The following is a 144,179-nucleotide window of genomic DNA, read 5'->3' as shown; positions in this document are numbered from 1 at the left end:
TTCCACTGCTCAAATTCTATAATTACAAAATGAAAGAAGACCTCTGTAGATTGTTTGTGTTTGATTTTTCAGAGTTGTACTCTCCTGTCTCTAGGTTTGTAAATGTATCATTTTCTTTCTGACTTGCAATAACCATAAGATAGAAAAAGGCCTTTAGAATTTGCACATTAATTCAAATGTTGTTATAAAGCATTACCACGTCTCCTTGCTATGGCAGTTCAGTCATATTTTTCCTATGATTATTAATTCCTTGGCATACATTCAGAAGTATTTATACTGTATATAAATTAACAACTTATTCAGCTGGCAGTTAGCTGAACTCATTCTTTATGATTTCTGTCGTTTAATCATGTGGCTGTCATATTAAACCAAAGGATTTGTGCAAAAATATCAATTCTTTAAGGCAAAAAAATTGTTAAACTATCAGCTACAAAACTTTAACAACACCAATCAATATTGCTAGCCCGAAGATACTTTTGGCCTTACCTGTTTTCTCAAGTAATTTTATCTCAAAGACTCTTTCTGCAATGTTTTATTGTCAGAGAAAATGAGAAGCAAAAGAGAAAAAAAAGAATGCACTTAAAGAGCTGTGTGTTTGGTATATATTAAATAATATATGTATAATGTTGGATTTGCATTATCATTTCTGCATTACAAAAAAAGAATTGTAAACTATCCAAATGGTACGAACACTCTTAGCCGATAATGAGTTATGTCCTTGCAAGCTTCATTTTGATGGTTATTCATCAGATTTTCCATAGATATGAGTCTACTGAGCAAAGACAAGATTTGAATGTGCAGCCTGAATACTCATCTTGATGCTTAACTATTTTGAATACTATTCATGTTAAATTTGGGAATGGGAAATAAATGCAGCTTTTCACTATAATGTCTATTGTACTTTATTTGGAGATCTGAGTGGCATAAATACATTTTCTGTAACTAGGACAATTATTTTGTAACAAACAGAAATGTTAATCAGTACTATGATCAGTCTACCATACACTTAACTAAATTATATTCAGATTTGGGGGTTACTACTTATCCCTGTTTCCTGAGGCTTAAAATTTATTTTCTGTGCAAAGATGATGCAAGACTTTAACCAAGACATATGGTTTAAACTGTAAAAATGAGAGCAGACAATTATTAATTAAAAAACAACAAATCCTAGTTTGATAAGAGAATGGTTTAAGTACTGAGTTTGATTTTATGAGGCTTGCTAGTAAAAAGGAACATTTCTTTTAAATTTGAAGTAATTGCACTCTCTGGACACCCTACCAGTTCTACAAAATGTCTTTTCCTGAATAAAACAGAGAAATTTCATTTTAAAAAATAACATTTTTAAAATATGTTTGAATGTCTTCATGAAACATGCACAGAAAACAAGATTTCAGGTGAGTTCTCTTACAGATAGTATTACTGACATAATTAGATATGTTATTATATACCCTCTGTTAAAGAGTTCTCTCCTACTGCAGTTCATATGATACTGATTTTTATACCATATGTAAAAATATTTTCACAAAGCCTGGAAAGCATAAATCTCCACATGATGATTACTGATAGATTAAGCATGGTAGAAAATGTACTACTTTTCCTTGATATTTTGTTCTTCTGATAGTTCTGATTTTTTAAAATATGCTTTTTTCCAATTACAGCTACCTGAAACTATGAAAAGGGTAACTGATTAGTTATTCTGATTATACAAGGATAGAGAATTTTGTTAGAGAAACCAACACAGTGTATTATTTGAAACCACTCCATATGAGAGCCAGAGCAAACCACTATTTGCCTCATAAGTTTAATGACCAACACCTTCTGTGTGGCACTCTGTAAATATAGCCCAGAGATCCCCTGATCAGAGGACAGAAACACAGGGGTGAGCTGACTTTTGAGTGCTCAGACAATAAACGGCCATTGCAGCTCTCATACATCCAAATTTAGATGGTGTCCATGACACTATGTCAGCACAGCAGGTTTAATGAAAGTATGCAGTGAACTCAGAAGATGTATCCTATAAATCTCATTGGAAGGAGCTGACCTGAGGCTAACGTAGCCCTACCAAAATAGTCTTTAATCTGACTCAACAAGCTTTCAGGATTTTCTCAGTCATGCGTTTTAGCAGGACAACAGCAGGCATTTTAACGTAGCTTGACCTGTATTATATGAAAGACAAAAAGAATAAGCAAACAGAAAAAGCAAAGAGATCACAAAGAAGCCAAACTACAAACAAAATTTCATTCAAACTATTTTAAAAGCCTGTCATTAAAACCTGCTGAGTATTTTGTTGATAAGCAGACTTAAGAGACAGGAAGAATAGAGGTAGAACCCACTATTTCTAAACCATCTAAAACCAGAACAAAATCTCAAAACTACTTCTTTGTTGAACAAAATTATGAAATAAACAGTGCCAATACCTGTAATTTTAGCAAGAGCCTCAAATGTTCATGATTTATCTTTAGAAAAGTACAGGGCAGCCATATGAGTAAAAAAATTATTTTGAAATTCTCAAATGAACTTGGGATATCTACAGCCTCTGAGATTGTCTGGACACTGATACTGGATATCTTCTCTTTAACTATTTTGTCTGCAGGTCAAATAAAGCAACCGTTACTCAGATCTCCATACTTCTCCCCAGGTCTCCTAGACAGAACATGTTGGGATGGAACCTGGTTAGGATTTATTTTTCTTCTTCAACTTTAATTTTCTTGGAGCTTGGAGAGACTTCTCTACAACCTTTACATTGAGCATACTTTTCTAACACCTTCTATTTCTTCTACCTCAGTACTACTATTATTAATAGTATGCATTGGTCATAGAGAACACAAGAACTCATATCACATATAGTACCATTATTAAGAAAAACATCCGGCCTTTGAAATAATTCAGTCTCTGTTTATTGGTGCTCACAGATGTGTTACAGAATCACAGCACTTCTTTTATATGTCTGTATATATAAATATATATATATGAAAATATACAGAGAATTTTACATATATACAACATTTATATATATATACAAGCAAACATTTTTAATATATATAAAAGCATTTATATAAATAAAAACATTTTTGCATTTTTCTACTAGAATTATATATATATAAATTCTATATATATATTACATGCATATTATACATATAAATTCTATATATATAAAATAGTCAAGAGGACTTAAAACATTTAGTTATACTCCAATCCAGTTCTCCTTTTTCTACTTGCCAGCTTAAGTATCTTCTTGTTTCTTATATTACCTTTATGCAGTACTTACATTTATAAAATAATATAAAATAAAAAGTAACACCTGAGAAGCAATAAGATGCCAAAATTGTGAAGCTGATTAAATACAATTAAGATTAAGGCAAAAAGACTTTCTTTCTTCACTTTCTCTACAAGCCTTTTTTTTCTTTTTACTTCAAATCAGTTGGCTTTCTAATGTTGTTATAATCTAATTTCTTTGCCTAATTTTAGTACTGCAAAAGCCTATACTAGTTAATTGCACAAGATTATCCACAGCAGGAATGAAAGTCCAGTAAGGTGATTGTTCTAAGGAAGAACAACTGGCTAATTCTGCCCAGAACAAATTCCAGTACTTTGTACATAATTCTCCCTAATGCTGAAGTTTTACAGAAGGAGATGCTAAACCACACAGTACTAATAAATATGACCATTGCCACAGGCTACACTAAAGTCAAACTGAGAAAAGGTATACTGGCACACATTAGGCTTAAATCCACTTAATGAAAGATAAAAAAAGATCTCATAGTTTTAAGTTGCTCCCAAATTGAAGCTTGTCCAAAGCTTGAAATTTGCCACTTAAACCTAATCTAATGATGTATGGTCTTTTATAGCTCCTGACACTAAGATTTAGTGCATTATATACTTGCTAACAGGAGCAAAAAAGTGTGCATGTCTGGTATAAGAACTTCAGATAGGTACTGTAAAGTCTATTCTCATTAGAAAATATTTTTCATTCATTTATTATGTGCAGTTAGAAGTGTGACTTGTATGTTTTGAAAGCACTCTGAAACAAACAAAAAACAAAAGAACTTGAAAAATATTGCATAAAACCCAACTGTACTTGAAAAAAGAGAAACAATTTTTTTTCAAAAAAAGATTAAGAAAAAATCTTGAATTTCAGCTCAAAGATACATGAAGGAGATATAAGTAAAATGCTTGTAAGGAGTGAAATAAATTACTGCTTAATTTTATGTATTTTCACAGTTATAATAAATTTCTGACACTTTTTTTTCTCTCAGATGAGAGGATTTAAGACCTGAGAAAAAGAAAGGAATTATGGCCTTGATCCTGCAAGTTACAAAACATTTTATCCTCAAAAGAGAAAAGCACCTGTGTATGCTTTTAAATTTTAGTATCTGAGCAATCTCAATAAAATCCATTGGAGGAGAAAATCTTCAGGTTAACTGTATATGATTTCAGAAATGCTGGATTTCGTTACTGGTTTCATTCACAAACGGCTCTCAGCCACTCTACCTTCAAAAGCATCTGCCATCACCGTCCTACCGGCGTCCCCACTTGCAGGGGGATAACTGAACAAATGGGAGTTGCCAGTGTTCAAGAACACCTTGACCAAGCTTCCTATGCCAAAGAATGTATAAAGCCACTTCAAGCCACAACTTACGCTTGGCCCAAAAATTTCCCACTCAGTCACCTTCACTGAACTGATTTAAAAATTCAAATATATAGCTGTTATACTCCAGAACAGATTCATGGCATAATATTAATATTCCAAAAAAGTATATTTAATATTTAGAGCATAATCATTATAATTTTATAATTCAACATTTTATTCATTGTGCAGAGGGAAAAAGAACAGACTACGGCAGTTATGATCCTTTGCATTTGAAATTCTGCAGGTTTGTGCAATATTTTAATATCCTTAAAGTGACTTATAAATAGCAATAAATTGTATCATGTGGACATGACAAATTACTATAAAATGAAAGCATTTCATATAAGCTAACATAAAATATTGGCCTACGGTTTGCTTCAACATAGATTTCATACTTCACAAAGTCAACTCCCCTCCTCTTCATCCAAACTAAAAATGAATCTGCCCCTTGCAAAAAATTAACTCGTTCTAAAAATATTTTTCAACAGAACTATCAATACAAAACATCTATGTCTTTCAAACAGAGATTTCAGAAATATCACCGAAGCAATTATCAAAGTACACAAAAATGCCGTCCATACTGAGACACAGTTCTTAAGTTTCATTTCTCAGTAGGATCCCTGACAGCATATCTACAAATGCACATGTGCTGATCATCTCTTACTGAAACTTTGCTACTTGTGTTGGATGTGCTACTAGTGTCACCGTCAGATAGTTCAGAGATCAAACTTCATAACTGTGAAAGATTTAAGGAACGCATTACAGCTATGTCCCAATTCTTTCCTAGCGTGCGGCAGCCTTACTTACGGTTTAATCATTTATACATTGCTGAACTCTGAAAGCAACTCAGTTAAGAATGAGAGGGGCTTATCAATAAATTGAAGAGCGTGAACACTCTTCAAGAGCTGTACAGGCAGGAATTCAGCCACAACTCTGCATTCCTCCTGAGATTAAGAGAGCGTTGATGAGAATTACAAGCAAATCTGATAAGTTTTCCTTAAGGATAAGAAGGTTATTGTTTGCTTTGTTTTTATCCTTTTAAATCATTCTTCCTAAAAATGAGGGAAAATGATTGGTTGACACCTTTTGAAATAAATTTTCCTTTTAGAACATTCTTATATTTAAGTTTTAGAAGATAACTGTTCAAAATATAAAATGAAAATTTTAATTTAGCGTTAAATGATATGTCTCATTCATTCTAATAATGTCTATTTGTTTTATTGTTACTACTGTTAGGGAAAAACTAAAGGTTTTGGCTCAAACTACAAATCAAAAAACCCCTCTGACCCCTTTCAATTGTTTCCCCAGAATGGGTATAAAGTACTGAATGGGAAAGAGGCTCTTCATTTTAGACCACATTTTATAAAAAAAGAAAAAAAAAACCTACGAAAAAAAAGAAACTGGAAGATGTTAGTATGGTTACAATGAATTAAGAATGACCAAAATACAAGTTTCAGGATGTGGAATTAGTAATTTAAAGCCTCTTTTTCTGTTAAAATTCTGTTAAATTTTTTCTGTTAAAATGTTTTCTGTTTTTCTGTTAAAATACAGACTATTTCTGTAATAGTCTCTGCTTTAGTGTTTTCAGTTTACAGATAGGTTAAAAGATGGATTTGACATAGATATGACCATGTACAGATTAGTGGAAACCGATTAAAATAGCATCATTAAATTTTTCATATATCTGCATGGAATAGGCTTCTGAAATCATGTATTTTATATATATAAGTATATAAAAATATATTTATAAGTAAATAGGTATGCATATATTTTAAGACCAGTCTTCTAAACATGTGGAGTCCCTCTATCACTGAAATCAGAGGAAAGTGTATCGATTTATTAATTGCTTATAATAGACATAACATTTTGTTATTTTCATAAGTAACACCACAGTTAGTGGTATCTGAGAAATATCTCTAACTTCATTTACTGTACTGAAAAATGTGCAAATAAGTCTCCTTAACTTGTGCAAGTGCCAGAGGGAAATATGGGACTAAAATAGAAAAACAGGCAATTTATTTGGTACCTTACTGACCATAGGGAGAGAGATTAAACTTACTTATTCTACAAGTGAATGCCTGTTGGGTAAACTGGTGGGATACTTCCAAGTGATGGGGCACCACTGTTGGAACTACCTTCCAAAAAATTACTTCTGCCCAAAAGAGGCTTAAAAAATGTGTCCTTTAACTGAATAAAGACACTTTGAACTATAAGGAAAACATAGCCAGTACTATTTTTAAACAAAAAGAAACTGTTCACTGTGGAGATCCACTACTACTGAATATAATTCATAGAGATATGAATTAAGTTTGTATCTAACTTTAAGCACGAGTAAATCTCCTTAGAGTAATGCAGTTAATCTTTTTCATTCAGTTATGCCTAAGTGGCTTGTTGTAGAAGTGCGTGTGTGTGAACCCTTCCAGAAAAGAGATTTTGGGGCAGATGGTTAAAACTAACCTTAACATTGACTTGTACAGGCCTCTCACAGTTAAAGATTTAGGAGGTTGGGGAGGGTAAGAGCATAAATCAAAGTTCAACTGTGGATATCACCACTAAGTCAAATTAGAATAATTTTCAGGCATTGTTAAATAAAAACAAAGCGCATTTGGAAATGCTCTCCAGCAACAGAGGATACTGGCATTCTTGACTGTCTGTACAGACTGGTTATGTTACTCACATAGGTTCAATTTAATTCTGGACATATAAAAATATTTTAACTTTTCAGAATGTTGTCTTTCATTTCTTGGCAGATGAAATAATTTGAAAAGAACAGGTTGAATCAATATTTTTGTTGAATGCAAACTTTCATTTTTAGCATTTTGGGGGAATAGCATATTTTATAATTTATTAGTATAAATAAATAGGTATACATATATTTTATGTATACATATAATGTATATTGTATAGTAGTAAAAAATCATACACCATATTTTAATAGCATATTTTTAGTAATCTAGCCTTATTTCTCAATCTGATCCAGAAGCCAATTTGCTATACTTACAGGAGTTCTTTTCTGCGCACATGAATTATTTTTCACATAGGTCAAACAATTTTCCAGCTTCCAACAGCAAACTAAGTTTTTATTTCTGGATTTTTCCTCTTAAATTTTGATTATAAGGACAAAAAAAATCAAATTGTTCAGCCTCAAATTAATTTTGTGGCAGTAGTTCTTCAAAACTTTTCCAAAGATGCTTAACATTTACCATGTGAGGTAAGATCATTCAAGAGGATTTAAAGAAAAGTGCTAAATTCTGTTAAATCTATATACAGGAAAGCAAATTTTCTATGAAAACTTATCATGGAAATTCTCAATGGAAGAAAGATGGAAAGGTTAATACTGTAATTCTTAACCTTTCTGAGACTCTTCAGAAGTAAAATATTTAATATATTTGCAGATAATCATCTTTCCTTCTGCTTATAGAACCTAAAAAAAATAAGCTGAAAGCTGTCATGAGTCCAGACAGTCTCTATCTAGGAAATAATGTCATTCATTACTATTTTGTAAATTTTGTTTCAGCTTTGTATATAGTAGGAAAACAAAGGAATAATCTGATTCTCTTCTTGTCTTCCGTTGTTGTTCGTCTCTGTCCTTTATAACAGCAAGCACTAAAAATGAATCAAATACATCTGCTTCAAGCAAAAAAGTCTCCTAATTCTGCCTTTAATTCCACTACGGCTGCATTACTCCTTTGCTCTGTTCCTTTTTTACTCTGTCTGTTATGCAGATAGCCTATAACGAAGCGAGGGATAAACCAAAACTGTGGTAGTCAGTAACATGCAGGCTGAGCCAAGAGACACCAAAAGCACCAGCGCTTCTAATGCAAACTAGCCTATAGCTAGGGGACTGATATTTCAAGGTGAAAGACATCCCTAAAGTTTAAGCAAACTCCTGATTTTCTGACTGGTTCCTGGGCCCCTTCAGCCACGCAGATGTGGGGGCGAAGCCCGTGATGGCTGTTCGGGAGGCAGATCAGGCTTTCCGCACCCACAGCTATTACACAGAGATGACTGTCTGGGGTTGCATCATCAGCATTACTGCTGTAGCATGAAGGAGAAAAACAAAAGAAATATTAATGGAAGAGATGGAAGGACAGCAATGAACAAGTAAAGAGCTGTTAAATCATTGTCACAGATTTTCCATTGCTTTCCATTGCCTTCCCATTTAAGGGAACTATGCAAATGGACCAAAGTATTGACGTGCAGGTGTTTCATTTTGTATGTGCTATCAAATTACCTATAAGATTTTCAGGGCTTGTCATACATGAGCAACTCAGACAGGTAATTAAACTGTTTGTTGCAATTAAATAGCATCAGTACCACAGAATCTATTCCTTCCCTCATCACTTTATTTTAACTTTAAAATAAGATTAGCTTTAAAATCACTTTGCCCAACCAGTTGCAGAAATTTTCGCATGAAAAAGCTCAGGTACAAGTCTCAACATACTACAGTAAGAAATATCTGATATACAGAGAGTAAAACTCTCTTCTTCTGCTAGGTTATATACAGATTTCTTAAAAAAAAATGCATTTCATGGATTTACAGCTTTAATACCTGTACTGGACATGGAAGAGTTTCAGGGTGTACCAGCTTCCCCTTTTTATTTCAGATTGGAATTAATGAGTATGTCACAAAACCCACCAAAGAAAATGCACAGATCCTATGGAAATAGTATCCATAGAAGTGGTTTCAGTGAACTCTTACGATTTTCCTTTTTTAAATTTTCATTTAGTTTGACATTTTTGACACTATACCATATTATAGGCTATTAGTCTAAAGCAATGATGGGGGAGATCAGATTTTTACTGAAATATGGAGTGAAAAGTGTGTGAAAAATTGGAATTACAAGCCTATATTAGCAGGTTCTTTTCGGAGGCTAGCTCCGTCTTTGTTGTACAATGGGGTATAGTAATTTAGACTCCTGCAGCTTACACTGCTGTAAACTGAAAGCCTTATCTAACGTGCCTTGATATCCTGGACATCCTCTAGGAAAGAAAACAGCTCTATTTAAGCAAATGACCACATGAATTTTCTATCATTTGTTTTTCCTAAGACTTTCAGTATTTCTTTCATTCTTATCTCCTTTTGTCCTTCCCTCCCTCCTTGTCCTGAGCCTTCAGCACCTCTGCTCCTGATAGCAAACTGACATGTTTGGAAAATTAGCTATTGGGCTGGCAGACCACCACATGCAAAGCTCCTGACAACATCTATATTTCAAAAGGAAAAAAAAAATACCAAAAGGAACAAATGGTATTGCCAAGACAGAACAGGGCACAGATGATCTTCCTCGCTCTTCCCTCCTCCCTGCCAAATAGCACTGAGTCTACCCAGGCTTTTACTTATTCTTAGTTGCAATAACTTCAATAGATAATGGTTGCATGCTTAAAGAGCTAAGACCGAGATATTCAGGGTTTTCTAGCCATTTACACTAACACCTCTTTTACCCTGCTTGTCAGAACAGTACATGGCGAAAGGTTTAAAGCAAAACCATATAAAGAGACGTCAGGTGAAACGAGATTCAGTGCCACTGCCTCTCAGTTAACTTCTCTCTGCTGGACGGTTTTCAAAGGCAGACATGCGAGTTAGACAACCTGTGTGTGCTGGGTGGTGCCCAGCGGCCTAGAAGGGCTGCTCCAGGGAATTGCTCCCTGCTCCTGGCTGGGGACCCGGGGAGGCAGAGTGGAGCTGGCTCTGCTGCCTGCTGCAGGCAGGACATGGGGGAGCCAGGAGCCCATCGTCCCCCATGCCCACAGAGGCAGTCAGGCACCCTCCTTCCCTTCCTCTCTGCGAAAATCCCTCCTTTTACAATCCGGCTGCACCCCATTTTCTTTTTAGGTTAGTATGTTGCCTTGTTCATCAGAAGCTTTTTTCCAGCAGCTCATTCTCTGCAGCTAGAGCCCAACAAATGATAATAATTAAATTTTGTTGTGGTTTATATCTGTAATACTAAGCTAAGGAAAATACCCTGAAAAAATTCAGGTATGTTATATATAATATATAATAAACAAATATCTGAGGAGGATAACGCAAAGAGAAAACATTTTCCAACTGTGAAAAAGAGCAGATGCAGTAGAAATGTTGTTTAAAACATATAATTGTTTACATACATATCACTAGTGTCTTTTTTTGCATTGTGTGTGATTTTAATATGGGAAAATGAGTCTGTTGTTGATGGATGGATACCACTTTCAGAAAGTTTATAATAAGACGGGAATGATATAACCACTGAACCATGCCTCTGCCACTTTATAATCCTTTTCATTATAAGAGTAGACTTGCCTTAACTGAATGAGGGGCAAAATCATTACTGTTTCTAGTAGTGTAAAAAGGAACTCTTAATTTTTAAGCTCAAACTTCTAATTAGCATGCTTTAATTCAACACATTTCTTCTTTAAAATTTGCAATGCTAGAGAGTCAACAAATGAACAATCTTTACTTTTAACTGGAAATAAAGGAGCATACTAATTCAAACAATGAGAAAATTAGAGCTATCATATTTTATCAGTTTTAGCCAAGAGACCAAATTTTAGACCAATCTGATTTTTAATGAGGACAACCGCTATTCATAAAACCATTTTCCATATTGTTATGCTAGTACATCCCAAAGTGGACTTACTTTGAGCAGTGACACCGCCTCTCCACTGCAAAGCAACAACAGCATCTCCTTTATTTCGTGAAGGTGACTACAGAAGGACCACGCTACCCTTTCCTTGGACTGACAAAGGAGAATCAATAGAGCCAGGTATCTGCCAGTGTTACAGGCAGCACCTTCAGAGGGAGCATTCTGTGATGTTGGGTAGGACATGGCAGTGTTGTCAAGTAAAGAATAACATCTATATTTGCAAGCAGGGTACTTTTTAATTCATCTGCTATTTATGAACCTCTCCATGTATAGTCATTGAAAAAATGTATTTGATGAAATTAAAAATATTTACATACATTAGTAAAAACAGAAGGAATCTCCACTAAATTATTATACCTCAAACAGAATTAAGAGTGTTTTAGTTGCCATTTCAGATGGATGAACCTTTCCACTGAAAATGTTTTTCATTTAAAAAAATGTTTACCTGTGTACATTAGATATGTGTGTGTGGCATGCATACATATGTGCATGCATGATATAGTTGAATACAGAAGTGTTTGCTTCATGGAGAAACATTCAACTTTGTCAAAAAATGAACAATGCAAAAAGCTGAAAATGTAAGCATTCAGCCAAAATCTAAATTTTTACAATCACACCTAAAATTTAGCTATTTTGCTTAAGATTAGTTCAAAAACACATTCTACTGAGCTGCTACACTCTATTTTAGGAGTTGTAATTTGAACATGTACTCCCAGGTGTATACATTTGCTGGCTAATATGTGGTGAGTCAAAAAAACGTCTCCCTTGATGCACTGTAACTATGACACGACATAGTGAAGACTCTCTACAGGATACAGAAAAAGGCCCATGAGGAAGAAATGAACACCTAAATCAAAATATCCAAATAGCACTGGGATAAAAATTAAACAACAAATCTGAAAGAAACTTGAGTAAGGAGTCTGAATGAAAATTACATTGCACTGAAGGTGAGCAGACACCCAGCACTATAATGAGTCATTTATCAAGAAAACTCCCCTTCTACAGTGAAAGGTAACAGCTGCTATTTGCTTTTAATTAAAAAGCATACTTTTCTTGACACAATTTTTAGCTCTAACCTTTGCTTTAGTTATAGAGTATTCATAAAATCTGCATCATCACTCTAAGCGACATCAAAAAGGAGTGGGAAAGAGCGCAAAATTGGCAGGTTAGTACATTATTTTTAACATTAAATATGTTAAATATATTTTATTAAAATAATTTTACATGTAGTTAGTCAAATGTAAACATATTGCTTCACAGAGTGCTTCCCTTGGAAAAGAAAAATATCCTCCAAGACATGGAAGAAACACTATGCCAGATTAGATCGCTGGTCCACCAAATTACCCGTGACAGTAACTAAAGCCTCAGACAATGTAATCTTTTCTGTTTATAATCCATAAAAATGACCTTTATATCTCTACCATCACCTTGAGACCTTCCTTTGTTATAAATTCATCTTCTTCTCCCTTTCTTCCTGTATTTGCAAAATTGTTATTCTCCCACTCTGCTATTTCATTTGTAACTGCCCTGACAACTCATCCTTGCTTTCCTCTATCGCTTGACTGAAGCACTTACGTTTTCAGCATCTTTCCCTGGGATCAGATTATAGTATGTAGAGAACATTGCTACTCCTTTCCTTACAACAACAGATTGAGTCCTGAACTATTCTCACTCAGATTCTCTTCACTAGTCTCATACTCGTTACTTGTTTCTCCTTCCATATATTTCCACCGTTGTCAATACACAAATGTCTCCCTCTGGATATATGCCATCTGGAACAGCATTTTTGCATTGCTTTGCCTCATCAGCTCCAGCTTCTATTAAAATCTCCTTAAAACTAGAATTTTAAAATATAAATATATTTAAAATGAACATCACACTGTAATTAAAGCAATAAACTGACTTTGCTCTCTGTCTGAAAATTATGCTCTAGTAATTTCAGAACCATGGCCAGCTTCAAAGCGCCACACCTAACATTTCTGAGTTAGTAAAAGCCACCAACAATAAAAACCAGAGAGATGTAATATCAAGTAATATCAAGTCTTAGACGTGTGTGCACATACATACATGCATGTGTGTGTATGTGTGTGTGTGTGTGTATATATATATATATATATATATATATATGACAAAGGGTCTGTTAATGTTTCTTAGAAGAAAAGGAAAAATCAGCAAACAGCTTCCTTCCTCCTAAATGTTTCATTTATTTTAAACTTGTGAACAACAAAGCACTAATAAATGCTGATAGCCTGTTTTCGCAGAAGACAATCTCTTGGTTCTAAGTGAGCAATTGAAACTGTTTTATCTCTGAATGGGAGAAAAAAGATGTCATTTAGAACACTAAAGTCAATGACTACTTTAAGAACATCTCGACAAAGATTTGCAGAATGGAATCTAGTCGAAGGAGCACTGAAAAACATGGAATAGCCCAAGTAGTTGTATCAAAAGGACAGGATATTAAATATTTTACATATTACTAATGGACTGCAGCCTGCAAGAAAGTTCAATTTTAATTGGATTTAAAGACTGATAGTTAACCAACATTTATACCTCCCTCTAATAAGTGCACACATATGTATTGCAAAGGGAAATATTAAGATAACATTGTTTGCTAGGGTCTTTTTTTCCCCTCGTATGCATACTTCTCAAACAGAATATTTCTACTAAATTGCAGTCTGCATTTCATCTGTTGTTCCTAAATACTAAATGCATTCCTGTTTAGCCATGTGCAAAGCACTCTGCTCTCATACACATCTAAATAAGTGCATTCAAAGTAGCGTACAGATATTTGCCTGCTTTGCTGAAGCAGAAACCGAGGTGCTATTTTTTTCACAAATGTTTTAGTCGTTGTGTAGATCCTTGATAATATCTGATAGGTTTTGTATCTTTACACAGTATTCTGTGATTTTAGATGCTGTAGCATTTAAAAGAAGAGGAGATTCAAAGAGTAATGACTGTCAGAAAAATCATTAATAATTTTAGTTTTGTTATACATTAACTAAAATTACATTTTAATACATACAGTATTTTCCTTATAAATTAATGACATGGAAGATGCCTAATGAGATTTAACTGACTAAGTTTTTAATTAAAAAATATTCACCGAGGATGTACTCAAGTTATACCCAAATTCATTTTACAATATAGTACAGTTTGAAGAAGAATGCCTGACAGATAGCAACATTCAAACGATGCAGCTACAGTCAGCAGAGACCAGCTACAGCCATGACACCTTGAGAACTCTGTTCGCTTACCTTTTAAAATACTCAGCAAAACAAGGAGAGGAAAAGGGGCTAGGGTGGATCAATAGTGTAATGTTGTGTCAGACTTCCAAATATACTTAAAATCAATGTGAAAGATTTCTCTGCAACAAGGCTCTGGGGAATGCTTCTCTCTAACTGACCCATACTCCCAAACCATAGGAAAATACCTTGAAAAGTTGTGAACAAAACTTAATGCAGCATCCTCACAGATCTCACTGATGGGTATGCAGAACTTCATTTCTCCATTATTCTATGTGCTATATACTTTAGTTTCTGATATTTCTATAGCTCAACCAGGTTACATCAGATGTTTACTTTCTATAGGCAACATTGGAAGAGAAGTCTGACAAAAACTGCAAAAAGAAACCAAATGCCACACATTGTTTCAGTGTGGCATGTTACTGGATTCACTATTTAATTTATGCAACTCAGCTTCCTACATACAGTTTAGATGGAAAAGACATGGATACATCTAAATTGGTCTAAACATAAAGCACATCCCATCTTTACTAGAAATCAGATATATTGATACCATACCACATTCTTAGACACAAAAATACCTACAGAGGTAGATCATTTAAAAAGTTTTCTTTTTTAAAATCACCCTTTTAAATCAAAGGTGGTAGGCTGATATGGGTTATAGGATTTCTGTCTTGCTGAAAAAAGGTACTTTTTATCCCATGCAAATAATCCAGTATTATACAGTCCACAGAGTTCAGAATAATGTTCCTGAAAGAGGCCTAATATGAAAATTACATTTGTTTAACAGAATAAGTGGAATTTTGTATTTTTTTTTGTTCATGAGTCCCTAGCCAGGCATTCTCAGTAAAATCCATGCCTGACAAGACAGTTTAACCTAACTGATCACCACAATGCAGGTACAAACTTATCTGTAAGAAGTTAGCATTAAGAGAACTAGTAGTCGGTAACAATTCTGTCATCACAGCTCACATGTTAAAGATTAACAAACCTCAATAGTTATGGTGAATATACCCTGAGTCATGCCCATATTTACTATTCATAGGGCTCTTGTCAATGCAAGCAGAGAAGGGAAGACAGGGAAATTTGAGCTCTGTTTCTTGGTGTAGATCAGGGAGATGACCATGTCTTCACTCAAACGAAATCCAACATCTGTATGTAATATGGACTGTTGAAGCCAAAAGATTTATTTGAAGTCCCTGACTGTGTTTCTCCCCATGAAATCATCCTCAAAGCTCTAAACACCTCTAAAGAAAAAAATCCTCCAGTCTGGCCTTCGAGTTCTGCATGGCCTGACTATACAGTTACACAATTTGTTTACCTGTGAGCTGTGTTCAAACATGGTATGAAATAATATATCCAAACTGTCACAGAATAGAGTGTCTCATGCTGTCTATTATTCAGCTGAGTAATATATATAAGCAATTACAAAAAAAAAAGACTTTTAACTCATTAAGCTCCAGATGTCTGTGTTTTGTTTTGCTTGACATTTTACCCTTGTTTTTTAAAAACTATAATATTCAGTCCCTATTTGTTCCACAATGTATATGCACACTGGTTCATTTTTCCCTTCCATTTTTATCTCTTTGCTAAGGGGTTGATCTTCTTTATTCACATTTTTATTCCAAAGGGACCCACCTGCTAGATGGCAAGCAAACTTTACATAGATAACAAAAGTTATTTGTGTCACAGGACAGGAAGAGTAATTTTACAGTTTTGCACATTTAGTGATTTTTCATTAAAACAAGGCAAACACCAGAAGGAAAGGGAGGGACTAAAAATTTGAGGAGATATTATTTGCATGTATATCAAAATGTTAAGAAATATAGCAGACAAGGCAGTTTGTATTTCCTGAGTTTTAAACTTTTCTAGAAATAGCAATCAATATATTTCACTATTATCTATGAATATGTATTTAAAGAAAATGTTGAAGATTAAAATTACAAACTGAAAAAACAGTGAACGTTTCTACAGCATGTGAATGCTAACTTATCAGGTGGTCAAAGCCAAATCTCTTCTGCAGAAGTTGCATGCAAGTCACTGCCTGCTTTGTACCCTATCCATGGCCCCTGCCTTGGTGGAATTACCTTCATCAGACTGTTTGCCTTGATCTAATTGGTAAGTAATTAACTGGCGAGAGTTAACTGCTGCTTCTGATTCTTCTCCAGTCATTGCTGGACTATGGTAGAAACAGCAAAGGTGGCCAGGACCCAACTTGCCATCGGCGATTCCCAGCTGCGCGGGAGCAGCCCAGCCGATCCCCAGCCATTCCCACCGCTGTGTGTGGCTCAGGTTACTGCGCACACAGTTTCTGAACTTGGCTGTGTGGGAAAATATCCCATATCTCTGTGGTTTGAGTTACTCTAACATGCTCTAGCAGTCGATTGTGTTAATCCCCAGAACTGGTTTACCTTTGAGAGGTTTGGTGAAAAGGAAACTGGAAGGCTATGGCTACCTGAGTGGCTGGGATACATTCTCACTGCCAAGGCGGTAGCAGCTAGCCAAGATTAAATAACAACTTCGATTCTATATTCCTTTCTCAGCAAAACTACTATCTACTTTTATGAAATTAAAGCTTTTTTTTTAATAAACAAAACAAAGTAAAAAAGTGCAGGTAGCCTTAATGGAGAGAGGTACAAATGATGCAACTCAATTTACCAAACAAATCCACGTCGCTTGAAAACTGATGAACAATGTGTGCATAGTTCAACAGGGAACATCTCTTGTAACTACTTTCTCATGCCCATCCCACCAGCCAGCACCTATTTGCCTTAATTTATGATGTGTACTTCTCAAATAGCTAAACCTTCAGGTTTTGATAAAATAATTCCATTGGCCATTCTTTTGTTAAAGTCTTGCAGTAAATCAAAAAATTACACATTAGTTGGATATGAAGAGAAACAGCCCTATACTCCAAAATAAAAATCCTAACCGTCCAAGGCACACAAAACAAGTTATATATTTTTTATATTTTTTATTTTATGTATATTTTACATATATTTTATTTAGAAGCTATGGATTTTGTTAACATTAATTACCTCTTTCTTCAGCTTTAATTCAGGGACAGTTTCCATTAAATTAGATTACTTTCCCTTGGGGTCTTTATTGTAAATATGCAGCTACAAAAATGAGGGCAGATTCTAAATGGAGGTGATAGAGGCAATGAATACTTGTAATGAGGTTTATATCGCAAAGAAAAAAGCTCAGTCTTTTATCCAAAATGCAAACAGAAAAAAAACCACACAACTCACAAGTCCACCTGAACAGTACCAGTGTTTGGTCACCCAAAAGAGCAGAGGAATGGTCAAGAACCCCACAACGAGAAGTTTCAGTCTCGAGTGAATACAACAATTTTCAAAAGGATCTCATTTAGAGAACGCTTGTTTTGTGCCACCTTACTGCGCCTGGAGCATCCCTCTAATCCCACTGCCCTTTCAGGAATAAGCGCTTTCAGGCTACTGTAAGAAAAACTGTTCAGAAATTTAAGTTTAGAAAAAGTCACAAACCCTGGTTATGGATAAAATTTCCTAAAACAGTGAGATTAAAGACCAGTTAATTCCAAGATCTTCACATGTTTAAATGCAAATATATTTAAATCTTAAAGAAGTTACCCACAGGTTAATGATTGAATTTTACACTATATCCCCTCTGAATCTCAGAGAATAAAATTAGTATTAGTAAATTTACTGAAAACATTTAAAGCATGTGAGCTGGAAAGCATGTTTATGTACCTATATGTTTTTGTTTGAACTGCTTTTCTATAACTAATACCGAATAACATTTGGTATATTTTAATTAGTCTTTTTTTGTGTGTGGGGAGATTTATAAAGTGCTATCTTTATTGTAAAATTTTAAATATATCTATGAAAAGTCTATAAAAAATGTGCAATACCTCTGACCATTACCTAGGGATCAAAGAAAACTGTGTGTTTATGGTTTCTTAAAATCTGTGAATTATATTTAATGTTTAAAATCAGAAAATGGGCAGCTTTCTTGACCTTAATTGTTATACATTTTTAGCTATTAAATCTTCCTGATAGTTTCATTACCAACTGTCTCATACGATCCCACTTAGCTAGCACTGCAATACAACATTGCCCATAGTATTTGTGCCTTGGGGAAAGATTTTTCATTTCATATTGTTTGTTTAGACTTTAATGAGATTCTTAAAAGAGCAATCCCTTGGATTGTAATAGAATCCCACTATAGATTAGCAACTGGTAAAAAGTGTTTTTGACATGACTAGTTTTGTAGACAGAGAAATTTATTTCCACAGAAGTAGACCAGATCATAAAAGGTGGAAGAAAGACAAGAAAGAATGAAACAGGAATAGGCAGTCACACCTTATACTAAAATGTAGACCATGAGAAGATATAAAAAGTATCTCTGAAAAAAATATGTCATACTTAAAAAAAATTGCTTTTTCCTTCTTTCTTTTCAAAAGGTTCTTTCAAAAGACATGGATAATAATCGCTAGAAGTCCCAGGATCCACAGGAAAGGGACAGACAAGCGGCTTGAAAATCTGCTAATGAGATTCATACTGGAATCTAGGATACACAAATATAATTTTTAAAAAAGATACCAAATCCTGTGTTTCTTTTTTGCCATCTTCTCTGAAATACATGATTTCTCCAGTAAAAATCTTCTGGCTATGTCTGGAGACACCAAATACTTTGCACAGGAGCAAATCTACAAGGTGGTAGATAGCACAAGATCGGTAAATTAAAATAATGTTTTGGTTCCCCTTGAGGCACTTTTTTGGCACTATTTCTTAGGCATACTTTTGAAAATTAAAAAATCTTTTGGAGAACAAGGAAATATAGAGAGGGTAATGGAGTAGTTGGGAGAATCTGTTTATGTTAATGAATGCCATTTAATTCCATTTCATTTTATGAATTCTTTTCAGTATAAATCTTTCCATTTTATGAAAAAAAAAAATTCTCCAAACCTGAAAGAGAGGGCCACCAGTGGCTTTAGCAAGACTTGGCCGGGCAATGGAAACTACCAATAGAAATGTTAACTGCTGTGAACAGCTGTGTTCAATTTCTCATAGAACCCTGAAGAGCATAGAAAGCACAGACAAAGATGAGAAAAATCATTTTAAAGCTACTGTTCTACAGAGCAAGTGGAAAAACTGTTATCTGGAAGAGTATACTGAGTAGGAAGAGGGGGAGTACAAACAGCCATTAACTAATAAGTTCCAGTCGATTTTCAGGGTGCCAAAAAAGAAAAAAAAAATTTTTTTAAACCTGTAAGTAACTTTATTCTTCTCCAGGATACCTTCTTTTTAGTAGGTGTTATTCTTTTTCCTATCTTGTGACAGGAAAAGTTAAAATAATGAAAGGAAGAGGCTCATGAATCTTGACTAAATTCAGTACCAACTAAACATCCTGAGTTGTTGTAGGGGCTTTTTAAACCACCTTTAATTATTCTTTTCATTCTCTCAGGTTGTCTGATCACATGTTATGAGTTAGGAAAAATAAAGATGTCCAACTTATGTATCTATACACTTCACTATTAAAGAAAGTAATGTAACATTCTCTATTACTCTCTTTATTGACACTCTCTTTTACTCTGATTTTAAAACTTAAGTTGACAATCTAATGACCAATTTACCAAAATGATAAACTGAGTTATTAATATACCTAGTTTAAACTAAATTTCTAAAAATATATAATTACTAAAGTAACTAAATTACTAAATTATAGTCAGAAAGAGATGTGACTACTCTAGCTCTTACCTGGCACAGATTTAGGAAATTCCATATAAATACACTTTTACTTTATTGATTTTCAAATAGTCTGGAGCAGATACAGCCAGCTCACAGCTCATGACAATATCTAGCTCAGAGAGGAATTTTACATCCGCCCCAAAATGCCTTAAATAGTACTAATACAGACAAGCCCGGAGAAATTATGAACAAATGGATTAACTAGCCTGCTACTCAGTGCATGCTCTTAACCTTCACTGCCCATTCAGTTAGTCAGGCAAGCTGCAATACGGAGGAAGGAAAAGGGGTGAAAAAGTCAAGGATATTTTAGTTGCAGAGCTCTTCTTTAAAAATACATTCAGCTCTGAATTATCCATGTATAGTTCATCTGCATTGTAGATCAATTGTGCCACAGATGCAGAGATATTAGACCTGGCAGTTTGCAGAGGTATCTTTGGTCCAGTAGGATATTTAAGCAGAACCATATACAGATTTTAGAGCCAGGTCAGCAGAACAGCTGCTTATGGCAATGCTTCAGCTGACTCCTGAGCACCCTGGGTTCTTATTAGCCTCCGATTAATCCCAGGCAAAACCTGGCTCTGCGAGGCAACGCACCTGAGCTAATAAGCCCCTTCTGGAGCAAAAACATGGAGGAAGATGGGGCAGAACCAGCAGGAGCCCTGTACTGGTGGAGCTCAGCCAAAGCTAATAAGCTGAGTCTGTATGACAGTGTTCATGCTGGGCTGTACTGCACATCCCGCTGGTATCAGCATATTCAAGGTTTTTCCATTATCCACTGTTTTCTAGCTGACTGTCTGGCATGCCACCATACTAGTCTGGCCCTAAAATGGCAGTATGGGGAGGGAGAAATTAAAAGGTCTCCTGCACATACAATTTGGATGTTCCTGGCATTAAGAAGTAAGGTTTTAGCCATAAAAATGAATCTATGTGATTGTGTCTTTTAGAATTTTAAAAGATTTTTCTGCCTGCAGCATTTGTGTTTAATACCATTTAAAAAATAAAATGTATAATACTCAACTGTTTGAAGACTATGAATGACATTTTCATTATACATTACGCTTAAAGTAATCCCTATGATAAATGAATTTATAGGAAATATGATTTGGTGAATTAAAACTGTTGCTGCAGGTACAGATTTGTGAGGCAAGATAAATTTTGTAGAAAATGTAGCACAATCCTCTTATTTCTTGATTATAAAACGCTGTTCAAAACTTGCCATGATTTCAAAGTTTTTTTTTCTTCAAGGAAAAAAAAAGTGTTCCTCCTTCCCTGGAGTATAAATCCTGTGACAATTACATAAGATATATGTCAGCTCAACTTCCAAATCTTATAAACTCTTATCCGAGCTACAAACTCTTTTGCTTTCCAGTGAAGCATATTTCAACTAATATCTGTAAATTCAATTATTTTTAAAATATATTGTAGAAGCAATATGTTACTTCATAAGTCTATGCCATGGAGTCCAATTTTACACTTTTCCCCAATGTGGAATTAACGTACTGTGTGCTTCATTGCTCATCATTTAAATTTTCATCACAGGGCGGTGCTTTGAGAATGAACATTAGTTATATTTGATAGGAGAGTGACGCAATCCAAAGACCAGCTAATCCCCTATTGGGAAGTGGAGCATACAGACTTGAACAGAGTATTACAGCGTATGCAGCATCCATACTTACAGAAGAGTTTTTGAAAGGGACCAACATGAATCATCTAGAGATGCTAGAGATCATCTAAAGATACAACAAAGCTAAAGTTTTAAGGGGTAACCTCCCCCCACAGTTGCATCTCCTTTGTCTTGAATGCTGCATTAAAATTAATATCAAATGCACAGACAATAAATAATAATAGCAACATATACATTGCTGAAGAAAATACAATCAGGTATGTGAAAAAGATGAAATATTTCACTATTAAGGTTAAACAACTTATAGTTCTAGAGAAGACAAGACAAGTAGATGAGGAATGACATAATAAACATTGCAGCCTTCAGCCCTCTGTTAGCCTTCCATTTCCTCTGGAATTATTATTCTGGAGATTTCACATATTGTCATAAATAAATATACCATATATATGGTCTCTTTCCACTCCATATCACAACTGTGTTTCATATTTCATCTTCTTTCTGACAATTAACTTTAAAATATATTTACACTGTTACAACCTTGCTATTCTCAATAATTCAATTTACTAATTGTCAAAGAAACAAACAGTAGGCAATACACTTGTAGCACTCTAATTGTTCTGGCAAAGAAAAAGAGTTTGAATTTTCACTTCAGTCAACATTACTTATTTTCTATACAATTTATACTGCATATTTGGAATGCTGTCTGACACACTGTCTGAAAAGCAGAAATCATAATGATGATTCTTTCTTCAAAACTGTCTTACAATTATAACACCTCCCATTCAGTCGTCAACAGGCAACTTCCAACCAGAGGACAAAGCTCACTCCAAGAATCACAAAACACTCCTATATGTTTATACACAAGCTCCTTCCCTTATGCCATGAGGCCTTTTTGAATAAAGTAAAACATTCAGAAAGTCTTAGAGACAGAGGAGGCAATCTACAATCGACATGGACAGCATCCTGGAATATATAGCACAAGTTGTGTAAAAGTAATGTTACGACTCCTCTCCTTGATCAGCTATGCATATTGAGTTTCATTAGCCTGTAGGTAAGGTTAATTTCCAGTCCTGAAATATCTTGTAACTCATCTGAAACCTTTCAAATTAAAAAAAAAAAAATTAAGAGCAGATGCCAAAATTAGATAAATGATGACAGTGATTGGTTTACCAAAGTTATCTACAAAATTAGTATTACCTTCTTAATTTCCATATACTATCCTTCTTCCTGTACATCAGGTAATTACCTTAAATCCTGCCCCCCGCCCCCAAGACACATTTAGTCCTAGCATCACACTGGGTTCCCCAGCAGAAAGCTATCAATCTGCCTCACAGGATGGAACTTGTGATCGAACTTTAAATGACAAGTAGTCCAGAAAGGGAGGGCAATAATACTCAAACATCTGAAAAGTTTCTTCCCTTGGCAATTATGTATGCCTTTCATTGACCAGCCACAGGAACACAGGAGAAATGGCCCCTTGCTTTCAGCAGTCATTATATCAAGCATCAAGTCCAAACCTTTAAAGCTCTGCTTGGGTCTTTGGCACCTTTTCTCTTTCCCCATTTTTTTCAGGTGCTCTAATATTAGACCTGTACTAGAAGGGCACTCATCGTTTCTACATCTCTCTCCTAATGCAACTGCTGTGGAATGGATTTATTCCGCTAAAGCCAAATTGCAAAGCCTTATATGACACTTCAGGGTTTGCCTAGAGCTGTGGAGTATCTGCCCACCTCATGCCCCTTCAGGAAACTTTTTGTGCATGCGAAAGTCTAAGGATTCAAATACTGAGTGGACTCCAAAATCTACTTTGAGTTTTGGTTTGAATGGTGAGAATATTGTAAGATTCATACTGGACCCATTTGCATGCTTAATATGGTAACTTAAAGTTACAACCAGTACAGAAATTAATTCCCGTATTGGATTCCTTTAAGCTGTGTATCCTGATCAGTTGCAGCTTCTTAGGACATAGCCACCTAGTTTTTGCATGTGTGCTGCTTTCTTTGCCAAACAACTTCTGCTATGTTTTAAGCAATAAGAAAAATCTCTTATGGAAATCACTGATCACAAACCTGTGCCACACAACCTATCAGTGATAAGATTTTCAGGATCTGTCAGTAAGAGTTGCAAGAGAAACACTGGATAACGTTGCCTGGAACAATCCAAGACAATCCACCTGCCACAATCTTTTTTTTTTTTTTTTTTTTTGATAGCCTTAATTGCCATATAGGTATACTGAATTTTTTGGAAACGGTATCATCTGTGAATATATTTATTCATACTGGTTAATTAAGTAATATACTTATTAGATCAGTTGCATTTAAATATACAGTTCTGCCACAAAGAAATGCATGATAGAAGATCATGGCTCCTATTTCACTAAAAATTTATCAAAGTGATAATAGTCCTAATTCTTTTCCTCTCAGTCAGCCTTTGTTTTTGGTGTTATACCTGTCTCTATGTTAGAATCCCAAAAACTGATAGGAAACAACCTACTGGTATGAAAGCTGGTGATTGAGAAGTATTTAGCCTTGAAGAAAAGTTGAAAAAAAATTTATTTTCTGGTTTTCTAAAAGTAGATCTATACATAAAGCATTAACAGACTTCCTGTTCAGGAATCATGACATATAAAACAATGATGTTGTATAATTAGGAGAAAAAAATTGACTGCGGCTGCCTTTCAATTACAGCATATTGTATGTAGGAGACTACTGACAGTGTAAATCCCTGCAGGGAGGGATTTGTGAACTTTGTAAGAAATTCAAATTACAGCCCATTGTGTACTGCTGTTCATGCAGAGAGGGATTTCATAGAGTTGACATAAAACTACACTTACCTTTGGCTGCCACTGGGGTAAGTGCTAATTCAACATAACTGATAGTTTGTTTGTTTGTTTAGTTTGTCAAAAAGGTATAGGCATATTACTTACACTGTGAAATACAGGAATTATGCTTCACCACTATACACAACTGAAGGTCATAGCTATATTAAGTAAAGACAAACAGAAAAAGCAAGCATGCAGCAAAGAATGTACAATTGACACTGATATGTTTTGTTAACTGTATTTTCTCATTTGCAATCCTTATTATAACCACTGATTATAATTTGTTCAAACAACCTCAGGGCTGAAGAGTAGCTGGCAAACAGTGCCATTAGCTCAGTGCAGTACTGTGCCACTTACACTAAACCAAACTTTCTTCTTGTGTCAGATGAAGGAAGCCTGGATAAAATGGAACTTAACCATCACCCACTGAATTCAAAACATGATTGTTTGAATGATACAGTTTGCTACATATAAACCATATCTTATAAAGCATTTAAGTACATACCATATTAAAAGTAGGGCTTGCTGATGTTTGCAGAGAGGCATTGCAACATCCTGTCTCTGTTAGCAATTCAAAGCTACAACTGACTGTATTGCATAGAAGCCAGAATCCTTAATGCAGTTAGAAATATTTCTTCCAACATTTTTCCCTGCAGATTTTAATTAATTTCATTCATTCATTTCATTCATGTTATTCATAGTCTTGCACTGAAGGGCAACATACTAATGTCAGAAGGAATGACAGTCTGAAGACTGAAACTAAAAAGTGGGATTGGCTGCTGCAGCTCCTGATGCTTTGAGAGGGTTGAACTTTTTGATTTCTTTTTCCTGGCCTTTTGACTTTTTAGAGCATAAATTTGTATAACTTAGAAAAAATTGTAAGTTTTGATGACTTTTGCTAATTGCTTCAACAGAGAAAGTTAATCTATTATCTCACCATCTAATCAAGCAAATGATACACTAATGAAACAATGAAAGATCATTTCTGTAAGAAACCTTCCACCCTGCTGAATTTAATACAATGCAAAACAAATACGAAACTTAGAATGTAACGCTTTCTCTTTCATTTTGCACATTAACCGGATTGTTTAGCTTATGTAATAGTACCAAATGCTGTGCTGAGTGCTTTCCTCAAGCTTTTGAAGGACGTTAGGTAAAACTAGTCTGGCAAACTTCAGTGAAAACATTGTAAAGCTGTCGTCTTCTTCAAATAATTCTTCCGTTATAAAGTTGGCATGCAGAAGACTGATATTTTCTTGAACCCAACAAACGAAAGCAACCTCTTCTTGAAAGTGCAAATCAATGAATTATAATGAATTAAAGATTACAAATCTATCCTGCACCAGAACTTTTGCCCCTAATGATGTGGACATGATTTTTATTATTCACTTAACATGAAAGGTGCCCAGATACAATGATAGATGGGCAACATAATAACACCCTTAAGTATAACCTCAAGTTACCATATTCTACTGTGTTTCATAAACTTAAGATAAATAAGTGAAAATACCCAGTATCAATGCTAATAAAGTTTAGTTTCATACATAAATATATTTATCTCTAATTGTTATTTACTGACTCCAGAAATCTAAAATCCAGATACTGAGATCACTTTCGACACTGTGGGTAGAACATACTAGTTCATCCTTTTCTAGTGCCTTTGAGACCATCCCTAAAGTCAAAGCTTCTGATTGGCTAATATGCCTGTCTCTTGAAGTGCCCTCTGGGTCATCCTGATCACCACAACCGGTAAATCATGAGAAGGTTACAAAGCAGCTAGCTTTCACGGTGCCATTCAGAGCCCTAGGAAAACCACAGTACCTTGCCTGTGTGTGGCACAGTTGCCTGCTTTATTTTATGTTGGTGCTTTATTTTATGTTGGATAGTCAGCATTGCCATGGTCCTTGTTTCTTCCAAATCTACCTAGGTCAAGAACCGAGACTGAAACACAGTGAGTGGAAAATGCCTAGGAAGGATGGCAGAGTTAGTAGTTGGGAGCTGTAAGACAACATGCTGGTCCCAGCATGAGTCTTTATGAAGGGAGTCCCCTGAAGACTACAGCCAAGTGTCAAGCATAAGCACACAGACCGTGTGTTGAAGAGCATGGTTTCTGAACTGCAAAGCGGGGGGGAAGGTGAGGAAGTGGAAGAAATGACAGCCAGCACCCTGAGTGGAGCAGAAAAATTTATTTTCATTGTAGTTATCTAGATAAAGTGCAGTAGAATGTGTGGGTTTTTTTTCACTTAAGAAGGGGTTTCTAAAGAAAAAGGGCTGAGAAGTCTGGGACGACCTTGCCAATGCAAACAACCTTCTGCTCACTAATAAGACAACAGAAGGAGGATTCTGATATCTGCAGGGAGGAAATGGGGTGGAGAAGAAAAATAATGAGACATGCTTGGAAGGAATGGAGAGCGGTTTTCAAAGGTGCAATGGGGATTTTGAAGTCTCAAGGTGAAGAAGTCACACAAATGTTAACAATCATGTTACCTAAGGAACTACACTCTTCTACCCTGTAGGGAGTCATGCATATTAATGTGGTGCCCAAAGGTGTCACTGGATGTGGGTTCTTCAAAGTACCCATCCTCTCTCTACTGAAAAGGTTCCCTATGACCATTAACATGTTGTGAAGCACACAGCAACGCACTACAGATTTGACAGTATTCTCCATATTGGCATCAAGCTCCTCTCATAGACAATACTAAGATGTTCAGTTCTCACAGATACACTTGATAGACTATCATTAGCATAGCCCCACTTGGGGACATAACATGAAAATCTCAGCATAGCATAGCCCTCTCCCAGCTGGGCATGCTGTTCCTTTGGAATTTGGCAATGAAGTCTAAGCCGTCAGGGACAACAGCAAGTCAGCAGTGGAACAAATGGTGCATGGCCTCCTAACAGGAGCTGCCTGCAGAAGCCCTAAGAGCTTGCAGTAAAGACATAAATAACAGTTTTAGTACACACAATGAGGGGGAAGCTTCAGAACCAGCTCAGAGAACGGTGCAGACAAGGCCACTCATTTCTAATCTGAGAGATGTTATTAATATGGTAATTCAATTACACAAAAGAATTCTTGATATGTCAAACAAGGATGAGAGCATAACTCTGAAATCAAAAGTTAAATTCACCATCACCTGGTCATACATTTTCCTTTGCTAGTCAAAGAACAAATAAACAGACCCTTTCACATTTTGAATATGACCCAAACACAAAAAGCCAACAAAATATTTTAATATTTTGAGTTTGCATTAGTCCAATGCCTGGAAAACAGGCTACTTTTGACAGTTTGACTGTTGACATTCAGGTGACAGAGGTGAGAGTAATATAAGGATCTCTACAGGATATAACGACACAGCTGGCACATAGTATTGGGTCAGCAACATAGAGAAATTAATGCATCAAGGGAACACAGACTTTTCTGGAAGTCAACCTGAGGGTCAGTTAGCTGAGAAAGCTCAGAGTAAGTATATACTCTGGCCGTGCAGGAAATTAGTATCCTGATCCCTTCATTTTGGGATCCTCAATGAAAAGCAGAGTGTCACAGAGGTCAATGATTACACACGTATGCAGCAGCTAAATTGTCACACCTAGCTAGTATTTGTTTCCTGACATAGGCAAAATAAACTATATAGTAATATAAAAGAGCTGTAGAACTGTAGAAGAGTTTAAAATTACCAAAATAGCTGTTGTTTTTAAACAAAGCCTCAAACTATCAAAGGATTATTGTCTTGCGTGTACAATAATAAACTGATGATGTAAGTTATTCTATATATAAATAAATTTAAAATTAATGATTAACATAGATGCAAGCAATCTTACTCTCTGCTTTCTACATTCACCATAGTAACTGAACAATGAAAAGTAATAAATATAATCTCATTTTATTTTGCTGATCAACAGCAAACAGCCATTATATGAAATACAATCAATATAACAGGAAATTTATATGGAGATGTTTATTGCTACTTACTGGGTACTTCTATTGATATTTTAAATATATAATTAGAATAAGCATTCATTTACCTTCCATCATAAAACCAGAGAACATTAGTTCTTGGGTTTAGACTTCCAAATGTAAAAGCTCTAACTTCATTCTGATAAAATTTCTAAAAAGAACAGTTTTCCCATCCACTTTTAAAGGGAGCCCAAATCATTTGAAAACACTTCCCTTTAAAAAGCATTAAAATTAAGAAGCATAAAGGGAGATTTCAAAGGAGTAAAGCAAAGTAATACAATGGCTGGCACTAAAGCAAACTATACTGTGGTACTGTCCATGCTGGCAGGATTCAAATACATATTTCTGCATTAGTCTTCATACCATGGACCTTATTTAGCAAGATATTTATGCTTGTTTCTAATCTCATTAAAGTCGTACTCACTGATGAGCTCATTGTATTTCAGGATGTGCTTTCATTTTCTTGTCACGGCTTCTTTGGAGTTGTACTTAATAGACAAAATACAAAAATTATGACATAAGTTGTCTAAAAGGACATTCCATCTGTGACATTGACAGTAAAAGGTGTTCCAGAAGAAATAAGAAAGCCGCTAGGGGAAATTTCTTCCTAACTCTAGGCAGTTAGCAGATGTCTCTTTCTCTTCAAAACAAATCAAAGCCAAATTATCTATTTTTTGAAATCTATCTAATGTATTTTTGGTTGTTTCATTTTCCCTTCAAAACCACCTTTTCTGAATATTTCTATAAACAGGATACTAATGAAGTTTAAATTCCATTAGTTAGAACGGCTGGATTTAAAATGAAAAGAAAACAAAAGAATCCACAAGATCAGGGTTTAAGGACAGTAAGAAGAGAAAAGAAAGAATCTATATTTGAGTGTTCCTTCTGGGAGGGAGAGGTCTCAGCCTCTGCACAGAGCACAAATGGTCATCATGAATAAAATAGGAAAAACACAGTAGAAATTGTGTAATTTACTGGATTGGCAATGAGCAAGTAGCAATTAGCAGATAACAGCCACCTTAGGACCACTGCAAATAAAAATCAAATACACTGAAATCTGTATACGTGGGTTTAGTTTATACAGAAAAAGAGAAAATATTGTAATAGAACAGAGCAAAGGTTAAAAATGTACTCCAATTCTTTCATTGCACTTTTCAGACAACATAAACATCTTTAAAATCTTGAATGTTAACAGAAAAGTGGCAACCTCTGCACTCTTTCATTCCTTCTAAGATATACGTGAGCAAACTTCAAACTTTTTGTACAATGGACCGCTGGTAAACTTCAAAATATTTTGAGGACTATAACAAATTCTTTATCAAGCTTTTTATTAAAAATGCCATATTTTACTATTGCAAATCATTCATTAGACATGCTGAGGAGCCTTCAACAAAAATGTCCATGGGCCACAAATTTTAGAAGCATATTCATTGTCTTATTTACTACTATATGCTTTTATGCAATCTTTTATGCTGTCTCTGAATTCTGCTTTCCTTATGTGTTCCTGTCTCACTAGATTTTGGAGGCATTTATGAACACTTACATATTGAAATATCAGTACTATACGAAAAGGAGGGGACAGTTAAGGGATCTCAGGAAGACTATCAACCACATAAAAACTAGATGAGCCCAGTGATAGGAAATACCCAGTGTAGAAAAGCCAATATGAAGAGAGCAAGGGCACATAGAACATCTGCCCATGGAAAGCCCGATCTCTCTCAAGCCTAGCCAGAGAGATCGCTCAAAATTTTTGAATGAAAAGAAGCAAAAAAAGGTATTCATTCTCATTTGACCTACTTCATCCTCCAATTAGCTGGAAAAAGTCCAATTTAATGACCAGTAGAGGCTCTTCAAGTACCCTCACTGCTTTGAGTTAACACCCTGGGAATATGGTATTCTGTACTAAGTGATTTAGGAATACAAATATCACTGTAATTTAATAGAATCTAAGTACCTGACAGCTAGAGATTTTTCATAATCCCAAATTTTATATCACATTGCAGAGGATGATATGAAAAAGCTGCCAATGTAATTCCTAAGAATAGTAAGCAAAGAGAGAAAGGAAAGCAGAAAGGGATAGCAAGATTTTTCTAAGAGTAATAAATCAGCAAATTTGAAAGACTGAGTAAAAGTTTTGACAGTGGTAAAAAGGAGAAACTAAGGGAAATAAATACATTTAAAATCAATTGTAGCTAAATACTTTTAAGAATAAGGTTTAATTTAGGGTACAACAGACAACACAAATATGCTAAAGAAAATATCAAACAAGATTAAGGGAAAGGGGAAATCTAGGCGTCAAACACTAAGAAACCTTTGCAACTTAGTCAAGCTACACTTCTGCTTTTCTGTAAGGAACAACAGTGACGTAACAACAGTTTGCAGAAGTGCCAAATGAACTCCAAGTGTTTGCTCTGCAAATCTAAACTTGAAAGAGAATACTGAGGCATGCTATCATGTCTGAAAAAGCTCTACTTGAATAAAGTCTAATCTGACCCCCGAGAATCAATTCAACTGAGAAATAATAATGCAAAATATGTGAAGACAGCTATTTTGACAAGTATTTTCCAAAGATGGCTGCTCTATTGTGTTGATCCTTTTTTCACCAAAAATGACACAACACTTAGTCAAGATAAATATCCTAAGACATGGCAAAAAACTTTACAGAATTATAACATTCTCAAAAAGAAACTAATGACTAACTGCAGTATCAGTGCTACCTCCTGTTAACTGAATCGAGGTAGGCAGCATTAACTGGTAAACAAGCAGTTATATTTTAACACTGAAAAGAAGTAGGACCCTTGTAAAATCAACTAGCAAGTGAACTGTAATTTTGATTACACCAGTCATGAAATTCAAATTTCAGTGAAGTTGGATTTGATAATGGAAGGCTAACTGCATCCCTGCAGTTTTATTAAAGAATGTAGAGAAGCTTCTTTGGAGACAGAACAGTGTTTTCTACTGAACCTGATCCACTGTAAAGTTCTTATGAAGGCTGAGGATTTGAGGTCAATCCTCTAGTTTCAGAAAGTTAATTGAGTGGTTAATCTTTGACTAGAAATTTCAGGGATAAAGTTCTTCCAACTGAGCTTAACCTCAGCATGTGTGATGGAATTAAATTTACTAAATCCTCACTTCCATGAAAGTCTTGTGTTTAAAACAAAAACCAATCAAGTGTTGTTACCCTCCTAACCGTACACCATACATGATTAACACAATGACAAGTTAATCATATACAATTGCTTCTATTTCATCAGTTCCTGTTGTATGATATTTAAGAAAAAAAATTAATTTATGCTCTGTTTCTGCAAGTGAATACAGATGCAAATACTCAGCTCAGTTCTGTTTCGCTCTACAGAGATTAATATATGTGTATTGATCTACCCACATGCATCCATTTGAAACCAAGGTCACTAATTAGATCCTAAATGTGCCAGGAAATTTGAGTTCCAGTTACTGACTCTGCCACAAATGTGTAATGTGCTTTAAAATCCTTGCCTGAAAGATACTAAGGGAGTACAAAAAAATATTACTAAGAGTTCTATTTCACATTAGCTAATCAAAATAGAAAACTTTTCTAAATTTCAGTAAACTATTTCAAAAAATCTTTAAGTCCTTCTGACAATTATATCCTTGGAAATTTTTTTTTTTTTTTGCTTGTCTCACAAAAATATTCTAGTACAACCATGGCATTGTTATTTCTGACTTAGTTTTGCAGGATAATTATGCTATACATGAAGAAAATTATAATGAATGTGGCCCATAATTACTAATGTAGACATGGTTCAAAACAGAGAGGAGGGAGTAATGGTTCTGTCCACAGCTCAGGCCACAAGTCAAGCTATTAAAAATGAGTCATCACTCACCCCAGATCACACATAGTCAAAATGCAGATGCAGGAGCAGATTAAAAAGATAGGCTCATACCTAAACTTCCAGATTCCATGGATACAGAATGGTGCCAAAATCCTTTTTCTTTTGAAAAACAAAAACACAACCCCCAAATGTTTTTAAATGTCCCTTGGTCACAAATAAAAGCTCATAAAGCATCCTGAAAACACAATTTGAATGTAACTATTGCAGCCATGCTTGCCCGAGCCTGCACAAGCTAGAAGAAAAATATCTAACAGAACCAAAAAAGGCTGTTTTTTTCTGACACCTTCTAACACAAAGAGCTAGGCCTTCTGGTCGGATGTTTGCAGTTAGCTCTAAAAGTTGGATGAGCTGTCCCTGTGCAATGCTCACACTTGCTGTGTGTTCTCTTAATCCACTTTGCTGTGGGAGTTTCTGTGAATCGTGTTATCTCTATGCCTGTATGCCATCATGCCAATCTGTCTTTGATACCCACGTGAGTGCTGCAAGAACAGGCATGCCACAGTGCAATGCCATCTTCAAGTGCTGCTGAGAGAGGTTAATAAGTCTGGCCTGCCAGCAAGGCTACCTAACTTAGGTGGTAAACCAATAACTGAGTCTGCAACTATGCTACCTCCAGCTCCACAGGCAGCCTGTTTTGCAGCGTGCACACTTACCTTATTAGCCAGTGCGCCAGTGTTCAATCCCTGAGTCTCTTGGCATATTCTCTAGCTATGGCATTTGCATGTTAAGATTTGTCAAGAAAGCAGTTCGAAGACCAAACTATTTTAGGCCTCCAAGGCTAGTGCTGACCTTATTTCTGAAAGTACATGGGAGTTGTTACATTATGTGTTTTTAGCATACAGAAATACATGGACCTAGACAAAAAATAAAGACAGTCCTCTCACTCCTGAGAGAAAAAAAGACATTATTTTTGCACAGTTTTCCTCACTGCTATGGATAGTTTTTTGGTAGAATCAATAGATATTCAGCTTCTCCCAGAGCTTGCGATTTTTCCTCTGGACCAGAGATCCTTCAGTCTTAGCTTGAGATCTTCCATGTCTCCAATGACAATTTGTAGCCCATTGCTTTTCTCTTGCCTACAGTTTCCTGTCACCATCAGTAGGCTTTCCTGCATTCCTGTGCCCTCCTATGTCCTTGCCTCTTTGGTCTCTGCTCTCCTAAACACCAGAGAAAATGCGTGGGAAAGCCAACAAGATGTTTAAAGGTATAGTTCCATGTGCATTTTCTTTAATTCTTGATTTCTTTAATTCTTAATTTCTTTAATAAGCAGTATGGTTTGAGCAGTTTCTGGTCTCCCTCTTTCTCCTACTCCCACAAATAATCATTCCTTCCCCCCTTAGTTATGCTGGCAAAAGTGTTTTTGAGTTTTCAAAATGAGCCGGATCAGGAAATGGATTTGAGTTGGAAATGACATTGAAAAAAAGCAGACAGAAGAAAATGGCTGAAGGCTAAACGTGAGAGCTGCAAAGAGAAACGTCTATATAACTGTTGTTTTAAAGTACTTCTGATAACATACCAGGGAGGCTACTGTAACTAGAAGATATGGGTTGCAAATGGTTACCACAGCACAGTGTCTATATTTATCTATATGCAGGTATGTCTTCTAATAGATCAGTATTTTTGTCTAGTCAACCATGATCTTAGAACAAGGATGTATGCATGACTAGTTTGTGGTAATGAGACATTAGTTAGGTTATCAAGAATCCACACCTTGAAGGCTATTACAAACAGGGGATTTTAACACAGGTTCCCCCAAGGTACAAGCAGCAGGTGACAGCAAAGGCCTTGACAGTGCCAGCACAGGGCAATAGCAAAGCTACCAAGACTATAAACACAAATGGTCTAGTTACTACATACTAGTAATTACTAGTATGAAGGGAATGCTGCCCTGGGAGCTGAGAAAAAAATGGTTCTAAGGATAATCAGTAGCAGAGAGCAAGCAAACACATTGTGTTAGCAAATCTACAACAATGAACCCAAGCAGAACCAGACTGAGGAGGAAGAAACCTCCTACATCAACATCATACTCCTCGCAAAGAAAAAAACCATCAATATTAACATCGTACTATTTCTAGTGAAGAACTTGAGATGCTGACCACTCACTATAAGTCCCAGCTTTTCTCTTAAATAAGACTAGTGCCATCAGTCTTAGGATCCAGAAGGGCTTTAGAAGGGTAAGCATAACATTAGGGGTAGGTATAGAAAGTTTGCATATATCAGTCTTAACTATATTATTATTGGGAACAAGCTATAATAATTGCATAATTTGGTCTATGAGAATTAATATCATTGTAATGTGACTAATATTTCCTTAATTAGACTGTTAAGACTTTAAGTAGACTAGCAACAAATTCTTGGTTTTTCATATGTGATGTGTTTCCTTTAGTCCATGTGAAATGCGGGAGGTGCTTGGTCTGGACCCTGCCCTTGAGGACTGGCTGTTAAAATTAAGATGCAATGCTGTGGCTTGAGATCAGATAACCTTGCCCTGCTGTTTAATTCTCATCTTTATCTTTCTGATATTTTGATACAAGTTAATGAATGGGAATAAAAAAAGATGCTGGCTGTTCTCCAGAACACTTCCTTATGACATGGATATTAGTAGCAGTGATCTGGCATTGCCTCTCTCCTTTCATGATGCGATCAGTAATGAAAAAATAAACAGCATCTACACTAAGCCATCCTTAAACAACCCATTAGAAGAAGGAAGCACAGGTTTCCAAACTATTGCTTTAGACTATCTTAAATACAGCCTAATGCTTCTGCATTGGCTTTCATTGTACTATGAATTTGAAAAAAAGATTCAAACTAACTGAAGTTTTAATAGCAATTCTAAACAGCCTTGATCTAGCTGTAAATTTAAATCTTTTTGTGGTTTTAGCTTGTCTAAATATAATTTGAAGAAGTGGTTGGCAATCTTGGCTTTTTTGTTGATATTTTATGCTGCATTTAAATTGTTGTTACATTATTAAAATTGTTACATTAATTAATATTGTTACATTATATGAATTATTATTCCCTGTCTCCTGTCCTAAAGCCCTGCTTACAGTGCCGCTAATGCTTTGGAGAATGTGGCAGAATTTTACATCTTTGTGCATCAGTTTACCAAAGCAAGAGAAAACAATGGAATAAAGGCTAGATATATAAAAACCTGGCAGGCTCTTTTTGTTTATTTACCTGTCCCAAAGTCCTCAAACAAAGGTGGGCATGAAACTTTGCAAGTAATCCTTTCTTCCTTATGTTTTTTTCTCCCCAGGAAATAATTCACAAATAAAAGTTGATGCAATCAGACAGTAAGAATTCATGCTATTCATTACAACTTCCTCAAACATCACTTGCATAACCAAGCTAACAAAATGCAAGACTGAAAACTTGGTTACGCACCATGTGAAAGAACTTGAAAGACTGCATATAACAGTGACACCCACTGATGTCACTATAATACCAGATTGCAAGATTCAAGTACTTAAAATTTTGAAAATGTGTTTATTAGACAACAACCCTAATGCTTCCCAACAGAAGAAAAGAGGCTGTGGAGCGCATAAGGCACTGAATGTGATTATTTGTAGCTTCCACCAAAATTTACTCAGTATTGTAAAAGTGAAACTTTAGCCATAGTGAATACAAGGTATGCACAATAAATGTATATTAAATAGACATCTAAAGATATTTGTTTAGCATATTTACAAAATATGTTCAAATGACTTAAATATGGGTAAGAACTTTGTGATTAAGAGTAAACATTAAGAAATAATTAAAATAGCAGCAAAAATGAATTGCCCGCTATTCAAATTCATATCTTAATTTAAGAAACCAAACTACTGTTAATAAATTATCTCTTTGAATATCTGTATGAATTACCTGTTTGAGGCTGTATCAAGAATTACCCCTATTTATTTCCCTTTCAAATCTCTTTCTTCTATCATATATTTCTTACGGATCTTTCCTGTTGAGCTGCTTTTGGCAATCAATATGATATAGATATCTTCTCAAAGTGCTGCTCAGATACTGAGAAATATAAATAAGATAATTTCATATTTAAGTGGAAGGAGACAGGGCTTACTATCTTGTTCAAAGTCATGAATAAAGCCAGTACTATAATCTGAATTAAAATCTTTGGAGGTTGCAGTCTCCTGATCTTCTACGTCATGCTGTTCTGTCAGTATGTTACGTGGGCTCCAGGAGGAGGAGAGCAGTAGCCAATGGAAAATAAAAGGTGGAAAGAGGTAAACTAAGTCCAGACACTGGCAGAAAGTTCAGGCAGCACTGTTATTGTTGCAATTTTGACATGGTGTATTCATTTTCTCTAGAAAGTCCCATTTTTGATAAACCATACATGGAAAAGCTACTAGAGATTAATAAATAAGCAAATATAACACAAGTTGAAATAAAATAAAATTTCTGAGATAGTAGTTTCAGAGAGTCTAAGAGATTGTGGTTGTACCTAATAATGGTAAGCTAATTTGTATTCAGTTTGTGGCATTAGTGACAACCACACAGCATAAGGAATCAATATCTGAGCTATCTTCTTTTCCGTTAAATGATGAAGCCCTGTATCAAGTGTTTCTATATTCTAGAAAGGAGGGATTATTAGATTAGAAAAACAATGCTTCTGTGCAGATTAAACCTTTCAACTTCTTTGTCATTATAAAACTACTAAAGCTGATATTTGTTACAATACTATGGCTAATGTTTTTAGAGGATGCTGAAAGTTATATTAATTAAAAGCTTCAATCTGAAATGAGAAATGGCTTTAATGAACTGCCATAAATAATTCCACACAAGAAAATACTGCATTTCATGACCAAAATTGTTCAACAGTATATATAATGTGCAAGAATGTATCTAAACAGTGCACAAAATAAAATTTAGACATAAAATTGTTGTAGCCACTTAACCCCATATTTGAGATAGAACAGCAGTAGCAGTCTCTATTTATTAACTCGAAAGGTTTGTACTAGGAACAAAACATTTCTAATATTTCTTAATGAATGAGCATAGCCTGAATGCTAGTAACAACTGACACAATTGACTTAAAACTGTGTAAAGAAAAAGTCCAAAACTAATGAGACAAGATACAGTGAGGATACATGGAGCAGTCAAACAAAGTAGTGAAGAGATCAGGATGTTTCCGGGTACATTGTATAGCTAGCTTAGTGCCATACAGACCAGGGAACATTTCTGTTGAGTGATTTCAGTGGAATCCTGTTTTGTCTAAGCAATCTCCCTATGCAGACATTGAAGGTTTGAGTCCAGTTATCCATGTTAAAAAAATAGGAGCATGCTGATCTGGAGCACTCTAAGAGAAACGCATGGACTCATTTAGATTTTGTTGTTATGTGGTTCAAGCTTATGCAGATTGTACAAATATGAATGCCAATCACCTGCAAACAACATGCCATATTACTATGCCTGGTATCAAACTGGTATAGAGCATGAGTTTCCAAACCACAGTATATGCAAGCCTTTTTAAAATGGTTCACAGACTGGTGCAAAGCAGAAAGCTGCTGTTGCTAGTGGTCATACTTGTTGGGGGTGTGTGGGAAGTTAGAGGGAGTTGCAAGGTCCTTGCTATATTTCTATTACTATTCAGGAATAACTCACATCAAAGTGTAACATTCTTAGTATTTATGACCAGCATTTACATGCACAGAACATAGCTGATACATTAGAAAAGGAGAGAATTGAAATATTGACAGTCAAACGAAAGGAAGAAAAATGATAATGAATGACCATAAAGGAAACCAAGAATGTAAAAGTACTGTTTTCAAAGAAGAGACTATGAATGGGTCCCCATCACACACAGAGGGTTAAAAACTGTAATAGCATCAGTATTAACCCAAGAATTTGAACAATACCAGATTCTTTAAATAAAGAATCTGAAAAATTATGAATTTGTTCATTTACTATTTGGTCATCACATCTTCAAGACTCCTCTCTGTTCCACTGTGACAGTTTCCCAGAGAAGCAAGGAAATACAAGGAAAAGAATGTAAAAGATAGATAATACTGAATAAAGAGTGAACATTCTTTTGTTTTCTCCTTATATTAGGAAGAAGGGAAACAAGTAGAACTTCTGCTTTTTAAAAAAAGATCAGCAAAATATAAGGGTAAAATGCATTATTGTAATAAATTAAAAAAATGTTTTAGAGAGGAAGTAGCAGAGAAAAAGATTCATTTTCTATTTTCTAAGGCTTGAAGTACCTTTACCATTCAACCTTTCATTTAAAGCTGTAACAACACCTATATGGTGTGATACAAGACAAGTCACTTGTGATTTGGGATATAAGATTTCTTTCAATATATGAAATCACTCCTATCCTTCGAGATTACAAAGTTTAACTAGTTTATACTTTATTTAGTACATATGATCCCAACAGCAGGCTGCCTTGGGCTTCATTTCCACTTAATTCAGAAAAACAACATTCCTTATTCATGTACTGTCTGATCAAAGGCTTACATTTAGCACAACATACATTAAAAAAAAAGCACATTTTGAGCAGATTTCTTACAGCTAAATGAGAAACTGAGCTCAACTCATGGAAAATGTATTCATTTCAGTCATATTATTTTCACAATCTGTGATGAGAGTTGTCTTCCCAAATTTACAGCATTCAAAATAGAAAAAAAAGAAAAGTGTGTGAGTATGATATTGACACATGATAGAATAAAAGCAGGAATAACAATCACTGAATAGAAAAAAAAGCAGGTGAGGCTTCTTAGGTTTTTTTGAGTGGTTCATGTTTCCATTATTTACAATATGTGTATGCTGATTAAAAGCACTTTGGGCATACAAAATACTAGGTATTCACTTAATTGCTTTAACATTGAAGGATATTTGGACCCAGCAATTACAAGAATGCGTACAGAGAGTGAAATGCCAGTTACTTTGCCTCGAGTATTATGGGCAGATTGCTTGTATTTAGACAGTCTGCACATACCATCAATCATCACTTGTCAAGATATGTAACAAAGTTCTACTTTAGCCACCTAAATAGAACAAGGTCAAAGCAATTCTATTTCTAATATGCTTTAAATATCTGAATTACCTTCTACAGCCACTGACAAAACAAGTATGAGTTGATTGTATAGTTACATAGATTATAACATAGATTTAATTATAACATCTTGTTGAAAATTTGGGTGACAGTCTATCTGACCATTGGTATCCTCTCAGAAGAGTTTTTCAGTTATGATGCACCAGCTCCCAGTAGTGCTTATTTAGGTAAGTCAGAATACAATTTAAATATTTCACAGGTAAACATCAAAACAAACTCTGGCTCAGTTTTTATTTGCTTCACTGTAGGCAGATGCAGTTTGATCTAGGTAAAGACACAACCATATAGAAGAGATTGGGTTGTTTTAAGAATCTGTGAACTGACAATGTTTCTGGACCAGAATTAATGTCATGGAGCTCAAGACACACACCATGACCTGCTTATGCAATTCTGGTGCCAGATTTCTTTATTCGTATTTTAAGTTTGTTATGCTTCATAAATTGAATGTGAGCAGATATACCTCATTTGTTTTACCTCAGCTGCTGCAGAGGAGAGATGAAAAATACTGTTAATCATCCTATTGAATGAGTATTCTTTGCTTAATTTCTTACTCCTGTTAAATTTCTATTTTGCTAAAAAGACAGGAAAAGTACTAAATTTGTTAATATATGAGTAATCATGAAGGTAGTTCAAACACCATTTCTTGTAACCATCTACATTTTAGTTTTCATTGATGGTATAATAAAAAACTTTCTTCATTTTAGAATGATGCCAAGTTTCTCCTTAATAAATATCTCTACTGACAGAGTCTGCTATCCACTCAGGAATAACATCATTTCCTTAGATGTAAATGCAAAGTCTTGCTTAAAGCTATCAGTTTCATGTACTGGTTTTTACTCTGGGAATTTCTCCTGTGTAACCATTGTCAAGGTGATCCTAGCAAAACTTAAGCAATTTAATTTCCAGCATTTTTCAAGTGAGAAATCCAAAGAAGAAAAGGATTGGAGAAAAATCATCATTTGTTTTTTGGGCCAGCCTTACAGGCTTTCAAATTGGAGTTGTCTCTAGATCCCTGATAGAAGCTGGAACTCCAAGTCCTGCTTTGTAGTCTACAGAACAAATCCTTATATCCAGATCCATTTCATCCTTAATATAGTTTGTGTGTTCATTGATTCTTTGACAACCTTTCAGTGGTTCTGACTGAGATTCCCTTTTTCCAATATTCAGTATGTGTCACAGGATCAATTCTGTTGGTTCAGAAAGTCCATTTCTGTCTTGCACATCTGTAACTGTCTCTTTCACTCTATCCTCAGTGCTATATAAACAAATAGATAAAAATCCTCATATTAGAAAAATCTGGATTTTTTTTTCTCTGTAAAACAGAAGATTCTTTAAATCCCAGTTTAAGATCTCATTATCTAGAAGAAAGGGCTTTCTGAGTAACTGAGCAGTTAATCTCCCATTGTGAAATAACGTTTATCTACAGAAGTAGCCCCCAAATCAGCATCTGTGACGTTGCTTCTGGACAAGCCAAATTTTTGTCAGGCTGAGGTCCCTGCTTGTAATTATCATAGCGCTGGACTGTGAACTGCTGCTTCAGACTCCCTTGCCCGCTGCACACTGTCCAGCAATCACTCAGCACCAAGGAACCCATTTGGTGCTAAGTGCTGGGCAGGATCCTGCCACAAGCATCACCTAAGTTGCATCAAATAACTCGTGCAAGATCCTGTCACCTCTTAAGGCACAGTTCACAACACTGATCTTTTCTTCTGGTATATGCTATGCAACTTATTGGCTATAAATGTTTGCCCTAATTATGTGAGCACAAAGCTGTGCTTTCTCAGGTATTTCCTCTAGTCCTGAATCAAAGTTTTTAAATTTACTGTTCTTTCCTACATTTAATTATTCCTTTGTTTTCACATGTTAACTGGAAACAGAATTAACTTCCCAGTTTGCTTTCTCAGTGAGGCAAATGGGCACTGACCACCTCCACCACAAAATAATTCAACACAACTAGAAAAACATCTACATATATTCTGGAAAAACTTGTAACGCTCTTCATGTTACCAGCTGATATATGAATAATTCACAGATTGAATTACTCAGTGACAGAGGCACCATACAAATTGAAAAAAAAAATAATCAGTTATCTCAGCGCAAGGAAAGATAGCCCTCTCTACATTCAGCATCCAAAACAGAGTAGCCAGTATAAACAGGAATAGAAGGATTTAGAGACAACAGGAGGACAGGAAAAGGAGGTTGTTTTCTTTCACGATTCTGGGTTCCTGGCAATAAAAACTGAGCAAACTGAAACATGCCAATTTTACCTACATAGTAGCAATCTGATTTGATCAGCCACAGAAAAGATATCATTCTTACAGATAAGGCATTTCACAAAAATCACTGTGGCAAGGCAAACTTAACAGTCAATGTGGCCAACGTGTGCACCTTCCCTCAGAGGAGGTTTATACAAAGGGTGGGTGACCCTTGGCAGAAGCAGAAGAGAGCAGAGCAGGAACAGAGCGCCCAAACAGCCAGTCATGTCATGAAGACTCTCCTGAAAAATGAGAGCGACTAGAATTTAAGCAATCCCATTTCAATCTTCAATAAGAAGGGGAAAGCAAGCTGCTACATTAGTCTTTGGAAAATATGAGGTCGGTTCAGAGCAGTCAAATTTGCTAATACCATTAAGGTTTTTCTGAATGAGCTCAAACTGTTACGATTTTATTTGAAATTTGATTTTTACTTGCACAATGTTCAACATTTGAACATTAGATATTAAGAAGAGGAGAAGAAAGGTCATAACCTCTTCCAAGTCCCCCAAAGTAACTCGGATACTGTCTCATTTAATTTTTAAGTGTGAGATAAGACTTGGCATAGGTAAAGGAAAAAGATAAAAGTGACACATTTACATCTAAGTAAAGATAAGTGCATGTGCTATCACACTGCAGATATGATAATTATTTGTTACCACGGGCCCTAAGTGATTAAGCAAGCAAACTTGCATTTATCCCAAGGCAATCCTTCACCTATTTGGTAAGGCTTCCATTTCATTTTTTACAAAATAAATACACATAGTCTTTGCTTCATTCTGATAGGGGTTTGACTGTAACTGCTCTGCCATGGGGAAAGGAAAAGGTCCTTCTAACCCCAGCAACAGAAAGAATTTTAGCTAACTATTTGCAGTTCCTCGCAGGACAGAAAATAGTGTTGATATGTACCTGTGAAAAAAAACAATTTCTGCCCCTCACAGCAGAAGCAGCTTTCCAAACCTGGACTGAGGTCCCTATCAGTACTCCTGATACAATTTGCTGGGGGAAATGTACAGATAACATTTGCTTTGATAATTAAACTCTGCAAGACAACACTGTAACTTTTGTTTTTAATTACAGATGATAATTTAGCATATCTTACTTTTCCAAAAGTGAATTCTTCAGTGAAAAGTCAAAACTGGAGTATTAGGAAATTTCCTTTCACACTTAAATTCAGGTGTTCCTAAAAATTATTGGACTTACAGACAGTGCAAAAGTTTTCAATCAACAGTTCAGTAACTGGATCTGAAAAAGCATTTATTAAAGCACTTGTTAGAGAATGAAATCTCTGTCGAAGGAGAAATTTCACTTTTAGGAAAGGATTATAAGACACAAGTGTTCAATAAGAAGATCCTAAAATGTGCATTAAAATTATTCAAATCACAGTGAAATTTTAAAAGCTAGAAGCATGCAGTCATGGGTATGTGTGGAACCTCACAGGGGTTTTGCTTTTAAAATATTTCTAGCAAACTGCTTCAGAAAATCATAAAGATATTCAATCGTTCTAAGAAAACAGGGTTCATTGTGAATTTGTGATTGATCCTGCTGGAGTAAATCTAAAACATTTGTAAGTGAAAATAAAAATATTTTCAATAAACGTTACAAAACTGAATGTCAGGTGTGGCAACAAAAGCAAGTAAAAACAAAGCTTGCACTATTGCCAAGATTTGGCATATTTTGTTTTGCAGTATACTAAAATATAAGTATTTTTTTCAAAATTATTCTAATTTCAAATCCAGAAAGACGATTTTGGTAGGAGTGATAAACTCAACTGAAATGTGATGTATGCAAATGAGAATTAAATGAACTGGATTACCTGCAAATTGGAATACATCTTATTTTTTATTTCCTTGCATGCAAAGGCAAATATAACTTTTTAAAAGGCATGGACAACATTACAATTTATTACTGCAGCACAGTCGTGACCTACTGTATAAAGCAATTATGCAGCTGCAAAAATGCCTGCATCATTATTCTTTCTAGTTTATGTTTCTGCATAATTGTACTCCAGAATCTCAGCTTCACCAGCCCCCAAATCGCTAGTCCATCTGCTGGAGACAATAACCTTCAAAGGATTTGGTTAGCTCGACAGTGATGCCTGCTGAGGGCTGCAGACAGGCTGACATAGCTATTCAGAGGTGTGAACTGATCCTATTTGTCAAAATGAGGTGCTAATGAAAGAGCAAAATTATAACAACTTAAAAGTCAGTGTCAACTGAGGAACATTACGGGGGTGGGGGGGAAGACACTAGTGAATCTACTGTTATTGAATGCAGCAGTAAACAGTGACACGGTGGAGAGGGCAATGTGGTAATTCTCTCACAGGCTGCTGGAGATGCGAATGAACTATGAAAAACTTCTCACCTAGAGTTTAGAGTAGTATCTGTCTTTATCCAAGATAGAAGAGCGAGAAACAGACATATTTGGGGAACTGCCTCTTAGCTGTGTCATGATGAAACAGAAGGAATCAGTGAAATGAAGCACCAGAAGAAAAAAATTATCTTCTCTTAATTCTTATTTACCCTATGCGGCTTATAAAATTATGACTGTACTGACCCCTAGAGGGTTAGAACCCAGCAACCTTCCAAAAAGGGCACCAAAAATGTGCTTGGTTACCCCTGCTTCTCCACCAAATTGCAATTCCTGTTGCATTTCATTATTTCAGGCCTAGGAATATTTAACACCTTTTGTTGCTTTTGTTCTTCTCCCGTTTGGGAGCCCTAAACCCTGCACCAGCACAGCTTTCTCCTCTTTCAGCTGGACAAAATGCAGGCCAGACCTGTGTCTAGCCCCTTCGCGGAGGCTCTCCGGGCCAGCATCCTGCACTGAGGTGCCCCAGGATGTGGTGAGCACAAGCTACAGGTTAGAGACTATCACAGAAAATTCCCAGTCCTTCCCCAGGAAATCAGTGCCTGAGTAGTCCAAATACAAGGTAAGTTCAAATTTTTAGGGAGCTTAATTTCTTTCTAAAATGTAACCTTCATTTTTGGTTGGTATGCTAATTGCTATTTTGAAATACAGCTATTACACTTTAAGCTCTCAACTACTGCATAATAAAATTCAGCACAGTCTTTCATTAACATTCAAATATCCTATAGCCATTTAAACAAGGCGTTGTTTTCTTCCTTATAATACAGCGAGCACAACATTACATAATCTCATAAAATTTGTTTTAGATATTTAAAACTGATTACCAATTTTTGTTTGGGGAAAGCAATTTGTGCAGGATTCTCATCCCATGAACAATAATCTTAGCTAAAATTATTCAGTCCCTTTTGAACAATGTGTGGTAAATTGCTAATTATAGCCAATTCAATCATGCAATATGAACCATTTTTATGCTACACAGTTCCTTCAACTGTAATAAATGAGTAACTGCTATAAAACAACAACAAAAAAGACTTTTTGAAAGTAACAACATATTTTGCATACAATGGATAAATCATAGACATTACCTAAAAACAAAACCATCCTAGCGCTGTTGTATCTACAGGATAAGTCTTTACATTACCAACAGCAACGACGAGTGCAGTACATTCTGTTATCACTTTCAGCTAAAACAGCTATTTTAATGTTTTTTTCTGTTCCCCTTTTTGAGGCCTAATTTTATCCCATGTCAAAAGGGAGCACAAGATAAGATTTTCACATATATAAAACTCAAAAACCCAACTCACAACTGCAAGTCCTTACCCCTTTGCAGGGCAAAGAGAAAACAAATGGTTTCTCTTCTAGCAGTAAACTGGGTCATCCATATTCCCTTCAAGAGCTGCTAGCCTTGTGCTTGCTCTGTTTCCTTTTATCTGGCATGTTAGCTACCATGTCATCATATATTGCCACCAGTTCTCCTGGCAATTAACCACTACTGTTTGGCTTATTTCTTTGTGAATTAGATGCAAAATTAGATGCTTCAACTTGTGCAACTCTGTACTACATCACTACTGGGAGTTTTCTGAAGAGCATCTGAACACTGCAACTTATTAGTTTTCAGCTTACGCCTTGAAATGAAAGCTTTATAGAAAGTCTTTAGAAGATTTTACCACTGGAAGTGGAGAAGAATGGACTAATTAACAAACTTCAGTAAATAACTGGTAGAACTATAAAGAGCAATAACAATGAATGAAACAAGTATCTATGTAATTGATTGTGCCAAGTGGCTTTTCATTCCTAGCAGTTCATACTTTCACGGTTTGTCAATAAATGTATGCAACATACAACCTTTCATAAAGCGCAGTAATTGCTTCTACCAAGCAGATCTCTTGTTATGATCTTTCTTCTTGAACATTTTGATAAATTTCCCGACCTGTGAAATGGGAACAGCCTCCCTTCTGTTAGCTGGCTAGAAAGCGCAGCCTCTTTTACCTGCAACCGGCTACACACAGGGCAACTGAGCAGGGGGTGCAAAACAGGGGCCTTTTGAACAGAAGCAGGAAAGTTGTGAAAGCTTGAGAAAGTCTTTGACCTTATGCTGCACTGAGACTGCAGGGCAGGAACAGTCTGTGGGGGCCTACGGGGTGAGCTATGCCTTCATTCCCATCCACGAGGCTGTGTTTTCTTCTCATGAAAGCTATGACATGCAGAAAACAGAGGAGAAGAAAGAGGGAGAATGAAGTGTGCCCAAGCCTCATCCTGACCGGGAGCCAGGACCTCTCTAGGGCACACACTTAGCTGCACAGTCAGGCAAGTGCTCCTGCGTCCCACAGTACGGCCTAGTCTTAGCAGCCTGGAGTTCAGTGGTGTGAATGCACCTGCTCCTTTTCCCACTAACATGGTGAAAGGATTAGACAGTTAATATTTTAAAACCTTTAAAAGATTAAAAAGTTACAAAACTTTGCAAGTGACCTTGCAAGTTTTAATTGCTTGTAAACCCTACTTAATGGACTCAATTTGTTTATATTTACAGGTGTATCAAAGATATACTTGTCTTCACTAAATTAAGATACATATTACATTTGTTCCCTCAAATATTGTAAATCTATAATACTATTACATACATAAAGAATGCTTAAACAGAACTTCATTTTCTGATCAAAGTCTAATTTCAAACCCAGCTTTTTATTATTAATGTCAATACTATAGTGGAATAAATATTTCCATAAACTAAGTAGTCTCACAGTTTGAGGCTACAGGGGAAAAAATGCAGATTTGCATTTATTTAATCACAAATAGAATCCAGTGTATTTTATTGCAGTCTGAGACTGTACAATGTTATCTTAATCATCAGAAGGCAAAAATTTATTTAACAAGTATTTCAAAAAAGCACTCAAAATGTAGATTTCAATGTGCTGACTAAAGCTGGCGCAAACCTTTAGGCAAATGAAACAACTGAACCTTTGTTATTGATAGAGAGCACTCAGACAGACCCATGTTTCAGCAGCATACTAAACAGATTACTGGAATTACAACCAACACAACTTAACAACTGGTGTCTATTTAATCTTTAGAATTTAATAGAAGATGGGATACAAAGGCTTTTTGCCCAGAATTTTCTTCTCTGGTTTCAGTTAACTTTTTCATGGAAGTGTGTCCGTAACAAAGTGTCCTTACCACTACATCCCCCACCCCCAAAATACCACTATGGATGATGGATGCTACTTGTATTGATCCCACCAGAGATGAAGGACAGATTTTCAGCACTTTCTCATTTAAACAGTGGAGCCACACTGGGACACACTTTCTTTCAGACAACTTTTCACATCTAACAACATTGCTACATAAACTGGTTTAAGATAAAATAACAGTTACTGTTCAGCCAGATCAATTTCCAATATAATTCACCTTTGGTTTCACAAACAATTAATGCAGAGGATGCTGCACAGGCTATCATTGACTCTTCAGAAAAGCTCATTGAATGCATGGCCTCAGATTCAACATAAATGCTTTTCCAACATGAGCTGTATGGCTACGTTCAGAACAACAAGTAATGTGGGTCAACAGGAGCAGAATAAACAGCTGGCTAAGACAACCTGATGTCCCCATTTTACACATTTCAGAAGGTCTTATTTTGGACTTGATCTAATCTGGTCCCATAGGTGGATGGTCCACAAGCAGCTGGAGCTCATCAGGGATGTTCCTGGAGCCTATCTGGTTTCTCTTCATCTGAAAGGAATCCAGTTCAGTTGGTCCATGACTGCTCCATGATGTGAATCAAAACACAGTAAATGGGGATTATCAGAATATCCACTTTAAAGTTCACTCCTGATTTAAACCAAAATGCTAATTTAGAGGCATTACATGCCCTTCCACTCCCACCTTTTTTTTAAGGCTACTTAAATTGTTTTCTCCACAAGTCTTGCCCCTCCTCAGCTGACAGATCTGGAAAAACACTGTGAACCACTATTAGAAAACTGGTGCTTTAATTTACAGTTTCTTGTTGTTACAACTCTTAAAAGTCAGCTGGACAGAAAGAAAATTGTAATCCATTGCTTATAAAGAAAACAAAAAACACATTGCATTTTTTTAAGTTAGCCTTTTTAGCTTTGCCTCTTAGACAAAGAGCTGCCATCTTCATATGACTATTCCAGCTGAAAAGAGGAAAAATTCATTTAAATCAAAATTAAAATCTCAAATGCAATAAGTTATTAGTCAAGTCATATTGTGAATGCAATTATAATCATTTACGCTCTTAAATAACACTTGAGCCTCCAAAATATTAGGTTATTTTTCCAAGATCTAAACACAGACTTTAGACAGATACTGTAAATAGATAGGAAGAAAATTACCTCTTTAGACTAATACAGTTGGGGGGGGTGAGCTTGTTTTTAATATAATTAAAAAGACTTACATTTTTGTACACTACATACTGAGATTTCAAAAAGCAGTCGACTGTTTTTCTTAAAATTTTATTATTCTGATAGCTTTAAAAAATAATCTTCTTTAAGAATTTAGCAGTAAACGTATCATGCAACCATGGCTCAGTCAGCATTTCTTATTCAGATACAGAAAGTGTTTATATTTCACTTACAGAGTTATCAAATTTTTGAAATCTGAAGATGTTTGTTTGCTGCTGTATGTGCACTAAATTGGTTTCACTCCCAGAAGTACTCAAATACTACTATATTCTCATAATTTAATAGATTTGATTCATTATTTAAGATTCTGCCAGATATTTGCTGTTGGTTGGTACTTTAGAAATAATAATTTAGCAATATGGCCCTACTGAGTATTAGCTTAAATGATCATATTTAATAGCTGCAACATGTGAGAGATGTGGCATTTCGATCACCACATTACAACCAAAGAAATTAGGAAGAAGAAAGAAATCCCATTGCCAACTAATCTATCCTTGTAGGACTGTTCACCGCTGTACCAGTTGCCTGCAGCCTGCCCTATCAAGCTTGAAGAGTTCTAACTTACTTGCTGAATGTCAAGTCCACAGTCATAAAAGCTCATCACCCCCTGAATCTATGACTAGACCAGAGCCTGCTCTGATTTTCTTTGTCCTCTTTTGCTGCCCTCTTGCATGGCTGACACACATGTTCAATTTGCTGTTTACTATCACTCCTACTTTAAGTCTTTTTCTGCATAGTTGCTTTCAAGTTTTTCCCTTTAAGTATATTATCTGCTTTCCAATTCTCATCACAAGATCTGAGCTGCATTTTCTTGAATTTGAATCTTATTACGGTACTTCTGGTGCTGTTTCTAATCTCTCTATAGCCCTTGTATCATCTTTCTTAACCTTTTCTATCCCTACATAATTTTGTATCACAAGTTAATTTTATGAGCATGTTTTCGACACTCTCCCAGATCATTAATAAAGATGTTAAAAATGACTGGTTCTAGCAGTGATCCCTGTGGTACCCTCAAGGCACCCTTTGTTTGTAGTCTTTCAGCCAGTTTTTAATCTGCATGACAGTGTTCTTATCCAAGCCAATTTGAATTAATTTTGCAAGTAAGGCTTAGGGACGCAATGGCAAAGCTTTTACTAAAAAACAAAATTATTACATTGAGTCCTTTCCCCCACTATTCTCCCCTCCTCCCCCAGTTTTTTGTTTTGTTTTTTAATCAATCAAAATGGCATGCTTTGTTTGGCAAACTCACTGACAATTGTATCCTAAGTATTTCTTGTATCATATCTTGTTAGGTATCACATTTGATTTTTGTACTTTCCTCTGCTTTCGTCTCAGTATTTTAGATCTCTTTCATAGCCTGTGGTATTTCAAGAGTAATAGACAACGCTGTAGTACAGACAGCCGTTTTAAGTACTGATCTGTTGACTAACAAACTGTAAGGAATATATCCTTATACCCTACTCAAAAAGTAAACATAGGTTTATCTTTAAATGAATTGTTATGTCCATTTATAGAATTTAAGTATATGTTGTGTGGGCTTTTTTTTTTAACATGATGAGCTGGGATACTGTAGTTTTATTTTATAGAAATGTGCTTAAGATCAAATCAATCTGTTTCCAATGTAATTGCTGTCCAGGCTTTTGTCATAGAGAAGACAAAAGTGAATGCCAAAAGTTATATTCTAGAGCAACTGTTGAATAAATAGTAAAGACAGGGAATACGTACATATGACTGTCATATGGGAACTGTATGTATACTTAAAGCATTTCAAGTTTTCTATTTATTGTTTTTAACAATAGTTATTTTAGAAGATTTCAACTTATTTGTTGCCTAATTATTAATGTTCTTCCCTAAATTTCTCATTAAAGAGTCACACTTAAAATTAATTTCAGTATCTCAGGCAACTAATCTTTCATATTTGGTAGTAGGCCTAGGATTTTTTCCCCTGAAATATGTGTCTTAACCCTTACCTGTAACACGAATCTCAAACTTTTTGGTTTACTTCACCTTTTTATTACTTTTATGTGGTACTGATCTTCATCTAAAAAAATACTGATGATACCATAGTGTAGAAATTTCTCAATTTCTTCAGAATATGATGAACTTTAATATTTTCACACAAACAACTGAACTCCTGATTTCTATTTTTTTTCCAAAATAACTTCTTAGTCTGATGTTTTTACATTAGTATATGCTACAAACCACTCTAAATTTTTGCTGAATGCAAATACCTAGCATCCAGTAGTTCCAAACTTTTTCATTTTTAAAAAGTGTTCTAAAAACGGCTACAAGAATCATTGAGGTCTAAAAACTCCATTTTACAATGACAGACTACAGAGTTTTAATAACATTCATTCTAAAGTGGAAAAGTTATCTTGATCACAGTTCTCTAAAAAACCAATAGGGAGAGAATATATTTGATGAAGGAACACACAGAAAGACATAAAAAAATGAAAGCTAATCCTAGACAAATTCAGGCTAGAAACAATCCCTTAACAGTGGCAAGAGGAAAAGATATATTTGATCAGACTAAAGGGAATGATGGCTGAACTTCCAGGAAAGGAAATGGTAGAGACTCAACTCTGCTAAATACATCTGCTCAAGGGAGTGATCCCTGACCACAAGTCCTAAATAGTACAGGGTAGCTGCATCCACATTGCACCTCCTGAGAAGATGGTTTGTGTCCTCACTACACAGCACTTTCATTCTTATGTCCTTGTTACCCCAGAGTATATTTTATATGCTTTTTCTCCCTCCATATTCCCAAGTATTTACTATGAGGGCTTTGCCAGATTGGTGTTCTTACAGCATGGCACGGAGGGCATGTGATGCATGCCCCAGGGTGTAAGTGGTCATGGGGATGACTGAAGGTGCCAAAGCTGCTAAAACAATGTTGGAGAATTGCCTATGACAGAGAAAGCTGAGGCTGGTAGAGTTTTATCCATAAAACCTCTTGGGAGCGGTCCCTGGCAAGAATGATCAGCAGAAACTTTATTTGCATTGGGTTTGGAGCCTGCCAGTTGGTTCATTCCAAAAGAGAGCTTGGAAATGAGCTAACATTCATGAAAAATGGGAAATCAGGGGCCAAAGCCTGGGAGTGAACTGGGGAGCTAATTCGACATTTAGTGTAAACCATATCTTCTATGAAGTTATACAGGACAATACACATTAGAGAGAAATTTATAGAGGCTGATAAAGACAGAGGTGCCAGATGATTATCAAACTTTCTCCCCTACATGTTTAAAACATATTTGGTACTTCATGGGCTGACACACATGTTTTATATGGTCAACCTACTATCGCTCTCTATAGGAATTATAACAGAATGATGTACATGGAATACCTCTCCTACTTTTTGATTTAAAAAAAAAAAGTTTTCCTCCTCTGGAAGCAGGAAGTAGCCAGTGAGTTTTTCCCTGCTGCATCGTACTGTGGAAGCACAATCAAATTAAAAAGATAAGAATAGAAGTTCATAGACAAAATATGGAAAGGTTTAGTTCTTTGTTATTGTAGTCAACATAGACTATGGTGAGATAACTAAACACTTCTTTATGGCATGCTGCCTTTTAGTCATCAGCCCACTTGGTAGCCCACTAAGAAGAAATTATACTTTATCTTGAGAAGTTTGTCCTAGAGGCTAGAGATTTCAAGCTCAATCCTTGTTTACTTTTGTGAAGTGTTTGTCCTGCACACCTGTCTGAAAAGGCATAAGCATTCTTAAACAGGGATGCCATTCACTCCGATATCCTTATTCTCCATGTCTACTGAGGATTTTTTGGATTACTGCCTGCCTAAGACTCCCATTCTTGTCACTTCTCTATTAAAAAAAAGAAAAAATCTGTTTTATGTCTTCTGCTAATTTGTGAGCTTCTGCTGGACAAAGGGAACCACAGGTAAACATCTGATTTTCAGATGAATTTTTCTATTTCCAGGTAAAGTGGATGAAGCAAAATCATTTAAAATATTGCAGAAGTGCACACAGTTCAAATACATTTGCAACTGTAATATTTTTGACTGTTGTATTTACTAATATTATTTTGCTGTTCTATACCAACTATCAGTTGTAGCCATTTGCATCTGGATATGTTTCCCATTATGCATTCCTATCCAGAATATTTTAATTTCATTATTCTTTGTGAATCCTATTTTATTCTTCCCTTCCTGCTCCCTCTATTCTCTCTTCCTCCTGTAGTGGAGGAAGTATCCTACTTGAAGCCTACCTTGCTGAATAGTGCCAAGTGCTATTCAGTCCTCACAATCATTCATAAAGACAGGCACTTTAAATGAATAGATAAAATCATCAGCAGGGGTCTAGTGGAATGATGCCAGAAGAATGGCAGTCCTCCTAGGCTTGTTCTTCACGGACCTGCTGGGCCTGATCACTGCGCTACACCTGCAAGGAGGAACTTGTGTGGGCTGCGAGGCAAGAACAGGACCTTCTGGATCATGGAGAGTCTTATTCTCTGTGACTACAGCCACATACATCTTTCCCACTCACTCAGATAGGGGAAATAAACGATCTCTTTTTATTGTTACTATTTTTTCTCCAGCACTTGATTCTGAGCAATCAGAAACTCATACGCAAACTTATCCTTCTCTCTAATGAAATCAAGTTGTTCACAGCCCTTGCCTTGTTTCCAGAATTTCCTTTGCACTCTTTCTGTTTCTCAGGTTATTCTGTATCAGAGGTATATTCTTGTATGTTCTTAAAAAAAAATGTTACCGGATAGAATGTATAATCTGTAGTTTATACCCAATAAACATTTTTACATAGGTCTCATTCAAATTTCAGTGATTTTTTCAAGCAATTTACATAGGTACATGCTCCTTAAAATATCCTTTAGGGACATCTGTCTTCTCAATTTCATCATTTCAAGTGAATATAATACCAGTGTCCCCAGGTAAAAGTCATGATGCAATTCTATCAGACAGTTTCTGTACTTTGTGCAGTGTGGGTGTGAGAGCTAATTTTGTCCTTAGATTCAGAGGCTTCATTAACAGTCTTAACACATTCACTGCAGCTTTCTAAATCCTTTCAAGCTTTAACACTTAAGCTATTGTGAAAAAAAAAAAAAGTAAAAGTTCATATACAGAAAATGCTATTTCTCTAATGCAAATAAAACAGATCTTTTAGATAATGTTAAATGCCACATTAAAGCAATGTCATACTAGCAAAATGAAATATATGAGAAATTAATTATAGATAGATGGAGGCATAAAAAATTATTTTGGGCAATTTATCCTGATATAAAATGTGCGAAACTCTGAACTGAGATGCATAAGGGAAAAGAGTGTTAATTAGGTGTCAATTATATACAGGCATATGAACTTCAACGTAATGCATGTTATTGCATTTTGCTGTTATGTTATGAATTGTTACTCAGAGAATCTCATCACCTCATAACATACTGATCATAGCATCATTCCGTAATTAAAATACGTGAAAATATACTTTTTCCTCTCTCAAAGACTGCTATTTTTCTACCTTTAAAATGCATCATACAGTGGGGTTAATTTTAGTCATTTCCTAAAGAAATCTGAACTCCTCATTAATATTTTTCAGTATATATCACTTACAGAATGACAGAAAAAGATAAGTTAGTCATCCATGTGTGTCACAGGAAGCTTCAGTACACAGAAAGTGTTTTCATCAATTGATATACATTGCATAGGAAGACCTGTCTATTCATTATATCTTGTCTTAAATGCTATCTGTGGAAAAATTTATAGTACAGATAAGAAAACTCCTACATGCTGCTTTTTGGAAGCTGCATGAATTAAAATTCTACACCTAAAATATACAGAATCCAGCTACATTTCAAGTTAATGTGAATAGTTATGGCTATCCTTGTAACTTCTGTAATAAAGGGAAGCATTACCATTGTCTTAATATTACTTGCCAATTCATTTCTATTCCTTTCGATGCTCAATAAGCCTAACCCAAAGCCTGCAACTCTTTCACTTTGCCTTTGCAATAGGAAGGATATGAGAAATTTTAGATTATGAATGAGCTTCATTCCAGTAAGGAGTGCTCCACTACATTACCTCCAACATCTGCAAAATATTTTGCATACTACTTCCTTTTCAGCAGTATCAAGGGATGGCTGGAATAGGAAGAAATGTTGCTTTCCACAAAGAAGCAGTATTCTGGAGCAGTATCTTCTAGCAGTAACTCCTGCTGTTTTCATGCTGATTCAGGAGGCCTCGTACAGAACAGAGAGACCCAAACAGACTGAAGAATTGAGCCCATTAACCAGACTACATTACACACAAAACCCAATGATTTTCCTATTTACAGTATATATTTAAAATTTACTAGAAATTCTCACAGGAATCCAAAGGCAATCCAACATGAAATCTTTATCTGTTTCCAAATATAAAGGGCCTTACTTACAGTAAACTCATAGACTAATTATGTGTTTAATTTGCAAATACATTAAGAAAGGACAAATTGTCCTATTGTTTGAACTACAAATATTCTCAAAAAATATTTAAAAGATAACCTAAAGAAAAAAAAAGAAAGTACAGAGACCAGCACATTCAGATTCATTTTTCTTAAATAGGCAGAAATATGCTGACACAGAGGACAGAAGGGAGACAAGGGAAACTGAGACTCATTTTTCATGACCTTTAGAACTAAGTCTGTCTGGAGTGAAACTTGCTCAGGAGAAAAGAAAATGTTTAATTTTCTTACTAGCCTTAAGGATTTCTGAATCAGTACATTTTCATTATCCATTGTCATTTAAGTTGAAGGAGGATCTATGCTGACCTCTGTCCTGCAAAGTCAGAAAAATACTTTCCCACTCCCTGTGAACCACATAGCTGGAAGGACTGTCTGTTATACATGACCTGACAGTTCTGGGAATGTAACTGCAATTCATGTTCACCTAGCATTTTTATTTCACTGACGGCAGATTTCAACTCAGAAAACAGGTTCTCATATTCTCTGAATCAGCTAAAATGGTCTAAATGATGTTACCTTTGTCTGCATGTCAGATTTGCTTTTGACTTATTTTTTTTCCTCCTGCTCACTGGGCAACTGATACGGAGAAAGGTAGATTAAGGCCTGACCGAGTTTGCGTGGGATGAAGGCTATTAATTCCACATAACTCACATTTCATTTGTGAAAATAATCTTTGCTTAGAATAGCTTAATATTTTTGGATATATATATTACAGAACAGATTGCTTGATTTGATCTTAAAAAACATTTCCCACATTCACTGAAATTAAATATATTGGCAAAATAATAGTAATTTTGGGAGCAAACTTTGAAGATATCTGAAAAATAATTTACTCTGTTTTCTCTCTTTTTTTTTTTCTTTTTTTATTTGCCTGGTGTTCATTCTCCTAAAATACAACATCAATTATCTAGCAAACATTTTTAAAAAGGAGCTTCCCTTTCTGGGATAGATGGGGTAAACATCAGTGTGACCATGCTTTATGAGATGAATTTCTACTCCTGTTTACAGAAAAGGAAAAATTAGGAAAAACTGATGTTTCTCACTGTAACATAATAGAAAATACACACAATGGATACATTAGTTCTCCTGCAAAACAGCCTATAAGAAAAACAATCCTCTGGTTTATACTTCTGAATGATGAGATCTTCTCAAGTTTTGAAAAACGTTTCTAATGCTTGTTCTTATGAGACAGGCTACAACCATTTTAAAGCCTCCCCGCCCCCACCCCAGTGCAGCTGGTCTCCAAAAAAGGGAAGGTTAATGTTGGTAATGAAAGATAATGAAAAAGGGAAGATAATGAAACAGTAAGAGAAAAAATAAGTAGGACTAGTCTACTTTGAGAGGCTTTTCTTGTTCAAAAATACTTCGTGTGCAAAAGACTCCTCTCAAGGCTATGAGTTATCCTGTGTTTAGGCAGCTTCTCCTGTTACAATGAGCTTAGTGAAAAATGCCGAGTGAATGGCCAAGTGACAGGTTTGCAGTGGGAGCCTCTGATTCTCCACAGAGCAATGAAGTAGGGTGGCCTATCAGAAGATGCAATAAAGTGGTAGGTTAAATTAATCTGGTTTGCTCCAGCTTGCAGAGAAAGACCAAGGAAAAAGTAAATTCACAATACAGGCTTAAGTCTTGCTGAATGATATCAAAAGATTTCTGTTACTGAAAAGAAAATCATTCATAGCCCCAATCTGTTTGAAAGCAGAAACAGTCTAAATAAATGGAGCCAGACTTATTTTTTCTCCATAAAAGAGAGCTTTAGACAAACATGGTGGATCAAGGAGTCAGAGGACAGTAATGCAGAAGTACACAGGTCTTGATTTACTGCCTTTGTGACTTCTTCTACTGGGAAACTGTAAGTCTAACTCAGCAATAATGTTGAGACCTTAAAGTGCAGTACATGAGCAATTACCTGGCTCACACTGATTATCAAAATCCAGCATGATAAGGAGAAAAGACACTGGTGTAGCAAATCTCCAAAGTGAAACAGAAGGGAAGGAATCTATGAAAGGTGAAGTGAAGATGAAGCGGATGGGGACGGGGGAAAAGAACTTGTGAGGAGAGCTGAGCTTTTGGGGGAGAATCGCAGGACTAAAGAGCAAGGAGAGTTAATTGCTGGGTAGGGGGCAGAGATATACATTTTGAAAACTCTTGAAGACCCAAAGAGATGAAAATAAATTTCAGTGAGCAACTAACATTAATTGCCACACTAAGGATGGGGAAAGAGTTTAAGAGAGAAGAAATTACTAAAAAAATAGTCAAAATATAATCTTCTAAAACAACCTCATGATTTAGTGAGATGGTCCCAGTATGAGACTAGTTCAGACTTTTAATCGCAATTTTAGTAATATTGCCTGTGTACAAGGAGGTTTGGTAGGAAAAAGACTGTTGTCCCGTAAGAATTGCAGAGGTTTTGATTCCACAAAACTGATACTGAGCTGGCATTGGTAAGAGTGGTCCACACGATTATGTGGTTGGCATAGCATGAACTTTGCCTACCTGCTAGCTGCTATGAGACTTCTCAGTCTTGAGGTGGACCTCCTTTATAGGCAGCTTCAGTCAAGGTGCACAATTTTCTATGATTTCTCTCCATCTTTGGGAGATGATGAAGAGGAAGAATTACTGTGCTACAAACTCCCCTCAGAATGTTGATTCTTTACCCAAGGTTTAGCAATAATGAGGACAAAAGCAACACTGTTTTCTGTTAGTTGCTGCGGAAAGCCTTCTTCACTTTAAAGCCTTTGCAGCACAAGGGCAATGAGAATGGTAGCATTCCCATCGAACTGTCTAAATAAAATGTGCAAAGTACTCTGAAATCAAAAGTGCTATGTAATCATAAAATATTGTGGGACTAAATTCTACTTCAGTATGTCACAATATATAAAGACAGATATTTTATTGGGTCATCTTTCAGACACTTATTTAGCTCTCTCAGTGTTTGAAATAACTAGTGTTGAGCACTTCCATGACTATAAATGAGTCAACATGTGTGGTAACTAGGCAGAAAATCCTCTGAAGAATTATCTTATAGGAAAGCTGGTATATGAGGAGCACAAGACAAGAATAGGACATGTCTTATAAAAGAATTATGATATTCAGGATAATCAAATCAAATTAAAATAACAGAAGGTTAAAATGTGGAAATTTTTAAGGGTATGATATATCTGTACTGACTGTAAAGGAAAATAACAGGTAAACTAATATCTAAGGAACATTTTCCAAGAGTAAATAAAGGTTTTGGAGAAAATTGAAAGCAAGCAAATAATAAGGGTATAAGACAGCAAGAAGTTTATCTGTAAACCAGGAAACAACAAGCTAAAAAACCATTAAGCAACCTAATACTGAAAAACAGATCTGAAGTGCTTGGGTTCAATAGAAAGCATGGCCTGGACAGTGAAAAAACACACAGCTGGCATCAGCTTGCAGGTAGCAGCTCAGATGGGCAAACTGAAGTCCTAGATCTCCCGTATCGTCCTTTTTAAAGGTGAGAAGATGCAGAACTGGCTACAGGCTCAATGGACCAAAAAACATTGTCCTGTTCAGTGGATACAGACCTGGTAGACATGCTCCCTACCATATCAGGATAAGTGGTAAGGAGATTGTGACTCCCCAGCATTAAGTTTACAAAGTCATCCCTATATTAGTCCTGATGCAACACAACTGAGTTTCCCTGCCCCTGACCTCAACCCTCTTCCTCCCCCCAAAACCGTAAAGCCCACAATGAAGCTATGTGAAAGTAACGAAAAACCTATATTCATTAGGCTGGATAAAATGAACCATTTTGGTTCAATTATCCTAATAATTACTGAGAGGAGGATGAATAGCCAAAAGAACAAAACTGAACCTGACAAGAGAACAAAAATAAATAAACCTCAAGTAATATCAAGAGGGATTACTATAATTAGCTACCTGAATATTCTCAGTTTTCTATTATGATTAAAATTTGAGAAATAAGAAGAGGCAATTCAATCTGATTGGTACAGCTCTGTAACTGTGCAAGAGCAATACATGAAGAAAAATAGCATTTAAAAAGTAAATTAAAGACGACAAGAAATAAAAAAGTCAATTTGTCCCTCAAACATTAACTAGGTCCTGTTAGTGAAATGATACCTCAACTCCAATCACATTCACTCCAAACTCAAGTTACCATCTGACATTTGATTCTCATTATACTTAATTCCTTTAGCCATTGTGACTCTTCCAGCACATCACAAAGTCACCCTTTCATATTCCCAAGATCATGTAAAAAGCCTAACCCATGGCCTGAATTGGAATTCACCCCTTATATGCTTATCAAAAAAATGTCAATAAGAATACTACTTTGGCTTCTCTTTGAAAAAAAACGCAGTATTAAATCTAACAATCTGAAGAAGAATCCTATCTAAACTATACCAAACCAATAGATGACTTAGTTCTGTGCATTACCAATACAAATAAAGAAAAAGGTAGGAACAACAGCACTCCAAGCTAATTTTCTGAGAGAGCCTAAGGAAATTTTTAGCCCTATGAAAAGGCCTCTGCATCATGAACTCTCTCCTCAAGTGGCATCAGCATAGTTCACAACTTGCCCACTCCCACTTTTAGATTGTGCTTCTATCTTCCCTTGCTACCATTAAGAGCACTAGATGTTCAGGTAATATGAAATCTTTTCTGCGGCAGTGACCAACTACAGATGACTTAAAAGTAAACCATAAAAATATCATAGCAAAGTTGGCAGCACAGTGCTTAGCTGGAAATAATAACAAATAGAGAACAATTCTTGTTGTAAGGAATAAAAATAACACGTCCCATATTCTCTTAGGGATGAAGACAGTCTGGTATTCAAATGTAGCCTACATTTGTCCTTGATCATACAGGAGTCTTTTCATCCTTCTGTGCTTCAGTTCTCCATATGTTGTGTAATCCCTCTCCAGTACAGAATTTGAGTTGTTAAAATAAATAAGTACATGTAAAATCTCTGAAAATTGCTTAATGTTAGTAAGTATGCTACAGTTTTTAGTGAGCAGTACATTTTCAAAATATTACTAGAAATCCAATGATCTAGTCATGCTCCAGAACAAAGTACCCAGAACTTCACATTTCTGTTCTTAGTCCCAATTCCCAATGTTTCACTAATTAAAACATTGTACGTGTAAAATCAATCATTTCAAGCTACAGCAAATGAACTAGATGGGTGTGATGAAATGAACTTTTTCACAGAAGATAAGTTTCATAAAAAGTAGCACAAGGAAGAAAAGGATGGTAACACAACTAGAAAAATGAAGTGACAGAGAGAGGCTCTCCAAAACTGGTAACCACAACTGCTGTAACTCGGAGATTGTGACTGCTCATTTACCATTGCTAACTGGCTGCATGTTACTAACACAGCTACTGTTAGAAACCATTCCACAGCAGAGAGGTCTTAACTCCAAGACCACTTTTTGCCATGTTTTTGCCAAATCTCTGTTTAAAAAAAAAAAAAATGAAGTTGTGTGCTGTTAAGGACTTTCTTTAAATATAGTTCTAATAGTCCTAAGGAAAAGAACTAACTCCTTAAGGAGTTTTTATAAACAAAACTGCAAATAATTTAAACCAGAGAATGGGCAAACAGGTGTGCAGTTTACACCTTGTAGGCCTTGCTTAACTTCAGTCTGATAACTTTCTTACTGTCTTGTCTTGACCTGTTTATTCATAACTTTTTCTACAATGAGAAAAAGCTTTCAGAAATGTCATTTAAAAAAAAAAAGGCAAACCAAAAAAATCTGTAATTATTCAACCATTCCAAGGAGAACTGCAGTTCTTAGAGAGTTTTGATTTTGTAAGCTGTCTAAGCAGTTTTTAGACAAGCCCAACATCAAGCTGTCACTTGGCACATCATGCTAAGGCATTCCCCATGGCGCAGGAGACACGTAAGGCAGAAATCCCACCACAGGATGGGCCTAGAGATCACCCTAGCAACAATGGCTAATGCTGCCCGTATGCTGCAACATTACAAGGCACACATTTTCTTCCACGTCCTCTATGAAGTTGCACTAACTTTTTTGGTCAAGAGTAATATGGCTTTTTATGCAGATTACCATTTTCAGACCTTTAAAGAGTCTGAAAGATGCATGCTCTAAAACATACGTTCAGAACTCAGTCTGAAAGTCTATCTATGAAAATGAATAATTGCTAGGCACACAAGATCAATGTAGGAGCATTAAGTACATAAATGAGGACAATAACAAATACGTATAAACAGTCAACTTAAACTGCTGAAGTAGCTATTGCATTATATGGAATAACTATAAAAGTAACATCTACCAGTCTAAAACTTTACTGTAGTAACTTCTGATGTTAATGCAGTAGAAATAAAATGTCTTTTTACATTAATCAGACATCTGCTAAAGAAATATTAATTGCAGCAGCAGTATTAGTTAAATATAACAATATTCTTTTAAATTCACATCTAGTCTGGGAGTGTAAGTATAGGGAATGCAGACAAATGGCTTCTTCAATAAAGAAACAATTGGCGCACCTTTCATCTAGCTTTCTGTGAAATATGCTTTTTCACATAGTTTGTCCTAGATATAACTCTTTCCCTTTCTCTTGCTATGTTGATGATACAATTAAAATCAATCATCAAGCTCTCTGTTGCTATAAACACAGAATGATGAATCTGCCCCAGCTTGAATTGCTGTTACAATATGCTTAAAGCACTTTTTCTACTCAGAGGCTAAAGAAATTTTGCCAGTTACACAAAACTATTTCAACCTCTGAAGTGTCATTAAAATCTTATTGCAATGATTAACATCCTGAATTTCAATATTTGAAGTTTAGAAAGCTTAAACATGTGTCCTGCATATAGAGCACCTTGGTATATGCCTTCAGCTCTTAATAAATCCAAATTGTTTAAAAAGAATCATTTTGCAAACTGCATGAACTTGGTACAGGATACTTAAATTTTGGCCATCAGCATCTTTATCATTCATAGTGTATAGCTAACCTGTTACACTGTCAGGAGGATTTTTGCCTCTGGGTAGCAACTGTCTCTCAAAATAGAGCTTTTCCAAATTCTGAACATCCTCTTTGTATCACTATTAAACCATTTTGCAATAGCAATATTTCTGAACAAAGCACTCTTTATCACAAGGTAACTGACATTGGTGAGGGTTAGATGACCTTGGTGGTGCTGGTACATTTGTAATTCCCCTGCACAATCAATTATCTCATGATAATGCTGTTTGTCAGAGAATATTGTAATGCAATGATGACTTATTTTTTCTGTGAAAGAAAAGATCTGCTTTGACTGGTATACAGAAATGTTCATACACGAGTCATTGACTGACAAGGGAATTGTAAATTATTCAGTAATAAAAAATAATAGTAGGCATTTATATAGCACTGCACCTCACACATTATGACCTCTACACTCATTATATAAGTATTATTTGTCAAGAAAATTTGAGTGACCATCAAAACTTCCAACAGACTTTATTTTATAATGGTACATGAAGAAAATGGTAAATTTCAAACCCTCAATATCAATTAAGAAATAGTCTAGCATAATATAGGAGCTATTCTAATCCCTTTGTTTAAATAAAAATGAAAAACAGTGAGAGAAACTATACACAAAATTAAGCATCACAACAAAAATTGAAGGTTTGAACCAGGAAACTTCTGCTGCAAATCTCAAAAAGTATTGAGAAAAAAGTTCATGCATACATGCATATAAATACGTATATTAGCTCATGTTTTCAAGCTTATCTTCACAATCATGAATACAATTACTGCAAAGAAATATCAGATTTTGGAGCCTGAGTCTTCTGACAAATACATTAGACAATGGAATTATAAATGCTACACATCTAAAGATTGTTTAAAGATGTTAAAGATGGCTACTAGCAGTCAAAGATTTTTCTTGTATTTATGAATTAAAATACCTTATTCCACAGAATTTGGAAAAAAATCTAGAAGTGAAAGTAAGTGATCTCATATATGAACTAGATGAACTATTCCTGTAAGTGTAATCTATTTGCCCTACTTTTGCTGGTAGGCTTGCCTGCAGGATTAAATTCCCTAAGGATTTTGGCAACTATCTGTCCACTGAAAAGATTAGAATCACAGAATAATTTAGGTTGGAAGGGACCTTCAGAAGTCACCCGGTCCAAACTTTTGCTCATGGTAGGGCTTGCTGAAGGTAGATTGTGAAATTAGAGGGCTGCATTTTAAAACAAACCAGTCAAAGGGTAATGTTCACTCCTATTATTCATCAGAGTATCAATAACTGAAATTAAAAATGGAAATGAAAGAAGTAATATTTCAACATAAGCTAGCATTTGATAATATGCAATATAAAAATCTTCAGAGCAATAAAATATAACAGCTCATAATCAGGGTGTGGATCCCCTGAATCAACACTGAGACATCCCAGTAAACATGTCATAATACATTTTTCTGAAAACGGTGATAAATCAAAGAGGATGACTAATGTGTAAACTAGAATCCGAGGCAAAACTGGCTTCATTTATTTACATGATACCAAATTTCTCTGCAATACTAAAGATGTAATGATACACTGCATTTTAAAAATCTATTTACAATATTTTACAAAATTGCTCAAAACAAATAATGTTGGAAACAACAGTAATCGATATATCTATTAAGTCCATTGTTTAGTGTTTACATTTGTAGTATGTTTTGATGCAGAGATAAATTGGGCACAAAAATTCATCAACATCGGGATGAATTCTGACATCTTATTTCTGATCTTATTTCAAGGAGTAAATGCCAAATTTGTGTAAGAAAAAGGTGGTTCTGGGTAAGTAAAGTCAATTACCAGTTTCATGTGTGAAAACTTTAAATCACAGATATTTGAATGCATGGTTTAAGGCTTAGGATCTTGCTAATACTAATGCTTGACACATTAGAAGATTTCATCTTTCCAAAAACAAAAGCAAAACAAAAAAGGCAGACGATACATACATAACCCCCAAATCTGCCTTCAAAATCTGATTTAGAAATTTATCATCCAGCAATCCAGAAAACACTGCGTAACTAATAATTAAATATTGATTTGAGTAATATGAATTATTGCCTTCAATTTAACTGGAAAGGGGAAACATTTGTCAGACTGTTGAGCATTGCTAATAGTTAAAAGACAGTAATATCTGAGAATAATAATGGATAAAGAACAACGTGTCCTCAGGATATTTTGTGTTTAACTGGCACTGCTTTTGGAGAGTTAGTTCCTAAATGTTTAACATCTTACATCACTGAAGGTTATTTAGGGCCTTACATTTAATATGCTATAGTCACAGCACAAATGCACAAACCACATAAAGAATAGTGCTAGGATTACCTGTTCTAAAGATGAGTACTTATCTGAGGTAAAAATTACTTTCTTCTATAGCCTGCCAACTGCACAGCAGTAACAAACACTGTAAGTATATGTACATGTATACACTCAGACATATGTATATGCACATGCAGAAAACAGCATCATAAACTGCACAAAGAGCAAATGTTCCAAAATAATTTTAAGTGTTTTAATGCATTTTTTTCTTTCTTTCTTTTTCCACCAGATTTCAAAAACTGTATGATGAAACCTAATAAAACTCTGTAGCTTAGGTCTCTCTCTTCTTGATGTAAATCAATGTGAAGTCTTTTGAACTGCAATAAAAAAGACTAGTTGTTGTCATAAAGTTCTCATGTGAGATTTCATTATAAGTAAAAGTCAAACATCTAGGTTTATCACATTAAAAGAAAAACTTTGGACAAGAAGTCAATGAATTTTAGAGGTCTGGCTTTTCTAAGAACGCTTTCCTACAGCAGAAACCTGATAAATCTCCTGAAGTTCAATATAATTGCTGAAACTGGGTAAGAAGGGATAAGGACTCTCTCATCTCACCAACCCTAAACTGTTTAAAGCGTCGTAATCAAACTATTAATGTAAAACAAAAATAACTAGCAACCAATTCATAGAATACATCATGGATAAAATAACTACCAACTGAAACTCAGACACTTTAAAATACCCCTGGGCTGCTCTGCAGTTCTATTTCTGTTCTTTCATCTGAGCAGCAGCCAAACAACGGGCACCTTCTTCCTCGTTCCCTCCAGAGAACTTGAAACCATGAGTGACTGCAATCTTAGGCTAGATTACTTCAACCAACCCAGCAAAATATTCTATCTATAATTTTGGCTGCTTAATTTCTGCCATACTATGAGAGACATTTAACAAAAAAATGTTTCTATTTGCTTGACTAAATCTTATGTCAGGAAATAAAACCAACCAAGTTAAAAACTTGTTAGTCTTGATCTTAGTTCCCACTTATTCCATGATAGCTACTTTTCTCCAGAATCATGAAAATAAATACAAATAAAGAAAAAAAAAATTGTCTTCCATTGTAACAGTGGACACAGACCTCATGATATTCAAAACTTCCATGCCCGTGCTGATTTTCCCATCATTCTAAAATGAAACACAAAAAACATTTTATGAAATAATTGACTTTGTCCTGCATTCTGAGAAGACAAAATCCACTGTTTATTCTGAGACTTGCACCTTTTCTTGAACACTCAAAACACACCAAATTTCAACTGTTGTTTAAAGTTAGTCTCTTGACCCCGAAGCATTGGGCAAATCTCTTTCCTGGTTTGCCACAAGCATTTGCTGTCACCATGTATTTTCAGTCTCATGCTCCTCTTTCCTTCCTTCTCTCTGTATTGATCAGGGTCTGGATTCTTATCTGCTGTTCCGTGGTATTTTGAATTTTATTTTAAGGCATTTGATCCAGTTTCCCCAAACTTGACAACCTATTCCTTTCCCTACAACTTATAACAAAATATAAGTTGTTAGAAGAGAAAGGATGCCACTCACATCCTCCAGTAAGGTACAAAATTAAAAACCTGCACTGAATACTATCAGTGTATTATTAATCTAAAACTTTCACGCATAACCAGTACACTATTAGTGGAGCACCTCACAACTTTTGTGTTTACATTATGAGTGGTTTTATTCCCCTAGAGCACAGGGAGAGCTAATGTAAAAAAAAATAAACAAATTTTAAAAATAGTAAGTATGAGAATTCCATGCTTTTGTAAAATCTGACTTCAGTAATTTGTCTAAGTTCACAAGCAATTTCTGTGTCAGGAGAAAGATTTCACCTGGTTTCCTGAATTACCTACTAATACACTAGTAACTGAACAATGATTTCCAGCTTCCAAAACTCTCATTTTATCACACATACTTGTAGATACAACATATAACATTGCCTTAGAAGATGAATGTCTGGTATGTTGTACTCCTGTAGTCTTTCATTCAGGGATTTCAAAGAACATTATAGTGAATGCGAGACTCACCCTCTTATTTTAAACCAGGCATTATGGTAAACACTACATATGTAAATACCAGATATAATATCTAAAAGACCCATTTTTAAATTATTGCATAGGATTTCACCTGAATGACTCATTGCCCTTAATGGCAGTCATGCACTTAAAAATGCAGCGTATTATGCTGAGTTATGACATGAAGGTTTATATAACTGATCAATAAACAACCAGCATGTATTGAAATGCTATGGACTTTGTTGGCTCCATCTGCAAGGGAGCAAAATTGATACTGTTCAAAAATCTCTGAAGACATCTATAAATTATATGTTAGAAAGTAGCATCATATCCACACAGAGAAATAAATGCAATTCATCCAGGGAATATAACAAGTATCAAAATGCATCTGTCATGCAAGCAGCAAACCATTACTGAGTTTGCTCCAACCCAAGTGAAATACTGGGGCATAGAAACACATAGCAAATCAACTAGTCAGAAACTGAAAGGAGATCATGAAAACATGGCAAAACTGTTGAACAAATTACATTGCGTACTACTTTCTATTGATTGGAAATAGGTTTATAACATGCTAAGTTTATAATCACAAGAGTCCTTTTCCTCTAGTGACTGAAATCTCTGCAAACACAAATCAATTAGAAAAGGGCTGTAATAAAGTTGGTTTACTTTTACATTTCTTTATGATATTATTAATAAACAATTAATGCATCTCACCTCAAAGTCAGTCCTGCTTCAGCCTTGCTCTAAACCTGTGCCAAGAGCTGACCCTTTTTAATCTGGACATGAATGAGAGCTTCCTTATTTGAACTAGAGAAATCTGAGGGAGATGATTGCACCACTTTCTTCTTCATTAGTTGCTATAGAAAATTCATGTGCCTAAAGCTGCTCTTGCCTATGAGCCACCTAGACTTGGAATAGATTTCTCAATATATGTGTTTTTTAAGTTAAACGACTTTGCCAAATCTAATTTATTCCCTTCTCAAAAGGTTATTATTGAATGAATCTTGTATGCCAGCACTCAAATCATAAAATCCACTTTTGAATCTCTCCCTAACTTCCCAAAACTCTTCCTCCTCTCTGAAACAGAGTTCTTCGTTATCACCTATATTCTGTGTATGGACTGTACTTGACTTGCATCTCTAATCAATTTCTTCCTACGCTTTTCTTAAGCATTTTCCAAATATTTCATTTTCTTTTCCTGTTCTTGGTTTTGCCCTTCATAGCATTGTTCTATGTTCCTAGAAATACCTTTGTCTCCATTCATCAGCTCATTTCTCCTTTCCACTTACCCAGAAAGGTCAATCCTTAGAATAGATCTCTAAATAAATATTTCCTCTTGCCATTAGTATCTCTATCATGCACCTCTTGTGAAAAAAATTGTTCTTCATTTTGAATTATTTTGTTTATAAGCCGCTTGTGACACATTAGAACAAATTCTGCCTTTATTTCGAGAGGGCTATAGAAATATCTTTCAAAACCACAGCAACAATATACTTTTAAAGGCATTTACGGTTCTGTGTAAATGTTCATTAATAAGAATATTAAGATGTTGTTCCATACAGAAATACAAAATGAGATATAACATTAATGTGAATTGCTTAAGTAAGATGCATCAATAGTTTAATAATATATTGACAATCTATACCTATTTACACTTCCGCAGCCAATACCGTAATGCACAATTGTATTATTCTGCATTATATTTTTATCCTAATTAGGAACTACCTTCTTTGGCTTAGCATTAATTTTAAGCAAACGTGGAAACTGTGCTAAAATAACTTTATTGATTCAATTGTGATACAGCACAGAAATATATTTCCTATGCCATGAGATTAAAAATGAATTAAATCCGTACTGTCAGGCTATTTAATGCATAAGTGTGCCAATAAAATGTACTGTTTCTGTGTCCCAATTAAAAACAACAACAAAAAAAAAAGAGAGGGAGAGAGAATGGAGAAGAAGGAAGAGGAAGAAGAAGAGGAAGAAGGAAAAGGTCAAGGAGAAGGAAGAAACAGCAGTAAATGTTAAACTACTGTTTCCAAAGTACTATATAGTACACTAGGATTTTTCCAAGGGACCTGAAGGAGTTAAACACCAAATTCTTCTCAGAGTTTAAATGTCAGTTTACACATTTGTTGAGTTAGCAGCAACCTGTGGGATCCTAATACTTGTTTTCCATACACAAAATCATGGAGGAAGAAAAACCCCAAATAAAAAAAATATTGATTGTAATAGATGTAACTCATAAGTATAATTTATTAGTTGCATTTTTTTTCCTTTCTAGGAGAATATTTTGTTTTGTTAGAGTTGGCACAAGTTTTGATTCAAAGAACATTTACAGCTAGCTAATCTAAATATTTGTGGTACTCAGAGTGCTAAAAGGAAAATACAAGTAAATACTGAATAGATTAAAATATCTATTTATTTTGTTTATAAATATTTTGTTTAAAATATTTATATTAATTTTGTTAACTAATATTCTGGGAGCAAGGAATGGGCACACAATTGTAGGGTTAGCACTTAAGTGTCATGTATGAAGAGGGAGGAACGTCACAAACCAAACCTAAGCTAAAAATGTAGAAAAGAGGTTTGTTCTCAGGAGAAATGCATCCAGTCTTTATCTTCCAAGGTTAGCTAGTATATACTATCCAGTGTATACTCCCTGGACACAGATATTCACTCTTGCGTTTTCGTTTGTACAGGAAAGGAGAAGAATCCTTACTCCTCTTCCCACTGTCTCTCTCCAAAGGAGAAAAGTGAAGGATTTGATGGCAGAATGCTACATTAGACACTTGATGAGCCTCTTCCAGTTGTCCTAGAGAAAACTCCAAAGTAACTATATTTAAATATTGACTTGAAACTGGTAAGCTTATTTCTGCTATCACTTCTTGTAACTATCACTTGGCAAGATAATGGGAGGGGGGGGGGGAAGAAGAAAAAAACCCAAGAAACTGTTCTCTAATGAAAATAGAACCAAATAAATTTTCTTTCAGATTAAAACTCATAGCAAGAGCCACTCCACCAGCCAAAAGAAAAGTCACTTTATAAATTATACCCACAAAATATGTGGCTTCACAGTGGATCCTAGTTCTTTTTTTAGCTGACTGTTGGGAAGATAAAAACAAAAGAAAATGATTACCCAAGTAAATAGGGCATATGGCTCAATTAAGGATTTATTGACATTTATTTGTTATTAATCGTGCCACATTCTGTCACAACAAATCACCAATTATGGACAATAAACTTTGTTTAATAGGCTTCCACAAAGCCTCATTTGTGTGTGTGTATATGTGTGTGTGTGTGTGTGTGTATGTGTATCAAATCACTAATTTTTTCCCCTTCTCACTATTCTTACTTAAAACTGAACATAAAAATACCACTATCAAAAAGTAATTCCCAATTTTATTTTCAAAATAGAGAAGATACTCTTCCAACAGGGTAGTTTGAACAGGGAATTCATACTTTCATAAATAGATGATGGCCTTATCTAGCCTCCCTTTTGCTGAGGGGAAGACAGTCAGGTTGAAGACTATGAACCTGACATTCCCAAAGACCAAAAATCTATCTTAATCCTCAAGACAGAGGGAGCTCGGGAAACAGCATCATAAGCTTCCTCAAGCTACTCCAAAACACCTCGGTGATGTTCTGGAATGCAGTATTGTCCTTGACCTCTTGCAGAGACTGCTGCAACTAGTGCCAATTACTGTCAATTTTGGTGGTTCCTTCTGTAATGTAAACACCTGTAGCCCATGAAATGGAACAAGATCACAATTGCTTTCACACAGGTCACCATGCAGCCATCAGTGGGTAACAACTGTCACTCACTCCCAACTGAAAATGCAATCAAATTGGCAGCACAGAGATGAAAGTCTCTATTTTCCATTAGCATGAAGCTGAAGCATCTATTCCTTCCACTGGAAGGACTCCTTCCTTCTTTTTCATTGGAAATTTATATTGTTATCCAAATTCATAAAAACAGCCATAAAGATATAGGGGGAGATATTGATTTTGTAATGTACTGGAAGCTTAACTAATTTGGATTCTAATGGAGTAACGACAGGAGAAAGCTCTAAAGTCAGACGTTCCTCACAGTTGCATACTGCTAGCAGCATCTTTCCAGGCATATTAAATGGGCTGCATCTCAGCTCTGTCTGCTGATATTAGGGCCAGAAATGTACAGTAAGAAGAGTAGCAGTTTTTCAGGTGGTCAGTCTTTATGGAAACTTAGAAAAATGAACTGTTAAAGTCCTGTGTAGACTGTGCTCTGCCAGCCCAATCTCCAGATAACGAAGGCGTGGATAACAGTGACCAGGTGCTCCCCGAGAAAGAGGAGTTCACCGCACACCCAGGCACAGCAGGGAGAGCACCTGAGACTACCCACAAGTAGCACGAGACCCAATAACACACATTGCTGAAGAGCTGAGAGTTGAACTTCAGTAGTTTCTCCTTACCATATCTCTTCATAGGTCAGAAAACTGTTCTATCTGTTCCTCACGAATTAGCTAACAGGCATACAGATAGTTCCCTCCAAACCTACACTCACATGAACAACTGTTTTTTTTTAATCTAGTGCCCCAAGGCAGTCCGACAAATAGGGACAGAGATGGATCTCTTCAGCATGCTGAAAACTGTTTCCTATGCCATCTCAATAGCTTCCTTAGCAGATTTTACGTTGTTAGCAGGGCAGAGCCACTGGGGCTAGGGATCAGATAGCCTCTGAAGTCTAATAAAAACAACAGCCACACAATCTGCAAGAATCTCACAGTCGATAAACAGCAAAACACACCAAATTATCGAAAAGAAAAAAACACAAATAAGATGTTGTTTAGTGGAGGTCATCTGCTAAGGCAACAAATATAATTTTCACCCGGTTCCTGGATAACAAATAGATTCAAAAAGTTTACTAATCTTGAAGATGAAATGACTGTCAGAGGGACCTTGCCTCAAACCAAGGAGGAGGACAGGTTTTAACAGTGAACACTGTTGGGTATCGAGTTGTTAACTCTCTTAACAACAGAGTCTCTAGCAGTTAATAACACTTTGCTGCCCTTTAATAAAAAGAACATCTCAACCCAAAATGAACTGACTACTCCCTGCTCCAGTCTTAACCAGCCAAAACAGAATTTGACATCTCTTTTTCTATATTTGAGAATTTTTTTTAACTTATGAAAATGGTACTGCATTTTGTTTCCAAATACAGATTCACTTTAAGATTGTGTCATATTGGTTCTGGTCATTACAAATAACAGATACATTATATTCAGTCTCTTCATATCACAAGACATTATGTCTGTCCATGAAAGTCACTGAAAAGATGAAAAAGCTAATATCACTATAAAAAAAAAGTTTTTTTTTTTTTTAAACAACCAAATAATTAAATAATTTACAACAAATCAAGAAGGGAGAAATCTTTTGGAGTGAAGATTTAGTATTTGTTATGAGTAGTTGTTCACATTTGAATATTTGAAAGTCATGAATTTTCATGATGATGCATAACCTTTGTTATTTTACCTCTTCACAATAGAAAACTCATTTCATTACCTAGATGCCTTATCTGAGCAAGGCTACAGGGTTGCAGTTTTGTGATTGCCCTTGAAAATAAGATGAACTTGTTATTTAACAAATCTAGTAACGTAATATCATAAAATAGATTAACTTACTGTTTCCATTTCACTTTTGTTCAGTTTTTTAATAACAGCTTCTAATTCTAATATTCTGCAGAATTATCTGGTGTTTAAAATTAACAGAAGAAAATATGGAATAAGAACTGAGAAATAAATGACTGTTTCTCTTATTGTTATTAACTAAAGTATTTCTTGAATTGGTATTAAGATGGCAAGTCACCTCAGTTGTTGCTTGCACATTACAAAGCCTTTCTGAAAAATTCCAGTAACTCTCGATTCTTTGCATTTAAGTTGACCCATTAGGTCAAGTATTTCATCCAACATTATTTTTCTATTTTATTTTACCCTGCAATATATCCAGTAATTCAACAATACCAGCAGACAAAGTTGTTGAAAACTTTTTGAACTACCTCAGGGAAATTTTTCAGTAAAAATGTCTGAAATACGTAGTATTCCTTACTATATTTTATCTATTTTAATATGAGCAACATATACGTTTACACAATTAAGCTTACACAGAGATGAAGCTTATGAAACCCCTGCAGAGTAGATTTTATTGAAGGGCCATTGTAATAGAACAACAGTTCTTCAGCATTTTCAATTTTTATAAAAGAAAATGTAAGAATGTATAGTATTTTTTTTTTAATCAAAGACAGTGGATTCTCATGGCTAATATACTAGCAATCTGGACTATATTGCCACCTACTTAGCATTCATATTACATCTTCAACAAATATTTTGTCTCATAGCCATGACTCATTAAAATTCTAAAAAGGCTTCTGCTTCTAAGTGTTTGTTTTACACCTTCAATAATTTCTTCTCAGATAAGAGTTAGATGCAGTAACTAATTATGTATAAACTAATACTCATTTCTTTAATTCCACACATATCCACAAACACATATGCACAGATATACAAGCATACAGCAACATATTAATTAAACTATACAGTGATTTTATTTTTTATTTTTTAATAAATAATGGTTGTACCTGAGCAATGATATCAGAGTCCAAAATGAAAACCTTTGGCAAATGCTTCAGGTATATGCAAGCCATTTTCACACAAAAGATACTAATAGGTTGTTTATACTTATCAACATGAATTATAACCAGTCAGGACAGCCACTGTAATATGAAGTATATAATATTTTGAACTAAGCTACACTGTAGGTCCTGAGAACATAAAATCATCTATGCATTCAGTATCAATTTAACCATCACTATAATAATCTATTTTCTCTGAGACCCTAAAGATATAGAAAAAAGCAACTGTTTTGAAAATTCTACCTCTACGGTATAAAGAGCTACCTTTAAACCCGAGAATGAATAACAGAGTGTCTTCAGTCCTGAGAGGATGAAAAGAACGTGCAAAAATGTTTTTTTAACATAATATAACAAAACTAGTTCAGTAAAAATTACAGATCTGAATAGAAAATTCCTTCCTTCTGACATTCACATTTACAAGATATTTTGTTCGTATTTCATTACAGGTATTGTATCTTGTATTTTGCTCATTTGCTTTAGTCTGAATCTTATCAGAAATATTATAAGTTTCAATTAAAATTAAGAGAAGCAACCCTGGAAGTCAAAACATGAGAACAAATGTTGCAAAACTGAGGAACAAATATTGACAGTTGCACAGAAAAGAACAGCACACAAATGAGATGTAGACCAAAATGTTCTGACTTAAAGACATAAATAAAAATATGAGAATAAAAAAATAAAATTAGGGAAACAGATAGAAGCAATTTCATCTTCGTAGGAGTTGAAGACCCACTGATCTCAGGAACAATAATTCGAAGTATGCTGTCAGAATCAGATTGACATAAATCATGTATAATTTCTCATTAATTTGTTGGCTAAAGCAGAAAAAATACAATAGTGAAACTCTCTAACCATCCACTTCTCTAGCTTACTTCTTGCAATGTCAAGGTGAAGCAAATAGCATACAAATAGACTTACTAGTGAACATACTACCTAATGGAATTATGGAAATTTTTGTTTTCTTCTACAGTTTATAAAAATCTTTTCACCTCTGAGAGGAGACTGGTAAGAGAGAAGGAAAAGAAAGACTATGGAGACCAGCTAAACTACCCACTAAAATAAATAATCAAGAGTATACTAGGAAATATGAATCACTTCAGTGGATACTTACCCTCATAGGAATACATCTGACCAAAATTTCCAATGAGTGGGTGTTTTTTTCTAAATGTTTTACAATCTTGTTAGATTAAATAGCATTTCAATGGAATTTCTCTCTCTTCACACTACATACAGTCTTATATTCTAATCTTGCTTCTCCCCTTCACCTTTGGGTAAAGTGTTTTTTTTTGTTGTTTTTTTTTAAGTAAGACTGTGATGGCTTTCTGTTCTCTTCACTCACCAGCTCATGTGTTCATTCTTCTATGTCCAAAACTGATGAATATCTGAAACCTATGACTCAACACAGAAATTCTAACTTCATCTCAGCTACAGCAATCGCCAGTGCTTTTGTTATAATGAACATACCTGACCTCAGGCCAATAAAAATGCAGTAAAATAATAGCAACTAAATAACAGGGAAATAATGGAAGCAGCAGAAAAAAATACTTACTCAATACTTACATTATTTTTATTGTAGTTTTTGATGGGGGGAAAAGCACATTCTTGTATATGTTAATGGCATCTGTTTTGACTGCCTTTTTGTATGTCATTTGCTTTCATTTATAATAGTCTAAACCCTAAGTGTCTGTGTTCCTATGTTCTTATACAAGGCCTACCAAAACCTAGTCTTCCGGACTACACTAAAATATAAATAATGAATATCAAGACATCATGAAAATTGAACATAAAATTCCCAACAGGCAACCATAATGACACTACTTTAAAATTATAGTATGTTAAAACTTCAGAAGGTTGCATAATAAAGTTCCTAAATGATTAATTTAATATACTAATTGTTGCCACTATGACTGCAGAGGCAAGGTACTAACAGGTGTAGAATACATTAGTGTCATCTGACTCACATAGCCAGGTGTGAAGAAAATTTAAGTAAATCCTGATGCATCCCAAAAAATGAGTGGTGTGAACACTTACAACTGAAATGTAGGTTTGTTTTATTACCATTATTTCCTTGCAAATAAGGTCAACAAGTAACATAGAACACTGTGTGTTGTAAGGGACCATTTATTCCACAATGCATGAAATGTTTTATTTTTTTTTATCAGAACTTCTGTCTGCAGTTTATTCCCTTGCATATCGTCACCATAGTTATCATCTGCAGTTAATTTCCATGATAAATATTTTAGTGATTTCTCTACACCAAAGAATAAGCTTCGCCTAAGTACATTTTCCAAAGTGGATCTCCATATTTGTTCAGCTCTCTCTTTAACATGTGCAAGTTCTGATCTAAGCCTAAAGCACTAAGGCAATCAATGCTGATGAATGACTAGAAATGGTTTCCTTATTCCACTCCTCACTGAATAGAAAGTTTCCATTATCTCGCTCAACATCTTCACTCTATCAATCTGACAGGGGCATGCAGTTCTACACTCCACTGCCTTCACTCTAGAACTGTATACAGCTTTTCTATCTTTTTCTAATATAAAAGAAAAATGATAAATGATAACATCTAGTGAAAACTTCTTGTCTTCCCTCCTAAATGTCATCTTTCATTTTTTTAATTGTCCTACACAATACATTTCAAATGCATATTTAGGATAAATATGCAATGTCAGTCAAAATATGTATGCATAGGATACAAAAGCTTATTTGGACCAGCAAAAAAAAAAATCATTACAACACAATAAGTGCTAATCTAGTTAAGTCATGATGTAAGGCACCTGTGACAAAAAAAAATTTATAGTATAACATCCTAGTGTTGTTTGACTTGTTATTATTATTGACTTATTATTGTACCTGCTCAATATTTGTCTTATCCTTACAAAAGAACATTCTTTAATATGCATTGCTCAAAGTGACAAACATGAAAATGCTCACTGAACTCAGCAGGATTTTATCAAGCCAAGTAAGTAAGATAAAGCACTGTTAATTGTAAAAGGAAGGTATACAGAACATTCAGGAAAGTACTCATAAATTGACTAATTTTTGCAACAGTAAAAAAAGGGAGTTCCCTTCCTTCAACACACACCATTTTGGCAGAAGAGGAACTAATCCTCCCCTGTAGTGTGGCGTTTGGTCCCTCCTAAGATCAGCTAGCATTTTTATATAACAAAGATGCTGTTGCTGCAGGACCAAAGATACCAGTGATGGTCCTTTGTAACTCCTGTTGTCTACTTACTGGCCCATTATGTTTCTGGCTTTTAGTCTTTAACGAAGGCATAACATTTATCACAGAGTGATGGTGACCTGTGATATGTCCTGGGACATGTTCTGTCAACCCTTTCAAACTTGGCACCTTTTACATTGTTGTTCATTATGAGTCCCATCAGGACTTATGTTTTCCAAATCAAGTTTTGTGGATACTAAAAGAAAATACACTTTTTTACGCTTTGCATTATTGATAAGACACATATTTGAATCAAATATTTTGATACTAAGAAAACTTCTGGAGAAGGGATCAGCAGTTTCTGGGGGAGCATGGGATGTGGTTCATGGTCTTTTCTTTCATGCTTTGCTACTTCCCCTTCAGATCTCACTGAGGAGTGGGAAAAGAAGGATGAAGCTGAGGGCTTCACCATAGGACTGCAGTGAAAAGTAGAGCTGGGAATCTTTCCTACCACCTCTCCCTCACCACCACACTCCTCTTTCCTCCTTTTCAGCATGGGAATCACCAGAACCGTAGACACAGCAGCTTTAATTTGACATGTCACTGTGGAAGAGAGACTGCAACATCAGACCTAGGCAGGCAAAATGTGGGAGCATGATACATGTTTCCAGCCTCCGTTTCACTTTCCCTCCCATCCCCTTTCCCCTCATTGCTAGACATGAGGCTGCTGGAGTGGACTACTCCAGGTTGGGCTGTGGATAAAAGGAAGGAGGTATAAAAGACTAGATGATGCCAAACAGTGGAGACTGAGGCCCAAGATTAGCATTGCAGTTATCTCAACACTGCAGTGATAATCAAAATTATGAGGTGATAAACAAACATATTTTCAGAATTATGATCCTACAATGTTATTGCTGTGTTGCCCACTGCTTTGTCATATGTACAGTAAAAGAAACCTCTTCATATTAAAATTATACCCCAAAGGTGAACTAAATTTATATCTACTTCCATTTCTCATTACAAAAGCCAAAAAAAAAAAAAAAAAAAAAAGTAGCACAAGCCTATTCCTATTAATCTATTTTCTATCAAGTCATTCTATGAGTAAGGTAACGGTTTCAGGTAAATTTAGAAACTCAGATTTTCTGGTATTCTGCAGACACTTTCCATAGAAATCCAACTGAAAGCTTACCTGGCCATGTTCAAGAGCTCAGCAAACTCTGACTTTAGGTATCATAAATGTTTTTAAGAGTAGAAGAATATTTTGGAACTTTGATTCCATATATTGAAACAGTTAATCTACTAATCAATCTACAGATCCTGCAAAGCAATGGCAATAGCAACCATTTGCTATTTTGCTTGCCTTTAATACAGCCTAGCAGAATGGGAAGTGAAGGCACTCATGAACAAGAAATCTCCACAAACACTGTCTTGGGGTTTTATTTCATCTATGCTACATATTCACTTTATCTACATAATACATTCACTTTTTAAAAGATTTGTATCCGTATTGCCTGGTGCCCTAAGTATTCAACTCATATTGGCTACTTAAAGCATTCATTCACACAGTAATAACTAGACTGAAAACCTCTTTTTGGTCAGAAAAGTGATAAGAAAATAAAGTGCATACCCTATGCCTGTGCTATTAAATAAGGTATTCTTCATAATTTGATGTAGAAATATATGAACTTTAAGTTCATTTAGGCTGTCAGCATTAGTTGCAGCAAAGGTACTCAGTACATCTGTGTTCTTATGTGTTTTTATATATCAAGCACAGGACTTACTTGGCAGAGGTACTTCCTCAGAAACTAGCTGTGTCTAAATTGATTTTAATTAAAATAATTATCTCTGAGCTTCTAAATATAGCCTGAATTCACAAAATAAAGATAAAATTGTTTCTTGCATATAAAAAACATGACTGAAAGTTTTACAATTAAACTTTTTTTTTCCTCCATACGAAATTATTTGTTAAACAGGGCTGGTACTCCTAAAGCTGACTAGTATTAGTTTAATTATTCCATCTTGTTTTCTTATGTGGACTTTATTTCTGGAACATCATCATCAAATACCAGGTTGTGACAAAAAGTTGTTTCAGTGCCCCAGTGTGCAGATCACATTTTCTTATTGAGCTTCCTGTCCTTTCCTACCTGTCCGGCCTCCCTCACAGCTTCAAATAAAAAGTACAGCTTGATCTTTTCCTTGATCTTTCTGTAAAAAGCAATCTATAATATTGACCTCTAAAAGGCTGCTAGCAAATAGATTTCTCAAGAAGCTACAAGAATGAGAACAATGTTAGATGATTCAGGAAGAACCAAGGATTGTAAGAATTCAGGGCCTTTTTCTGCTTAAAACGCCTTTACCTGGTACAGGCAGAAGAAATGCATCAGCTAAGCAAAAGAGAGTCAGTGGTCCCAGGCTCCAAGGTACCCTCCCCTGCAACTGACCTTGAAAGCTGTCAGCCCACTGTGGACAGGAGCCCTTAGTTCCTTCAGGCGCTGGCCCTCAGCCAAGATCTATACTGTTCATAAAAGCTTTGTGTGTCTCAAATACAGTCATCTCCTGTAGATACACGGAGATTGGAAGCCTTCCTTTGTCTTTCACAATGATGAAAATGTCACACAAGTTTCTTAGTTGTGGACTGCTAAAAAAGGACCACAGATGCATGGGAATGAAAGAAACAGCTAGAAGTGAAAGAGCAGGGAAAACGTCTGCAGAGAAAAAGAAGTCACTAACTGGGAGCCACAGGGGAAGAAGAGCTTCAAAGTGAGACTCTACAGGGACACTGAAGGCTGCTAACTGGAAAATGCCAGCAGCAAAGTGGGAAAAAAAATTCTCAAGTGAAGTAAAGTGGTTAGCTAGGATAGCTAGGGCACTTCAGAAAAAGCCACATGAAATAACTGCTCCTTGGAATTAGCTGTAATTAGACCTGTATTTATATTTTAAGCCTTCATCAAAATAAAGTTAGAACAAATAAAAACAAAAAAGGAAGGCAGCTTTCCATTTTTGTCAGTGACTGTGTTCTAAAGTGCATTTTGTGTACAAAAAAGAAAATATCTGGATACCTTCAGTAATCAGATTATGAGTAAAGATCTCCATCATACCTCTTATGAAGTACGAGAACTGATTGTGCAACCAAACCTGTAACATCTACTTCCATCAACTGAGTAATTCTTTGCAGACGTGCTTTTTCTCACAACAGACCTCTTGCGCTGCAGAGGTCTGCCTTTACTGACTGTTACTTGTAAGTAGAACAGTGCACACCATCTGGTCCTGCATGCTTCCTGTGCAGAGAGATCACTCTCATTACTCAATAAAAATAATTATGTTTTAGAAAGAATGCTCCCAGCCACCTTACTAAGTTTTACTGGCAACACATTTTTTACAAAATACTCTTATAACCTCTTCTTTATGAAAAATTATTTATAACACAGCACACCTTAGGAGCCTAAATACTATTCCAGCGTTAAATACTTCTGGAAAAGTTTCTCACTTTGAGCTAACTTTCCTACAAACCCAAGCTTTGCTATTCTTTAATAAGTTACTCCAGAAGAATAATATTCATTTGGTTTTTACATTTTGGTTTATACATCTTGGGAGGGGGAAGCATCAGTCTTGGGGCCAGACCATCAGTTTGCAGATGAATCCTTTTGTTTGGTGCCTGACATTTTATCAGTCATTTTACCAAACGATTTGATCCCCCAAATCCTCTCACAAAGCCCACTCAGTAAACAGAGTCAGCACACCTTAGGTGCTCCTAATATACCCTTTCTTTTGATAGGCTGAACCATAGGCCACAGAGGTATACCTCAGCCCCAGTACTAAAGGACTCCCCAGGCATCTGGAGTCTACAAAACAGTGAAATCTACTGTCTTTAAAATAACTTTATCTCAGATGATTAGAGCAAAACTGGTGAAGTATTTTCAGCCATTGGCATACAAGTCTTTTCGTGGGTATTGCAAATAATGCAGCATCTTTGAGAATGAAATTACACTGATTAATTTTTAAAACTAAAGTTGTTCTGAAGCTACTATGAGGTCTGTGCCATACATTCTTACATATGCTTTTAATTGCAAACGGATGGGTCAAACTGGATTTCTATGTATCTGCTTACTAAAAGAAGAGATTTGCAAGCAATTGCAGGAGTCACTGTTTGTTAAGCAACCTCACTGAGTGTAGTACCTGGATGTCACTTACAGAAGGAAATCAGATGGTAATTATGTCCTGGTCTTTTTAAGAAACTGAGAAGTACGTTCATGCAGCAGATAGCAATTCTTATTGTGATGGAGTAGAAGCACAAGTGCTGAATTTTGCAATTTTAAAGTTACAAAATAAAGTTAGAGCTTTTCTTTTTTCTTTAATCTTTTCAGTAGACCATTTGCAAAACCATTCAACTTGCCTGTCCTCCTTAAAAAAAAAAAAAAAAAAAGGAAAAAACAGAAGCTGTTTTGGTAGCTGCTAGTGCAAATTTAGAACACAACATTCCTTCAGTGGTGGACTCTTGAAAGTGTATGACATTTATGTGACGGAAGAAATACTAACTTGCCTAGATCTCTTAAAATGTTATAGTGTGACATATTAATGAGCAATGGACGAAGACTTCCCTAAGTGCAAACACTCCTCTAGGAGCTTTTCTCACGAGAATCAAAGCTAATAAGAATCTCATCTGAAGAACTTATTACACACTGGAAAAAAATCATATTAGTCCCTTACCTCGCTTTACTGCAGCTTTTCAGCTGCACCTGTGTATTCCTGTAAAAGTATAATTGAAAACAGTTAATGTAGTGGTCCTTTATTGGTGTAAAAAGGACCAGTGGGAATAGTTATTATTGACTATTTATTCAGCAACACTGAGCAAGGCACTTGAGAGACAGGTAGGTAGATAGACTGAAAAGTTTACAGCTTTCCTGAGCAAGAGGGCTAAAGAAGAAAGAATAAAACAATGTCCTCTAAAAAATATGCTTCATACAGTTCGTGGTATTTCTGCACGTGCCAGGAACACATGTACTCAAAGGTAAACAAACAAACCTGAAGGCCTTTGTATCCAGGAAGGTCAGGCTAAATTTCACAGTTACCTGAAACAAGAGCATCAGTATGGCTGACATTTCCAAATCTTTTGAAATTGGTAAGAAAAAGGTGTGAGAAAATTGTTTGAAATCTTCCAGTAAAAGCTGGTAGTTGCACATTCAGACAAGAATATGGAAATGTATGGGAAGTGTTTCATATGAAATTTAAGAATGAATCATGTCTTGATTCTACAAAGAATATTCAATGTCTTGCTGCTAGTCCAATTTTATAATAAAACCTTCCCAATAAAAAAAGCAGCTGAGAAATCTCCTGACACTGTCAGCAACTGTATGTTGCTTTATGGAAAATACTTAATGTTTGCATTATGCTAGTTACAAAATGTCGAGTCCAAAACAATACTTCAGCATAAGGGAATAATGTGCTGAAAGCAGAGTTCTCCATGGCGTGGAAAGCATCAGGCTCCTTTGGGCTCCTTTTGTCCTTGTTTTTTGTTTTTTAATTCAGAGAATAAATCTTGATTTGAAAGAAAATGAAGGCAAGAGAAAGGTATCACTTTCTGGGATGCCATGCAAAATGAATGCAAAGCATCATCTTGTGTATTCCATGCTGTCACTTTATAGAGACAGAGATCTAGCACTGCTACTAATAGTCTTTACTATTCAGTTTGGTACTGCTCAAAATTCTCTGTAACAATCTGAAAAAATAATAATATATTGAATTAATCTATTGAATCCATTGTTTTAAAGATGTCAAAACTGTGATGTCAACAGGTAGAGGGTAGGAGCAGAAATCCATCACTCAGAATTTGTTTGCAAAAAATGTGGCTTAAGTACTGAATAAAGGGATGAAAGAGTGGGCTATTCTGCAGACCATGCACCTGACATTTTAACCTAGACCTACACAGAAAAAATTATATCACGCTGGCATTAATAAAAAACAGAGGACTAAAGGTAGGAATAATTACCATCCTTCTTGCTATTCAGTCAGCTTTTGGGATCTGAGGAACCACTGCTATGTCACTGGCACTTCTGTCCTAATCCAGATCAAACAAGGCCATAGAGAGGGATACAGAAGTTTTCAAGGCACTTACAGCTTCTATTGATTTCTGCTGCCTTCTGAAAATGATCTGGAATATGACACCAGCACTTTTGCCCTTCCTCAGATTCTCCTCAATTTATTTCTCCTCCTCTTTTTTTTTTTCCCCTCTTCATTCTTTGACGATGTTTCTAAAAAGGATTTTGATTTAGCTTGTCAAGACTTTCTTTGCAAAACTCTCATGAGCCAGTGAGCAAAAAGCCAGCTAAAATCAATGACTAAGGGCACAGAAAGATGAATTCTGGCAAAACTAGCTGGAACAAATAAGTTACTGCACAAGATGCTCATTACTGACCCTCTTTGGTCATTTCACTACAAAGTTGTTTGTATTTGCAAGGAGTCATACTGTGATTTGAAGAACATCGTTAAGACAACCTAATAATTCAGCTGCAAAGGTAGCAATCACTGGTAAGGTGGCAACCATTTTAAACAGCTACATTTACTGCCAAAGAAATAATTGGTCTGTAGCGTAAAGATGCTTGATCTTGGCAGGTGTGTGCCATGGCTTTTAGTGGGTTGTAAAATCCATGTGCTAAGCTTTTGCTACTCTGGCACAGAGGCTTTAAATAAGTCATTACATAAATAAAAGGTACATTTTCTATTTTTACTTCTCTTTTCCTACTTTTTGTGAGTTTTTCCTATGTTACCTTCAAGGAAACAAAATTATTCATCAAAAGCAGCAGTAATAACAGTTTTAGCTCATTTCAACTAACCATTTTCCATCTGAAAGATCTTCAGACAAGATTTTCCTTTTATTAAAGAACAATCAAAACCATAAAATGCTCACCTCTAAATCTAAAAGGAATAGGAGAGATTGTTGAAATCAAACTTTTATTTGATTTGTCAAGTGTGCTAGTATTTTTCTTGCAAAATAAAATTTTTATTAAAAAAAAAATGTACAGCAGCTTTGCCATTGGACCAAACAAGCTAAGATCACTTGTAACTTCTTAATTATCTGGTGTTAACATGGTTAACACCTTTGACATTTTGGCCCTACTTAATCCATGAAATGAATATAACACTAGACAGACTTGTTCCCCTGTAAGTCACTTCTGCCCTCAAGCAAAGAATGATAGAATTGCTTAATGTAGGGTCAAACTTTTAATTACTTTTTTCTATCATCCAATGAAGATACAAAGCAGTCAAGAAAATAAAGCAAATACACATAAAAGAAGAAGAAAGGAAAATTTAAAATTGCAATAAGAACAATGAAGAATAAATATTTGAAAGAGAATGGTTACAAAGCCTAAAGGACAACAAAGTGGAAAGAAGCAAACCTGCAAGGCATATAAGAACATGTCAGAATTTGTACAGAAAAAAGGGATGGGGAAATCAGCAAAATATGTTCAGTCAAGTACAATTTTCCCATTAAGGTCTCCTATTGATAGATTAGGGGCCCTGGAAGAAGCTACAGCATAAGGACAAGAAAGTATAATTGCATTATATAAATTCATAACACTGCATCAAGTGCAGTCATTTCATTTCAAAGACAAAACAGAAGTAGAAAATGTCTAAAGAGGAGCAATGAAGAAGTCTATAACTAGCATGTAGTTACATGCATAATTCATCTATAACTAGCATAATTTACCATGGGGTAGATTTGGAGAGGTAAGACTAATTAGTGTAGCATCTCCTCCCCCCAACAATAAGAAGACTTATGTTAGAAGTGTACAAAATAACGACAAATTAGTTCTACATTGGGTCACTTATTTATCTTTTTGCATGTAATAAAAAGCGACACTTAAAAAAGCCCATATTCAATAGAAACGCCTGTAAATGAGATATGAAAAAATTTATTGCCAAATCTGAGACATGTTGCAGTCATTCTTGCAGTACAGATCTCAACATAAAGCAAATTCTTTGTATAGTAACATTATTACGAGAGAGAAATGCTCTTCCCATAAAAAAACTCAGAAGTTCCTTATGCTGAATCCAGTTCAGTAATTGTGTCTGGTTGTATGTCAGTGCTTTTATTCAGCCAGATTGAGTTCAGAACAATTTTTCTGAATATATTTACAATCAGAGGGTAACATTTTATTAATAAATCATATACAATAATATCAAAAAGGGCATTGTTTTTCATTCTGCTTAATGGACTATATTACAGAGACCACATTCATGTCTGAAACCTATTATTACTTCCCTAAACCAGTCAGTGCTGAGAAAATAGCACTAAATGAAATGATCCTATTCATCCAGCTTGTTTAGTAGAAAAAAAATGAGCAAAACCATCTGGCAAAATAAGTTAAAAAAAAGAAACAATAAAAAAGCAAGCAAAGCTATGTGAGAGAAAGAAGGTCCAAACCTTAAACAAGTTTGTGACTCTTTAAATAAAAGTGGGTCATTCTCATTTCCACAGAGGCCTCTCATTTGTCTTAATATCACAGAATCACAGAATTGCTGAGGTTGGAAGGGACCTCTGGAGATCATCTAGTCCAACCCCCCTGCTCAAGCAGGGTCACCTAGAGCACATTGCACAGGATTGCATCCAGGTGGGTTTTAAATATCTCCAGAGAAGGAGACTCCACAACCTCCACTCTGGGCAACCTGTTCCAGTGCTCTGTCACCCGCACAGTGAAGAAGTTTATTCTCACGTTCAGATGGAATTGTCTGTGTTTCAGTTTGTGCCTGTTGCCTCACGTCCTGTCACTGGGCACCACTGAAAAGAGTCTGGTCCCATCCTCTCGACTCCCTCCCTTCAGATACTTGTACACGTTGATAAGATCTCCTCTCAGCCTTCTCTTCTCCAAGCTAAACAGGCCCAGCTCTCTCAGCCTTTCCTCATAAGAGAGATGCTCCAGTCCCCTAACCATCTTTGTAGCCCTTCGCTGGACTTGCTCCAGTAGTGCCACATGCCTCTTGTACTGGGGAGCCCAGAACTGGACACAGTACTCCAGATGTGGCCTCACCAGGGCTGAGTAGAGGGGGAGGATCACCTCCCTCCACCTGCTGACAACACTCTTCCTCATGCACCCCAGGATACCATTGGCCTTCTTGGCAACAAGGGCACATTGCTGCCTCATGCTTAACTTGGTGTTCACCAGCACTCCCAGGTCCTTCTCCGCAGAGCTGCTTTCCAGCAGGTCAACCCCCGACCTGTACTGGTGCAGGGGGTTATTCCTCCCTAGGTGCAGGACCCCGCACTTGCCTTTGTTGAACTTCAGGAGGTTCCTCTCCGCCCACCTCTCCAGCCTGTCCAGGTCTCTCTGAATGGCAGCACAGCCCTCTGGGGTATCGGCCACTCCTCCCAGTTTGGTATCGTCAGCAAACTTGCTGAGGGTGCACTCTGTCCCTTCATCCAGGTCACTGATGAAGAAGTTGAACAAGACTGCACCCAGTACTGACCCCCGGGGGACACTGCTAGCTACAGGCCTCCAACTAGACTCTGTGCCACTGATCACAACCCTCCGAGCTCTGCCATTCAGCCAGTTCTCAATCCACCTCCCTGTCCACTCATCCAGCCCACACTTCCCGAGCTTGTCTATGAGGACGTTATGGGAGACAGTGTCAAAAGCCTTGCTGAAGTCAAGGTAGACAACATCCACTGCTCTGCCCTCATCTACCCAGCCAGTCATTCCACCATAGAAGGCTATCAGATTGGTTCAGCATGATTTCCCCTTGGTGAAGCCATGCTGACTACTCCCGATCGACCTTCTTGTCCTTCATGTGCTTGGAAATGGCCTCCAGGATGAGCTGCTCCATCACGTTTCCAGGGATGGAGGTGAGGCTGACTGGCCTGTAGTTCCCTGGGTCCTCCTTCTTGCCCTTTTTGAAGACTGGGGTGACATTGGCTTTCTTCCAGTCCTCAGGCACCTCTCCTGTTCTCCATGACCTTTCAAAGATGATGGAGAGTGGCTTAGCAATGACATCCGCCAGCTCCCTCAGCACTCGTGGGTGCATCCCATCAGGGCCCATGGATTTGTGGGTGTCAGGTTTGCTTAAATGATCTCTAACCCACTCCTCCTCGACCAAGGGAAAGTCTTCCTTTCTCCAGACTTTCTCTCTTGCCTCCAGGCAAGGTTCCTGAGGGCTGCCCTGAGCAGTAAAGACTGAAGCAAAGAAGGCATTCAGTAACTCTGCCTTCTCTGCATCCTTCGTCACCGGGGCACCCACCCCATTCAGCAGCAGGCCCACATTTTCCCTAGTCTTCCTCTTGCTGCTGATGTATTTGAAGAAGCCCTTCTTGCTGTCCTTGACATCTCTTGCCAGATTTAATTCCAAACGGGCCTTAGCCTTCCTCGTCGCATCTCTGCATACTCTGACAACGTTCCTGTATTCCTCCCAAGTGGCCTGTCCCCCTTTCCACTTTCTGTAGACTTCCTTCTTCTGGTTGAGTTTTGCCAGGAGCTCCTTGCTCATCCATGCAGGTCTCCTGCCTCCTTTGCTTGACTTCCTACTCATAGGGATGCACCGCTCTTGAGCCTGGAGGAGGTGATGTTTGAATATTAACCAGCTCTCTTGAACACTCCTTCCTTCTAGGGCCCTCACCCATGGGATTCCTCCAAGTAGGTCCCTGAAGAGGCCAAAGTTTGCTCTCCTGAAGTCCAGGGTTGCGATCCTACTTGGTGCCCTGCTGCCTCCTCGCAGGATCCTGAACTCCACCATCTCATGGTCACTGCAGCCAAGGCAGCCCCCGACCTTCACATCTTCAACCAGTCCTTCTTTGTTTGTTAGTACGAGGTCCAGCAGCACACCTCTCCTTGTTGGCTCCTCCACCACCTGTGTCAAGAAGTTGTCACCAATGCTCTGCAGGAACCTCCAGGACTGTTTGTGCCTAGCTGTGTTGTCTTTCCAGCAGATATCAGGGTGGTTGAAGTCCCCCATGCCTGCCCTTTAATCCTTACCCATAAGCTCTCAACTCACTCTTCATCCACCCCTAGGCACAGCTCAATACATTCCAGTTGCTCTCTCACATAAAGAGCAACTCCACCACCTCGCTTTCCTGGCCTGTCTTTCCTAAAAAGCACGTAGCCATCCATGACAGCACTCCAGTCATGCGAGCTATCCCACCATGTCTCTGTAATGGCAATGAGATCATGGCCCTGCGACTGCACACAGATCTCTAGTTCTTCCTGTTTATTCCCCATGCTGCGTGCATTGGTGTACAGGCATTTCAGAGAGGTGATCAAGCATATCAGGTAGTGCTTTTCATTTTTCTCGCTTCCTGGAATCTACATAGCCCTAAATGGTAAGCTAAATAACAGTGCAAATATGTCATTGGTTGGATGATAAATTAAAGCTCATCTCAATGGTAAAAGGAGAGATTTTTAGATGCACTGACTAGACAGACTTTAAGTAGGTACTTAGGATAAGACACTTAACTGCCTGTTAGAAAGATTATTAATAAGAAATCAGGGACCTGAATGGCACTGACCCAACAACATTTAATTGCTTATAGTTCTCTAGCTTTAGCTGATGTGTGTAACACTGGATTTAATTTTTGCAGACCGTGTAATTGAAAGTGTTACAGAAAAGTAAATTTTTTTTTTAGTTAACAAAATAACATTTATAAGAACTATTCTAACATTAAAGAGCTAAGAGATATGCAGTACTGGACAGAGTATGTCTACAGTTGTAGGACATGAAGGAAGGGAATGCTATATATAGAATTACTAGAATCATTGAGAAATGAGAGTGGAATCAGTCATGAGTTTTCCAGCAAAAAATTTTGAAAATAAGAAGTACCATTTATCAAAGCCATTAATAATTTTTGCTATTATTAATATTATTTTGGAAAAATGCACCCATTTGGAAAATATTTTATTCCAAACTAGAATATCTGGGCAAAAGCACTGAGAACATACACCAAAACTACATTAACAGCACAGTGCTTATGACCCTTATCTTGCATTTAGAACACACATGTCTTAGCTCCTCTTCTGTTTGATGCACAAAAAAGACTTGAACCTCAGTCCTCCATATACACACAAGTTGTGAGCTCTGGCTGTTTACCAGCAAGCCTCTCTGTTTCCTGTTGAAGCACTGGCACATCCTATAACAACATTTGTCTGAAAGTTTCCACATGCTATGTAAATGCGAAAAACACTAAATTATTTATCTGATCTATCTTTCCTGCTTTTTTCAAAAGAAGAACTAAATAATCCATACAAAGCAGGGCATGGGAAGCAGGTGAGAAGAAAGAAAAGGGACTTCCCTAGGTGCAAGCTGTAATACAGCAGAACAGAAACACTCTGGGGTCAGGAATGTGAGGAGAAACAAGAGCTCATTGGAAAGATTTGTCACAAAAGTGCCATCACAGAAACAAGCACCTAAGTAGCACAGGTCTGTAAATCAGCTAATTTTGCTTTGTACTTGTCTCCATTGGGGCGGGGGGGGGGGGGGGGGTGAAGAGCATTATGGAAAAGAGCATCCAGCCAAAGATGCTGTCCCAGCTGGCAGCTTCATAAATTAGTAGTTTAAATTCTACCCTGATTCCTGCATAGCACAAGCTGGATTAGAGTTTATCTGCAAGAAAGACAAACCATTTCAATTTCAGGATATTCTTTGAAAGCTCATTTGCCCAGCTGAGTTTCCTGAGCTGACCCAGGTAGAAGGTTACCTTCTCTTCTCTGGAAGATACTTTTCTTTGATGAAATCAACCCAAACTCAAGACTTTTACTTATTTTATTCCTTTAAAATAATATCAAGGGTCTTTATTTCAACATACTGCTTTATTTCTCAGCAAACACCATTCTCAGTGAGCTTATGTTCCCTCCCTGTCTATCTTCTCCTTATTATCACCTTACTTCTGCAAAACACTGTATCTTGCAAGCTGAATGAAGGATAATATATTTTATTTATATTGGAAATCACGTAGCATATTTTCTGTGCTATAAGTAATAAAACAAAAACATAACATGATGTTCAATTAAATTGCAGATCATAGACAAAGAACATCATGCCCCTAGCAACAACTTCCTTTCACTGCATAGAAATATGCTGTAGACATGACAAATCTTTGCAAAGTTTCTCTTAGCAATTACTCTGCTTAATGCAAGCTGTCATTTCACAGAAGCTTTGATATGTAAAAATACCTTGTGCCATACACCTTGTGCAAAACTGCTAGCAATAAATACAAAGTCTTTAAACAGAGCTATCAGAAAACCCCACCATGTATAATTTTCTTCTTTAAATCTGAATTCTGCACCCTGCATGTTCCTGTTTGGCCCCCTTGCCAAATAAGCCACAGCTCACCCCGTCCCACTGGCCAGAACCAATCTGCCAGGGCAGCAGAGGCTGCAGACCGTGCTGAACACGCCGGGCAGCTTTGCCGGCCCACGAGGCAGGCACGCGGAGCAGCCGGCCTCACACGCCTCGCTCGCCACTTGGCTTACGCTGTTCCTGCGTGTCCGGCCCTTCTGCCCTGCATTTAGCCTCCTCGGCCCTGCTACCTGCGATGCTGCCCCAATTTCTAACCAGGCTGCCTCTGCTCTTCTGGCCTTGCCTGCTGCCGTTCCCAGCACTAGTACTGCAGGCTGCCTGGCTCCCCAGGCTCAAGCCGTGTCCGGCAGCTGTAGCGCATGCAGTTTCCATCGTCCCTCCCTTCACTTCAGATCTTCAGCTGAACTAAATCAGTCTTCCTGACTTTTTGTTCACACATCAGTACGTACTGTACGCTTAGCTGTTCTGCTCTTCATTTTCCACTCTTCCATAGGTTACCCTCAAGCCAGCTACTTAAGAGTAGATAACATGCACATGAAACACCCAGACAGAAACATTTTAACATCCATTGAAACAGAAAGTATGCCATCTTCACAATGCAGTCTCTGCGATGCTTAACTTATTGCCGTAAAGGCTAAATTGTCACCTTTCAATGGAAAGCTATGAAATCCTTCAAAATTATCTGAGATGTGTTAATCTAATCCACTTGGTGAATTACCATTGATACTATATTCTATTTAGCATATAGAAAGTTTATCAAGGTAATAAAAGAGAATACAAAGGAAAAAGCATGCCCAATACACAAACCCGCAATTGTCAGGAACAAAACCTGTAATTTCAAGTGCATTGCACTTCTGAGCTCACAGATATTACCAAAAACATTTAAAGAAAATTACAGAAGAACAGCTTTTGTTTCAAGATACTAAAGAAATTTCCATAACCAGTGCCAGAAACATTCCTTGCAAAATATGAGTATGAATAGAGAAGCTTTAAATTGATCTTAATTTCACAAGATTTTCAGGTAATATTGAATAACTGATTTGGCTTGTGATTCCTGAGGTCTCAAAAATGTTCCACAAGAAGTATTTCCATATATAACAAACTTAAATTCATAGAAAGTTTAATGCTTTAGACTTGATTTTATTGTCTCACTCTGAAGTACTTTAGAGACATTATAATGGCTTTATTTGCTCTAGGAATAAAAACTATGTCAAAAGTAAGAAACAGCCTTTGTTTATTCTAAATCCGGCACCTATATTTGTATGCACAAAAAACAAAACAAAAAACACTCTAAGAGAAAAAGAGCAAGTAACAGATATCAAAAGGCTAGACTAATTATTCCTTTAGCTTATTCTGCCATCATCCAGAATAAACCAAGGTACAGTCTTAGTGCTCAAAAGCCTACTGAATTCAGACTGGGGCAACCAGAAAAGTATTAGAGTTCCTCACAGATGAGGGAAAATCCTTTACTGAGGTATATTTTAAACACACCTTTTTCATTAGACATTATGCCAACTGCTTGAATTGTTGAGGTACTTCAGAAAAACTGTAGTTTGGGTTCACCTAGATTTCTTAGCTACAGGGGAGACTGCATGAATGCAATGCCTCTGGCTGTTGATAGCAAGCGCAATGCCTAGTTTTTGTGCAAGCTGAATTTTAAACATGTTCATGAAAAGATTTGGGAAGTTGCTGCTTTTTTCAAAAGTTATTTTTAGATTCAGGCAGTTTATGGTTCAATTAACTCTACAGGACAATCTCAAAAGTCAGAAAGGCAGGAGAGGGGGAAAAATAGGATGGAAGGATGGTTATGGTCTGATTTGTTTTATAGAACTGAAATTCTAATCAGGTTAAATATAAACGAATGAAGAGTGCATACCAAGCTTTATGTTAACCTATAAGAAATACCAACCTGTCTACAAAAATAGAAGTTTATAACATTTATTTTAAAGGGTGCAGTAAAATTTCTCCAGATATATACAAAAGCAAGTGGTTTTGGTTACTGCTGTAGTTAGAAATCTAAGCCTATTCAAAGATAGATATGAAGAATCATTTTAGCATGTAAAAAAAGCAGACACAATGAAGCAAGATTTCACAAGATATGACATCTATAGATGTGATGCCATATTTCCTGTAGAAACATTTTAAGTCATCTATAATTTCAAAATATAGTTTGTCTTATGTACAGAATTCTATATTTAAAAGCATACTGTACCCTTCTAGACATGGAGTAGACTTACATAACCTGGAAATAACAAAATCACTTACTTCTGGACTATGCAAATGACATTGATATTTCAAAACTGATTTGTTCTAAACACTATTTATCAACATACCTAAATTAAATTTTCACTTCCTTTTACTTTGTTCTTGAGCTTCTCAGGTTATTTCTACAGCATAGACAAGAATACACCTTATCCTAGGTTTAAGAGTTGTATGTCATCAATATTTTGGGACTATTCTTATATTTTCAGAAGTTTCACTAATTGCTATTTAATGCTGTCATAAAAAAAAAAAAAAAATCCAGGGTTTGGAAAAATGGTTTCTGTCTTAAAAAATACTGATAGAAGAAGAAACTGTCTTATTAATTTTCTTTTTCCTGGACTACCTCTTTCAAATGTAAGTTTTTAAGATAGAGTCCAATCTAATATTTAAATGCAGTACCTCAAGACTTCCATCTGTGAACAAGTTTCAAGTTTATTTATAAATAAAGATATATATTTTTATATATAATATATTTATATATATATATTTATAAATAAAGATATATTTATGAATAAAGATATATAACTATGAATAATTGCCCAATAATAGAACTGATACAAAGAACAGACAATAAACTAAAGCTTGGTTACTTCATTTGGTAGAGATATATATCCAAAAAGTGGGAAATGAATATGAAATATCTCTGAAGTCTTCAAACAACATTCACACTTCAGTAACGTTTGTTTCAAAGAATAAAGCCTACATGTTGTAACTATTTTCTAAGAAATCACTAAATGAAAATTTTTCAACACTGTATAATTTTGTGTGGGGTGAATTACTGACCCTACTTCACTCAAAAGCAGGATTTTCATTCACTTCATTGAGGCTTATCACTTTATCCTTTGCATCTCAATTTAAGGAAATGATCTGAGATTTGATAAAACAAGTTATGTGAAAACAAGGTATTCACATGAAAGAAAAAGACTGCTTACTGTTTTCACAAGACATCTAAATTTAAATTTGTTTTGATTAGTTCTTGAAAAGCTAATTTGCTACATAAGAACAGATGCACCTGAATACACCAAATATATATCTAATCTTCCCTCTGTCTTTTCCAGAGGTTTGTTGTTAATGCTTAAAGACAAAGTATAACAACAGACTAACTGCAGTGTAACAGTTTTTCAAGGTTTATCAAGGTTTTGATAAACTATGATATAGCCAAAATAAGAAAGCCACAACAAAACAGCTCATTGGCATCCTGAATAAGTTTTGTTCACTACATTTTGAATGTAAATTTTCTGCCATGAGTCTTTGAAAGCGTGATTATTAAGTATATCTCCACTCAGGTATTCCTCTTCATTGCACATGCTGTGTATCAAAAGGTAATATTCAGTTCTTTTTATGAAAATTTTTAAAAGTTTTCCAGGCTAAGAAAATCCCAAAATTCTCTCTTCCTAGAAGTACACTATTTCCACAGGATATGAATATTACTGCACAAGTAGTATGGATATATGAATACTGAATATTATCATGTTTTTGAGCTTTACTATACAAAGCTGGAAAGAATTACTGGCACAGCACTCATCAGCTTCCAAGAGAATCTAAAAAACCCCAATGTCTAATGCATATTTTGAATACTTTCCTCCCAAAAATATTTAAACCAGTTGGGCATTTGACAATCCAGGCAATCATGTTCACACCACACTCTTATTTTCAGAAAAAGAATCACTAAGCTAACACCATGGGCTTTAAATATTAATCTCACAAACTAAGTATTTTAATTGGCATTTAAATAAATGCTAATTTGTGTGATGTGAGAACTGAGATTTTTACAGTTTTAAAGTATTTTCATGGATCTATGTACAGCTGTGTTCATATTAATTTTAATTTCTGACTGATATGAAAGCCATTTCCAATGGATGCAACTGTGGCCACTGAAGTCACTGGCAATATCATGCAATGCCTTCCAGTAGGGCCAGGATTACATCCAAAGCCTTTACTTTTGATTTTTCTGATCGCACACACAGTGGTGATCAGAAAAGTAAATCCAGTATAGCTCAGCTGTTCTGTTTAATTTAAAGTATTTTAGAAAAATGTGTATATTGCTCCAATTATAACAATCATATGCAGGGTGTAAATAACAACTAAAGGAGAACGCTCGTGTTATACCAGAAACAAAAGCTTCCCTACATTTTCTGCAAACACAATGCCAAAGTATAATTTTGTCCATTATCAAAGTATGCAATACAATACATCTTACGTACAAACAGAGTAGCCGCAAGCAACATTTTTCAAAACACAGGTTTTCAAATCTGTGAAATAATCTCCTAAATGATACAATTTGTACAACTGTGGGCTGTAATACACTCTCAGGTACTCTCTTTCCCTTATAAATTACTATATTTTCATATTTACAAACATACCAAGTTTGGAATTCTACCCTAAATATATAATTTAAATTGCAAAAAGACAGAACAGTCCAAAGAAATTCTTCTATGAAAACTGAATAATACCTCTCATCCAAGCATGTCCATATAAAATACCTTTATAAACATATTCCAGGTTTTTCCATATTGTTAACAGAGTAACCTATTATTACACTGATTAAAACACCATTGCAGAAGTTATTACCAATTATTTCTTTTTATTTATGTGCTTTTTTTTGAAAATAAAAACATTGTATAATATTTTTCTTACTTACCCACAGCATACTACAGAAAAGCATTAAGCATACCGGACAACCAGGAATTCTGCTAACCTTCAGTTACTCACCTAGGAAAAAGAAGAAAATACATAAGCATTTTTTGTATGGGGAAGAAGAAGAGAGTATTAATTTGCAGTCCACACAATAAGCTACTATGCTTACACAATTTTTGAAAGAAAATATTTTACCTTTAAATTCAAGTTAAAAGAAAGGAGCAGAAAATATTTCACACAGTGAGGAGTTATGTAGAAGTTACATAAAACTTGCATTTTTTTTAATTCAAAATGGTTTGTTCATCTGTAGCGCTGATACAATACTGCTCTGCTACCACAAGAGGAGTCTCAAAATCTTTTTAAACCAAAATGGATAAAGATGATGTGTTCAGAATACACTGCCTAAAAGCAACATTTTCATAGAACAAAGTTTCAAAACCAATTAACTTTTGTGACTACCATAATAGCTTCCAAGGTTTCCTGTGAAGTCTGGTGGGAGATTCAACATTTTGTCCAATAAAATCAGACAATTTTTCTGAACTGATGTATTTATATATTTTTTTCTTATTCTCTGTTTCTTAGAACAGTGACTATACTATGTTTCAAGTAATGCCAAATAAGTATCATCAGTGTTACGTCAATGCTTCTAAACATTTAATGAATTCAGCGTTTATTATTGGGTAGCATGAATGGAAATTAGCCATGTATGGAAAATAGTGATGAACATCAGTAAAAAAGTTTTTCCATCAATGTATATGCATGTTAATAAGCCATATTTATACAAAAAAGTTATGCTTTATAAATACACAGCTTTCAAACATTTAAAATAAATAGAAAATACCCCAATAAAAACAAATAAAATGACATTGTTAGTGAGGAAGCTTATATTTTCCTGCAATATATTAAACACAAATTGTATTAGCTCTGCTTTAGAAAAGGCTAAGCTATTTGAAATTTAGGAGATTTTGCCAGTGAATTAAACCATGGAGGATGTAATAAAATGGAAATTAGTAGAAACTGAACATAAATGAAAAAACTTAACTAGTTGATAGTCCTCTATGTAAGTGAAAAAAAATTTACAAGCAACGTGATTCATCTATAGAAGCTTTAAAAATCAGAAAAAAGTCCATGTAAATAATGTTTTTGACATGGAATTTATATAGTTTTTAACATAGGTAAGTAAAGTACTTCAAATTACTCAGGCTCTTGAATGCTGCTATTATTATTATTATTATTATTATTATTATTATTTCTCTTCTCTACTGATATTTTTTGTAGTCCTTCATTGCCTAGCTAGTGCACATGCACACACAGTCAGTACTACAAATGATCTAAAATATGGAAGTTCTTCAAAAATTTAACTCATAAAAACCCAAAGTATCCCAGATTTTGTCCCAAGGGGGATACCAGTGACACACTTGCACATCGCTGTGTGTAGATGCCCACCAATGCACGTCTCTGAAGAAAATCTTACTGCAGTACACTGAGGGCTAGATCCAGACTGCTTATCTTAGTCAGTCTGGATGACTTTGCACCTAAGTGGGATATCTAAGTGCTTTGCATAAGCAACAAGAAATGTGCACACTTCTAGTGGTACGCAGAGGACTATTAAAACCACTAACATTGCATGCTTGCTGTACCTTATCGCACAAACATAAAAACTAGGTTCTCTTTACAGAGGTTCTTCAATCTGCTTTAGGATACTAGAATGACTTGCTTAACAGACCTATGTGGATAATCTAATAGTATTTTATATCCTAGCATCTTTTAGATCTCATCGTAGGCTCTTGTATGTATCCATGGTTTAGACCAAACAGTCTATTTATTTATTTTAAATACCCACTTTATACCCAATTTCTATAAAGATAAATGACAGAACCAAGCACCAGTAAAGAATAAAGCTTGGAATGTTCTGATATGTGTTATATTGTTTTTGGTCCTGGTATATTATTAAGAGGAGCTGGGGGGGGTTTTGTTTTGTTTTGTTTTTTACTAAGAATCGCCCTTCTAAGAAGAGCTACTATACAGAAGTATAATTTAGAGACCTATTAAAAAGTGCGACTTCTTTCAGAAAGAGCTTCAAATTATATCAGCATCCCAGTGAAAAACTTTCTAAGCAACTGCATTTTCTAATGTTATGCTTTTGTAATTTCCCAATGTCAGGCTGTTAATGTGACAGCAAATTGTAGTCATTAGTCGGGAAAAAAAAAAAAGCGAGTAAAATGTTTTACATGCTGTAAAGTGACCTAGATAGAGATTGGCTTCTAAAATACCATTTTAACAGCCATGATAGCCAAAACAATTGTTGTTTCATGACTGCTCCTGACCAAATGAAATCATACTTCAGATGAAAAAAAAAAACCACTAAATCTCTTCAAAAAAACATATTAATTCCTAGAATTAAAAATGTATATAGGACTATATGGGAGATTTGAACATAAGTAAGTGCAGCCAATTAGAAATAATCACAAAATTTAAAAATCAGCAATCAAATTTACTATGCTACTAGCATACTGGCATGGTAGTTGCATTGGAATTGCATGGGATGACTATACAGGAAAATACTGGAGAATTGCAAAGCAAATAAGTAAAGAACGGTCCTCACAACTATTAACCTGGGGTACTGTATAAAAGCCTTGTAACTCCAAAGGCTCTGATCAGACATAGAAGTCTCACACTGTTAGGTAAAATTTACTCTTTAGTTAAATTTTCTTGTTTGTTGTGTGACTTCGGGATTTTTGTTTGCTTTGTTTCCTTGTTTTTTTTTCCTCAGTTTACGCAAATTACTCATTTTACCCTTTTCCCTGCTTTGGAGAAATGAAAAATAGGCAGATTTGCCAATAAAAGTGCTCTTTGATAATGCAAAAAATGCATCAGTGTTATTTCTGCAGTAAAAATACTGCTCTGCAATAATGCAGAGCTATTAACTTGGAGGTAAGGCCAAAACATAATGAATGTCCTTTCCCTCTCTCTCTCCCTCTCTCTCTCTCCCTCCCTCTCATCTTTCCTTTTTCTCCATCCCTATTATTTTTAGCGCATTCAACTTTCCAGCCTTCCCATTCTTTTGTCATACACTTATCTCACCGTACACACCCTTGGTTGTCTTTCTTTTCAGATACGCACCACCCTACTTTTTGCATTATCCTCAGAGATTTCATGCTTTCCATATGATATTTCCAAATTCTTTCTCTTGATGAGTAGTTTTGGCTATCTAGTACCTCTGTGTGCCAAATTATTAAATAAATACTACAGTTAGATCAACCATAATTTCACTGAAGGCAGATACATGCATACTAACTAGCATGCTCTACTTGGGAATACATGCCTGGAAGGTTAAGAGCTTTATTCCCAATTACAGTGGCATTCAGTTGGGCTTCTACAGCTAATCTTATTTCCATCATGATAAATCCCACTTCCAGAGATATGTAATTAACCTTTAACGGAAAGGAGACATGAAGTAGCTTAAGCTAAATATGCAAGAAAATGGAAATATTTTTACAAAAGTTGGTATTAGGAATTGTTGAGCATTTCAAAGAAACAGTGAAGATGTGTGTATTAAATGCTAAGAACACAGATATTAGAGTTCTACATGTCTACTCTTATCAAAATGCTAAGTATATGCACAACGTTAATGACTAAAATATCAGAATTTAATTTCTTTTGCACTGTTAAAAGAAAACTCCCATAATCCTAAAGGTTAGGATTTTCAGTTGTTGTTGCTTCTAACCATCTTCTAGCTACACTGTCTTACAATACTGGTTAATATCCAGTCAGAATGGGACAAGGAGTCCTACTAGTAGTAAAAGTTATAAACCATGCAGCAGAAACAATACATAAATATGTCACAGCAAGGCATGAGGCTGCATTTCTGCTGTAACTTATGTCTAAACTAAATAGCTGTTTACAGGTGGCTACCAATATCTTAAACTTAGGGTAAAGCAAAGTGGCAGCTGAAGTACTGATGAAAGCACTGAGGTACTTTTTGTCAACATATGTTCAGTGCAAACACAGAAAAGTTACCTACTCAATAGATGAGGCAACCTTTTAAATTCAGACAGAGCAACCTGTGTGAAAGTTTAGGATAAAATATTTGGTACGTCAAAAATAGTTAAAAGATTTATTTCTCTTTCTAATTATCTTCATACAGACTCTTCAAGCTTCCAATGCAATTAAACTTCAATAAAAGCTTTAGTAATGATTTAAAGGTAAGTGAACACCATTTTGGTTATCCTAGACAACATGCGTCTTTCACAAGAGGCCAAACAGTGATATTCTTCTTCACAGGACTTTCCACAAACCCAGGCTCTTCCAGAATGGATGATATCTCTTATCATTTCTCAGTGTGATCAAGCATAACTTAACTATTTATTTCATATACTTGTAATGCTAAGTTTTATGATAATAAGCAGCAAGGATGCAATTTTTTCTTAAATTGCTGAAATATTTTCTGTCGAACATAATTAAACATTGTTTTTGGCTGAGTAGGTAACAGGCATTTGTCATTACAGCTATATTAACACTTCCATCCATGCAAGAAGCCTAGTAAAACCGGTAATGATATACTATGGAAGAATTGTCATATTTCATGTGATATTCAGAAAGTTTTCTTTGTTAGACAGCATCACCTATTAAAGTCTGTGAAGATCTTCCACTAACTGCCCTTTTTCCAGAGCTTTCTTTCTGTCATTTATCTACTGATCATAGAAATGGCAATAAAATATGTAACTCATGGTATCCCCAAATATTTTTAAAGCTATCCCACCATTATTTTATGATTCTTATATTACAAAAGCATTGATTGGCACAGGTTAAAACAACAGAAAATTTGGGAGTGAAAAATTCTGTTGCTATATTCTGGATTCTCCAAAAGAAAGAGAAACAAGGCAGGGGATCAGAAACGTCCAAAGCCATTGAAATGCTGAAATATAATCTCAGGGAGGATGGCGGACCAGTGCCATTTGCTCTGAGGGACAGGAAACTAGCACCTCCTTTCAGGAGACGAGAGAGACGCGTGTATGATTGGGTTCCAAAAGCCAGAGAGCGCTGTGGGCCATGGCAAGCTACCTTCTTGGTGACCTTCTTTGGAAACCAGAAGGTAACGACTGAGTAATGATAGAGTGATAAATATAATCTCATTATTTAGGTAATATTCTCTGGACAATTTAACTAGTTGCTCCAAGGTGGGGGGAAATTCACCACAGATAAAATAGAAACTCTGTAAAGTAATTCTAGTTCAAACTAACAAGACTCATGCAATACATTTTGAAAGTTTTGCATTTGAGCTGTAAGTAATTCAATTTACAAACATAAAAACATGCAACAATTACTTAAAAGCAATTAGAATTATTTAAAATAAGATTTTTAGAATAATTAGATGTTTAGATTTTGCATAATCTTCTTCAGAGATATGAAGCCATTTCTGTGTTGGTATTCTTTTCCAAACACAAGATGCTTCTTTCATCTGTACAAAATATGGATATGAGTACACCAGAAAGTAACTGCAATTATCAAAAGAATAAATGAATGATAAAATTAAACCACTGCCTTAAAGCTTTCACATTTATGTGAAACACATTCGGAAACATACTGTATGATTTAAGGGTACAAAACAACTTATATATTGAGACAGACAGATGAACACATGCACACACAATACTATAGAGACACTCTTGTAAATGTACTAGAGGTAAGTGATATTTAAAAGTTTACACTAGTATTCTAATCCTCATCACTGAATAAAATTCCTCAGCCTAGAGGACAGTCAAACAGAGTAACAAAGATAACACACAGAAATGCACACAGATTTATTTCTGTTTCTGCTGTTTGAACAGTGACAGCACATAGTTTCACAAATCTTAAAAGGAAGCTCATTTTTTCTTCCTAATTTTAGCCTTTATCATACCAAATTGTAAAGCAACACATGAGAATAAAACATGTCAAAAGTTATGAGTGTTGGGTGTTTAAGTATCACCTTAAAATACAGTATTTGTTCTCTTAACATATCTCCTATAACTAAAACAATATATCCCTTTGTTGGCTGGAGGCCTGACATGTAATAACTAAGCAAGCTTATTTGAGCTCAGCTATCGCTAAAAATCACAACAAATAGCTTACAAATGGTATACTGGAACTTTATACTCACTGAAATCAAAACTGAGGCTAGAATCTTGAGATAATGAGATCTTGAAATACTGCATCTTGTTATATCGAATTGACCCATATTTACTTAAAAGCTACTTTTTGAAGCTTAGAAGTATTTATAAGATATTCCTTATTTATTTTGATATAAACCTAACAGGCCCTCTATTTTCAATGCCAAGTGCCTAAGACATATTCACTTTAATGACCAATCTGTAATGACAAATTTCTTTATCCAGAAAGGGATATGTAACAATTGTGAACTAAGTATTTTCAGGTACTATCGTCACCTGAAACAAGAGAAAGTTAGGTGGCATGATAATTTTCCAAATATTAATCATGTCTTCCTTCCTGTTTGTTGGACTCATGTTGGCCCCAGCAAGACGTAGAGCACTTTGCGGACTACTCTGCGGTAGGCCTGCAGCTAACCCTGCCCACCCAACCACCCTCTGCCGCAGTCCCGATCGCTGCTCCAAGGCTGTTCCTTGCTGGCTCCAGGCTAGCGTGGGCACTGCGCCTGCAGGGCAGCTAACCTTCACTAACCGTCAGGCTGCTGGGGCTTCTCCTGACGGAAGATCACCTCAGCTGCTGAATTATGACCAATTTATCCCACTAGGATAGGCCAAAGCGGAAACATTTCAGAGAAACTGTTCCTATACGTGTTTAGTGTTGACACAGCGCTGTAAAAACACTCAGGAAAAGAAAACAGATTGCTGTTTTTGCCTACTGATTCCCACAGTATTTTAGGCTATAGTGAGACAAGTGAGATCTATGAGGTACAATAATAAGAAAAACAGAATTGTATTTAAAAATCTGCTTTACAAGTCAAAACGGGTATTTTTTACTTCATCTTTAGAGGTAGTCTACAAGAAAAATATCCATAACATATACAGCAGTCGCATAATTCGTCCATGTATTAATTACAAAATGGCAACCTTTTAAAATCTTTGTCATTGCTTCTAAATTACACAGGTTTAGAATCTTCTTAAATCATATTCGTAAAAGAAAAAACAAGAATTTGCTTCTAACTGAGCTAAATGGCTTTCCTTTTGGGGAATGATACCCACTGACACCTAAGAATGCTATTTTTAAATAACACACGATATGCGTGTTGTTACAACTGCTCCTAGCACCTGCTGAAATTTGCAGCTGAGAGGGCCTAACAATTTAAAAATAACTGAATCACAGCTTATTTTTAATTTCAAATAATATAATCACCTGTATTTAGTATTAGGCATATTTAGACAAGCTGTCTGTCTCTGTTCCCAATAACCTCTTTCCTCCTGTCATCTCAAACTTGACTTTTCTCAATTCTAAAGATGCATGTTTTTTCCCCCGGATGACTTGTCATTAAAACTGTCACAAACTATAATTATTTATGTATACCTATTTATTATTAATCTAGCAAAATTTTCACAGACACCACACTGTTGCTGTTTGCTCGTGTCATTCTGCCAGCAGCACTGGTTTTCACCGCTGTTGGTTTGGTGGTTTTTTGTGTATATCAGGCCCATTTCCCTTGTGGCCTGTTTCCATAGCAGGGCAGGCCAGGACATGCCAACTCTTCTTCTAGTTGTGTTTGTTTTTCGCATGTTTTATAAAGGTCACACTTACTAAAACATTTTAATACAAGGACACAATAATTATAAAAAAAAAAAGTTTTATATAGAATTTGTGTAGATAAGCAGCTTTGACAGATTAAAGTTTTTAATTTTTCCCATTAATGAGGGTATTGCCCATAACTCAAATTTCTAAGTCCCTGCTTTCAAAGGGTCTCACATACACACACTACAGCTACTTACAAATGCTTGTAAACACATGTCTAGATGGGTCCACCCAGGGTTTAAATTAAAAGAAAAACAAAGAGAAAGAAAAAACCCTCTTGCCTTACTATTGAATTAACTTTCTCCTCTCTGTACATTTCTGCAGGCAAGATAGTGAGAAAGACAGTTTTGTTTTCATGCCTCTCGATTCACCTTTCTTTCCTTAGTGTCCAATTTAAAGGACTGCTGTACCTTTCTAGCCCCCTAGACAGTGTCAAGCTTATTGACATTATTTAATATATCCCATACAATGATGCCTCTTTTTCCCCTCCCTCCATGCTCCTGTTACTACCTTTGGCTCCAAATCATTGGCCAGGATAATTTTTTGTTGTTCTTCAACTGAAGATCTTAATGGGTAAAATGTAAATATGAATCCAACTGAGTCTGCAATAAGAAGAATCACAGATTTCACATGATGGTCCTTAGCAGTAAAGTAATTCTTGCACCGCCTATGAATTTTTCAGCAAAATTGCCACAACGTATTAACTGCACCAGTGCAGATGGATGCAAATGTATCAGAAACAGCAGAAAAGTTTGTGAGTTAAATACATCTTGAATCGCAACGAATGAATATTCCTCTGAAAAAGGCATAGGCTGAATTAAAATGTCCATTAAAAACAAAACAAAACAAAAAAACCCAAAAGCAGGAAATAAGAATGTCCAGAAAAATACACTAAAACTACTAGGGGAAGAGAATTGGGAAAACTTCCACACAGAAAGAAGTTTATGTCTCCCCACTACTTGTCACAACAGAAACGGTCATCTACATTGCTAAAACTAAGAAGTAGGTATTCCTTTTTCATTTAGTTCTCTTTCCTTTCCTACACATTTAAGTGACATCCAAACCTAATTATTTCCTTCCGCAAATTTCACAGTTGAACTTTGAACACTACCACCAAAATTATTTGGATCCCTATCTTTCATAATGGTTGCTGTAAGTGCTATTCCTTTTTTCTTTATTGACAGTCACAGTGACTATCTGGACCACACAAGCTTCTATCTCCAATATCTTTTCTAGGCAAACTTATTTTTTGAGTCATTTCTTATAAACCATTACATGGGACTTCTAAGATGTACTGCAAAAACTTCCATTTTTCTCATCTCACTGGAAATTCTAGCACAAATTTCAATACTTCCTTATAATTTTCCAATTTCTTCTCAGTCTGCTTCTCATTAAGGGTACCCCCTCTGATATACGGTTTATTTCCTCTTCTGTCACAGCACTTCCCTTCAAAATGGAGCAATTTTCTTCAACTGGGTCCACCAGGCACATGGGCTTTCCAGATTTTTGAAGACACTCTCAAAAGTCATTTTATAGGGGCCAGCAAAAGAAATTAGTTGATTAATAACAGCAGATTTCAAGAGTTGTGAGACTGAGTACACACATTGCATTATCAAAGACTTAGAAGCCTTAGCAGAAACCCAGTCAAGAGTATTAACCTGATACTTCTATACTGTGTTCCTTTCCCAAACCCCTTGCCCCACTGTTTGCCTACTCTGACCTTCTTCTTCTTCCTCTTCTTCTTCTTCTTCTTCTTCTTCTTCTTTTTTTTTGGGGGGGGACATGTAAGTTTTATCTTAGCAACTTTCAGATAAATTAGTGTTTCCTTTTCTTCTTTCTTGTTATTTAGTAGAGTTCACTCCAGAGCATGGGGAAAAAAGTCAAAGCTTTATCCTCATGACAGGTCTGTGACTGATGCTGTGCAAAAACTGCACTGCAAGATCCATGTGTCCAGTTGGAAAGTCCTCCAGACTAAAGAGAAAGCTTTTAAGAGCTGATAGATTACAGACTAAATATGACTTGACATAACCTTGAAGTTGCTGTCATGCCAAAATAGAAAAAGGTATGAAGTCAGTTTTGCAAACTTAGTTTTGGACATAGAAGAACTTACGGTATATTTATCAAAAAAGAACAAAACACTAAGCAGTTTTTCTAAGCCTAAATATTGGGATTCTGGGGTATTTTCACATCAAACTGATTAAGAGGGGGATTGTTAAAATGTCCATGAATAGACAATATGCAAATTGTCTACATAAGATAAAAGAGACATGAAAATATTTTATGTGCAACTCTCCCCTGGCGAGTCCTTTCACGCATGTCCTTGCTTCCAAGCTTCATTTTAGTTGATTCAATGATTTCCTGGCTTGTAACAACCACTACAGAGTGCCCTCCTGTCCATGAGAAGCTTTTTCTTTCCATGCTGTGAAGGTCTATCTTTATACGTTCTGCTTATCTTGGCAGTCTGCCAGTCCCTGCATGCACTGCATAATCCAGACCCTTGGTGTGCAGCTCTCCCCCTTCTTCACTCTCTCTCTGCCTTCCCATCCTGCATTTTGGAGACCTCTCTTCTTCCCTGTATTCAATTGCTCTTCACAGGAAGGAACTCTTCCAGAGATTTCTACCTCTTTTATTTCTTCCTTCTTAAAATCATCTAGCATGCAAACTGAGAACAAATGAAACAAAATGCTGTCAGTCACACGGCCAGATCAGGTTTTTAATGAAAGCTGAGTTCAACCTGAAGAATGAATAGGACTCCATGTGTTATAAACTTAGTTATTATTTATGTTTGAATAGCATGGCTTATGTAAAATACACGCTTCTTTCTGGTAAAATAAAGATCACATGAAAAGTAAAAAAAAAAAAAAGCAATATTAAAATTTGGAATGCTAATATTTATTGTATATGTATGTGACTGGTAAATGCCATGATTAGTTTAAAATCTGCTTTTAAAAATAATTAGAGAATTAATTCATACGTACAAAATCTAGAGAGGTCAGCAGTACTTGACTTTGGTCACTTTTGATAATTTATATTTTTAAAAAGCTAAAAAGATATAAAATGATAAAGATTTATTATGCATTACACAGCTTATTGTATGCTCTACCAGTGTGAGAAAGACAAATGTGTTCAGAAAATAATAAATACTTCTAAGAATTGTTCAAGATATGGTTGGCTATACTGTAACAATTGAAACCTTCTCAGGTATTAATTTTTCCCATCATGCCTAAAATACTTGATAAACATTGTCAGATTCTTGCACCTTACTATCAAATTCCAGATGAAGTCCTAAATCATCTTTTGAATATTCTCTATTGAAAATCTCAGTTCTTATATTAGATCTAATTCACCTTACTTATGCAAATGAAATATTCATTAGGATAGGGAATTGAGCTCAGATCTTTCATATCCAAGTTGAGTGCTCCTACCAGTAAGCATACACATGCTCTCTGCCCCTTTGCCCAATGAATATTTAAATATTTATATATTTATGTAACACAGGCAGCTCTAACAGAAGAGACAGAAAGGAACCCCAAAGTCCTATTGTTAAATGACTTTCCTATGATGTGGGGAAAAAATAGAGCAGAAACTTGAATCTAGGTCTTTTGGGTGAGTTTCTTAAAGACTGAAATATTGAATATGTTGGAACAGGTGTCTCATTCTCTCAATCATTATCAGTGGAAAGCTTCTAAAGGTTCTGTATTTATCCTGATGTGAAAGAGTAAAAATTACAGATTGCAGAAATGACCATAAAGGACGTTTCCTATTCGAGGCCAACTATGGCCTTTCCAGGGTATCTGTTAGAGGCAAATTTCTGTTTACATCATGCAGTTGTACAAAGTGTTTCATGTTTGTTTTTTTTTTTTTAATTGGAATAAGAAATAAAGAAACAAAAGTGTCACAAAAACAATACAATCAATTGTAATTTAATCTTTTTGTGATAATTGTCCATAGGGAATCACAACCACATTTATGGATACTAACTTCATCTCACTTTAAACATAATCTTCCAGATATTATGTACTAACATACAGTTTGATATTGAATCAAAATTTTATAAGAGTAAACTGCAAGGACTAGAGCAATCACATCCCTTGATTTTATATAATTCTATATAGAGTGAAGAAATTAAATTATTGATTCTGTTTCCTAACAAATAACTGCAGTTTACTCACACAGGCACATTGCTACATTTATTTGTATCGAAGCTACGGAAGCTAGCAACACTCCTCCTCAGTACTGCAGAACACCCACTCAGAAAACGTCAGAATCTAGACCTAAAGAATGTTTATTATAATCCGCAGTTGCCATATTTGAAATTCTAACCATTCCCCTCCATGCTGGTCTAGGCAGCTTAGGAAAAATATGCAGCATACATTATATATTTGGAGATGGTGGGAGGGCACTTTAAAATGCTATTTTTCCCAGGAGTATTGAAAACAAATGCAAGAAATAGAGGATGAGCTACAGAAAATGATTTAGGAAAGACTGTGTTTTCCTCCGGGCAAATACACTGCTTTAGCATAATTTTAGAAAAATTAAAAAAAAAAAGAAAACAATTAAATATACGAAGCTGAACCTTAGATTTATTTACTAATAACAGTTGCACTTATATTCAGAAATTGTAAAACTTAATAACATAAATGCTAGCTTTCAGATAGTGGTCAAATACTCAAAACAACACGAACAAAAACACCTGATCAAAAACAATTTATTCTATGAAAATACTTGAGCATGGGGCCTATTCATGCTTCTCAAAATATAACTAATGAATTAATAGTCCCTCAAAAATTAAAACTCATCAACGTTAAAACTCTATACAATGACAGCTTCGAAAAAAATGTATTAAATAAGAGAAGCAATCACAGTCTATATTCAGTATTTAAGTTCTGCACTTGAACACAGAAAAGACAAGGAATCTTTTTTTCACTGTTCCGCTAAAGCTAACCTGTAATAGTGGTTTTCAATCTTTCTTGATTTGCAAACCCCTAAACATTTTCCAGTGCGTGTATGATTGCCCGGACAGTGAATTTAACCACAGTAGTCATTGCCTTTTCTAGTCCCTCCAAAGGTCTGCAGAGTAGCAGTTGACAGCCTTGACCCACAAAAACCTGGGGCTTACCCCCAGAGTTAAACCATGATGCAGCTCCAAGAGGTGTGATGCTGGTGTGCACTAATCCTGAGTATTAGAAGATCTCCATTTTATGAATACCTAGCCAAAAAGGGGAAGATACTGCTTATTGATATGAGGAGCTTTCTTTTTTTCGCCGTTTTAGCCTAAATAAGGGAACAGACAAGTACATGTAAGCATATATTTGAAAGATTGCACTAGGGATCTAGCAAAGCACAAGTACAGAATTGTCAAAAGGCATTTTGAATCCAAAGAAAAGGAACAAGTTGCCTATGGTTGGCCAACACATCATCTCTGTGATCTGAAAAAGAGCAAGTAGACACAGAACAAGCCTGAAAAAGTGGAACATTCTCATCTCAGATCCAGTGGATGTTAAGTCCTAGAGAATAGCTCACGCATATGCATTCTGCTTTATTATTGTTATATGTATTGACTTTAAATGTGTTGTTCATTTAAATCATTCTACTTTGATGTAACCAATCAAATATCGGCATTACTATCTGGACAGGAGAAAGACTTCAGGGTCAGCACTAAATCAGGGCATCATAACTACCATATCAAAATTCAGCCCAGGGTCCCATCTGTTTATGACAGAACGACATGATCCCATGCTTAGGCAGGTAAACCTCAGAAATCAAGACCAACAGTGGCATGACTTTTGCACAACAGAGAACCAGAGGTGAAGTGCAGCTCATCCCTGTGGCAGTTATAAAAAGATACGGTTTAGAAGGCAGTTAGGGTAGCAATGTAAAGAGTATAACTTCTCAATTAGAATACTCAAATACCAATTGTAAATCATTAAGTGTATGCAAGTCATCTGCTGAGGAACACGAAGATATCATAAAGGGATTTCATATACAGTTCTGCTTCTTGCAAGACAATTTCCACACAAAAAAAGTGTATTTTATATTAAATGATTTTAATACTACTTTTTCAATAGCACATCTGACACCTCCACAAATTTCCAAATTTTTATCTCCTATGAAATGATATATCACAGCTTTTACATCTTTGAGTGTCACGATGTTACTTTTTGTACTAACAAAAAACAGTTAATTTTGAATTTTGGTCATATAATAATGGTTATCTGCATTTCCCTTAAAATGTAAATATTTTAAAAAGGAAACACATCTGCCAAGAATTGAGAATCTGATTTCAAGAAGTACACAGTAAACCTTAGAAGTACCCTATTTAGGACTAATGGTTGCAATTTCACATAGATATGTAATATAATAATAATAATAATAATAATAAAAAGCAGGAATAACAAGCTTCCATTCTAAAAGAAATCTATGTAGATCCCAAAGTTGCAGGGAGAAAAAAAATATACATAAAATCAGAATAGACAATAACCTTCTCAACATAGAGCAGATGTCTGTAATTTAGGGTGGAATCATGTTAGTCGAGTACCATGAGAAAAGTACTGTTAGTGTGACTGTCATACTCATTCTGTGCTAAATTCATTAAAAATTCTCCCAAATGCTGGCACATGTGTGTGTGTACGTGTGTGCATGTGTGGGTGTGTGTATGCACACACACAGATTACATGCACATATAATATATATACTATAAATTATATACCTTAACCATTGCCCTTCCCATTCTCATTTCCTTCCAGTAATTGACAAGATTTTTTTAATTTTTTTTTTAGAAGTAGATGCCATAGGGGAAGGGCCAGCTTTAGACTGAATGAATCTAAATCACTGAATAGCAACAAATTCAAGTAGAACAGCAGAAATTCATTTAATGATCAAGCCATTTTAGATAAGGTACTAAAATATGGATTAAAAAAAAGTAATTTTTATTCCCAGTTTTGAAAATATTCACTCTTACTATTTCTCCAAGCTATTAAAATACTTTATGACTCCTGAAGCTAATAATCAAACATCTGGTGTTCCTTCTACTGCTGATGAAATCAATGCTCAAAGAGGTCAATATTTTACACAAAAATAGCTGCCTAAATTATCTTTTTCTTTTAACAATATTGGAAAAATAAGGGAAATGGAACCAAAGTTATTCAGAAAGTTACTTTCCCTTTTGATTTCTTTGTTCTACATTCTTGCTTTTGTTTTCTTAAATACATTTTCCTAAGTATATTTTCCTTTTTCCTGTTTGTTTTTAAATTGCATTTATAGTAGAACAGGTTTGCTCTAGTCCTTTGAGATATTTTGTTTGTTTACAGTTACAAGTCTAAAGGTCCAAATTGGTATGTTTTTCTCTAGTATTTGAAAAAATGTAGGAACTGTAGAAATGCCATGTTCTTGGAAAGTTTCTCCAGCAGTTTGAAGTCTGAAAGTAATTTTTCCTTGAAGAGAGGAGCAGGCCTTTTGTTTTCTTCAAAACATTCCTGATGCTCTCTAGTGTAAGAAAAATGTAAATTATCTGGAACATGCACCAGATATAGATCTCTAGTCTTGCCTACTCTTCAATATGTTACTGAAATGACTTCTTTTCTTTCCTGTGTTAAAGACAGTGTGTAGGAACTGAGGCAGATCTCAGCATACACATGCTATGCACTGTGCTTTTCATACAAAGTGGTTGCCATCCTTAAAAGTTAAACTCTATGAATATCATTATCACAACAAAGTCTTTACGCTATTTGTACACAGTCATTTAATATATTTCTGGTTTGATAACTACAACACGTGAAAACAAGCTTCAGTAAACACATTCATTTGCTTTTAAATTAAAAGTTTAACTACATTAACATACTGCTTTAACAAAGATGATTCAAGGGATTTTTATGCCTAAAACCAAATTCATATTCCTTTAGAGTCATGAGATTAAAAATATATATTTAAAACAGAGTTCTATGATGAATGATTTCATCTACTTCATGTAGATGTATTACAGAGAAAAGGAAAAATATGCTGTTGGCATATGGAAGCTTCAGATTTTTACAGGAGAGGTTTAAATGACAAGTATATGCCAATGCTACAGAAACCATGAAAATAATATAATATGCCTTTTTAACATGCAAATTAACATTTGAAATTTTCTAAGAAAAAGTCTGACAATAGATTCCATTTCAAATCATGACTTATCATAAACCACTTCCTTTTGCTGTTAAAAAAGCTGAAGCTCTATCAAGTGGCTCTTTTATTGTTTTCCCCTTATATTATAAATATATCTTAAGACAAAGACACAGTATTTTTAATAAACCTGTAATGAGTTTGAAAAAAGATCATTAAGAAATAAGAATGTCTTTTGTATTTGAAACTTATTGATTGCCTATAGCTCACATTTCTAAAAGACATGCTGAAATACTTTTACCTACTGAGTTTTAATTGTGTATTTTTTATTAAAAAATGCTTAAAATTCCCCTCATTCCAACTTTCTCTTTGCTATTTGTTTCCCATTTATGCTGCTATAAAAAAACCTTTTAAGAAAAAACTTCATTTTTTATTTTACTAGTAAAAGAAAATGCTAGTTTACTAGTAAAAGAAAAGAAATGCTATTGCCTTTTTTGCCCCCCCCCTTTTTTTTTTTTAACAGGAGCATTTCCTTGTTCAAAATTTTTTCCAATTGATTTATAAGCAAGTGTTGTTGCTGAAAGATTTGGAAGCATTAATCTCATGAAACTTCATTCCTTTGATGGTTGAACTCAAAATGTTAATTTTAGAGAGGTAAAATCCATCCAGAAGTTGGGCAGAATCCGATTGTGACATTAGGTACTCAAGGCCCACCATAACTTCACTATTATGGAATCATATGGCACCTAAAGGAGAAGTTAATTCATATCATATGATATTTTTTTCTCTTCCTACTGATACTAGAAAATCATTTGCTTAGTGTCACCAAAATCAGACACATTACCTTTAACAGTGATACTGAATTATCTTTATTGACTGATGTTTTAATAAATACCACATTTTGTATTTGTAGTCTCACTTGAGTTACCAAAAATATGTCAAGTTCTACACTTGGATTCTTTTTGTTCAGCCTGTAAAGATTTAAGGGATCCACAAGGTCTTGTATCTAAAGGACAATTTTGCCCTAATTTCTTTTTTTGTGTGTATTTTTTAAACTGTTACCTTCTTTACAGAATATTAGTTACACCTCTTCTTTATATTCAAGGCTTTAAAAATCTCTTCATCAAATTTTCATACTTTTAATGTATTCCCTGTTAGATATACCTGATATGCTAGAAGGTAACACACAATTCCAGATCTAATAAGTGCACAGATGGCCATGATTGTAAAGATGGCAGTCTAGCAGTGTGGAATTACAATGGACACCTTGGAAGTGTGCCTTAGTCACTCACTGTGCTGGTTCAATTGATAACAATGGTAACAATACTAGTAATAATAAAGCAAACTTAAATAGGTTTCATACAATATACTCCTTAAGAGACTGTCTATCTTGTTAAAAGTGAAAAACTTTCCAACTACGCAGATGGGAAGAAACAATTAATCATTTGTATTTGTAACAAAAGTTGTTACAAAACTACAAAAGCTATTTTAAAAGCAGTATTATGATTTCTACCTGTAATGTATTAACATATTGACAATAATAATGATGAATGAATATCTCAAAAGTTCCACAGTCTTTACTTTCAAAGATTATGATACTTTACCACCTTCCATGAACAAAAACAATCAGTGTCAAAATAGTCCTACACTGCGGAAAGCCTTCTCTATGTAGTTGCGCTAATCACATGCCATGAATCTGGAAAAGATTCTCAAGGTCTTTACTCAAATAAAAATTAGAATTTAGCAGCTGGAATCCCAACAACAGTGACGCGATAAGTAAAGTACGTGATAGCGCTGCAAATATTGGCAACATGGTTCCAGTAGATGTATGCACCCTTTTCACTGAGCCCAGAATTTCTGGCTTGGAAGAAGAGTGACAATATAACAATACTTGTATAGATGCATTTCGGTAGAGAGGAAGACTACAGAAAAGAGTCTTGTCAACACTGAAGGGGAGCTGCAGTTAGAAATGACTAAAAATAACATCTACTCTTCCCTCTCCTCAGCACTCCTGAACACCCCAAACTCAAAATTATTTATCTTTCTCATCAATACTGTCACCATTCCCCAAATTCTGCTCCTCCACAATTGTCTATCCCTAGAAGTGCCTCCTTCACCTATTTCCCTAGAGCCTCAAACTTTTCTAAATCCCTCTCCAATACATTTCTCTAGCTCCCCAAACAATGCTCTCACTCCTATTTCTTCTGAATTTGCTCAAGCTCTCCAACCCTCTCTTTAAAGAAAAAGAAGGAATATGCAGGAAAACTCTAACTGAAGGCTGCTTCACTTTGTCAATTTGTCACTTCAGGACCAGAAATACAAAGTCAGAGACATGTTTTGAGACAGCATCCAAAGCCACTTGAAGCACCAGGCATAATGATAGCTGATTCTCAGAGGTGAAAACAGAAATTCTCATGAGGAGGTCGACTGAACAGATAACAAAACAGATCCTGGTAGCTCATGCACTCCATTACAAAATACACATTCTTCTTAAGGGAGATGAGATATCTGGGGAGCTGTTTCCAAAACAGCCCTGACATGTTTGGTATCATGGCCAGGATGCTGAAGACTGACAGAAGACAAAAAACTATTTCCCTACCCAGGATCCCTTTTTCTTTTAATTCCTTTCTTTAAATTTATCTTCTATGAGCAGTTGAGCAGTCTGAAATGAGCAGTTTTACCAACCCAATTTATCCAAGTCCACTAGATCATCATTTACAACCAAAGAGGTATAGAGCAGTGCAGAATAAGGTAGCTGACGAAGTTTTTAAAGACAGAAGTTGATATCATCTTGTCTTAATTACCCTTGGAAAATTTGAGGATATCATCTTTAATTATCTTGTTTACTGCCAAATGACATGTACCAATGCTGGGAGAATAGAATACCTGCCCATTAATCTCAGAAATAAAAAACAAAGCAATTATATTTTCAAAATATACTTATTAATGACTAAGTGAAGAAGTAATTTATTGTCTAAAATTTTATAATATATTTTCTTGAAAATTGCATGTAACCATATGTATATGCATACACATATAAACAATTAAAGCTACCTCAGTTTTCAGCTTTTTTTGAACAATTGAGCATGCTTACTGGGTAGAACTTATTTAAATTAGTCCTTTTTTGAAATGATATTGTGACATGATATCTGGTCAAACACTACAATTACGAACAAACTCCAACATATTGAATAGACATTTTACTGTTTCCAATGAGAGTGGCATGACTACTTATGTGCAATATTCATTTTAATGAGTGATTCTGTCACGGAAATAAAAATGTGTTCATGGTTCAATAAATGAGGCTGATGAATAACCAGACTAGACAGATTTTAACCTCTAATGCTTTAATAGTCTGCTACTATCAATGATGCAATTTCTGCTAAACTAAATATTTAAATTTGAAAGAATAATTCCTGTTTACATTATCTAGAAAAGGCTTTTTGGATTACTTTGGCAAATTGTATGACATTAAAAATGTATATAATAAATTTGTAACCATTTATCCCAACTATCAGTTTATATATAAAAATATAAAATTAATTCAGTTGAATTAAAGAAATACATGAAGCATTATATCTTCAAGAATGCATAAACATTAAAAATACCTACAGAATCTTATCAGTGATGAGTGGGGATTTGCACGCATACCAAAAAAAAAACAAAAAAAAAACATGCACATAAAATATTCCTTCATGCTGATATATTAAGGTCTCCCCATTTAAAATTTCAACTTAATAGTAAGGAAAAAAGAAGAAGAAGAATGACAACAAAATATTTGTGCTATAATCTACTATATCACACCTGGTTTTGCTAATAAGTACACAAGCAATATTATGTGTATTATTTTGAAAATACAAAACAGATTGAATTATGAGAAGTACAGATTTATTTATCCTATCAGGAAATAGGTACTACTGTAAGGAGTGAGCATGAAGTCTTAAGCCTAGTGAAACTGGGGAGAGCATTTTTATCATCTTGAAGATCTTGAAAATCAGTTAAATAGTCAAATCCTTGAATTTATTCCTTCTTCCTTTCCTTCTGAAAAATCTAGCTGTAAGGTTTATTTTACTCTTGTGAATTCTACTGAATTCAGTAACTTTCTTCCTATGGTAAGGCAAGCTCACTTTTTAGCATTTGTAGTGAAAAAGGTCTGGTAGCTGATTATATAATAATAATAATATAAAAACATTCCACATACTTCTTTTTATACTATATTTCTAGCCTTAGAATGGTCCTGTATTTTATTAGGCTATGTTTTATCACTTAAAAGGGCAAATGATTATTTGTATTTTCGTATTTATCTTTTAGTTTCTTTTAGCTTTCCTTTTTTCTTTAAAACTTCAGGAAAGAGCTTCTCTGGATCTCTAGAACATATCTAAAAATATACATGAATCAAAAATGCAGGGTAAGTATATACTTATATTCTGTCAGTACTCAAAGGCTTTGTTCAAGAATGGAGCCTCTTTCTGCTGTGAGCTATATTCTGTAAAAGCACAGACCAGCAGTGCTGCGTCTACCCTGAAGGGCTCTCCATCTTCTTTTTCTTGCTCTTGTTATAGATAACAGTGCTTATATTACTTGGTTCCCCCTCAGTTCAGAAAATATTTAAGTGCCTATTTTATGAACAGAAAGATGACAATTTTGAAAAAGTAAGATTTAGAGAACAATTAATCTTACTCTTCTTATTATATGCTCAGCTATAAACCTTGAACCAAATAGCAATCAATTAGATAGGCAGAAAACCAATCACCAATCTTTCCACCTGGTAAACTTCTTTTCTGAGGCCTCCAATGACTGATTGTTGTTTACAAAATTAATTCTGTAATTTTTTACTGTAGCATGTGTAATTATTATAAAGTATATCAGAGATCTATCCAATACCAAAAAATTAATGGCTTTTAAGGCTCATTAGGGAATAGTTCAAAGATAGCCACTCCTGCTCAGAATGACACTAACTGAATAATGCTATTTTATTTATGTTAATCTCTATCAAATATGAATTTTTATCTCATAAATATTTTAAAAGAATTATAATTTACAAAGCTGCATGTATTTGCAACCAGTGCTGTTTTATTATTAATGGACTGAATTTTTTAATCGAAAAAATTTCTATATAAATAAAAATCTTACATTTGAGGAAAGATGACGAACTTAAGCATCTGTATTTTTCTGGCTTTGCATACCACAATTATAAAATAGATATCCCTGCTCTTCCTGCACAGAGATCTGGCCAACTATAGTTTCTATTTCTTCAAGAACAGAAGAGATGTCATCCATTCTAAGACAATAAGTTTGTTACATTAGAATATAGTTATCTAGAAGACCTGAAACTTCAAACAGACCTAGGCCTGTTTGCTTGTCTATCTGAAACCCAAATACTTGTAAGCATTAATGGTACAACTTCAATATTAAGATTCTGAAACATCTCATTGCCCCAAATAATTTATGGAATTTTTACCAAACCTGGATCAGAAAAACAATAAAAACATTTTGTTTGAGAGGAACTATTCATTGTGGGGGCAACCAGCCACCTTTCAAAAAGAAGTGAGACATGCTGTTCAAGTAGCTCAGTTAAGCTCAATTTTTTCCTTTTTTATATTCTGGGGTACCTTTTTGGTGTTTTTATGCCACATCCTAATAAGAACATGGCATAAAAAATAAATTAATAAATTAAAAAAAAACAGTACTCTTATATCAAGGATTTCATAAAATGTAAGGAAAACAATTAATATAATTACAGCCAATGAAACATTTATTTCCTGATATGCAGTTAATCAAAATTAAAAGTCTATCTGGTAGATTCTTTATTTAATGACTTTTTTTTTTAAATTCAGGATAAGACAAATATTTCCCAAAATAGAAAAAAATCTCTACAGTGTGAAAAGAAAGACTGAGTATTTGTAAGCAGTCTTCTTGGTAAGAAGATAGATTCCTGGTGGACTTTATCTCATGTTTTTATTGCTCTGCCTTTAGCCTGAACAATGAATGACAAAAAGAAAGGGATCTAGTAATTAATTCATTTAAGGGAAGCTAGTAGTGGAATCAGGTTTATTTTGATGCATTTTTATTTACAAGGATACTCTAAATACAAATTTCTTGTCTACAGAAAAACAAAAAGAAGAAAGCTTCATCACAACCTTTTTTCCTACTTTCTTCTTCCCTTCTTTCCAAAGGAACTCAAAGTTTTTCCCCCGCGATTCCTTCAAATTTTTCGGCATTTGGATTTGTTTTCAGTAAAAACCATGCATCAAGAAGTCTTTGCTAGCTATCTGGAAAGAAGGGAGACTTTTCACTCAGCTGTAAAACCATAAATAATAAAAATCCTGTTCAAGTAGGGGAAGAAGGAAGAAGGCTTCCACACAAATTTAACAGCACTTAGTATACTCTCAGGAGAAGACTGCAGACTGGGCTTTTGACATGAGAACCGGCTCAAGGCAGCTACATGAAAATTTTGTTTGGCTGTCTCAATTATCTGAGATACAAAATTTAAGCACTACAGTTCTACACAAACTCCAAATATATAATAATGGACAGATTCTGTTCTTGAATAACTTCCTATCTATACAAGTGGTCAGAGTATGGCTGAAGGGGGATTTTAAATAAATTGTTATTCTTCACATGTAGCTCATTCTCCTCTAAAAGGAACTAACATTAGAAGGCAACAATAGCTGAAAACCAATCTCCACTTATTCCACTATCCTGTGTCTGCTGATGGCCAGTACACAAAGAATGACTAGATTAAAAAAAAAAAAAAAAATTGTGATGACAGGGTGCTCTATTATCCCACCTTCCAGCAATCTGCAGTTTAGGTACTTTTGGAGTCAAAGGTTACACACAAGTAATTGGGACTGATTGTCCTTTGGTAGATGCATCTGTTAATTTGTGTAGAAGCTTTCTGAATTCATGTTTGGCCAATGATAACATCCTGAAACCATGAACTCAATAGTAATTACTCAACTTGTGAATACGCATTTCCTTTTTATTATAAACCTGCTTTTTCAAATTTTTGTTTTATACGGCCAAGTTGCTGTTGTATGAATAACATTTCTCTGTTCACCTTTTCCATGTTCTTCATAATTGGATACTACTGTGTCATACCCTTCTCAGATGCCTCTTCCAAATTGTAGTATACTACAGTATATTTAACCTCACCTCAGATGGAAACCTTTCAAAAATACATTTTTTTAATTTCCTTACCTTTAATGTATATCTTTTCAAGATAGTGTGACTCATGAATTTATGACTACGTAATGAATCTTTTCTTTTTTCTCAATTCCATTTCTCTTCTGAAATTCAATATGATAGCAACTAAACACTAAGTTGACTTTTTCAGAGAACTACCACAATGTCTCTAAGATCTCTTTTCCAAGTAGTAATAGCTAATTTAGAGAATATCACTACTGCAGTGGTGAGTAATCAGGCTTATTTTTGACATCAATATTACTTTTTTGACTTGAATTGAAGGAAACCCTTAAATAGAGACCATATTCAGTTAACTAGATGGCACAGATAATAGGTACAATTGTCAACTGTTCTCAGTCTAAAAATCATTCCTATCTAAAACCTATTTGGTAGTTATTGTAAGTTACTGTAAAGTAAATCAGTTCCCGGGGAGTAGCTGTCCTCAGCATGGGGAAAAAATATCATACTTAGCTACTAATTGGTACTTCTGTTGATCTTTTCCACAGAAAGGCCTGGGGCTAAAACAGCATGATTGAACCACTTTCTCAAATGGATATGCTGTACTTGAATTTTCTTGACGCATATGTAGCACCTTTGCATTCAGTGAAGTCCTGCTTACCTGCAATTGTACTCTATGTAGTCAGTTGGAGAATTAGCACCCAGGTGCTCTAAAATTAGACTCAAGGGCTGCTAACAGGATGGCTCAGAAAAAAAGCATCTATTGAGTATGTGTGCATTGTTCCTGCATTAGCAATAAAATAATTTAAGATTCCCCTAGTTTGATAATTTTGTAGTTTCCATTGGTTTTGATACAATGAGACTGAAAAATCCCTTTTCTATTCTCTTGTGGTACCTCAGAACAGAAGAAAGAATTCTATTTAAGGTATCCATGACACGTGCATGTTACATCCCATCCACATTACCTAAATTTGGCCAGTCTGGGTAACAGAGTCAAATGTATGTCTGGTTTCGAACTGTCCTAATCTATTTACTCTTAAAGAAATGCTTACCACAGTCTTCTCCTCTCCTCTCGTTTGGGTTAACAATCCGGGAGACATACAATGGAGAAATGCTCTTCTATATAGCCTTAACTTTATGTGGAACTGGGCCTGAAATCCAGGCTCATATAAATTGCTTTGTGTTTATGGTTTGCCTTCACACTTAAGGGTCCCTCTGGTACATCTCAAAGAAGAAAATTAGAAGCATTTCTCAATTCCTCTTTTATGAAACTAATTCCTAGGAAATTAAGAAAACTGAAAACAAGGGAAATTTAATCTGAAACGCATAAAGAAAACATTAATTATGAAGTAGCAAGGAAAAAGTCATTCAAAATCAATTCAAGAAGGATTAAGTAAAAAACATGGTAAATCTAGGTTCACATTAGTGTTGTAATGATATCCTTCTAGAATGATTTAATTTAATTAAAAAAAAATCTAGTCCCCAAAATGAATTGCTGTTAAGGAATACGACTGTGAGCAGTGTTCTGCCAACATATAACTGATTTTGACAGAGCCTGACACAGAACAGCCAAAGAATCCTATTTTAGTTTTAAAACAAACAAACTTATCTAAAGCACACACACACAAAAAAAAAGGATTGGATAAATATTATGGCTTCAGTTCTGCAGTGACATCTATGCACGCAGACACTTGCCAGAACTTTATTGATGCCTGTTCGGCTCCCCACCAGCTCACAGATGGAATGACTTGAGCTACTCTGAAGTTACCAAGCCCTGTTACCTGAGCACAAAAGGATCCTCATCTACACAATTTTACCCAGGTATGGCCCCAATGATTTCAATAACTACTGATATATTTATTTGCAGTAGTAAAAGATGAATCCCCCCCCCCATGTTTAAAGAACATAATTGGACACATTTTTAAATGGAGTTTAACTTGAAAGAAAGAAAAAGTAATCTGAATTAAGAACAATCCAGGAGAATTTCAGGATTATGACTACTGTTCTGGAAATGAAAGATTTTTCCTTAAGTTTTAATAGTGATGGAACGTCTGTGGGATCCTGCAATACAGAGAAGGCAGAGATACTGAATGACGCCTTTGCTTCAGTCTTTACTGCTCAGGGCAGCCCTCAGGAACCCCAGACCCTGCAGACCAGGAAGTCTGGAGAAAGGGAAACTTCCCTTTGGTTGCGGAGGACCTGGTTAGAGATCATTTAGGCAAACCTGACACCCACAAGTCCATGGGCCCTGATGGGATGCACCCACAAGTGCTGAGGGAGCTGGCAGAGGACATTGCTAGGCCACTCTCCATCACCTTTGAAAGGTCATGGAGAACAGGAGAGTTGCCTGAAGGCTGGAAGAAAGCCAGTGTCACCCCAGTCTTCAAAAAGGGCAAGAAGGAGGACCCAGGGAACTACAGGCCAGTCAGCCTCACCTCCATCCCTGGAAAGGTGATGGAGCAGCTCATCCTGGAGGCCATTTCCAAGCACATGAAGGACAAGAAGGTCGATCGGGAGTAGTCAGCATGGCTTCACCAAGGGGAAATCATGCTGAACCAATCTGATAGCCTTCTCTGATGGAATGACTGCCCAGGTAGATGAGGGCAGAGCAGTGGATGTTGTCTACCTTGACTTCAGCAAGGCTTTTGACGCTGTCTCCCATAACGTCCTCATAGACAAGCTCAGGAAGTGTGGGCTGGATGAGTGGACAGTGAGGTGGATTGAGAACTGGCTGAATGGCAGAGCTCGGAGGGTTGTGATCAGTGGCACAGAGTCTAGTTGGAGGCCTGTAGCTAGCGGTGTCCCCCAGGGGTCAGTACTGGGTGCAGTCTTGTTCAACTTCTTCATCAGTGACCTGGATGAAGGGACAGAGTGCACCCTCAGCAAGTTTGCTGACGATACAAAACTGGGAGGAGTGGCCGATACCCCAGAGGGCTGTGCTGCCATTCAGAGAGACCTGGACAGGCTGGAGAGGTGGGCGGAGAGGAACCTCCTGAAGTTCAACAAAGGCAAGTGCAGGGTCCTGCACCTAGGGAGGAATAACCCCCTGCACCAGTACAGGTCGGGGGTTGACCTGCTGGAAAGCAGCTCTGCGGAGAAGGACCTGGGAGTGCTGGTGGACACCAAGTTAAGCATGAGGCAGCAATGTGCCCTTGTGGCCAAGAAGGCCAATGGTATCCTGGGCTGCATGAGGAAGAGTGTTGCCAGCAGGTGGAGGGAGGTGATCCTCCCCCTCTACTCAGCCCTGGTGAGGCCACATCTGGAGTACTGTGTCCAGTTCTGGGCTCCCCAGTATGAGAGAGACATGGAGCTACTGGAGCAAGTCCAGCAGAGGGCTACTAAGATGATGAAGGGACTAGACCATCTCTCCTATGAGGAAAGACTGAGAGAGCTGGGCCTGTTTAGCCTGGAGAAGAAAGGACTGAGAGGGGATCTTATCAATGTATACAAATATCTGAAGGGAGGGTGTCAAGAGGATGGGGCCAGACTCTTTTCAGTGGTGCCCAGCGACAGGACAAGAGGCAACAGGCACAAACTGAAACACAGACACTTCCATCTGAACATGAGAAAAAACTTCTTCACTGTGAGGGTGACAGAGCACTGGAACAGGTTGCCCAGAGAGGTGGTGGAGTCTCCTTCTCTGGAGATATTCAAAACACGCCTGGACGCAATCCTGTGCAATGTGTTCTAGGTGACCCTGCTTGAGCAGGGGGGTTGGAGTAGATGATCTCCAGAGGTCCCTTCCAACCTCAGCCATTCTGTGATTCTGTGATAATCTAACCTATTTGCATTGTCAGTGATAATTGAGGACAAAAGAGCTATGATAGAAGAAAATGTTACTTTAGCTAGAATGCTTTCTTGCTTTCAAGTTTCGGAGTGCTTCTAAGGTCTGTGAGATGGAAAAATACTGTTCTTATTATAAATGCAATATGATTATATTTTAGCTTTTTCATGAAAAAAAAAAATCAGCTTAACATCACGTCTCTAGAGAAGTTAAAAACTTGAAATACCTTAAAGTGATATAGGATTTTATTCAATTCTTCTGTTTGCACAAGGCTTAAGCCAAGAAGTCTCATATATACTTTGTTAAAATTACAGAACAGCTCCTGTACAAGAGAATGTTGAAATTTAGCCTTTTTAGAATTTGTCTCTTTCTGATACATGACAAAAATGCAGTTTTTTAATTACTGATATCTGTTTTTCTTTTACTACAAAACTTGAACAGGTAAATATCGTGCTTTCTGAAATACAGTGTTTGAAGTGGTATTATGTATAATAGTACTTTATGAAGAAAGATATAGTAGAGTTCTATAGCAAATAGCTTTCTATGTTTATTATGCTCCCTAAATACATAATGAAGTATATTTTATTGGAATGTAACCAACGTTATTACCAACCTACAATGTGTAATAAAGCACATTGTAATTATACTGGTTGTATGCCGATACAATCTCTGTTTACGAGGCAGGCATATGCAATAAGAGGTCATTTGATTGATTGGCTTACTTTTTTTTCTTACTTTATTTTTTCAATCACAGCTTTGTAAATAAAACCTATTATGGCTCACATAACTTCACAATTGCCTTGAAGATTACTTAGCTTATGCACTGTAAGGGCAAGCAAAAAACCCTGAATAAGGAACAAAAAATTCTGCAACTACTTCATCATGACTCTCTCTCATCTTACCAAAAAAAAAAAAAGAAAAAAGACTATAGGTTATTTTATTAATAAAAAAAAAAAGTATAAGGAAAAATATTTTTTTTTCAATAATGGTATTTGATGTACCAATATAGATATTTCTCTACAACTGTTTCCCAGGTATGCTATATGGATTTATTGTATTAATGGTAATTTAGGGGTTAGTTTGTGCAAGTGAATATTGTAATTCTATTTAAATAACTGGAACTGCTCACTGGTGTAAAATCAAACATATGTTGCTGAGATTATATGAATAGGGATAAAATATATTTATAACCACTATTAAAAAGTTGAATTCCTAAGGTGATTGCAGTCAGAAAAGTGGTATTTGACTCTTGTTCCACTGTACATTTCACATTCTTGTCCTACACAGAGCTACAAAGACCATCACTAGATTTATTTTCTTTTAGGTATCACCATTCAAATGGTACATTTCACCATCAACAACGTTATCAGTGACAGGACAATATGCAAAAAGGGATTAAAATAGCTAATTCTTCTTACTTATGCTTGAAATGTAGATTTATAACAACACAACTTCATGCCTAAATGCATAGATTAAGTCAGAATAGTTTGGAACATACAGGAGATACATAATAACTAATGCCAGAACAGCAGTATACAGAATATTTTCTACACATGGGTTCTATACACATTTGAAGTATAACTGTCCTTCAGATGATATAAGACAACAATGTTCATTTGACAGATGGAAAACTGATAGAGATCAAGTGACTTGCTTGAAGTCAAAGGGACAAAATTATCATCATTTAAAAAATGTGATACCAGAGTGACTTTACTGAATTAAAACAAATCTTTCTAAAAGTTGTGGTTTTACAGGAATATTTTCTTATTTTTGCGCTATTTTAATTGCTCCTGTTAAAGTCACAAACAGCAGAACTGAACTGACTATAAAAGAGACTAGGTGAAAACTTTATATAACAAATTGCTATTAAAAAAGTAAAGTCACAGATGAGTAGTTTGTCTTACACTTCTGAAAATGTTGGTATTATTTTCAGAAAAAATGCTAAAATAATAGTTCATACTTAACATAACTTCTATTGACTTTAAATACCAAAAAGCGCAGACAAATGGGTGCACAATGTGATGCATGTTCTTCCTAACCAGAAACTACTAACATATGCCACACCTATCGGATTAGAGCAAAATAGATTCATTCTACTGCATGTAATGCCATAATAAAACTCTTCATAAAAGTTTTAAAAAAATAATCAGAGTTCACTGATCTATGAGATAACTCTAATTTAAAGTTTTTATACCACATTTTGAAGAAATCACAAAAAGGCAGGTTAGACCTCAACACTAGCTGCAAAACTCATTGATACTCGAGATCTTCATTTTCCTTTTCCCCACCATTGAAAAGAAAGTAGAAAAGGTAATTCCATACGATAGTTGACAATCACTATACTTTAGCATAACTGGTAGAATATATTCTTGAGGACAGCTATGAAGCTCATATTATGCAAAAAAAGAGATTACTTAAAAATTAATACAAACATTTTGAAGTCCAACTCAGAGTAAATAATGAGAGAAGACTGAATTCCTTTAAGTTCTTACTATTCATGTACCCTCTGTGCTTCTGTTAGCTACCACGTATTTATAAGTACCGGAACTACGTCTGATAACGTGCTTTTTGTCGCCCGTACTCTAAAACTTCTACAGAGCTGTTTTACAATAAGCAGTATCCCAGCATAAAGAGCATGCACCAAAAAAGTTGTGTTAATCAAACTGAATGAGTTCAACCTTCCTCCAGATTTGAATCCTATTTGTCTATACTTCCACCAAAAAAGCCAACAGCTCCCTCCCACATGAACCACCTTTAGTTCTTGCCCCTCACACCTTCACTTTCCCAGACTTGTACCTGATCTCTTCTCCATGGCATCACCTGTAGTGACAAGCTGAGCCAACACAACAGGTGTCTGCCACACGCAATTTGAGAACACGTGTGTACTGACGGATGAACCGGCCCCTACGTGATGGGCCAGCAGGCCAGACGCAGCAGGTACCTAACCTCTGCCTGCGGCCACACTAACTGGCCTTTAAGGTGGGCAAGAAACAAGCAAGGGGCGAGAGGGGGAAGTGACTCGCAAAAGGCTCAGCTGTATGAACTTCACTTCCAAAGTAAGTTTCACTGGTAGATGAGAATAAAAATCAACAGAAATAAAAACTAAATCTAAAAAGAATCGTTAAAAGTTACAAAAACATTTAATTGGGAAAACTATAGTCCCTGCCATTTTTAATGTTCAGCTTAAGCATGAACATTGCAATCTGAGCACTAGCAAAACAAGACAACCCTGAAAATGTGTTATGGGTATGCAAAATGATGCAACCTGTTTATTCAGTATTACAGTCTGTTTGTTGAACTGGTCATTGTCAGCTGCAAACTGATTGGAAATATTTAAATTTAAAAAAATATAAAGATTCCCAGGGGGTCTACAGGATAGGATCACAAATAATATTAGTAGTAGTATGTGGCTGGATCCATGCAAGTAGAAAACCAATCTATCTTCTCCATAATTTGAGCAAACTTAGTTTAGAGCTACTTCTCCTTAAAGCAGATGTAAAATAGAGGGAAGAAGAGGCCAGTCCTCTTATGAAAACCTTCCATTTCAGAGGGCTAGAAATCAATTCCCAGCACAAGCTCACAAATAATTCAAGACTTCAGAGCAACTTCTCAAATGTAGTTTATAGCATTATGACTAAGGGGTAGCTGCATTGATTTTCAATTCAAGTGAGAAATCAAGTTAACCTCAACCTCCCAGCAGACAAGTACATTCTAGCAGAGTATGAGAAAATATCAAACAGTTTCTGTGGTTAACACAAAACCTGATTGCTAATGTAAAGAATAAGATACAGAAAAAGTCCAATCTGCCTTCTAAAGGAGTAGTCCCCAAGTATCCCATTTTCCGGGACAAGAGATAGCATCCTTTCCCACCTGATGAGGATCTGGCTACAATCTATTTGCCACTTTCAGACTGTAATTTTGTAATTTAGAGAAAGTGGTAGCTTTGCAGATGCTTCAGATTTCTCACAGTGCAACCATGTTCATCCTTTCTCAACAGGAATACAACGCACTGCACTGACTCTCAGACAAACAAGTGTAACGTCTTCATTATCGTCAAAGGCCACAAACATGTCAAGTCCTACCTACGACTTAATTTCCCTTCTTGATCTTTCTTAGGACTGAGCAAACAAACTACTAAAATAAAATGAAAGTCAAACAGAACATACAAAATATTGAGCAACATTTAGGAAACACTTTAATGAACTCATGGTGGTAAAATGTGGCTCTGGATCAAACAATATAAATGAAATCTTATAAACGAAAAAATAATTACTTTCAAAATAGCTTGAAGAAACACTATCCCTTTGATATATGAAATGAAAGATTTATAGTACACACTGACTTATTCTCTTATATCCACTCATCTCTTCGGATAAGCAGCATCTCCAGTGAACAGAAGCTTCAATTAAAGATCCAATTTACCTAAGAAGGGCGAAAATCACACTGAAAAATAGTAGATATTTTTATGTGAAATAGTAAAAATAGAATAAATGCTCTTCAATTTCATAATGGTTAGACAGAGTAAGAGAACCCTTTGAAGGCCAGACTATTCAGAATATTAAGGTTTAGAATATCTAGGGTATTAGTGGGCTTTGTCATATATTATTACTATTCCTGCTATTTACCTAAAGATTTTACTTGTCTTGAGCAAATAAAAAAGTCAGACTGTGCCTGATCCACTTAACATTTCCCAGGCTGGCAGGTTAAACCTCTGCTCAGCATCAAGGTTTTCACATTGGAAAAAAACAGCTAGGAAAGGGATAAGTACCACTGTTTGGATTTATCAGTAAAATACCTCTGCAGAATTAGCCTAATATTTCAAAAAACATAGGCTTTCAGAAAATTTTTTTTTTGAACACAGAAGAATGAAGTTCAAAAAAAAAAGGGGGGGGGGAGGGACGGAGGAATATGCCCTATTCTTCAGTGAAACTAAAACCATGGACCCTAAATTTGAAAGGTAGAATATCTGCTGACTATAGAGAAGCTTCCTAGTTTACGTGATATTATCTAATTACTTTCAGGAATAAATATTTTCTTTTCTTCTCATACAACTGATCACAGATGTTTCTTATTTTTTGACAGCACTTTAATTCATGGACAGTCTCTTAAAACTTAAGAGCTATACATTCAATTTTTGCCTTCTTTTGAAAGTGTTTTAAAGTAGCATTCTAGGAAGGATTTAATAACTACCTACTGAACAACACGTGCTCATTGTCAATAAGAAAATTAGTTAAATTATTGAGAGAACAAAATAAGGCACCATTTCTGGTAATATATATATTCAGATGCATATCTTGCTCCTGAAACATGCATAATTTTTATTAAAATCAATAATAGCTTCTTGAAAGAGAATATCCTCATTCTAATCTGTTGTCCAACACATTTTTAACACATAAATAAGTAGGATTAATTTCCTAAATACTGTCTCCCAACCCCAAATATTATGAACCCTATAAATCCAGAGTCAGAATCTGAGTAAACCTACATTAAAAAAAAAAAAACTCACATAGGAATGCAGAGTATTAAAAAGTTAAGTTATGGCATATTTTAACATCTCCCTGTGTTTTAATGCTTACTTGGGAGATGAACTACTTTGGTGTACAGTAATTACCCAGAATGGCTGATGTGTACTCTCAAATTAGGAAAAAACTTTAATCTATTTTTTCCTCTATGGTTAAATTAAATGGCATATTGCTACATCAGCACTTTTATTTATCAACATTCTCCATTATTTGTTTGTTTACACTGGAAAACCTAGACCAAAATTACAAGAAAAACAGACTTCTGAGCACTTCTGTGCTTATGCACCTGTATTTGTACATATTTTATTCCTGTTATGTAGGCTATCTGAAATCACACACATTGCCAATTATATGTGTAAACGGACATTCTATCCTTAAACTATAAGTTATAATTACAACCTACTTGTATCCTAAAATTTGGGCATAGAAACCTTAACAAAACTTCAGGGGAATGGACATCTGCACATAGCATTCATTCATAGTGTTACATGATGATGGATTATTTCACTTCAAAATATTCCAGTATTTGGCAAACATTGCCAAAGAGTAGCAACAGAAAGATGCATCTAAGAAAATAAATTGTATTCTAAAATGCTACTTCAAACCTGCATCTTTACCTTTTATGAAAAATTCTAAAACATATTCCTTCTTTGCTGCTTAAAATTGTCGTAGTAGAGGATATCCTTATCTTAATGGGTGGGGCTTTTTGATCTGGCCTGGATTTTGTAAGCATATACAGTTAGTATTCAAAAATGCCTTCTCTTATTTCCATATACACATATTTCATTAAGTGTATAACCACCAATGGATGGTTTCTGGGTATTCCTCTGGGATCTCATGAATCCAAAATGAATTTGGAAAGTCTGTTTTACTGCTTTTGTGAATGGCACAATGCAATGAAAAAGCATGTACACAAACACAGAACTGATTGTTTGTGTGGTGAATCTCACCAAGTCTCCTTGGTGATCCAAGATCTCCTGGGAGATCCAGGGAGATCTCCTTACATTAATCCCTTACAAGCTGCTTCAAAAAATAAAAATAAAAATAAAAATAAAAATAAAAAATAGCCCCCTCACCTCCAGCTGTTTTAGACAAATAAATTCAAACTATAATTTATTGGACTTCCACACGAACAGATTGGTTGTTGTTCATTGAATCTCTTGCTGTGACCATAAGAATATTACAGCCAAATGTTGTAAATCCGTTCCTTTAAAACATAGAACTGCTTTCTGTTAGGAACCATACAAGAAGAACTTTGGTACCTTTTGAAGTAGGAAGTACGCTGCTTAGCAACAACAGAAATGTAGCAGGAACACAGGACACTGTTTCAGGCTACTCTTTCTCTGTTTACAACTATTTTCTAGCTAACCTTATCTGATCATACTGTTTCAACTACCTCATTTTCATCTGTGTGATACAGTCAGCAGCATTTTAAAAAGCAGAAAAAAGTTGCATGCGTTTTTCCATCAAAAAGTGTTTTATCACAATTGGGATTTTTAAGAACAATCTGAAAATGCTTTCTATCTTTGCAAGTTTCAAAACAACTCATTGCGACTTTTTCACTTTGCTTAAGCTTTACTTTTTTATTTCTTCATTTGACTTCTGTTGCATTTACAGTATATAACATTTTGATGTTTCAAAATCAAACAGAAATGATCCAGCATCATCTAAGCAAAAAGGCATCAATACACCTGAAGTGAAATTATTTGGATGTCTTTTGTACAGTAAATTCTGTTTCTGTCCTGAATTGAAGTCAAAGTTAAATAGGAAAGTTTCCTACAGAACAAAAACTGTTTTCTGACTCGTTCTGCTAGAAACAACCAGGGTAAATACAGAGTTCCTTTTTTGCCCTCCTAAATCAGCCTCCGGGTCATTCACTCCTGTCGTCTGCATGCCGTCTTTGACTGTGTTCCCCAGATTCCCTAAACATTCCAGGAGTATCCACATTTTACAATTTCCTTCTTTGATCTGTAGCAACCTTCTTTTTAGATCTCTGCAGCTAAATGCTCCTTTATTATCTTTTGTTTTCCCATCCTTAATTACATGAGACATCAATTTTGCCATATTGCAAACTTAGGTGAATTGATTTTGGTTATAGCTGAATGAGTTTATGCTAAAGGACCCAAGAGAGTGGAATCTCAACCGTTCCTTTACCTAAAAAACCCATATAGTAGAATATAAAGTACGATATTAAAGCAGTGACATGGAAGCTGGTGCTGAAACTTACCAAATATATCATTTTAGCTGCGTGAATAATTAGCAGAGAAACAAGCAGTTGTCTTTTATGAAGAACATGGAAAGAAAAGACTGATATATTGAAGGGGGCTAAACAAACGTATACAACTAAGAAGACAACTTAAAAGTCTAGACAAGATTTCCTGGGGATTCTTCTTGGTTCCTGGAATGAGTTGCCGTTCAGTCATTACAGCCACATACAACGCCAGTTCCACACAAGGTGTGAGGGAATGAATGTGGGCTCAAGGAGCAGAGCTAAACACATTCCTCAGCACAGAAACAGCAGCAGCCTTATATGTTGATATGCAGTGTTGTTAAATGGGTAATAGAGAGCCACACTCTGTTAATGTGCAGTATAGACACACGCTGAGAAAAAACGCACGGTGAAGTCAAAACTTGGCTCTTCTCCCAGCTCTGCCTGAAATGACCTTGTGCAAGCTGTCAGTGAACCTGGGTGAATGATATATCCCAAGGCAGGAAATCTTGGATTATAATAAGGGTTGTTAACATCAGTCTGTGGAAGATCTGGACCTACTATGCATAACCTTTAGATGTGAAGTTCATTGAATCTTCCAGTAGGCTACAGTGTATGCTAGGGAATAGGCTGGGTCTCTCAAAAAGCACATAAATACTAGAATGTTTTATGTCTTTGTGAGAATTATTCTGAGCATATTTGTTTGTCTCTTCAGAGTCCAGAACTTCGCTATGCACAGATGGTGGCAACACTAAACTCACAACAGACCTCATTTCAGAAGGCTCCCCAGCCAAAGCATTCACATTTAAGACTTGCCTGAGGTATTATCAGCAGTGCACTTCTCTTTCAAACTCATATCCCTTAATTCACTACACCTGCTACAACTGACATAACTTTTTTTTAATTAGAAGTCCAGAAAGGACAACCAGACCTCTCACTCTAAGCTCTTGCAAACCACAGGCATCAAGTTTCACATAAATAACCTTTACCAAGCTGAAAATGGTAAAAAGAACAAAAATTTCAGTGCTAGGCAAATTATAGCTTCAACACAGCCAGGGAATAGACCAAAGCAAGGCATGATCACAGCTCTGTCCCCTCAGTTTAAGAACCCAGTAATCACATGGCAGCCCTCATATCTTACCCCTCCTTCTTTTTCTCCTTTCCCATCCCAAACCCTAAGTTAAATTCTCTTTTAACTGGCAGCCAGCATTGCTTTTCCTGAAGTCCCTCAACCTGCTACCAGCCATTTTCATTTTCTCCCCAAGCAGTATACAGAAAACTCAATATTTTTACTTAATTAGTTGATACTTCTCAGATTCACTCTGGGATTCCAGGCAAAAAAAGAGCTTTTCCCATGCCAGAACAGTTAACAGACTGGTGCAGGCTGGTCGTGAAACAACATGCTGTAGGTTTGTAAACTGTTTTTCACTTCCTTCTATCTCAGGATTATCCTCCTGTAAAAACCTTACTGAACTGCAAAGTCTCGTTGCTGGCGGCCATCAGAACGGCTGGTGGCCAGGGGGCATCAGAACAAAGATTGCTTCAGCTGCCAGCACACAGGCTCAGACATGGTGTGCAACTCCTCCTTGGGAAGCAGAGTCAAGTCCACTACTCACCTTGGCTCCTAGAATCATAGGCTCACTTCTGCATGCAGCCACTTACAGACATTACTTCACTGCCCCTTTCTTCCTTTTGCAGACACACACATTTATTAATTTGACATTTGACACAGATACTGAGCTTCAGTGGGGCTACAGTGATTTCATACTAATCACACACACAGCCACCAAACTGCACCTCCCACATCTCCAGGGGCAGCACTGCCCAGGAACAACGAGCACTGCCAAGCAGACGCTCTTTCTCCATCCCAGGCCCACTGAGCTCCTGTCTTGGGCACTCCCACCCTCTCCAGGAGTGAAAAAGCCCTTGCGGTGCCTGTTACTGTACCTTGCAGGTCTGAGCTCTGAACAGCAACCTACCCCTGACACTTGACTGCATAGGAAAAGGTAGGAGAGAAAGCCGATTCACCTTCTTTCCACCTTCACATATGAGCTGTTTTTGTCTCTTGGAAACCAGGAAAGCAAAACTCAAGGCTTAGAAAAATGAATTCATTCAACAGAGTTGATTCTTAAAGCACTTAAATTACAAAATTAGGAAAAAAAAAATTACTGCCAGCTTCCTCAGACCGAAATTTATTTCTCCTTTTCAGGCTAAGTTAAGGAGAGCTTTGATGACACAGAGTCCATCTTAGTTTCTCTCACCAGATTTTTTTTTTTTTAAATAATAATAAAGCAGAGATCTGTTCCTTGAAAAGAGAGCATTAAAGGACTAAATAGGAATGAGATGTCTGAGCCTTTTGCTCATACTCCTACTTCAAAATCTGAAGTACCATGTCAGTGAATCATACTTTGCAGCTCTGTTTGGCAGATCTCTTTGGAGAAAATTTGTTCTTCCACGGAGAACTGCAAGAATCAGTATGAGAATCTATACCCTATTTTACTGACTTTTTATTTACTTCTCTGACATTTTTTTCAGTGACAAATTGAATACGAGGCACCTCTGTAGAAGACATTGCAATATATTAGATAATGCAAGGCCTACTAGAACAATAAAGACTATTATTTCAACATCTTACATAAAATAATTTCATGAGTGAGTACAGTCATATCCCTTTTATTCACAGGTCTGGCAAAAATGCTATGGCAAAACTGTTGGAAGAGTACAGCAAAGTTTTTCTTTTTTCTTAGCAATTTGACTAACCAGGAGTATCTCTCAGGAATAACCATTAACATCTCTCAGAAATATTCACATTAAACAAACTAAATATTTAAGGTTGGATAGATTATGCAAACATATCCTGTGAGCTTTTGGCTATCTTTCTTTTCTTTCTTGAGGATCCTATAACAGGACTTTTCTCCCCAGGAGTCAAACTTTACCTAAAATAGTAAATCCAGGATTTATATGGTTTGTTGTAACCTATAGGGTTAATACAGTAAAATTAAAAATAAGTGCCTCTTCTGATAGAAATTATACAGTGTAATGATCTTAGTCTCTATTACTCCAGCACATTGTAAAAATGGCAGATTATTCACTGACTTAAACTGTATCACATTTACTAAAAATAATGAAGGTGACTAAATATGAAAAGCTTACTTTATGTCTTTTGTTGCATTTCTGTTTTTAATCTATCTAAACAAGACCTTAACAATACTACTTGCTCTCTGATCTACCCATCTCAGCACATATTTGGCCTTTTTTAACCTTCCTTTCTTTAAAGCCACTGACAGCAGATGAACACGCAAATGTTTCTTCCATTTTCTATATGAATGAATTTTTCCAGTTTTCTCAATTCATCACTAATGAGAAAATGGTATTTATACTTAATTAATATTATTAATTTTCCTAAATGAACAAAGGACACATAGTGGCTAAAATAGGAGCTTGTTGTAAAAAGTTACTTAGTCTGACACTTTGGGCAAGTCATTCGATCTCCCCTTTGTCTCGAATTCCTCACCAAGAATATATGAATAATAGCGAGGAACGTTTTGCCTAGTGCTTATAAACAATTTGACACTCTCAAATAACAGTCTTGAAGGAAAAAAATGAAATATTGCATTGTTATTAAAGAAGTAAGTGTTGAAAAAAATGAACACGTTCAAAATTAAAGAAGATTTGATATGAAAGCCTAGTATTGTTCAACTAATCTCGAGTCTTCAGGACCAAAGTAACGAGGAAGAGGAATGAATAATAGCATGAATGAATAGGAATGAAGATGAAAAGAACTGAAGGGAGTTTACCTAGCAATGGAGCCTCAATATATGTTCAGCAAAATTCCACAAACTCCATCCCTGCAAACACCTCCAAAGCAGGCAGGTACCCCAGCTGGCTTTAAAGAGGTTTGCTCAGGTACCAAACTAGACCTACAGGCAGCTGACTAGAGTTTAAGGCAGGCTTCTTCCGCATTGAACACTTCATACTAGCTTAATGAGAGAGTGCATCGCTACTTAAGTAAACTACATTGCAGTCTGTACGATAGATACGTGTTTACAGATCTTTCATACAGAATGGTGGCATGAAACCCCTTGCACCACACATGATCATAAAACCCTGCAATCTACAATAATGGCAGGTTTACCATAAAAATTAAATCTAGTATATAATGGCCAATTTTGTCCTCATACTTCATGCATCTCCAAATGTTATGATACTCGAGTGTGGATTTATTTGTGGAACAAAAAGGGACATAGCTGCCTCTCGCACAGCTTATCTTTACATAACATACATTACCTTCCAAGTCTTGTAACAAAGTCAGAGCTGTACTTCCTCTCTCCCATTCAGATGTGGGTAGCATCCATTTCCATATATTCTTATAAGCATAACATCAACTTCCCACGCAGTCCACATGACTAAGAGCTCTCATTTATTCAAAGCAGATGGCTGCTACTACCCACAAGAGCTCCAGCCTTAATTTTTCTGCTATTTTTAAGTTCTTGACGAAGGACAACTTACTATTAAGATGACTGGCACTCAAGATCAACAACAATTTAAACTTCAAGTGGTCATGTCATGTTTTAAGTTGATCAGAAACTGTTTCTGGAATCATGTGACTTCCTTATAGTCACCTGCTCTGTTCCCTGCAGATTCATTTATTGCTTCACTTCAAAGAGTAAAATTGAACTATCTAAAGCAGATTGAGGAGGATATATAAATGAGGGGGAAAAGGGTCGAATATATAATGACACAGTCATTTCTCTTTACTGACCTGCTTATTTCATGCCTTTCGGCATCCATATGCTTTTTGTGCCCGCCTCCCTCTTTCCCTCCTTTATAAATAAAATACCCAAAATATTGCCTCAGTGTGGGCTTACTAAATAAATGAGTATGAGATGGGAAATGGGATGAAAAAGAAAATGAAATCAAGAGACAGACACTCTTTACTTCTATCAATCTATGAAAGTTTTACAACATCCATTCTTTTTTTGTTACAAGCTTATAGGCAAGGTATATTAAGTCTGATTTCATGAATGTTACATATGTTCCACAAAATTTGAATCGAATGAGGGAATTATGTTGCTTGTATTTTGTAGTCCATTAGAACTAACCTGTCTTTCCTCTTCAACTTCATATTCTGAGAAAGAAAAATCTTTCAAGTTTTAGATCTTATACTCCTATGATCCATGAGTTAGCTACTACCATCATTATCAAAACAACAATGCACAGAATAGGGAAGACGTACAGTCCAACAGTAAACAAACAAAACCCGGACTTGGTACCAGGTCTGCCCAAGAACCGCTAGAGTGCTAGGTTTCCATCAACTGTTTTTACTTCAGTATCTAACCCTATAAAATAAAGGAACACTTTGCTTTTACGACTGTCACGCAAAAAAAAAAACCAAACCAAACAAACAAACAAAAAAAAACAAAAAAAACCCCCACTAATTAATGTTCACAAATTTCTTCCAGGCACATAAAACAACAGAACTGAACTAAAAAAACTCAAAATACATAACCATATTTGCATATATTCAAGCTTCTTCACCTATTTACCCGCATGTTTACTACAGTGCTTCTGGGGTCTTTTACATCTTTTCAAAATGTGTGTACTAAAAGACTTATGTTTTTAGATATCTTATTCCAAAACCATCGGTTTCGTTTGCTACCCACTGAATCTAAGTTCTACACACATGACATTTACATAGCCTTTCAACAGCTAAAGTGGTTGAATTGACAACTGCAGGAGAAAAAAACAAAAAATCCCACATAGCCTTTGGATCTGGCTTTGGTTGGAAAAAAAAATAAGGAAGGTCATGCTTGCACCTATTTCCAGGAAATAGGAAACACATAATAAGTGATATAAAAGTAAACCAAAAAATGCTCCAAAGATCTGAAAGTATTTCTAGTGAAATGTACTGTTCTAAAACCATACCCTTTACAGAGAGCTTACTTGCAAACATGACTGGACCACTGATTGTTTTCAGTGTTCTAGCAGCCCAATTTATGGAGTAAAACTCTCCAAATCTTTTTTCCTTCACATATTTCATAGTGTAAAAGACATTCAGTATTCATGCTGAGCACTGGCTGTACCTTAGTAGTTACCATTATATATCTCACTGAGTAAGAACATTTTTCTCTTCACTAGTCACTAAATTAAAATAAAAGGTAACAATATATTTTTGCATTCGTGGGCATTTTACAATACTAAGTAGTTTTTGAATGAAGCGATATACATTCACTTGCTCATGTAGAGATTATAATCACCTATTGCCAACAGAAGTAGCTGATGTCTTCTTCCTGTTAATTTTTATTAAAAAAACTCACATTATTGCAAAGTCAAAAGTTTAGAAAATTTTGTGAAAATTGGAGACAAAGAATTTCCATTCAACCAAAAGGCTTTTTTTTTTAATTATATTTTCTTGTGCGTTCCCCTTCCCCTCTGGTAGCTGGGTGTGTGCTTTTTCAGGCATAATTAGACCACCATAAATCGTATTCTGCTCCTTTCAGTATTGCAAGCATAATGAGTTGATGTCTTTTTTTTTTTTTTTTTTTTAAACCATCACCAACTTTAGGCACTCCCTACATTTCATAGCAGACCAATACAAATGTACTTCAAAATTTTCCTTTGACCACTGTATGCTTCCCTGAGCAATAAGGCACTAAATGAGTCTTTCATTTCATTTTCATACAGTGCAGAGTATGATGCTTCTCAGACAAATATGAAGATACATATTTAAACAGTATCTTGTAATGAACTTCCTGGAATATGTTTGACAAAGAAAGTTATTCTTATTTACACTTTGTTTTCCCCACAGTATATCTCCTTAAGCAAATGAAATATAAAGATTAAAACCAGTGTTACATACATAAAACACTGGAACAGGCACCTAACCATGCAAAAGCATGTACTGCTTAGGTTCATTCCGCTTGCATACCTCAGGACTACCTCCTAGGGAAATAACACTACCACTAATTTCCCCTGGGTAACCTATAGCTCATTACAGAAACCAGAAGAATAAGTGTGCCTTTCAAAACAAACAAACAAACAGAAGGAAAAAAAAGAAAAAAAAAACAGCTTTGTTTTCCTTTTGTATCTTCACTGCAAACACAGTCCTTTTGATAACCAGTACCTTAGAACTGAGTGCAAGATGTGGAGCATGTTTTGTAGCAGATTTTTTTCCTCAAGCTATCTGAATAAGTTTCCCATGCTTTGATCTTACTTGCAATTCTAGCTTTACATATCAAGGCCAATGAGAGTCTGACTAAGAACTGGGTACCTCAAATACTTCTGGTTGTACTGAACGAAACCCAAAGCATATGTTAGAGTAGGAAAACTGAACTGACCCAGTCAGCTTGGTTGTAGAAGCTCTTTAACTGCAGTGTTTATCTTTTGTCTATATTGTCTTGAGAGTACATTACAGAGAAGAGTAATTAAAAATATACCATGAACAGAGGCACGGGACTACCAGAAGAATCCAAAGTTTTTCTTTACAAAAAAAGAGAGTCATAGTTGAAAGCAAATGAAAATCATTTACATTTGCACAGACTGAGAAAAAAATTAGTCTTTTCACCTGGGTATAAAATTAAAATATTCACATTTAATGCCTTTTTACTCAACTAATGATTTTTACAGTTTTTGGTTGTAATAATTAATTTCAAAAATCCACAAAAATAAATTGAGCTTGTAAAAAAAGGTTTGATAAGCACTGTTCCCAAGTTTCCTGGAAGTATCAAAAGCTCTTATTTCTTTGTCTAGTAAGAATTATCTATTACAGCTAAGTAATAACAGCTTGAGGTCTGTACAATATCATCTAGAATTTCCCTTGTTTTCCACAGAAGATACAGTTTTACAGAATACAGTGAACACTTGATGGAGGCTGATAGCTGAAGAAGTTACATATGCTTGACTCCTTTGAAAGTACAGATGAGGCAAGGTAGTAGATACAAGTGATTTAACAGAGCTTCAGGCAAGAAGTTTTGCCCTATGAAGAGTAGTGAGACCGTGGATGGTTTTGCTGGCCATTTTTGGCATACCACCTTTTAAGATATTTCTCTAATGGAGAAAGCAGATGAGCAATTTTTAATTTGTCTGTTCAGCTTGCTCCCTTCTTTGCTCTAGGGCAATCTCATCATCAATTTTATTAAGCTCAGTGTTTCAGACTTTATTGTTCCCAAGCATGTAAACTTTCTTTTATTTTTAAAGAAATTTCTTTCAGAAGAGCTACCTGCTGAGATAGCCTCTGCAAGAAGCACAACATCAGCTGACAGCTCTAACAAAATATGGCCTTCATGGCTGGTACTTGCTTTGTCTTTTATTAATGAAAGAAGTGGAACAAGACTTGTAAGAAGTCTTAAAGAAAGGCCACACGGAGTTGTTTCCAGTGGCAAAATGGGAAACAGGCCTGAGAGCAAAGTGGATGAAATTGTGATAAAACACAGTTTCAGATGAAAAATTGAGACAGGGAGAAAAATTTATTCATTTGTGGATCATCTGCAGGTATGGAAGTAACATCGTGAAAGAAAAAGAAAAGGGGGGGGGCAAGCACATGCACAGCAGACACTTCTGTTCAGACACAGAAACAAGAGTCTCTGAAATGTTTGTCCATTAAAATTTTTAAGAATTCTCTTGGAGCTAAAAGCAGTAATTTGGGGGATGGTAGGGACTATTTATCATATTCCAACAATTCCTTATTTTGAACAACAATTTTACCTAAAATCTTTGAACACTTTCATGCAAAATTAAACTGAAATTCAGGACAGAGTACAGAAGCTACAGCAAGCATTTAAAGAAAAGGAAAGAAGATTCATGAGCTCAAAGCCTTAATTATGGATACACTAAGTGACACAAGTACTATATTAAAATACATGGGTAACATTCTTAAAAGTACCAAAATGTCCAAGTCATCTCTGAACTTTAGATTTTCTTTTAAGGGTATGTTTGCAGGTACATTCAGCATTTCCAACAATCGGTATCACGCAATCCCATCCAGACAGATATAAGACAACTCTGGTCTGGAAACCATGACAGGAGGACTATTCCCCAGCTAATCAACCTGCCTTTCAGTAACAGTAGAGATAACATCCAGTGTTATGCTGACCTGACCCACATAGCTTCTGCATTGGATTTAGGCTCCGTGCAGTTGGTTTGCAGACCACAGGCAACTGTCTTGACCCATCTATCTGAATTTAAAAGCAAGTCTATACAAAACTCAGCTAGATACTTTGAAAAGTAAGAATGGCTATTTCAAAGACAGCAATACCCAGCAGTTCTACATATGCTCTAACCTTCTCTTTTAAAGCATGATCAAGAGACAGGTCAGAAGAAAAAAAGAATAAGGCAGCTGACTTTGCAAAAGTGTCATGACTTTGCAGATGAACATGCTTTGTTGGCTAATAATACAAACTTCACCTAAAACTTTGGGGAGAACTGCTACCTATGCAAAATCCTTGAGATTCAAGATCAACCTAGGAGAAACCGTTAATAGTGCCAGCAAGAGCAGATGCAGGAATCCAAAGAAAGTAACATCACATCGTTAACTTGGAGGAAGAAATGCATGTGAAAAGGGAATCCAGAAAAATAAAATAGTACTGAATCTGTGTATGCCAGAGACCTCTCAAGGAAATCAAACAAAAGAAATCTAATATAAGAAATGCAGCTACAGCATGCAAGTCACCGTTTTCCAAAGACCCTGCCAAAAACCATTAATATCTAACTGAAAACTCCAAATTCTAACTAATTACATTAACACAGTCATTAGATGCTGTCAATGGATAATTAAATACATTTGCAGTTTTTGCAGCCTTTAGCGCAAAGAATGGGCAATTATCCAGGTAACCAAATGTTCACAGAGGGAGGCCTCAGCTTTTTGATAGAAATATCTTTCACTAAAATTGTTTAATGTAGCTAACTACAGCAGTGTTTCTTTTTCATCACTTATGTGCTTTGCAGTGAGTCCTTGAATCTCTTGCCACCTTCTGTAGGAATAAAGAGCTGTTTATGTAGGTGGCTTTTTTGAAGAAGCTAGTTAAATGAAAAATAGTGAATGCAGTATTTCTCACGTTCAGGGAAGGATGTCACAGTTGTTGGAATCAAGCTCACAAGAGTTCAGTGCACCTAAAAGCAGTGATCACATTCGTTCTCTGTAAATTCTCTATTTATTACTACAGTATTTCAAGTATGAAAAATATTTAACATTAACATCCCTTTCCACTCTGATATACTATACCTAGTGCAGTATTCTTGAGGGATAAAATAAGACTTCTTTTCAATATGCACTTTGAAACATGGTCTTCTATGAAGCTCTCACTGAGACAACTAAAAATTAATCAACAGAATAACAGACTTTCCATTCAGATACAACAGACCTAAGAATTCATAACTGTTCAGTTTGAATTCTTCATATCAGCAACTTTCAAAACATAATTTACAAAATATGCAGCGTTTTTTTTCTTTTTTCTTTTTTTCCCCCACACAGGCATTGGAAGGGTGTACAAAAAAGGATGAACAAGGCTATCAGCTTTCAGTCAAATCCACTCTAGTAACAAATCTGAGGAGAGGAAATCAATAAGGTGTATATGGGCATTACTGCTAGTACAAAACAATCGAGCAGATTAAAGCTCTCATGAGGACAAGAGGCTATAGAAACACCAGAAAAGTACTTAAAGGGCAAAAGTGTTTGCAGGCAGGGAGAAGAAACTGTTTACATCTTGGTATATCAGCTATACAATTTAAAAGTCAACCCAGAAGTATATACAGACTGTATAAGTAGCAAAATTACTATATTGCAAACACATCCCAATTCAGAAGTTAGGAAGAAAGGCAAGATATGTCCAAAACCAAAAGTGTACGCTATAGCAAGTCTGAGATTCTCTCCATTTCATGTACCCTCTTATTTCACCTATGCACCCAGTAAGCTCTCCTGGGACTTGGGTAGTATTTTAACATATGTCTTTCTGTTCTCTAAAAGTATTTTGTGGTTTACTAATAGTAGCAGCCTTTATCATGGCAATCAGAAGATAACCTTAAGGTAATCAGAAGATTACCTTAACTACAATGTTATGAGTGTCATTTTGGTCTAATTCAGAGCTCAATGGCTTGCATAATTGCTTCAAGTTCTCACTAAAGCATTCATTTCAGGTGCATCAGTGTTTCTGATTCAGAGCAGACCTGAACAAAAGAAATTACAGCTTAAGTTCTTCTTAGCACCATACAATAATAATCTTTAAAAAAAATCTATTTATAGAAAATATATATGTCATCTATACACCAAGTTCTTTTGAAATGTTTAGACAGTCAGTAGTACCATATTTGCCTGATAAGGAAAAAGACAGTGATAGGGATCTTGCAGTGCAGAAGATGTGCCAAAATTCTGTTCCACAGACAAAATATTATACAAAAGCGAGCTTTATCAGAATCATTGTTCAAAAGCATGCCTCTTGCTCGTCGTTTTTGTCTTTGATTGCAGAGTGCCCCAATTCTTTTATTGTCATAAAAGTTATGCTAATTTCAACAAGTGACAAGAAATAAAGTGATATATTTTATACTGTTTTCAATCATTTCTGAAAAGAGAACTTTTCAGATACAACAGGCATTCTTTTGACTACATCTCACTATTTTCATCTTCAAAATAATGTCCTAAATGCAATATTCTTTTACCAAAAAAAGGAAGAAAATAAAAGTATTGAAAATGAAAGAAGGCTGCAAGAGGTCTTAAGAAAATGTAGTTAGATCCATGCTATTACAAGGGATTTACTGAACAGCCACCTCTCATAGCTAATAAACAACAGCCTACAGTCAAACAGAAGATATTACCAAATACTTACTTTGCACAATAAATAATAATAATAACGTTGATTATAGAACTCAACTTCATATACTTTTTACCCTGTTTCTCCTATCCCACTCTTGCACTTGAATGCTTTCCTACTGTGCAAAAAAAAAAAAAAAAGTATTTTAATTGCTGCCTACTACCAGTGATAGTCTATCATTGATGGTTGTTTTATTTTAAGTAATTTTACAGGTCTTTTACTACCCAGAAAATCTGTGATGAAAGACTTTTAGATTCCAGCAAAAAGACAGCTTGAAGAAAAAATGACCATAAGCTATATTAACACTCTGTAAGCATTTTTGAGTGAAAAACAATTCATCAGAGACGTTACGTTTGTCACTTTTACTCAGTTACAAGGACATCTCAATCTGAGAGAGATCCTGTGGATGAGGTAACAAAAGAAGAACCAGGCCTGAGGCTTTCTGAGGCGTTTCCGCATGTTTGGTGCAGCCCCTTCTCTTTTTAACAGTAATCCACAATTGATGGCTCATGACATTGCCATTCTCAAGCCTTTAGTTAGACAATAACAGTGTTAATTGACTTCTAATTAAGGCAGCCATATTCATACTTCAAGCTTGGAATACCTTAGCTTCCTTCCCCACAGAGAAGATGGTTACCTTAATCTCTAGCTAGCTAATTGTGTCTACAGATAGACAGAAAGATACAAATTAATGACAACAATTAACAAGAACAGGAGCAAAATAATTGCATACATGTAGAATTCTTTATCCAGGTCCCCACAAATCTTGAAGTAGGGAATTTGTAATGTAAAGTTAACAGTTTAGTAAGAAAATGAACTAAAATAATTAAACATAATACATACACATTTTTATCATGTGGACATATGTATTCTCTTGGTTTTATTTTGAAATAGTTTCCATTTAGCTTCGCTTCCTTGGCATCACGGAAGGTTGTATTTCAAACAATTCTATGCATGTTATTACAAGGCACTGCGCTTAGCAAATCAAAGGCAGGCAAATGGGACCCGAGTCACACATTGAAATTCAGGTGCTAGCAATGTGCAGCCCTCTGAACCAATTAATTTGAGGTCAGAATGATCAGCCCTAAGCTTGGATTACTGGAAATCAGTTACTGCTTGGCAATATGAAAAGATAAGATGCAGATCTTAAATCTCTAAACAGTGAGCCTAACAAGCATGTGAAGTTGAGAACTTGAATTAAAATTCTTGTTGGCTGTTTCAGACTAGCCAAAAGTAAAGATGAAAGAATGAAGTGTGGCCATAGCTTGAACTGCTAACATTTGCTGGCCCATACATTATTGCTGTCCTTGCTGGCTGTGTTTTCACAGCCCCGCAGACACACTGCTCTGTGCACTCTGAGCCTGTCAGGGGCTCGCAGTTCACCCTTGCCACACGCTGCTCGCCTCAGCTGCCTCCATGCACCTGCTGGCCTCATCCCCTGAGCACGCGTGGCCTGGGGAAGCGTGCTTTGCCGCTCCTCCTGTCTTCCTACCCAGATTCCTTTCCCAGGCAAGACAAGGCTCAGAGCAGTACGATGCCCTCGCAGCTTCTGTCAGACCGTGCAGTTCAGACACAGCCTGCATGAACGCTCAGGGAACGGGGACTGGCTGCAGCACTGCAGATGCCTTCATCTCAAATTTAGTCACTGATACCAAGATCTTCTAGCATCATCCATTTCATATCATCTTGGATGAACATATTCCAGCTCTGAAATGGACTTTAACTATATCACGTACAAACGTTGCTAGGCATTTAGCCTTCAGAGGTACCTGAAGAATAAAAAAAAATTATTTAGGAAACAAGAAAAAAAAATGTAGTTCTACATATGTGAAACCCCAACTCTAAGTCATAAAAATAAACTTTTTAATGAAGGAAAAAAAATTTTCAAGCTTACACTTTCACCTAGAAAGAAAAGATGACTGCTTACTGAATCTTCTAATCTCAGTGCTCTAAGAAAAACATGATTATTAGTTCTACACCGGATTTTAGTTACTATTAGCTTCCTCCCCCCACAGTGGTATAAGTTTCAGGCATTCCTTCTGCTTTTTGCTTTTATAGTTAGTTTCTCTTAAAGATGTGTATGAATAGCCACCAAAGTTGTCATCTACACTTAAAGCAGCGTGTTTGAAACCACAGCCTGAATTATAGAAAGGGTTCACCCTATGCACTTCTATTACTAGACAGAGAATATACATTTATAATATTTTATATATAATATATACACGATTCATATATTCATTTATATTACAGTTTATTTCCTGTATTAATTCTCTAATAATAAAGTCTGAACTTCAGCTGAAACTTCTTCCCCACAATTAGGGTATTCATATCACTACTTGTTTTTTATATATGCCCTGATGTTTAATGAGATGCACAGTCAGAGCATTTCCTTCATGCAGATTCTCCAGTTTCTACTAAGGTATGAACTCATGCTGAAGCCATTTCTTCACTGGGGACACTGATTCGAGCATCCTGCTTCCAGTCAGATCTTTGACACTTCCATCCTCCTTATTCAATTTAGTTGTATTTAGTTTGTATTAAGAAAGATTTATTAGTGTCTGATTTATAAATGAGAAAACAGTGACAACTTATAAATGGGGAAAAACTGTTTAGGAACAGGTAAGCCCTTTTTCACCTATCAGTGGATAATACAAGCAATTTACAAAAGACAATGCTAAATAATCTTAGTGAGTGCTTGAATTGCCTAACAAATAGTTAGGATTGTCTTAAAAAGGAAAAAAAAAATACACTTAAATTTGAAGTAAATCCGCTATTTGTTTTCATTTACATGTCTCCATTCCAGGAGCACATGGATAAGTAATCTAATGTACAATGGAAAGAGCCATTAGTATCAGAACTAGAGCCTTTCAACATCCCATTAGATTGGTTACACTTTTTTTCCAAATTTCTTCCAACTTGGCTTCACCAACAATATTTTGAAGACTTTGAGATACTGGTAACCAAAATAAGAGATTGCTACTTTTTAATGCCGCCCGGTGGTTTTCTCTAAAATAGTTGCTACCACATGGCTACTGTCCCTTATGTGTAGTTAGACCAAAAGAGAAGTTACAGCACAGCAAGCTTTATCTAAGTCAAAAAGACAAGGTTGAGAATTATTGATTTTTACATCGAAATCAGTCCATATTTTGCTTAACCTATGTTGGCTCACTTACTCACTGGAAAAGAAAAGAAAAGAAAAACTCAAACATTTCAGCTTATGTATAACAGAGACACGTTCTTCTCTCTACCAATTCAGCTTTGGTGGTGCTACAATCACCTTGAAATTCTTTCTTTTTTCTTACATTTCACTTTCCTCATCATTTTTAATCAATAAACAACATCATTTTTAAATAAACAACCAATTTTTAAAAATAGGTTTTAAAGATATTGTTAAATTTGCTATTCTTTGTCTCTTGTCCTCTTCCATACCTGTAACTGCCACATGCCCAGAATTCCTTAGCTCTACTTAAAATGTCCTCAAGGAAAGATTTGTTACACAGCTGGCCTTCT

Source organism: Apteryx mantelli, chromosome 1 (genome assembly GCF_036417845.1).
Source record: "Apteryx mantelli isolate bAptMan1 chromosome 1, bAptMan1.hap1, whole genome shotgun sequence".
Lineage (NCBI taxonomy): Eukaryota > Metazoa > Chordata > Aves > Apterygiformes > Apterygidae > Apteryx > Apteryx mantelli.
Note: the sequence above shows the minus strand (reverse complement) of the source record.